The sequence below is a fragment of the Takifugu rubripes genome, chromosome 3 (assembly GCF_901000725.2).
Source record: "Takifugu rubripes chromosome 3, fTakRub1.2, whole genome shotgun sequence".
NCBI classification, from domain to species: domain Eukaryota; kingdom Metazoa; phylum Chordata; class Actinopteri; order Tetraodontiformes; family Tetraodontidae; genus Takifugu; species Takifugu rubripes.
The window spans coordinates 866,207-1,007,211 of NC_042287.1; the positions used below are offsets into that span (position 1 = coordinate 866,207).

Here is a 141,005-nt window from a genome sequence, read left to right on the forward strand (position 1 = left end):
TGTGATAATAACAACAATCCCCTCATGTAATATACAGTTTACCCTGTCATTACTGCCACATTCATTTATTAATTGATACTGAAAATGAATATAAGCTGGTTGTATATTTAGTTGTTTACATATTTTTAGACTTCTTATTTTGATTTTTGTCGGTTGTCGTATAGACATTTTTGTCGGTTGTTGTACAGACGGTATAACTCAGCCCCCCGGCATCAATAAAGTGTTTCTGATTCTGATATCAGCTGTAGGAACGTTCTGACCCGTCAACATGGATCACAAGTGGATCAGGAGAAGAACCAACCAGCCTCAGCCACCTGAGTCACATGACGGCTGGCCCACAGTCAGCAGAGGTGAGTTCAGTGATCAGCTGCATTAGCTGCTATATTAGCAATGTTAGCATCGGAGAAGGCTTCAGTCAACCAAGGCCAGAAGGTTGCTGGGTTGCTCATCAACAAGGCAAATGAGTAGATGAAGGTCTGGCAGGATTTAGAACAGGCAGCAGCTCAGACGACCTGTTCAGGACCCATCAAAGGTTGCTGGTGTCATACTGGTACCAAGGGGTGGGACTAGATATCCTGCACCCTCTGATGGGGCAACAGAGAATCATCATGCTCGTGAAAAGTCAATGATAAATTTACAAATAGATTCACAACAGGGACGATGCTAACTTAGCTAGTAGTTAGCATGTTAGCCATACTGTGATGACATCATCCAACCAAAACTGAGGTCACAAAATGGACGAACGTGGCGGTAAAAGGCGGTTTTCCTGGAGGTCAACAGAAGCGAGCGAAAACCTGCTGTTGAAACATGTTTGAACTGAGCAGAGCCACAGATAAGTCAGTGGGACAGAGGTCATCACGATGGACAAGTGGGACAAACGTGGACGGAGACACGGAGGTCAACGGCACACACCAGAGATAAACCAGTCCATACTGGGAATTTGACCTGGTTTCAAATGTGGTGTAATTTAAACGTCAACTGGCTCTTTAAACCTTCAGCTGGACACCATCTGAGGGACCAGGAGACCTGTGTGAAGCTCCTGGGTGTGTGTCTGTGTGTCTGTGTGTGTGTGTGTCCTGCTGGAATCTGGATCTCATTATCAGCTGGATGCTCCTCAGCTCATGTTTTCCCCCCCCCACCCCGCGTGTGTTTTTCTATCCCCCTTTGGGCTGAACCAACACAACCGTGAGGGTGTGAAGCTCCCTCCGAGGTCCTGCTGGTTCATGGACACGGGGCCAGAACAACAGTGAGGAGACCTCAGCCGTAAGAGCTAAATCCTGGAGCTATGTTGAGCAGGAGAGTCCAGGCTGTCGGGTGCTTTGTTCAGCCTCTCATTAGCAGAAAACTGTAATTTAGGACATTCACAGGCTGTCAGCTGGAAACGGTGGACAGGAGGTGGAGATGGTTGTGTGTGGGAGTGGTACCGGAGCTCTGATCCATCCTGGATCAGCCAGTAGAGATAAGGAACCCACAGACGCAGTCCACGTTTACTGGAAGAACCCTGGGAACTCTTGACGTGGGCGAGCCTTAGAGTGGTGCTGCTGGGAGACATCGCTGCTGCTGGAGTCTCCTGTCCTCCATCATCAAATCAAATCAAATCAATCTTTATTTATATAGCGTCTTATACAATCAAAATTGTTTCAAGGCGCTTTCCAGAATCCCAGGGCCTGACCCCAGACAAGCAACAGTGGCAAGGAAAAACTCCCCTTTAACAGGAAGAAACCTTGAGCAGGACCAGGCTCATGTAGGGAGGGAGGGAGGGAGAGGGAAAGGAGAGGAGAGGGAGAGGAGAGGGAGAGGAGAGGAGAGGAGGAGAGGAGAGGAGAGGAGAGGAGAGGAGAGGAGAGGAGAGGAGAGGGAGAGGAGAGGAGAGGAGAGGAGAGGAGAGGAGAGGAGAGGAGAGGAGAGGAGAGGAGAGGAGAGGAGAGGAGAGGAGAGGGAGAGGGAGAGGGAAAGCTCATGCAGCTCTGAAGGGAGGGTTTAGGTCCAGGGCTCCAGCCACAAAGGTCAGTGCAGACCTTCAGACATGGGACAGCTGGAGGACAGGAATTGAAGGAGCTGCTGCTTCTGGGCTGAGCGGGAATGTTCTGGAAATGTTCTGCAGCAATAACAGAGAAAGTCCAAAAAAAACACACGCTCAGGCTGGGAGTCTTCAAGAACATCACATGACCTCCAGGAGAGACCACGTCTCCTGTTTAAAATGTCTGTTAAACACACACACACACACACACGCTGGCCCACTTCAGGGCTCTCACTGATCAGACCCACTATGAACCCATTAGACTTCAGATATGTTTGTCTCCACGGCAACCAGGAGGGTACTTGACCCCCCCGCTGGGATGACAACAGAGATATTTCACTACGCGTTTATTCTTAAAGTAGAAAGAAAACAAGTTGGCTTCATGTGTAAACAAGTTTCCTCCAATCACAGCAGAGGTGGAGCTCCAAATGTTTAACCCCCAAACACCAGAAGGGAGGTGGAACAGGGTTCCTTCCATATGAGAACATGAGAAGCTGCCCCCCCCCCCCCCCCCCCCCCCCCTCCCCACGCACACACACAGATGTGTTCATATTCAGTCCAGATGTGCAGAAATCTGGAACTGGATCAGCAGAACCTAAACATAACACATAGAACCTCTGCTCGTTCCACAACCTGTTTCAGTATCTGCTGCCGTGGACAGCAGCGCCCTCTGCTGGACACAGCGGCAACAACTAACGTCTCTACCGGTTTATTGGCGTGTTCGAAATAATTTTAAATGGCGGACAGACCGCGTGTATGCGTGTGCGTGTGCGCGAACACAGATGTGGTGAAGACTTCATGAGCTAATTCACTGATAAAGTTCTAGCTATCAGAGAGAAAGCTAACCTGGCCATCCCAACAACTGGACCATCACCAGATGTGCTGACTGTGGGAACATACAGGGTCTCCAACGAGCCCTTAAACTCCTTCAGCCCTATATATTTTTCTGAGGCATCATCGCTAATTCAGAAATCCAAGACCACCACGTGTCTTTTAGATCCCATCCCAACACACCTGTTGAAGGATGTTTTACCATTGATAGGCAGTTCTATCCTGGACCAGATCAATGGTTCTTTAGTGTCAGGTTATGTACCCTGGTCCTACAAGGTGGCAGTGATTAAGGCGTTGCTTAAAAAACCATCACTGGATCCTGATGTCTTAGCAAACTATAGGCCAATATCCAACCTTCCTTTTATCTCTAAAGTTCTTGAGAAGGTGGTGGTGACTCAGTTACTTCAGCACCTGCAGAGGAACAGCCTGTTTGAGATGTTTCAGTCAGGCTTTAGAGCTCATCACAGCACAGAAACAGCACTTCTTAAAGTTACTAATGATCATCTTATAGCTTCAGATCATGGACTGGTTTCTATGCTGGTTCTGCTGGATCTCAGTGCTGCTTTTGATACAGTTGATCACAGCATCCTGTTACATAGACTGGAACATGTGATTGGGATTAAAGGGACAGCACTAGACTGGTTTAGATCATATTTATCTGATAGATACCAGTTTGCTCCATGTCCATGGTGTTCCCTCCTCATACAGTAGGGTTAGCCATGGAGTTCCTCAAGGTTCTGTACTTGGACCAATCCTCTTCACCTTGTACATGCTTCCCTGAGGGAACATTATTCGGCAGCACGGGATAAGTTTTCATTGTTATGCTGATGACACTCAGCTTTATTTATCCATGAAACCAGAGGAGACAGAGAAGTTAGTGAAGCTCCAGACCTGTCTTAAAGACATAAAGTCCTGGATGTCTTCAAATTTCCTCAACTCAGGAAAAACTGAGGTCATGATGTTTGGTCCGGAACCTCTCAGATCACATGATCACTCTAGATGGTATCTCATTAACATCTAGTCTCTCTGTGAGGAATCTAGGAGGAACCTTTGATCAAAATCTCTCCTTCACACATTAAATTAGTCTCTAGAAGTGCCTGTTTTCACCTGAGGAACATCACAAAGATTAGGAAGCTACTGACGTGGCATGATGTCTAAAAGTTAATTCATGCTTTTGTTACTGCCAGGCTGGACTATTGTAATTCTTTATTATCAGGGTGTCCAAACTCCTCTTTAAAAAGCCTCCAGCTGATCCGAAATGCTGCAGCCAGAGTTCTGATAGGTATTGACAAAAGAGATCACATAACTCCTGTACTGGCGTCGCTTCATTGGCTGCCCGTTAAATTTAGAATAATTTTTAAAACCCTTCTTTCGACCTACTAGGTCCTCAGGAGCTAGTGATACCGGGAGGAGCTAGTGATACCTTATCAGCCCAATAGACCGCTCCGCTCTCAGAATGCTGGTCTACTTGTGGTCCCCAGAGTCTCTAGGAGTAGAATGGGGGGCCGAGCATTTAGCTACCAGGCCCCCCTGCTATGGAACCAGCTCCCTGTCCAGGTACGGGAGGCTGACTCTATCGCTACTTTTAAGATTAAGCTTAAAACCTACCTCTTTGAAAAAGCTTATTGTTACTAATTCTGTAGTTCCAGTTACTATCATAGACAGACAAATTATCATGCTTAGGGGGTCGTCTAATCATTAGGTCACATCTTAGCTCTGCTGTTATTGGCCAAGGCTGCCGGGGTCCAGAAACATGATCACCTGACAGGCCTCTCACTGGGTCATGGTTTCCTCTCCTCTCCTCTCCTCTCCTCTCCTCTCCTCTCCTCTCCTCTCCTCTCCTCTCCTCTCCTCTCCTCTCCTCTCCTCTCCTACCTATTCTATCCTCTACCTGTCCTCCCCCTCTCCTCTCTCTCTACCCAGCCGGCCATCAGCAGGAGGGTCCCCCTACATGAGCCTGGTCCTGCTCAAGGTTTCTTCCTGTTAAAGGGGAGTTCTTCCTTGTCACTGTTGCTTGTCTGGGGTTAGGCCCTGGGATTCTGGAAACAATTTTGATTGTAAAAGACGCTATATAAATAAAGATTAATTGATTGATTGATTGATTGATTGATTGGAGTGTGAGGAACATGACATCATGATCGATCTTGTCCAGAGTGGATTCTGACTTTCTGCATTGTTTACCTGAGCCGTCTCACCAATCTCACCATCTCACCTGTCTCACCATCTCACCTGTCTCACCGCCTCACCTGTCTCATCTGTCTCACCATCTCACCAGTCTCACCGTCTCACCTGTCTCACCTGTCTCACCATCTCATCTGTCTCACCTGTCTTACCATCTCACCTGTCTCAGCATCTCACCCATCTCACCTGTCTCACCCATCTCACATGTCTCACCATCTCACTTGTCTTACCAGCTCACCTGTCTCACCGATCACATCTGTCTTACCAGCTTACCTGTCTCACCCATCGTACCTGTCTCACCACTTGACCTATCTCACCGTCTCACCATCTCACTTGCCTCACCCTCTCACCTGTCTCACTATCTTACCCGTCTCACCACCTCACCTGTCTCACCATCTCAATTGTCTCACCTGTCTCACCCATTTCACCTGTCTCACCTGTCTCTCCCATCTCACTGTCTCACCTGTCCCACCCGTCTCACCTGTCTGCTCTCTCGGGGTGAGTCAGGGTGAGGACGAGGATGAGGGAAGGGCACCATCAGTCGGGGGGTGTCAGATAATATCCCCTACAGAGCGACCTCTAGTGTGTATCTGCAGCCCAGACTGGAGCCCCTCCCCCATGACCTCATGACATCACCAGGGCGGTGGCGTGCTTCCAGTCACATGGTGATCTTTCTGCTGACGATGATGTGATGCTTCACAAGCTTCCTGCTGTGATTTCCGCCACCTTTAGGATGAATTAAGTTGGTATTTAACAGTCAAACTCTGACGAGTCTCTTCAGACCTTCACCAACAGACGCATGACAGACGCTGCGACTGTAAAATCATCTGAGATAAATCAGAAAAGAAAACACTTTCCTCTTCAGAATGGTTGCTGCTGTGTGAAAGTGGCCCTTTACTGGTTGCTAAATGGGCTGACTGGTGGTGTGACTCCGGAGAAACGTCTGTTCTTTCTTTCTCTTCTCTCTTTTTATGATGTTTCAGCATCTCCTCCTCACATTCATCTTCTCCTCTGAAACTTGTGTGGACTCACAGTGACTCACTTCCTGTGAATCAGGCCCATTATTCAGCTTCCTGGAATTCTCCTCCCCCTCTGACCCCCCGCCCTGTTTACTCCACCCCCTCTGACCCGTTTCTCCATGACCCCGCCCCCTGACCTGTTTCCCCCCGACTCTGTGGAGGTTTGACGCTCTACCTGGCAGGTGCAGGTGCTGCGTTGTTATTGGCTGACAGCTATTAAAGTGAGCCCTGTGACTCCACCCACTTTTGCTACGGACTATAAAAGGAAGTTGGGGCCAGTTTGTGCTGGAGGAGACAGTTTCAGGTAGGATGTGATTTATTTTGAGTTTAAAGGATTAAAAACACTCAAATGATCATTTAAAAAAAGTCTAAGTTCTTTTACAGAATAAAGACAAACAGTTTCTCACAGTTCTGATAATTAATTAACCATATTGAACTTGATGAAAGAGATGATTCTGCAACTTGAACTGACTTTTCTGAATATGGTGACATGAAGCTGTGTGTTAGCATGAGTTGTGCTTGTTAGCATGAGTTGTTTGTGTTAGTGTGTGTCGTATGTTAGCATGTGTTGTGTGTTAGCATGTGATGTGTGCATTAGCATTGGCTGTGTGTTAGCTTGGGTGTAATGGAGCTAGTCATTAGGCTGGTGTTCACCCTATAGTGTGTGTTGTGCGTGTGTAGTGTGGTGTGCATTGCGCTACACAGTAGCATCACGATGTAGCATCACCACCACATAGCATCATCACTGTGTAGCACCACCACGTAGCATCATCACCATGCCCCATGTGTGCCCTGGAGCTCTGATTTTGGTTTGAGCTCTTCTTTAGAGGACGTCACATCTTTAACGACTGCCCCGTCTTCTCCTGTATCCTCCACCTGTCTCTGGTTTTGTCCACATTCTGCAGATCACGCTGACGTTCTTGCTCCTCAGAACTTCCTACAACTTTTACGCTCTTCACCCACATCACAATCAACTTTAGCTCAACTTTCTAATATTCCAGCCTGTTCCTGAAGAGAGTCGACTGCTGCGATAGAAATGGCGTCTTTGGTTCCTTTTAGCCGCTCGCAGTGGGCGTCGCAGTCTGTCAGAGTCACTGCCAAGGAGATGTCCATCGTCTCCACCCGGGGGAAGAGTACCACCATTGCAGAGCGCTTTTCAAAGTAAGGTTCCTGGTGAAGACCAGAGGTCTTCCTCGGGTGGTTTAGTTTCCAGGTCATTTATGGGTCCCCCGTCTAGTAGGACCGACGCCAGAGCCTTTATCATGAGGCTGTGGTGACATTAAAGTTCTCCTGTTCCTCAGGTACCAAATGGCAGCAGATGATGGAAACATGGAGAAGAAGAAGATGATGGTGGGTTGTTCTTTTGTTTCTTCTTCAGGAAAGAGTCTATCTGAGGTTTCTAATATTTTGATAGCTTGGCCGGTTTTTCTGAGGTGAACCTTTCAACGTGTCCCAATGTGTTAGCTCTGCTTGGGGTTGTTGGGGGAGGGGATGCGGGTGGACGGGCGGTTCTGTTCTTTCTCTCTGACTAACATGTGACCAGAGTTTATCCTCTGGGGGCGTGAGCCCAGGCTTCCCGGTCCTCAGCTGGAGTCAGCAGAGCACTTCCTGTTTGTTCTTGGAGGGGTCGTAGTGGAAAGATGAGCTCCGGAACCGCCTTTTGTTCAGAATGACGCTTTATCGGCTCTCGTTCAGGCCCTTATGCCACCAGCAAAAGCAAAAAGCTCGGCCCAATTGCACGCCAAGGCCCGGTGCTTGAACGCCGGTCCAGAGGCCACGCCCGCCTGGTTCTCGCTTCTTTGTTGCGGTTCTGATAATCTTCTAGAATCCTGTTTTCTTGGCTCGGGTTTCTTTTTCTCTTTTACATTCCTGAGTTTTTGTCCACCGGCGCCCCCCCCCCCCCCCCCCCCCCAGTTTCTGAGCTTTAAACAACGTTTCTGCCTGGTTTTTTTTTTTTTTTGGGTTTTTTTTGGTTTTGTTATATTTTGGTGACTAAGAGAAGAAAGATGAAAGTTTGTGGTCTTCTGTAACCGGCTGGACTTTTTCCCCGTCCTCACGAGCGTCTCTGTTTCTGATTTTCTACCCGCCCTGGTCCCCTCCCCCTCACCCCCCCTGTTTCCTCCCCTGGCTGTGGGAGGGGGTGGCCCCACTGCTCTGATCACTTCTACAGACTCACATCTGGAAGAGCTCGCAGCGTTCCCACTCTGTCTTCAGCCAGTGGAGTTTTGGACGGCCGTGCTCAGGTTTGGTTCTTCTGTTTCTGGGTCAGGTCCGTGCGCGCTCATGCACGCTGGGCGTCTCTGTTTCTTCCTGCCTGTCGCTCAGACCGGGGCTCACCTGGGTGTCGTTGCGAGTGTGTGTACTAAAAGCTGAGGTCCCGAGCAGAGAAGATCCTTCTGACCGTCCGGACCTTCATTCAGAACCAGTTTTCTTTGTTCAGGCTCTCTTTCTGAACCTTTTCTCTGCAGGTGGCAGAGCCCCCACCCTCCACGGTCCACAGTGGAAACTTGAGTCTTTTAAAGAAGCGCTGGGAAGAGCTGCAGCCGTCCAGCTGCAGAACCCGGTCCGTCTCCTCATCCTGTGGCCCGGCCCAACCTTTGACCCACATCACCACATCAACCAGGCCCGAGCCAGAAGTGACGTCAGCCGCCCAGAACCAGCCTCTGAACACAGCCTCTGACACGCAGGTTCGCCCCGAGGAGTCCTCCGGCCCGGCTCGGTCCAGTTGGCCCCACAATCACCTTGATATGGAGGCCACGCCCCCCAGAGGTTCGGTGGGAGGAGCTGAAGTACCAGACGCCGAGAAACCCAGCGTTCCGCTCAACAGCCTCAAGATGATGTTTGAGACGGGGGAGAACCTCGCCAACAAGGTAGGTCTGGCCCAGTGACCAGAGCAAGTGTGAGGAGGCCAAAACATCACGAGTCTCCTTGTTACAGTAAAAAGTCTGCTTGTTCTCGGAGGTCAGATCCCTGCAGAGCTGTCACGCTGCGAGTCACATGGTTCATCTTCTCCACACACACACACACACACACACACACACACACACACACACCCTCAGCTGACTCCTCATCCCTTTGTCAGGCCGTCATACTTCAGCGTGAAGTGTGCAGATCTTCACTGGAGGTGTGACAACTGTTGCCTGAACACAGCCGCCATTGAGGACGGACGACAGAGGTGGATCACATTTCAGGCTTCCAGAAGCACACAGACGCTTCAGTGTCATACACGATGAGGTCATGTTCCTCACGCCTCTGGCGGAGAACCGAGCTGCCGCGATTCAGGGTTTCTGAAGCTGAGCAATCTCTTGGAGGATGTCCACTGATGCCACCGACACACACGGTGGACCATCAAACTCTGGACATCCACATACTCTAGGTCAGATCTTCAGGATGGCCTGCTGCCTGGATCTACAGCAGCACACCTGAGGAGCAAACCTCCATCCTTCATTTTAGTCAGGTGGGAGCTGTAAGCCCCCCATGTCTGGGCCTACCCAGAGGGTTCTTCTCCATGCTGAGGCGCTCCTCAGTCCTGCTTCCTTCTTGCTTTGCCAGGTCCTGCAGCTCTTAACTGTGGATTGGATGGCCACCCTCTGAGGTTCTCCTCCTCTCCTCTCTGAGCATCATGACTGTGTTCTCCAGATCTTTGTGGGAACCCCAGACAGGTTTGACAGTTTTATCTAGTCATGGCCTTTGGGGAGATCTTTTAATACTTCAGAGGATGAGATGTTCTCCACTCTTTCTCTCTGCGTCGTTGGTCTGTCGGTTATGTCGACATCACTCCTGAGCATTGGCTCCTGGGGCAGGGGGACACACCCAACATTCCCTGATGGGTCCAGACAGGTCTGAGAGCAGCTGCTCCAACGGTGGTTTCTCCAGTCTGTTGTGCTGTTTCAGATATGATGTCAGAAGCCAGATTAAGCAACACGTCTCTGTGGCTCTCCACATGACCATGCAGCCTTATGCTGATCTTCACGGGAGGGGGGCATTGCACATTTGAATTGTGGAGAGTGGAAACTTTAGGTTTCTGATGAAGTTCCAGACCTGCTGACGTCATGGTGGCTGCTCATCTGCTCACTGAGCCACCTCAGCCCCCCCCATCCCTCACTCCTGTCATCCGTTTATCTGCCCTCTCTGACCATCTGTGCTTCTTTCTCCGCCTCCTTTCTTCTGCGGCAGCAGAGCTGCGATCTGCCCCTAACTGAGTCTAGAGGGGACCATGTCAAGTCGGGCTCCTCAGAGCAAGAACCAACCGTCGCACCACTGGGCCGTCTATTAGCTGCTTCGATGATCAGCAGCAGTCTTCAGTTGCTAAGTGCTAATGTTAGCATTTACAGCTTTGTGTCTCCCACCCCCCGACTTTGTGTAAATGCCCCCCATCTGGCTGAAGGCTGCAGTCACTGGGTCTGTGAAGCGGAGCCCCCTCCCTGTCCGCCCCTGCACCAGCTGCTCTTCCACCTCCCGGGGCTGCTGCTTCATTTTGAGGCCAGTAGGAAACAGATGGATTAGGAGGTACCAGCCTGGCCCACTCTGCCTCCCCTCCCTCAGTAACCCCCCCTCAAACGGCCCCCGTGGAACACCTGCTCCCACTGGCCCCCTCCTGCAGTGGTCTGAGCCCACTTGTGCTGGTTTCTAGTCCAGACTGTCTCTCCTCTGGAGCGGTTCTCCCATTCTTCACTGCTGGCTCTTCATCAGTCCTTCTGCTGGCTCTTCCTCGTCCTTCAGCACAGCAGGTACTTTCATCTACGGGCCGGTTCTGTGTCGGCCCAGTGAAGTGGCTCCTGATTGGTTTGTTTCTTGTCTAAATGTCTTAATGATGGCTGAACCCACATCCTGCTCTTGTCTTACTCCGGTCTTTGTTTTGATCAGGGACACCTCTGTCCATCTCATCCAACTACCTCTCTCTCATCTGCACCTTCTCCATCTTCCACTCTGTGATCGTGACACTCGTCCCCCTTGGAGACGGTTTGTCCTCGTGCATTTACTTTTTAAAGCCTTTATTAGTTTCCAAGACCGCCCAGTGGCCGCGCCCGTGTACTGCACCCTCCTCTTTTCTGTATTTTATGTCTATTTCTGACCTCCTGGACACTTTAAATCTCATCTTAAATTCTTTATAAGACTATTGTGAAGGCGAATAAAGCTTAAAATAAAATCAGTAATGTAATAAACTAAACCAGGCTCAGTAAAAACTCCATTTCCTTCAGTTCAGGGAGGAATAAACTCTGAATTTGGACTAAAGTTAAATGTTTAAACCTCTACTTTGTCTCTCCCTGTGTGTGTGTGTGTGTGTGTGCTGAGGCTGGAGTGATCGGATCTGTCTGAGAGCTTTAATTGTCTCAGGATTTGCAGCAGATCTTGTCTGGACTGGTCTTTCTCCTCCTCACAACTTGTTTGTTGCTTTTTATCCTGATGATGCGTCTAGTTTTGGTGGGGAGTGACTGGGGGCGGGGTTGTGGGCGTGGTCCGAGGTGGTGGGGCAGTGGTCCAAAACGGTCTGAGTTGGTCCCTTTTCAGAGCAGAACATCAGCATTTCGGGAACCATGTGATTGTATTGGCGAACCTGAGTCATGTGACAGAATGACGTCACACAGACAGGAAGTGACATCACTGAAGAGAGCTGGTGACTGTCTCAAAAGCCTTGTTTTGATTTTGGGATATTGCTGCCATGACTACACAGTTTCCAAGTTTTTAGACCTATTTCTCTCCTCTTTGGTCTTTAGATGAAGTTAATTTCTCATGAAAATCCTACTGGATTATAAAGAAATAATGAAGATGGTGTCAGAAATCCCCAACAGACCAGTTTATGGTCGACCAGTTGGTGGTGTGGACGCATACAGCAGTTTGCTCCAAACATTTAGCTGAGTCTGTCTGTTCTCTCTCTCTCTCTCTCTTACACACACACACACACACACACACACACACACACACACACACACACACACACACACACACACACACACACACGATCTGAGCTGGTGTTCAGGAGAAGCTGAAGCTGCTGATGGAATCAGACCACCATCAGTCAGGGGGAGGAGCCAAACAGCTGATGTCTAATTAACAATAACAAACCTCCTTTTATGGACAACAGCAGAACCAGAATCTTTTTCAATAGATGATCAAAGTTTTTGTCTTTTGGCTGCAGACTGTGAACAGACGGACGTCTCAGTTGGAGCTGGTAAAGAGATTAGAGCGCACACACACACACACACACACACACACACAGTCTTTTAATGATTCCTGTCTGGTGTGTGGTGTTGTGTTCAGGAGTCCAGGGATCAGAGCGGAGGAACCCGAGCCGAGAACATGGAGCAGCTTCTGGCAGGTACAGGTTTCATCTGTTCTTTCCACCAGTAGAACCATAAGAACCATCACTTACTTACACGTTAATTTGGTACCAAAATATTTTTGAAGATGTGAAGAAGCCCGATCTCCTCATGATTACGATCACATAGCTGTGCGCTGACAGCCTGTTGTCATTAAGGTAGTTCCCTGATCTCTACCTGTCCTTCCCCCACCAGCAGGAGGGTCCCCCTACATGAGCCTGGTCCTGCTCCAGGTTTCTCCCTGTTAAAGGGGAGTTTGGATTCTGGAAAGAACCTAGAAACAATTTTGATTGTAACCGACGCTGATAAAAGGAGATTGATTTGATTTATGAGAGCCAGCTAGCACACTGGTGACTGGCTACTGGTTATACTGGGATGGCACGCAAAGGTCCAGCTGTGTCAGGATGGAAATGTGTGATCAGCAGACAGGAAGTGGAAGTTGGGGCCATTTCCTGTTGACAGCAGATTAGCTGACCTGAGTTCAGATTTACTGAATATCTGTCAATAAAATACAAATATCAAAATCAAACTTAGCTGGGATGCCTAAAACGATTCTGATTAAAGGATCAGCTGAAGAAGACCCAACTGACAGGAAGTTAACTGTGTGTGTGTGTGTGTGTGTGTGCGCGCAGACGGAAGTCTTGCAGAGTCCACTCCTCTCAAAGACAGGATGGCTCTTTACCAGGCTGCCATCTCCAAACAGGAAGTGACTCCCACCTCCGTCGGTGTGAGTTCCTCATCACCATTTTGAAACTCCTCCTCCTCCTCTTCCCCCAGTATTTGTGGTTTCTTTGTAAAAGTGTCAGGTGAGATTAATGGGATCTTTTTTTCCCGTCAGGCGGATCTTCCGGATGGTTTCTGTGGAAAGCAGAAGGAGAACGTTCCTCCCTCCAGTTTGGACTTGGTGAGAATAAAACGTGAAAGATGAATGTTGCTGACTATCACACAAGCTGGTGAAGCTGCTGGTGAAGCTGCTGGTTTCTCTTCTCTTCCAGAGTCCAGAGTCTGAACCCAACAACAGGAAGTGTTTCACCCCAGAGAGCAACGGTAATCGACTTTTTGGGTCTTTAGGAATTCCCCTTTTAATGAGAACTTGGCAGCTGGAAGATCAGATCCGCGATTACTGCAGCAGATTCCTCTGAATCTTTCACTGATGTTTGTTCAGGAAGGAGGGTTGTTTCCTGACTGCCGTCCAGGTGGCGCCCCCTGTTGCTCAGAGCTCATCACTACATTTCTCCCTCAGGTTCCGGTTGTGGGTCTCCAGCTCCGTCCAGCCAGACCAAAGCCTCCAAAGTGAGTTTGGAATCAAAGCCAGTGGATCCAGAAGGTGGCGGCCGTTAACCCTTGATCATCTGTGTGTGCAGAGCTTCCGTCCACCGGTCAGAGAGACGTGTGTGTCCTGCCAGAAGACTGTTTATCCTCTGGAGAGACTGGTGGCCAACCAGCACATCTACCACAGCTCCTGTTTCCGCTGCTCGCACTGCAACACCAAACTGAGGTGAGAGCTCCGCCCACCTCAGGGTGGACAGATTAGCCTGGTATCGAAGGTAGTCAGGAACGCCGCTGCCTGGTGACATCATCGTGCTTCTAATAACTCTTCCTCTTCTGCCCAGTTTGGTGAATTATGCTTCCCTGCACAACAATGTCTACTGCAAACCGCATTTTTGCCAACTCTTCAAGGCCAAGGGCAACTATGATGAGGGCTTCGGCCACCGGCCCCACAAGGAGCTGTGGGAGAGCAAAGGGGAGAGCGGGGAGCCATCGCCTCCACCCAAGACCAAGATCCAGAGCCCGGCCGCCGACTCTGAAATGAGCAGCCCCACCGTGGAGGACTCCCCACTGGCCAAAGTTAACGTGCTGACTGCCACCATGGAAGCTCTGGGACAGGGGTCATCAGAGAGGTCAGACAGACCCGCAGAGACCCGCAGGCTGAAAATCTCCTGGCCCCCACGATCGGAGCTGGAAGACACGCCCAGCCGCCAAGGAGCCGAGACCACCTCGGACGGCTCCGGTTGCAAACCCATTCGACCAAAGTGGCCCCCAGAGGTGGACTCTCCGTCCCTGGCGCAGGAAGAGATTCCGGCGCTGTGCCGGACCTCCTCCATGAAGGAGCGGATCCTTCCCTTCACCCTGTCAGAACAGCCTGACGGCCCTGCTCCTGAGGCCACGCCCCAGAGTCCACCTGAACAGGATCAGAGATCAGGCCCTTGGACCTCCACCGTGGTGCTGCAGCACCATGAGACATCAGCTCAGCTGCTGCCAAAGCAGGACAGCTGGGTGGATGTCCCCAGCAACCCTGAGGAGACGAAGAACCAAACTCTGACCGAAGAGGAGGTCATCCCAGAGGGATACAATGAGGAGGAAGAGGAGGAGGAGGTCCCAGAGGGATACCCTGAAGAGGAGGAGTCAGAAAAGGGTGTGGTGCCGGGGGAGGAGGAGACAAATGTGTCATCTCCTGAAGAGGAGACGGAGGCTAGCCGCTCCTCTCAGGACGTGGGTTTCTGGGACACCGAGGAGGTGGATGATAAGGAGGAGCCGCAGGAGGTGCTGTCCGTGGAGGAGATGATCAAACGAAACCGATACTATGAGGAGGATGAAGAGGAGGAGGAGGAGGAGGAGGTGGTTTAAATTTGCTGTTTCGGAATCTTTTGCTTTTACAGTATTTAAACTTTGATCGAGTCCTGGCAGTTTTATAGAGGAACGAGGTTCCGGCTGGTGCCGTGGAGCTTCCGTGACTCCTCCTGCTGTTGCTGTCATCACCGGAGCAGCAGGAGGCGAGGGGGAGGAGCTGGAGGCCGCTCTGCACCTTCATCTCCCTTTTCTTTGTTCTGTTAAAAAATATGTCTGTTTTATGAACCCGGCTGGGAAAATGTTTTAACCCAGAGGACCAAATGGTTTCGCTTGATACTCTTTGAATAAACTGTTGCCTACTGAAGGGTTTCTCCTCCATTATTGATTGTGCAGAAGAACCGCTTGATCAGGTGACTCACAGGTTGATGCTCTGTAATCAATGGGCAGAACACGCTGCACTGTTGCCGTAGCAACGGTGTAACTTAATACTTAAGGCATGGCTCCGATTCATCATTTTGATTCCAGAGTTGAGCATTTCCAAGGAAGATTCACTTCACTTTAGTTTCTCTTGAGTCAAATTTCCTTTATTTAGTTTTTAGTTTCAGCGTTCTAAAAACCTCCAGTCTGAATATTTGGAACAGGGCAGAAGGAACTTGTAACCATAAAATGACATTAAATAAGTCTAAAACCCACCCGTGCAGCTCAGTGCACGCGAGCAAAGAGCGTCACCAGATATCACCCATAGGACATGAATGTGGTATCAACCCAAACGGCCGGCAGGGGGCGGTATGAAGCAGACGCAGCTAATCCTGCAGCACGTCCTCATGGCTGTTGCTCAAATCTGAAGAACAAATGCCACCGAGGTTAAAACGGGTCACTCAGCTGAGGTCAGAGGTTAACAGCAGCAAATTGAATCACATTTCTTTGGTCTGAACATGGTTGAAAACCTTTGGAACAGCAACATTAAGTCTCAGGAACACCTCAACAACAGTCTGCTATGGTCGGATCAGCTGGGTCCGATGAACGCAAAGACCGGGTTTATATTTGGAGCTTGAGTAATCAGATTACACTGAAAGGTGTCTTATTTGGATGTGGGGGCTGAATCAACGCTAATATCAGCGCGTCAGCTCCCTGATTGGTCAGCGGGGGGCAGCAGAGAGCAGGAGGGGAATGTGGGGCTCAGGCTCCGCCCCCACTGATGATGATGACGGATGAAGAAGGATGAGGAGGAAGAAGAAAGGGCTCAGCTGCTCAGCCATGCAGCACTCTGGGATCACAGCAGATAATAAAACATAACTCAGGTTGCATAGAAACATGTGGAGCTTTTAGCTTTAGCGACCCCTGAACTCTGGAAACCTCCATGTCCACCTGGTGATGGTCTTCCTGGAGTCTTCTGAGTGCGGGGAGAGAAGGTGGAGGACATGTCCTCTCCGGGCCTCAGGCCTTCATCCACTCAGGGGCTGAAGATCAACCTTAACCTTCTCTCCACTGCTCAACATACCCACGGTGGGGTAGAGACCGCCTGGAGGAACCACTATCTCTCTGCGGCCCATCAGCTTCCCATTCCTGGTGAAGAACACCTGCACAACCAAGTGAGGGTGGTTAGCAGGCAGCTTTTAGTTGGAAGCTGCAACACAACCCCAAACATCAGTTTACAGACTAAAACTTCATCAGCATCCTTCACACTACTGAACTTTAGCTCTGGGTTCCATCTGTGAGACCTTTCACCTGTGGGGGTTTCAGCTGACTGGTCTGTGAGAATCACCACTGGGAATCTACAGCGGGCTCACCAAGCTAAAAGGAGACTCAGTTACTGGGCCACCTGCAGGAACATTCTGAGATGTTTCAGTCAGGTTTTAGAGCTCCTCACAGCACAGAAACAGCACTGGTTAAAGTTCCTGGTGACCTCAGAGCTTCAGACGGTGGACTGGTTAATCCTGTTGCAGAGACTGGAGCAGCTCACTGGGGTCAAACCGGTTCAGATCATATTTATCAGACAGATTCCAGTTTGTTCATGTTCATCATCTTTCCTCTTCATATTGTAGCTCCGTCGTGGAGTCCCACAAGGTTCTGCTCTTGGACCAGTCCTGGTGTCTTGGTACCTGCTTCCATTATTGAGGAGCAGGAATAAATGTTCACAGCTATGGTGATGACACTCAGCTGTATTTATCTATGAATCCAGAGGAACCAGAGCAGGTTCTTCTTCCCAAAGCCCGAACCAAGAGTAGAAGCAGCACATCCTCGGAGCTCCGCTCTCAGGGTGCTGGCTTACTGCTGGTTCCAGAACCTTTAACAGTAGAATGGGAAGGGGGGGCATTTAGCTAGCAGGCTTCCCTGCTGGCAGCTCCCTGCCCAGGTACAGGAGGATAACTCCTTCTCTACGGTAAGATGAAGATGAAAACATTCCTCTGTGACAGGGATGAGTCAATAGCTCTGTACCTACAGACATTATACTAGCTAAGCTAATGCTAATAGAACAGGAACAGCTCTCCTTTAGCATCATATAGCTATAGACTGCTGAGTCGTGATCACCTGATTGGTTGATGGCTGCAGGACTCTCTTTCCTGTGTTTTTGTGCTTCGCTCTCTCTGGATTGTATCTACAGGTATGTCTGACCTCTGACCTTCTGAATGACAAACCACAACACTTACTTAATGTCTATTGTCATGCTGTGTATGTCCCCTCCTCTTTCTGCCCTTCCTCCTACCCTCTCTCCTCTTTTACCCATCTGTCCATCCCCCTGTATGAGACTGGTCCTGCTCCAGGTTATAAAAGGGCCATGTTGGAACCATTGCCCCGTTTTGGCCCCCAGTTCTAGTGTCTCCAACAGAAACTCCTTGAACCTCATTTGGAACTGGAGCGTTTATCATGTTTCCATCTAATGGAAACTGATTCACTGGTCTGAAGCCAGTCGGGAACATCTGGGTTGTCTTTAGGAACGTTGCTCACCGTGACTTTCTTCCTCTCCTGTCCCCGCTCTACTTCTGCAACATCCTCCTCCTCCTCCTCTTCGAGGTACGGAACAATCTTCATGCCTTTGTGTGCCAGAGCTGAACGACCCCCGTTCTGATCCCAGTCCTCCATCTCACCTGAGGACAAAGCAGATATCAGAGAAGGTCTCCGGGTAGAGACAAGGGAACCCGAGGAGCAGAACATATTCTCCTACAAGTTGTATTTTCTTTCTTTCCAACAGAACATTGACTCAAACGTGGCCCGGTTATGCTGAACCTCCTCCATTTGTCCGTGGCTCAGATCATGCGAAGACTTGTCCTCCTAGGGTTTGGTGTCGGCTGTCTCAGGGATTCACTCAGCAGGGCATCTTCTCCTGGTGTACTTCAGAATCTGTTGTTTCCTCCTGGACAGCGGCTCTGACGCTCAGCAGAAGCCCCCGGAAACTGTGAGGAACCCTCTTCTGCTGGGTGTCTGAGAGTCTGGCTGCTTTGTTTGGAGGATCCAGCTGAGTCTTCAGGCAGAAAAGACTTGGACCCCAACTTGGTGCTTGTAGGTGGACCCCAACTTGGTGCTTGTAGGTGGACCCCAACTTGGTGCTTGTAGGTGTTTGTTTCTGGCCGAGTCCCTCGTTGCACCTCTGTGATTCCCAATCATGTTGTTCAGGCTCCTAACTGGTGATCAACTGACCTCTCCTAACCTTGTCAATCCTAGCGGTGAAGGTCAGCGGGACTTGTGTTTCATCAAGATCTTTCTGAGGATGCTGAAGCCCATTTAGGAGGGCAGGTGTGAGGGGGCTACGGTCAAGTAGGTGCTGAACCTCGGACCATGCTGAACCATGATGCGCAGACAGAAGATAAAACCCTCCCACAAACCAACCATCTGCTGAAGCTTCAGCCCTCACCTTCATCCAGGATGTAGTCCCGTGGGAACATGATGCCACAGCCCATGATGTCACCTTTGAAGCAGCGGGGGCCAAATACGTCTCCAACACCGCTACCGTGGAAGATCTTTCCATCATCTGTCATGAGGACAAAGACAACCTCGTTTGGTTCTGCAGCTTTTGGGTTAAAGAGCTTTAATTTACTCTATCAGATCAGTTCTGCTTCAAAATAATGAAGCTTCCAGCTTCTACTGAACCACCATCTTTTCCTGGTGGTGGTTCTGTAGATCCTGGAGGCTGCGTTTCCCAGGGGCCTTTCCTGGAACCGGACCTGAGGTTTGGGCCTTGTCAGGCCCAGCCCGGTCCGGATACACAGGTCCCCCTTACAGCAAGCCCATCAACCACAGAAGGAATCATTAGTATCCACTACAATGTGTTGGAGGGGGGGGGGGGGGGGGGGGGTGGACTCTCCATGCCTGAGTTGCCCCAGATGAGAACCTTATTAGCCCCCCAACTGTATCCCAGTAATGGAGTTTTTTTTTTAAATTACTGGTGTCGTTTCCCAGTATCTTTGGGTAGGGGAACGGGTCCTGACTTCAGAGTAGCCAACCTGGGAAGGGTGCTGGAGGGCGTCCTTACTGTCCGTCAGTCATGGGGACAATGGCGAGACAGTCGCGGGGAGAAGAGCCAAAGAAAAGCAGAGCGGGGTGAGTGGCGTGTCAGGAGCCAGTAAATATTTGTGGAGTTGTCATGGGACCCATCCATCAGCTCAAGATCCTGTTTAAACAATCGCTATCTCAGCACCGGGAGGGAGATGGAGACACCGCATCATTAAGGCCCCCGTGCGGGCCCTTCAGAGACCCCCCCCCCGAGACTAGAAATACCAAAATAAGGAGTGAGAGACGATGAGTTGATGTACAGATTTGGCTGAACACGACCACAGCCAGTAAAAGACTCGTGTTCACTGCGATTGTGGCATATTGGTGTGTGTGAAAGTCCCAGAAATTAGGTGGAACCTGAAGTGGGGGCAGATCCCTGGTGGTTTCTCACCATGAATCTAGCAGGAGCCACAGGCTGAGAGCCCCACTCGGCCTCAGAGCAAGCCCGTTGGCCATAAAAGCTGGTTCTGATCTTTTCTGCTTAACAGATAAGGATGTAATTTAACTGTCATACACAGAATGTTGAACATTTGTTGTTGCAGAACCTGAGCTGCAATCAGATTAGACCCTGTGGCTGATAAGGGTGTTAGCCTGATCCCGATGATCTCAGGTGAGCCTGGTGCTGATGGAAGGATGGCGCTGGTGAGTCAGAGCACGAGTGAGTCAATGATGGGGGTTTGTGGGGGCGGCAGGGCAGCAGTGGTCACGGCGCCCCATCGGCTCACACGCCAGAATACTGTCGCAAACATCGCCAAAGATCCTCAAACTACAGCAGCAATGACATGTTAGCTTAAAGCGTCATACGTGGTCGCTGACAACCGCTGTCAACACTCCGTTGAAGGAGATGAATGAAGCTGTAGGACTATTGCTCTTCCTGTTGTTCCTGCTCTGATGCCAGACTCCAGTCGTTTATTATGCGACCACAAAGATGCATATCGCCACCTAGTGTTGAGGAGGAGGACACACTTCCATCATAGACATGTCAATGCTCATTATGACGGTGCTAAACGCGCTACAGTGATTCTGTACAGGAACAACCACACACAGTCACAAATGAAAGCAAACCCATAATAATCAACGTGTTGGAGTTTGAATGTAGATAGGTAACCAGGTAACCATCGTAGAACAGGTGAATCTAAAGACAGTGGAATAAAGCAGCCTTGTTGGATCTACTTTTACTGGCTGCTTAGCTGAAGGGGTGGTTGACCTGGCTCACAGGTGAGGGTTTTTTAAGTCTCACCGTAGCAACACGGTGCCAGAAATGAACTTCTGGTTTCGCTGCTAATCTGCTGTCAGTCAGCGCCGAGGCCTGGATGTGGAGCTGTGGGGGTTTAGGAAGATGCCCGCAGCGATAGCGCTCACAGTCCTCAAAAACAACTTAGACTGTGTAGGTAACAGCCAGATCTTGTCTCGTTGTTTTTCCGTCACTGCTTACAGGACCAGAAGAAACGGATGGAGATACGATGCCTCTCTTTCTGACGCTGTCATTGTCCAGTTTATCTGCTCACGATCTGCCTTCATCTCATCATCTCCGCATCCAGCTGAGATGATGCCGATAGAGTACATCAGCCCGATTCATCTCACCACAGGGGAATTTCCACACTCGCAACCTAAACCACCTTCTTCATGACAAACAACTGGAGGAGGGAGGAAGCACCACAGCGCCTGTGCACAGGCGACCAAGAAGCCATCGCTGTGCTCCAAAGAGGGTGGCCTGAACCTGACAGAAGTGCATGTGTGCTCTCCTACACATGATGCCTCAGCTGGCTGAAGAGCGAAAGAGGAAAAGGTCTGACCTGCGTGGTACGCCACCGATCCTCGGCTCCATCCGGGATGTCTGTTCCTGGGGTAGTCCTGCAAACACATCACATCATCCAGCGCTTTACCACAAAGACAAAATACTGTTGAGGTCATGCTCTAGGATCATACTGGGCGTGTGTACGTGACGAATCTTCCATCCAGACCGATCAATGCTCCATAAATATTCCCACCCTTGCAATAAAAGTTTCTGTTTCAAAGTCGGGGCCCATTTTAATGATGTCAAACTGAGGAAACATTTGGAGAACGCAAACAACAGAGTAGCAAATAAAATGTGCCTGAATCGTTCAGCCTTAAAAAGCATTCCATTTACCACATCACAGCCATTTAAGCACCGACAGATCCAAGAGGGTCTTTAGACACATTAGGAAAGATCTGACTCAGGGGCCAGAAGGTTCCACCTCCAGTCAAAAATCCGAAGGTTGGAGGGGAGTGGAAACCAAAGGCCAGAGGAGCTGCACAGGCTCTACAGAGGTTCTTCTTGCTGGAAGCTGCTGCTCAGAAGCTGTGGCTACTAGTTACATGTGAACTCTGATGTCTGAGTCCCCCTCAAATCTGGACATGGTCCAAGTACACAACCTGTTAGGGGTCCTGGTCCAGATCTGGATCACCTTGAGCAAGTTGGTTGTTCAGCTGTAGAGACACAACTCTAAGGAAATTCTCAAGCTAATCTTCTTTATAAGGATACTTCTGTTGGGGGGGGGATACTGGATTTTGTGTTGCTAAAGCTCACATCGCCTGACTCCAGGACTACTTTGTCATGGGAGACACTACCAAGTGTAAACTGTCCCGCCAAGACAGCTCCGGAGCTCAGGAGGGCAGTTCACAGAGGGGTCCTACGGCGCGAATCCTAAACGAATGTTTGGTTTGGATGGCCGCCAGCGTCAGGGAGCCAAGGACATGTTTGTGTGGCTCCGTATACTGTACGTACGCCTCTGTCCAGGGATCAGCCTTCCAACAGAAACAAGCCCAGCGCCAACTTTCAGATAAGATCAGAGCATGACTCAGAGATAATTACCAGAGATATTTAACTGTTTATCTGCTGCATGCCTGCAGAAACCCTCTAACAATGGTAGGTGTGTGTGGGTGTGTGCATGTGTGTGTGAGAGTCTTCTTTCATACATCAATAGTCTTGTTATTGACGTGCTGACACCCACAGCTACAGCCACAGTCACACCTGCCGCTACAATCACACCCACAGCCACAGCTACAGCCACACCCACAGCTACAGCCGCAGCTACAATAACACCCACAGCTACAGCTACAATAACACCCACACCCACAGCTACAGCCACAGTTACAGTCACACCCACAGCTACAGCTACAATCACACCCACAGCTACAGCCACAGTCACACCCACAGCTACAATAACACCCACAGCCACTGCTACAATCACACCTACAGCTACAATAACACCCACAGCCACACCCACAGCTACAATAACACCCACAGCTACAATTACAATCACACCAACAGTTACAGCACCCACAGTGAGTCACACCCACAGCGACAGTAACACCCATAGCTACAGTCACAACCACACCCACAGTCACAGCTACAGTCAAACGCACAGCCACAGTCACACATACTGTACAGCTACAGTCACACCCACAGCCACAGTCACACCCACACTTACAGTCAGACGCACAGCCACAGTCACACATAAAGCTACAGCCACACCCACAGCTACAGCCACACCTACAGTCACAACTACAGTCACACCCACAGCTAAAGTCACACCTACAGCTACAGTCACACGCACAGTCACTCACACCTACAGCATCAACTACAGTCACACCTATAGCCACAGTCACAGCCACAGCTACATTCACAGCCACAGCTACATTCACAGCCACAGCTACATTCACAGCCACAGTCACAGCTAAAGTCACACCCACAGCTACAGTCACGCCTACAGCCACAGTCACACCCACCCCCACAGTCACAACCACAGCTACATTTACAGCCAGGGCTACAGTCATACCCACAGCTACAGTCACAGCCACAGCTACAGTCACACCTACAGCATCAACTACAGTCACACCTATAGCCACAGTCACAGCCACAGCTACATTCACAGCCACAGTCACAGCTACAGCTAAAGTCACACCCACAGCTACAGTCACGCCTACAGCCACAGTCACACCCACAGCTACAGTCACACATACAGCAACACCTCCAATCAATCCTAAGACAACCCATCAGTGAAAACCTCGACAAGACATTAGCTTCTATTGGCTGGGCATGGTTGGGTTTAGGGGGTTAGAGTATGATTTAAGGGGTGGTTTTTTGGAGGGGGGCATATTTTTGTTGATGCTGATGCTGTTGTCTATGATATACGGTGTTTTAGCAAATTAACCAGGTCTACATCACTGTCACAGTGCTGTAAGTGTACAGCAGTTAAAGGCTGAGTCACTCTATTGCAAACATCTGGACAGATGTTGCTGTTGGTGATCTGAGGAATTGCAGAAGTTTTCTCACCATCACTGAGCTTCTCTGGCCTGGAGGTTAGAACTATGCTTCTGTTATTGTGCTGACCCTGAGCCAGACCGCCAACACCAACACCACAACAATGGCTTGGTCAGGCCGCTCACGCTCAGTGTTGGACAGCAGAAAAACAGGAGCTGCCCTAAGAACAACAAGCAGATCATCACAGCAGCCTGCGCTTGCACACAGTGGCAGAGGAAACATGCCTGGAGCTGCGGGCCAGCGAGGAGTAATGTGGAAGCAGATCAACAGCAGTTATCTGACTGGCCTATCGCTGGGCTGTCTAAAAATATAACGGAGGCCACGAATTAGAGCAGACGCAGGAGAGATGCCGTGTGTTTGCAGCGAGAGAAAGTGTTGGGACGTGCCCACCGTGCCTTCCCTACAGGGGACAAGCAGAGACACAAACCGATGCTGGTCTGCTTCGATAGCCCGCTGCTCAAACCGGGCGCTCCTCTTCTTTCCTTACCAGAGGTGTACCAACAGTTCGGACGTGTGTGCCTACGTCTGCGGCTGATATTTAGGTCACCACCTCAGTACCGGTACCAGACTGGGATGGTCTCAGTATGGAAGCACCGACCAGTGCCCTGGCTGCACTGCAGGGTGTCCTCCAAGAAGACGCGTCCCCCACCCAAAGGACTGGGACGGTTTGAGTCTGTCCACTTTCAGAGAAGCCTCTCTGGTATCTTCAGTGGTGTGAACATGTTGTTGGAGCTGTGTCCTGGTGATCGGTGCCAGGGTGATGAACACTGTTGTTCGTTTCCAGGACTTGCTTGGGCCTTGAACAAGTTTTTGGTGACCGATTGAGGTCGGAGAGGAACCTGACAGATGCCAGAGAAGTTCCCCTCATTGTAGTAATGAGTGATCAGTCTTGGACTTGGCAATGAGATCCACTGGATCAGTGAGTCCTGATTGTTGTGTGTCTGTTTTGTATCTGTCCTTCTACTCTGTTGTTTTTTTTTTTTGTGTAGAACTGCTTGTTTTTCCAGGTTTTTGATACTGCTCTTCCCTGGTTTTTGTTTCTGGTCTTGTCTTTTGCAGTCAGTTCCTCCACCCCTCAATCTAGATCTTCCTTTGTCCTGCAGCCTAGCAACCAGCGTGTGTACCAGACAAAAACAAGCATATGCATACTGTACATTCATGCACGTCTTATCTTCAGAGGGGTAGAGGAAATGAGAGGTCATGACAGGTCTAGGAATAGTAGTGGGGTCAAAACAGATCTCAGATTAGATTCTAGCACATTTACCTCAAACATAAGCAGTCGCACTTATCACACAACCCAAATTCCTCAGGCTTCCCTGACGACTGATCAAAGCACACAAGTATTCCTGCATGTACCTGGAGGTTGTCCACAGGACACAGGCTATCATCCATAGGTGTACATCTGTAGCTTTACGCTGATTAAGGAGATACATTCAGAGTGTGGTGAAGTATGTCTTCATGGCTCCTCTGCACTCTGGGATGTATCAGCAGCTAAAGGAAGCACAACATAGACCCAAGAGGCACAGTGTGAGCCCTCGGCATGATATTGTGCTGGAGCTAAAAGAGCTCCGATCTGCCGAGGCCCCGGAGCCCTGAAGGTGAGGTGGCCCAGACAGGTCTGTCTGGACCGGCTGGTCCACTCCTCCTGTCTCAGGTGTCCACATCTTCAGTGTTGTGTCTAATTACAAACACTCAGATGAATGTTTTCAGACCCATGATGCATTTGCTTCATAGTCTCTGAAAGAAATAAACTACTGCTGCTCTGCTGCTGCTGCTGCTGCTGCTGCTCTGATTCTGTTGCTGTCCTGATTCTGTTGCTGTCCTGATGCTGCTGCTGCTGCTCTGATTCTGTTGCTGTCCTGATTCTGTTGCTGTCCTGATGCTGCTGCTGCTCTGATTCTGTTGCTGCCGTGATGCTGCTGCTGCCCTGATTCTGCTGCTCTAATGCTGCTGCTGCTCCGATGCTGCTGCTGCACCGCTGCTGCTGCCCTAATGCTGCTGCTGCTCTGATGATGCTGCTGCTCTGATGCTGCTGCTGCTCCGATGCTCCTGCTGCTTTGATGCTCCAGCTCCAATGCTGCTGCTGTTCTAAGGATGGTGCCCCGATTCTGTTGCTGCTGCTCTTATGCTGCTGCTGCTCTGATTCTGCTCCTGCTGCTCTGATTCTGCTCCTGCTGCTCTTATGCTGCTGCTGCTCTGATGCTGCTGCTCCGATGCTGCTGCTGCTGCTGCTCCGATGCTGCTGCTGGCCCAATGCTGCTGCTGCTCCAATGCTGCTGCTGCTCCGATGCTGCTGCTGCTGCTCTGATGCTGCTGCTTCTGTATTAATGTCCTCTGAGCCCTTGACAGATGTTGCACAGGCTTTATGTCCAGGTTTTGACATTAGTTACTGCGGGTTCCGGCAACTAAAGTTTCACACATTTAAAAATGTTTCACCTTTGAACGCAGTAAAAAAGTATTTGTCTTTGAAAGATTTGATCATCACACAGTGTACACTTACGTTACACTGATCATCTGTGCACAGAAACGCTCCCACTTCTCAGTGCAACAAAGATCAAATGTTTCATGCCTCAAAAAAAGGCCAGAGCGCTAATGTGCAAATAGAAACCTTGTGTGCATTCTTTGGAAAAAGAAATAAAAGGCTCAAATGAGACATTTTAAAAATTTCTCTAATTGTATTTTCCTCTGGGGGGTCTTTCTTCTACCCACAATGGGCCATTAGAGCGAAGGAGAAAAGAGAAAATGGAGGATAATGGCAGAGAAATAAACCAGGATAAGACCTCTGTCTTTACTACTAAAAGAGTTAGAACACTGTGTCTCCATGTGTTCTGGAGGTTTCTGCTTTTTAACAACATGAAATCATTAGAATCAAATAATAGTCTTGCTACTAACCCCCCACACAGGCGTCAGATGGTGGAGCTATACTGTGGAGAGCGGGCCGTGAGGATGCTCACCCTTCTGGCCAAGCCCAGGGCAATGTAGCACTTCTCCCCAGCGTCCACGATCTCCAGTTCATAGTAGTGGCGGCGGGTGGTGAGAGGCTGACGGGCCTGGGCCAGACCCACATCCATGATGCTCTTTCCTTTCCCAACGTACTCCAGGAGCTGAGGAAGGATGAGACAGGAAACAGGTTTAAGGGGAGAACAGCTGCTAATGAGGGACAAAAACAACCGACGTTGTTGTTTGGTGTAACTGGGCGGTGCTTAAAGAGCGTTCACACAGACAGATGTGTGGTCTGCTCCCTTTGGTCTTCATCTTCAGACAATAATAGTTAAACTAGATCCTGCCTGCAACCAACCCGGTGGTGATGAGGACAGGATCAGCAAGTCACAGTAAAAGTCGGACCCGCTGAGCAAAGGTCTGCCCTAACTGTTGTCACACTTACTGTACCGTTGTCATGGTTACTGCACTGTTGTCATGTTACTACACCATGTAGTTATGGTTAGCGCACTGCTTTCACCGTTAGTGCACTGTTGTCAAGGATACTGCACAGCATAGTCATGGTTACCGCACTGTTGTCATGGTTACTGCAGGTTGTAGTCCCGGTTAACACACCGTCGTCACGGTTACCACGCTGGACTGCATCAGCTTTCCTCTCCTTCTTTTTCATTTCAGGTTTCAGTTGTTATGCATGGTTGACTTAAAATGAATGACCCAACATGGAAATAGTGTCGTGTTCGTCATGATGCCACAGTACGCTCAAGTTGCGGATCCACACAGGTCCAGACAGCTCTGACTGCGTGCACATACTCGTATGTTCAAACATCAACGCTTGATGCAGCTTTACAGGAAAGAGACATTCCGCCCTGAGCTGAGCGCAGGCCGAGCAATGTCAACTTTATAAGAGAACCTAGGGAACAAGAGTAGATAGAGGTCCACACGTGTCCTCAACGCCGAGTCTGACACCAGCCACTTTCCGGTGATCAGACCTTAACCCTACAGATGGGAGGTCTTCCACCTGGAGGACTGGTGCCAGGAGAACCAGGAGGAACCGATGGTGGACTTCAGCAGGAAGAAGCAGAAGGACTACCATGAGCTTCTCATCGACAGAGTGGACACCTTTAAATACTTGGGAACGACCATCTCACAGTACCTGGACTCATCACATTAACATCATGGTGAAGGAGGCCAGACAGCTTCTCTACCTGTGTCTGAACGTGAAGGGAACACCTCGGGTTCTGTTGGACACCTGAGGTAAGTAAAGGACAAGGGCCTGAGTGTGCAGACAGGGAAGGGAAGCCAAACCGCCCAAATTGACCCATCTGTCTCAGCAGCACAGCAAAAATGGAAGATGGACGACAAAGAAGCCGAATAGTCTGCTCCTGGTTGTGCAACATCACTCCAACCACCAGCAAGTGGCTCCCGGCCGGATCGTTATGAAGGACAGAGTCATAATGTAGAGCTGCAGCATGTGGCGGAGTCGTTCCAGTCCTGCAGACTGCAGAGACGGCGTGTTTCCATCTTCCATGAGTATCAGCCTTGGTGCCAGCTGTTCTGCTGGGAGGAGGGATGTGGTTTCCCTGAGTCACGGTAGTGACGAGGGCAGGAACTGAGCAGCGCCGCCTGAGACAACTGACACTCGCTGGTGTTTGGTTCAACCGCTGCTGGGAAACAGACGTCAACACCCAGAAGCAGATCCTGCCAGTTTCCTGTTGCACCATTAAGGGGGGGGGGGGGGGGGGGGGGGGGGGAGTGAAATCAAATACACCTGTAGCGCAGTTGTTGTTCTGCGTCCTACTGTCTTCCCGATGAGTCGGAACCGAGTGTCTCCATGTCCGTTCACCTCAAATTACAACCGAGTTAGACGCAAACACACCCCAGTTCCCAAAAGGATTCTGATTCTGGCCAGCGGCAGAAGTCTATCAGAGCTGTTTCCGTGGTGATGCCCCCCCCGGATCACCCTGCTGGTAAAAACAGCTGGATCAGAGGCTTTGAAACCCCACCCTGAGCAACTGAAACCACACTACTGCCATCTGAACATGTGCGTATAGTAATAACAGTGAAAGCCGTTTATAAAGGAACAACAGATAAAGGGAACTGAAACACGAAACGGGCAGTTTTAAAGAGGGGTGTGCAGTCAAATGTTGGTCCCCACAGGTCCAGGGCCAGCATGGAGAGGGATGGGGAGGTCGTCAGAGGAGCAGAGGCTTTAGGAAGAGGCACATCTGTGCGTTAAGATGGAGTCTGGGTGTGGAGGGCTCTGTGGATGAGAAGCAGGATTTGAAGTGTTGACAGGGAGCCAGTGGAGGTTCTGGAGGGCAATGTGTTCTTGGGTGGGCGGGGCGGGGGGGGCTGCAGAGTTCCGCATCCACTGGAGTTCACTGAGGAGTCGCTGCAGCAGATGTGGGTGCAGCAGTCCGGCCTGGATCAAGGTTGGATCGGTGGAAAGGGAGCGAGATGGACGGAGGAGGGAGATGTTTTTAAAGTGAAAGAAGGAAGATCTGGTGGCTTTATTGTGGTTCAGGCTGCTGGTCAGAGTGGAAGAAGCTGTGCAGGTGATGGATTTGGTGGAGATGTAGGGTTGGGTGTCATCAGCGTAGTGGTGGAAGCAGCGCCCCTGGCGATGGATGGATTGTAGACGGGAGAGGTCAGCAGAGAGGAGGACATCGATGGTGCTGCTCTGGTTCTAAAGCCTCAGCAGGAGACAGAGGAGACAGCTGCTCCCACAGAGAAGCCCTTCATACTCGAGAAGATGTGGAAAACGATATTCAGGCCATGTAAGGTTGCAGACATCAAACAACCCTGAAAGGTTCAGGTTAAAGCATGTAGGCTGTCAAATGATTGATGGCTTTACCTGATTTAACCGGGAAGTTAATTAAGGCCAAACAGAAAACATAAATAGACCCACTCAATCCAAACACGAGCCCTGATTACGAAGGCTCCGATAGGTTGGGCAAGGTGAAGCCAGGTCAGTAACTGGGATTATGAGAGCAGCTACACGTTAAGACCGATCAATCACATGACCTCCAGTGACACCTCAGCTATTCTAGACACTATGGGGCTTTTCATCACCTTTTAATTCGCTCCACTCTGCCCTCATTAACCTGCCGCTTCCCTCTCGGCACCTCATCTTTTCAGTCCAAACCAACAAAGGCACTTTTCCTCGCAGTCCTACCACAAGTAAGAGTGTAAAGAGGAGGTGAAAATGTCCCAGCACCTGTAAACCCAGACGCTGAAGCTGAAATGGGGCTGAGGGAGGTTTCCAGAATACAGAAGCTGTCTCATCACCACGGCAATCAATGGCTGGCTGCTGTAACCGGGACACACAAGCACCACACAACCTTATTATATCTATATCTATATATATTCAACTGTGTAAAGGCGGCAACCACCATAACCTGCTGGGAAAGCTGTGAACTTTAACCTTCAGTAATGACGCCAACATCTGGACGTATCACTGCCCAGAAGGAAGGACTGGAGGAAGGAAGGAGGCACCCTGACAGAGGTGTTGGACAGCTGCAGCGCGGATCTGTTGGACCGGTTCAGTTCAACTGCAGATAAACTTTCAGGCAGAAAAATAAAGCCTCTGACTAAAGCAACATCCTGAAGAGGATTAACCTCAGCATGGTTGGGAGTGGTGGGACGTGAAATACGTGCGTGAGGCTCCTCTGATTAACCGATAGCTGCAGGCAGCTGTCCACCTACTTGTGGCCTGCTCATCCACATCGTATGGGATTAAGTAGGTAGACGTGGCGTCTGCTGTGACAACAGGAAGTAGAGGGTTGGAGGCTGGTGTTTGCACGGAGCTGCACGTATGCAGAGGTGAGTCAGCCAGAATACCTTCTCCCCCCAGAAAAACAGAGCAGCAGAACAAAGACAACTTCAGCTGAGTGTCAGGACAGAAAAGGAAAACACCAACCAGCTGTCACATAAATCAGTATCTTCTATCAGGTGTAATGGCTGCACAAAAGGTGAAACCGTCACGCTTGGCCGCTGACAAACAATGAAACGCTACACCCAGGCTGAAGAGAACACCAGAGACGAGGACGAGGACGAGGACGAGGACGAGGACGAGGACGAGGACGAGGACGAGGACGAGGACGAGGCGACGCTTCAGTTCCTCAGCTCTCCAACCCTGGTTCTGCTTTCTGTGCCCCATCACAGACAGGTCCTCTAGAAACCAGGGGGAACACATTCCATCCAACCAGGGACACGCCTGCGGAGGGAGCTGCTCCTCTAAAGGTGGCTTAAGCGCGACCTTTTACGACCTTAAAAGGTCCCTCGTCAGGACCATCAGGGTCAGCGTGTCTGGCCAAAAGGCCCTAAAAGGCTTTATTGGACCACCTGTAGAGTTCAGCAAGCGCTGACACAGGGAAGATTCACCTGTGTACAGACTGTGGGAGCAGGAGCTTCGAGCAGCAGAGCGCACGGAGGAACTCTTCCCTTCGCCATGCATGTCTGGGCCCGCGCTCGTTTGAGGCCTGTTGCTCCAAAAAGGGTGTGAGTTAAGTTCAAGTATTCTAACTGTAAATCATCGCTGCAATTAAATCAATTATCATTCAGCCACATTATATGCATCAAACTCAGTCCTGATTTATTTCTGCTGCGGGGCCGAGCGGGCAGGCCTGCCAGATGTTGCGCAACCCCAGCCCGATGTCACAGAACCACCAGCCAAAAACAGAACCCGGAGGACCCGAACCCAGAGGCAGAACCCAGACAAGGGCCACTTTGCAGAAAAATGAGGAGGATAACAACCTAACAACATGGTTACCTGGCAACAACATGCAGCGATACTGGTTTTGCTGGTGGGTGAACAAGATCGCAGGGAGTTCCAAAGTGTCAAAGCCAACAGAACGCGGCCTGCTGTTAGCGGCCAGCAGCACGTGGCAGCCTTTCAACTTTCTCCCTGGAAAGAGACGAGAGCTTTTCAAGGAAATCTGCAACCTCGAGACCTTGTGACATGACTGGGAACTTGCTGGGAAGACTGTGTTGTGAGAGGAAAGCCTCCTGTTGAGCCGTCTTCTTTGGTTAGCTCAGCGCGTCCTGTCACGCTTGGACTGTTTCCACTCCAGTGGCCACCTTAGTGGGCCCTGGGAGTCCAATAACGGAACGGAACCGGGGCAAAACGGGGACATTCTGAACCTTACCTCTCTTTAATGCCTGACGCAGACCTGCCACGTACCGTCCCGCTGGCTCTGACGTCATGCAGCCGTCCCCAGTCGTCCTCGTGGCTGTCCACCATCATCATGCTTTCGTCCTCCTCCAGGTGCCACTTGGCCTGCAGGTCCACCTTCACCTCCTCCCCCATTGAGTGCATGCTGACAGCTGGGAACAGCCCCTCCACGGCCAAAGGGACATCCACAGAACCCACCTGAGAGGGACAGTGCACACGGGCAGCATACAGACAGTTAGCGGCTGCATGCTAGCATTTCCACAACATCCTGCCGTTATAATACACACCTCTTTGCTATTTTTGGTGAAAAAGACTGTTGTGATTCCAGCTTCAATGTTTTCAGAGTGAATTCCACATCCGATGCGATCGCCCCGAGAGCACTTTGGCCCAAACTGCTGGCCCACGGGGTCGCCATTGTACAGCCTGCGAAGAATAAAGGTACGCTGTCGTCACTGACGCCTTTAGGGGCCGCTGAGCCTGAACTCACGACGGGCGTCCTCCCCTTCAGTCACGCTCTGGTTCAGGTTCGCTTACTTGCCGTTATCAGCGTGGTAAGCTACAGAGTAAGGTAGCCACCCAGGCTGGTGGTCCAGTTTGTAGAACTTGGGCACGAGCCCCACAGCAATGGTCCCTCTGACCCCCGTGTCCACGATCGTCACCTACACAAAAACATCCGTTACCACCAGAGTCGACTTTAAGAGTTCTGACCACACAAAGTGGCCACACAATGCTGCTTTGTGCTTGTTGTGTGGCTGCTTGTCACAGGGAGGGGGGTCCAGGAAATCCCTCAGTTGTGGCTGCGTCCATGTTTAACACAGGACACAAGCACGCCACCAAAGATGGCAGCACCATCCTTTCCCTGCATGTCATCGCCAAGAGGCGGGGCTAAAGTTTCACCACCCTTAGCGGTTAGGGACCAACTCAGGTCCTTTGGCAGGCAGATGTGTGCCTCGGGAGGGGGGGGTGCCAAGCTGGACAGAGTTCAATTAGAAGACAGGACAGCAGTGACGCATCCGTGCAGCGAGGCCTGACCTTTATGTGAGCGAGCGCTCCAAAACTTTCAAATATCAGGACAGCAAGTGCGTCACGGGGGAGGGGGCAGTCTTCCCGAGTAAATGTCAGGGTTCCCTGGAACAGAGATGTTTTCCTGCCCAGATTTGACTTTTTTACCTGGCGAACGGCTGCAACCCGGGACGAGATTCGATGTGAAATGTGTTTTTCTTCTGCCACAGAGCAAAAAGTTCAGCGTCTCCGAAGGGACATGCTAATCCTGCAGCCCTGCGGAACCATGCAGGCTCACTCCAGCTGGGAACAGCTGATCTGAACACACTGATCCGAGATGGGCTCACCCGCCCCAGCCCTCATTCCACTGCGGAATATTTGCGGCGGCGGTTTTGCACCGTTTAACTGCAGGAGGCCAGAATTTAATATAAAGCCGAGAAAACTCAGAGCGACGGGATTCCAGTGGATAAAACTGCTGGTTGGATGGTGAAGCAATCCCGAGCACACATCAGGGTGCCGGTAAGCCGTCACAGCGATGATAAGCCGCGGCCCCCCCGACAGTCTGCTCCTTTCTAACAAACTGTTGGCAGCAATCAGACACACAGAAAACAACAGCGTCTCCGGCAGCTCACCTCAAAGTAGCAGCTTCCTTTAGAGAGGGGATGTCCAGCCATGTAACAGCCCACCTCCTCAGAGTCGCCCTGGTAACTGGACACAAGGAAGCTACAGGTAACAACGTCATACAGTCGATAATGACACCGGCACGCGCATGACGCAGCGAGTGGCGATCGGAAATTTACAAGGAAAACGTACAAACAAGGCCAAGAGAGAGCTCAACTTTGGAAAGTCCTTGCGGTTGTCACAATGTTTGGAGGAAAACACACTTCCAGCCACACGACTGGTCGCCTAGCAACAGGTTAGGCTCACTTACCAAGCAATGGGTTGCGAATCAGCACTTTTACGATTTTACTACAGGTCATGTGATGGTCTGTGTTTGTTAGCGTAACGACTCAAAAAGTTAGAAATGGAGTCTTTGACCTTTGACCCTCCACACATCAAAGCCAAGGGTCTTGACCTTGTGCTGCTACTGCACCTGAGGCCCGTTCAGAAGCTCTGGGATGTACTGGAGCGACATTGTAAAAGCTGGTGGGAACAATGTTAGCGCGAGTGTGTCTGTAATCGAGCTAAAGGCGAGCTAACGAAATACTGCAGTGCGGCCTTGGTTTGGTGACCAGGCCGAGCTCTTCCTAAACTACAGGCGGGTGCCGATGGCCCGGCTTCCCACCACACCTGAACACATCTGACCACCTCCCGCTGCAGAGCAGCCGTGCCTCAACCGTCCAGATAAGCGAATCAAACCTGGCTGACCTGAGCGTGTCCCCCTCTTTCTGCAGCCTCAGGCAGCGTTCCTCTGCTGGACGGCCCTGTCCAAAGTCTCTGATCCTGCGCTCCAGATTCAGGAGGCACCGGTGCTGCAGAACACGGATGTCGTCCATCTGAACGGGGAACACGAGGCATGTTCAGCCCTTCAACACATTGTCCAAAAAGTCTAATTCCAATGATTTGAGAGCCCTTGACATTTAACTGTGTCAAATTTGAACATAGTGCTTCCCACATAATCACCCATACTGTGTCACCCCTGGAATATGATGGCTTGTTGCACCCCCACCATCGCAGCTTAAATAAGCATTAATCAGGTAATTAGGGTGATTACCAGATGGACTAAGCAGGTTGAAAATCACCTTTCTGCCAGAGTCTTCAGAAGGCAGTTAAATGGTGTGACAAATACAGTCAAATACTTAGGAGTATTGATAGTATGAAATAATAAATATTTAATTATATTAGGAAGAAACCGTATAAATACTAAATTCACTACTGGGGCGGGTAAGTGGGCGTGGTCGTGTGTATGTTTTCCTAAGCTAGCCGCATGCTAACGAGCACGACTCGAACCTCAGAGCGCGGAAAGTCTCACTTGAAAAAAAGAAACAACAAAACGTTGACTGTCGCCAAGATACCAACTTGACCGGTCGGTACGGAACCGTGACCAGGCCCAGTTGGGTCCACAATATCAATAGCATCACTAGCCAATAGCAACGCTCCTGGAGCGCATCTAAATACGGATGACGGTACCGATCGTAGCTGATTCACGGTTATCGATCAGTCGGTCACTCACCTGGTGTCGTTTAACCACTGAACCTGCGTGTTTTATCCATCAGTTCGCCATCGTTCAACACAACTTTGGGACCAGACTTCGGCGCGTCCCAGTGACGTCACAGCGCCCTCGGTGGGAGAGCCAATCACATTGCAGCATTCAGCCCTCGTGACTGCCGGGCTGCGCTGCGTCCATCCGGCCGAATTCAGCCTGCACAGGTCGTCACTCCAGCGCAGGAAGAGGAAACAAAGATCATAGACCCATATGCCCAAATTCCAGAGTTCACCACTGTGATCCCGAACAGGATAGCGATCCAGCTGATCCTGGACGGGAAGGAGCATCAGAGGAACCCAGGTGTGTGTTCCAGGTCAGGGCACAAGAGTGTGATCAGCTCCAGATGAAAACTTAAGCATAACGTTGATGCTGAAGCTGTCCAGAACGGGCTGGACCAGACCAGGAGGCGTCTGCCCACCCTGTGCAGGATGAATCAGCTGATCCTCCCAAGAGGCATCGTGTCTCCGCTGCAGCTGCACGTCTGAGCGTCCGCCTGTCTGCGTAAATGTCCTGCAATGAGCTGCAGCCCTGCCAGAACAGACAGGTCCTTGATTTTCATCCAGCGTGTCAGAGAGGCAGCAGATAAGGCAGTAGACAGCTGGGCTGGAGATGAGAGAGGACATCCTGCCTCATCCAGCTTTCGCCTGCTGCTGCTTCCTGGTTATACGATGATGGTTTAGTGTGATCCCAGTCTGATGCGTCGCCTGAGGCCCAGCACGTAAGCAGCAAATATGATGCCGAGTCATCTTTACACCTCTCTGCCATGACGCCTGCGTCTTCCTGATCGCTCAGGGCTCAAACTTGGAAGTGTGAGTTTGTTTATGCCTCCTGGGGGCAGGCATCAAAGGTGCCCCCCCCCCCTTCCCCCCCAGCTGCCTCTTAGCAGCACAATCAGTATTTGCAGCCTGTCCAGCAGAGGATGTGGCCAACCTAGAGCCAGGACACATCGCGGTGCCCCTCCGGTCCCATTCACACAGGTAAACCCTGGTAAAGCCCCCCCCCCCACCCTCCCACCCGCCACGGCTGCTCTGATGAAGAGCTCAGCGCTGTGCACATCTCACAGCAAATGGCTTTGCGGGGGGGGGGGTTACATTTGTTACCATGGCAAACATCATTCCAGAAAGGTCTGTGACACCAGAGCAACGTGGTGGAGGCTCAGCCTCGTGCGTCCCTGCTGACGGTCTCCACCAGTGAGGAGACAAAGGCTGCAGAGATTTTGATCATTTCTGAAAAGAACATAAGCACCCCCACCCGCCCCCAACACCCCACCCTACCCCCCTCTCTGAGTCCCTGCCCCTGTATCACAAGTGCTCTCTCTCTCTCTCCCCCCACTCTCGTCCCTCTCTCTCTCTCTTCAGATCTTTAAAAGCCGGTGCTTTTTCGTGTCTCTCTCCAGCTCCGTTTGCCTCCTCTGGCGCTGCAGGGGACTCAGCTGCTGAAGCGCGCTGCAGGGCTGCTGCTCAGAGAGGTATAGACACGTATAGAGGCGTCAGGCTGAGGGAGAGACGGCAGAGGGAAAGAGGGAAAACACTCTCGGCCACGTTTGACTGACAGCCAGTGAAGGAGTGGACACAGAATGCCTCTGCTCTCCCACATTACCACTGTGCTTTTGCTGCTGGTTGCTCACTGCGGATCCTGGACCACGGCGAACCGCTTGGGCCCCTTCAAGGTCTGTCCCTCCTGCAGGGATTCGCTGGGGGCAGGTCGGCCCCCCAGAGACCACAATGCTGCCGGCAGCACTCTGGTACTGGCCCAGGGAGAGCCCTGTGGCGTGTACACCCTGAGCTGTGCCACTGGGCTCCGCTGTGTCCCCCCACCCCGGGACCACAGTCCTCTCCAGGCTTTGCTTCAGGGACGGGGCTTTTGTGCCAAATACAGCAGAATGATTCCCACTGAGAGGCCTCACCCCCCAGGTAAGATGCCGTCCACTCACCTGCATGGCACCGCATACATGTTCATGTGGCGTGGGGCTGCAGCACCTGCTGAGGCACAGATCTGTGATCAGCTGTGAGCTGAGCATCAGCCTCGGTCTCTGCATGTCGATTTAAAGTGCACGAAGAGATCTGTTCTCTGAGCGCCTGAAGCATCCGGGATGCCAGTAAAGCTGCAGTGATCTCCATCTGCTGGCGGGATGGAGGTACTGCGGCCTGAATAGAGCAGCCTGAGGGAAACCATGATCCCTCTGTGTGTGTGCGTGCGTGTGTGTGTGTGTATGAATATAATAATAAATGCCCAGCGTGATGGTGGTTTAATGCTTGTGTTGTTTCCTCTCAGGTCCTCACCCATCACACGGCAGTGACATCGAAAGAGTAAGTTTTTCTTTATCATGACGAGTGTGTGACGAGTGTGTGACGAGTGCGTGACCAGTGTGTGACCAGTGTGTGACCAGTCAGGTGCAGGATGGCCGCTCTGATGCAGCAGCAGCATCTCCACACATGCCCTGGAGTCCTGCGTTGTGGTGCTCTGCTGATGTGCGTGCTGCTATGCGGCAGAACTAATTGAGCATGATGTGAAGGAGGAAAGTTCCCCCTCGCCATCTCCACTCGTGCCTCCACGTATCTGCAGCGTCTGAACTCACCTGCCAGATTAATCGATCCCAAAAATCAGGTGGATCTCTGTAAGGTCATCTCAAGCCCCGAGGACCGTGACACAGAAGCATTGTGTAACGCTGGCTTCTATAAAGCTGGACCCAGCGATGTTCTCAGCCCCACGGGCCGACCCGTGCTGGGTTACTGTGATCCCTGGACCCACTGGATCACCTGTGGTGGGTTTGCTGCAGCTGATCCTGTTGCTCCTTCTTAGATGGTGTAAATGAGACCACTGTTGCTTGAGTTATCATGGACAGTAAATCCCGATAATCCGGCTCCCTTCCACTCTGCTGCTCCGGCGCCGTGATCAGGGGGGATTATTTTGACGATGTAGAGTGATCACTGGACCCACTTGTTAATCTTTTACTCTATGAATGCTGCCCTTCCAAAAACCAGGACTTGAAGGTCCAATGTTGTAGGACAGGCGGACGCCCGCCAGATCTGAGACGAAGGCAGAGAAGCCTTTCTTCTGCTGTCCTCCAGGTGATTATTCTGAAGAACTCACTCCACCTGTGGGTCAGATAGGCAACCTGACCTGGACCCTGACCTGGACCCGTCCCAGCTTTAGAACCACCAGCGGAGGGAGGAGCTGCTGCCTGATGAATCAGCTGTGAATGAAGCTCCTCCAGCAGGGTTGATGTTCTGGTCTCTGGTGTTGGTATGTAGGGGCGGTTGTAGTTCAGCCGGTAGGGGCGGGGCCAGGGAGCGGAGGGTTCCCAGTTCAAGTCCAGGTGTGGACATGAAAGGAACTGGTGGAATACTTCCTCTCTTGGGTTGGCTGGGTAGTCTGTTGAGCAACAGATGGTGGAGGTGGAGAAGAGCAAGATCCAGACTGTAGCTCCTTTCATGGATGTCCAACCTGGAGGCCTCTGGTTGTGATCCATGACCCACTCAAGGTGACCAGTGGGTCTGATCTGGTTTGATTCTTCAGGCTCCCTGTCGAAAGTTGCTCAACAGTGTTCTGAGAGGTCTGGAGCTGACCATCATCCAGTCTGACCGTGACATCTACATCCCCAACTGTGACACCCGAGGATTCTACAGGAAAAAGCAGGTAAACACACAGCAGCAGGTGGGGGGTAAATGACTGGTTATACTGGGACAGAGGGGGTAAATGACTGGTCCGACTGGGACAGAGGGGTTAAATGACTGGTTATACTGGGAGAGAGGGGGTAACTGACTGGTTATACTGGGAGAGAGGGGTTAAATGGCTGGTTATACTGGGACAGAGAGGGTAACTGACTGGTTATACTGGAATAGAGAGGGTAAATGACTGGTTAAACTGGGACATAGAGGGTCCCCCTGTGATGACATAGTGTTCCTCACTGGTTGTCTCCTCTGACCCAGTGCCGCTCCTCCAAGGGCATGCAGCGGGGCCACTGCTGGTGCGTGGATGAATTGGGCAGCCCAGTGCCTTCACGTGCCAGAGAAGATGGCACATTACCATGCGATGGGGAGTGAGGGATGAGTCGGCACATTTGTTCTGAGCCAGGAGGAGGAGGAGGAGGAGGATGAGGAGCACTGGGAGAGAGGGTGGCTTCAGCCTGTGCTAGACAGGGCCTGGACAGGATGTTGCAGGGATAAAACACATCCTGTGTAACACACAAGCACAAGCACGCACACACACATGCATACATACTCATACTTCCTTGTGCTTCTAGCTTTGTGAGGAGTTTTCAAGACTTAATAACTTCCTAACTCCTCACCTTAAACCATCATAACTAAAAGCCTGACCTTGACCTTTACCCTGACCTTAACCTTAAAACTGAGTCCTAACCCTGAAACAGCATATTTTAGTACCTATTAAAGTTTAATTTATTAAAAGTACACACACACACACACACACACATACACACACACCCACGCACACTCACACACACCCACACACACACACAGATTGTGAATGTGTAACCGTGGCAGCAACAGCAGCTATAGCAGCTACAGCAGCAGTAGCTACAGAAACAGCTACAGCAGTGGCTATAGCAGCAGCTACAGTTGCGGCTACAGCAGCAGTTACAGCAGCAGCAGCTACATCTGCAGAAGCTACAGCAGCAATAGCTACAGCAGCAGCAGCTACAGCAGAAGCAGCTACAGCAGCAGCAGCTACAACAGCAGCAGTAGCTACAGAAGCAGCTACAGCAGCAGCAGCTACAGCAGCAGCAGCTACAGAAGCAGTTACAGCAGCAGCTACAGCAGCAGCAGCTACAGCAGCAGTAGCTACAGAAGCAGCTACAGCAGCAGCAGCTACAAAAGCAGCTACAGCAGCAGCAGCTACAGCAGCAGCAGCTACAGAAGCAGCTACAGCAGCAGCTACAGCTACAGCAGCAGCAGCTACAACAGCAGCTGTAGCTACAGCAGCAGTAGCTACAGCAGCAGTAGCTACAGAAGCAGCTACAGAAGCAGTTACAGCAGCAGCAGCTGCAGCAGCTACAGCAGCAGCAGCTACAGAAGCAGCTACAGCAGCAGCAGCTACTGCAGCAGCAGAAGCAGCAGCTACAGCATCAGCTACAGCTGCAGCAGCTACAGCAGCAGCTACAGAAGCAGCTACAGCAGCCGCTACAGTAGCGGCTGCAGCAGCAGCGTGGGCTTGTCTGCCTCGGCCACCCTACCTGAGGTGTGTGTGCTCCCTGGCTCCTGTCCTGGCGTTCTGCTCCATTTCAGCTAGCTGACACTGCCTGTGTGTGTCCTGATCTCAGTGGGCTGTAATACTGTTAGCAGGTGACTCAAAGGTCCCCCTCACCGTCCTCTCCCCCTCTCTCTGAAGACACACTGATGAATCACATCATTCTTCCCATTTAATTTATTATGGTGTCTGTTTCTCATCATGTTCTGCTTGAATCTTACAGTCTTACAGTCAATCTTAAAGGTGTCAGAAAACCATCCTGGTGATTTGATGCTGGACGCTTTCATTCGTTTGCATTGTGTTCTGACTGCTTGTCGGTCCATTGTTTGTACATATGTTGTAATTTTGTGTGTTCTGAAGTGGCAATTATCCTCAAATAGATGTTACCCTTTTCAAAAAGTTGTAAGGCATATTTTTATACACGCCAATATAATATTTTATATATGAATTGTTGATTTATTTAATGAACTACAGTATATTGCCATGTATTTTTATATTGTCAGTAGTTTCTTATTTAAAGACAGATTATTTTATTTCATATGATGGGAACCCCTTTATGGAAAGACTCATCGCGTTCCTCAGAGCTCTACTCAAGTGCTGCATACTTCACAGATAGATCCAGTGTGTTTAATGTTCTTTTAATTTATCTGTTGTTTATTTCACAGCTGAACCTCCATCTCTTGTGTTTTGCACATTTTAATGCTGGTCTGGCGGAGGGGACGTGAATGAGAGCTGTTCTGTCCTTTCTGATTTCCTCAAGTCCTTACAAGGGTCATGTGACCGTGTGTCATTCCCATGTTTCTGAACAGTCTTGTGTATATGTGTGTGTGTGTGTTGTGATGACAGGCGGAGGGACCTGTAGCGTCTGCAAATAGGAAAACAAACATAAACAAAATGGAGAAGAATTAAACATATATTAATACAACAAAGCGTACGTGTGTGTTGATTCTGTTCAATACGTCAAGGTCGTCGGCTCGACCCTTTGCTCCTGTGGTTGATGGTTTCTTCCCATCGGTCACATGACACACTGGACAGCACCTCCAGTGGCCAAAGATGACCAGAGACGGCGTCCATTTGTTTGTACATCAGTTTATTTTATTAAAATGACTTAATTTTGCCTCTGATCCTTGACTGTTACCACGGAAACTGCACAGGGTCCAAACTAGGGATGTACCAATCCCAGGAGGAAGTCGCTCAGAATCATGAACATAGTTTATGTTTAGCAAACATTCCTTTTAAAGTGGTTTTATTTCTGACTGAAGTCCTGTTTTAACCACGTCTGGATTTTCTAATGAAAACAATCATTATTATTATTATTATTATCATTATCTAGCACAGCAGTGACATCCGCTGAGTGCCCGCCTATTTTCGGGTCACCTGACCCAACACAGCCGGTTGTCATTTGCTCCGCCACGTGTCAATCACGAGGTTAGCGCATGGTTTAAAATAACAGGACGTCCCGGAGGGGCGGAGATGGTTGGGTGTCCGCCTGTCGATGAGTTACCGCGTCACCAAGAAAGTTCAGGGGTGATTGACGTCGCAGATTTAAACGTTTAGGGTTATAAAAACGCCGTGGTGTAACTGCCGCTCCGCTTTCCTCCGCTTTGCCCCGCTCGAACCCACCCGGGAGGTGCGTCGAGTTTGACGTTAGCACCAGTAGCGACCCTCCTTACTGGGGAGTCGGGAACGCTGCGCACTAGGAAGTCGCGTCACTGCCGCAGTCATGGCTGCCGTCGGGAACTCGGGAGTCACTTCAAGTCCCATGGTGATCCTGGCCCCCAAGACCAAAACAAAGAAGAAGCACTTCGTGCAGCAGAAGGTGAAGGTGTTTCGAGCCAGCGACCCGATCCTGAGCGTCTTTATGTGGGGCGTCAATCACTCGGTGAGTCGGCAGAAGCTAGATGCTAGCACCATTGCTATGCTAACTCCATTAGCAAAAGTTAGCAGGTAGAGTCCTGGTGGGGGTTACAGCAACATTTAGCCTCTTCTGAGTAGCCGTTTATACTGTCCAGCTAGCGAGGCTTTAGGCTGATGGACACCCCCAAACAGCGTCACACCCACCTGGACAGCGGTTGTCTCTGACTGGACCGGGACCGTTTCATAGCTGGACTTGGACTGGGTCGGCCTGTGTTTCCAGCTGGGGTTGAGGATATAAATTCCATTTAGGAATGAACTGAGTGAGTTTTGGCCCGTTGACCTTCGCGGGTGTTTAATGTGACCTTTCAGTCAGGTGTCGGCGCTGATCCCTGAACTATAATCCCCTCTAATATCAGGAATCTAGTTGCTCACAACAATAAAGAAAACACTTATTTACATCTCCCAGATCCCAAATGAAACTTTCCAGCTGAAACTGATCACATGTTGTCCATGGAGGTTCTCGCCCACCCAGGTCATGCTGGACCATTAAGCTCTACTGGAGGGTCAACTGGGCTGGTGACGGTAACTGGAAGATATTTGGCCTCCGTCTCTGACCAGCTGGCCCGGACTATTGTGCTGCTACTGGGTCAAAGGGCAGAACGTCATTAAGGCTCCCTTTGTGTTGCTGTCCCGAAATGCCTGACCTTTGACCTTGAGGTCCACATCTTGACATGTGTGGCCAGTGAGGACCAGATGTTTACTGTGCGTCTGAACGAAAGGCGCTCCTTTCTGGTTCTGTGAGGGGTTGGAGGTCCAGACTGCACCCAGAGCTGCAGCTGGTCCCACCTGAGCGTTGCTGCTGTTTCAAGGTCTCCTTTTTTCCTCAGATCAACGACCTGAACCAGGTCCCTGTTCCTGTCATGCTGCTGCCTGACGACTTCAAGGCCAACAGCAAGATCAAAGTCAACAACCACCTCTTCAACAAGTAAGAGCACCTGGTCATCCAGAAGACACAGTCTCCTCCTCCTCCTCTTCCTCACCTTCATCTCGCTGTCCTCTACAGAGAAAATCTTCCAGGACATTTCAAATTCAAGGAATACTGTCCGCAAGTCTTCAGAAACCTGCGGGAACGCTTTGGTATCGAGGACCTGGACTATCAGGTGTGTCCGCGTGGTGAACTCTTCCCTCAGTGAGGATGATGATGCTGAAGGCTCTCCTCCCCGTCTGTTATCAGATTTCCCTGACCCGCAGTCCTCCGACCAGGAGTGCAGATGACCAGGGAGAAGGTTTCCTGCTGAACTCATACGACCGCACGCTGGTCATCAAGCAGATCTCCAGCGAGGACGTGGCGGACATGCACAACATCCTGTCAGAGTATCACCAGGTGAGCAGATCCAGGGGGGTCTCCGGAACCTTTGTCTGAATGTTCTGGCGGTGGCCTCGCCTCTCAAGCTTTATCGGTCCTTGAAGGACTCGACCCAAATGGGCCTATTTTTAGATCTGCTGGAGCAGCAAGTGGAGTGAGCAGGACAAAGGTTCCAGCGCTGCTGGGTCAGTGATCACGTGGATCCTCAAACTGGGTCTCGGAGGTGGGTTCGGCTGCTCGAGGCTGGTCCAGCGGGTCCTGTTAGTGGGGTCAGGAACAGAGTGATCCAGAGTCCTTTGGTGCTGCTCGGTAGAATATCAACAACAAGGGCGGAAACACTCATTAGTCCAGGGAGAACTAGTTAATGACTGCAGTCACCAGTTCTGTGTGTGTGTGCGTGTGTGGGCTGATGTGAACAGTAATAACTGCTGAAGGTCTGTCAGGTCTTCCATGGTCCATAGAAGCTCCTCAGAGTGATCAGAGCTGAAGGTGTTCAGGGACTTTACAACCTACCAGGATAGTCGGTAACTGCAGAGCAACAGTCCATAGACCAGCCTCAGAGACTAGTTAAGGCTGGTCTTTAGCCGAGGAGTTCCTCCTATATCTGAGGAGTTCCTCCTACAGCCGGGGCGCTCCTCAGGAGACGACCACACACTCAGTGATGAGGAGGATCCAAGTGATGAAGCAGATGTCACCTCGGTGGTGATGGAACAGAGCAGCTGAAGTCCTGTTTGTGTCTGCAGCACATCGTCAAGTGCCACGGCAGCACTCTGCTGCCTCAGTTCCTGGGGATGTACCGAGTCAGCGTGGACAACGAGGAGACCTACCTGATTGTCATGAGGAACATGTTCAGCCACAGACTGGTGGTCCACAGGAAGTACGACCTGAAGGGTTCCCTGGTGGACCGTGAAGCCAGTGACAAAGAGAGGGTAACAACCCTTGGACCTTTTGACCTTTCTGCTCGTGTTCCTCCGGCCTAAAGAGGGTTTTGTTTGCTCACTGTAGGAAAAAGAGCTTCCCACCTTCAAGGACATGGACTTCAGGAACAACATGCAGAAGGTGTATGTGAGCGAGGAGGAGAAGGAGAAGTTCATGGAGAAGCTCAACAGAGACGTGGAGGTAAATCAGCTGCTGTTGCTCAGCTCTGCCACAGGGCGGCGCCATCACCGCTAGATCAGAAGAACGTGTCTCCATTCATCAGTTCTTCTGCCACCTTTCATGTTTTCCAGCATTTTCCATGATTTTATTGACTGACTGTTATAATAGGGGTACAATTCTAGGCTGTGGGGGGTATTAGTGACCAGGCTGAGCTATGACGAAGGCCCCCCTCCTGTCTTGTGCTGTAGTTCTTGGTGAAGTTGAAGATCATGGACTACAGCCTTCTGCTCGGCATCCACGACATCGGCCGCGGGGAACGAGAGGAAGAGGCGGACGAGGCGTCCAACGAGGACGAGCAGGAAGCGGAGAACGGCCTGGTTCCAGGCGCCACCGTGGGGTCTTACGGCACCTCCCCAGAGGGGATCGCTGGCTACATGTCCTCCTGCAAACCTCTGGGCCCCGGAGAGTTTGACCCTTACGTGGACGTGTACGCTATCAGGAGCTGTGCAGGTCAGTGACTCCGCCCCCCCGTGCCGCCTCCTCCTCGGAGATGTGGAGTGTTCACCTGCAGGTTTGTGTTCCTCGTGCCAGGAGCTCCTCAGAGGGAAGTCTACTTCATGGGTCTGATCGACGTCCTCACCCAGTACGACACGAAGAAGAAAGCCGCGCACGCAGCCAAGACGGTCAAACACGGGGTGAGTGTGGGGGGGCGGGGCTTGATGGCGGCCGCCGCGCTAACCATGTGTCTGTGTTCCAGGCCGGAGCCGAAATCTCCACAGTCCACCCTGAGCAGTACGCCAAAAGGTTCCGTGACTTCATCTCCATCATCTTTGCGTAGCGCCGCTTGGTAGCGTCGCCCGACGGATCCTCCCCACTGTGATCCGAAGATCACGCTGTAGCAATATCACTCACTACTGACGCGTTTATTTATTCCAACGTGGACTCGTTTCTCCAGATGAAGCTCTGAGAGCAGGGGAGCCAACCCTGGACCTCCAGACCGGGAGGGGGGCCGGCTCACCTCCCTGTGGAACTCCTGCAGGCTTCACATCCACCCCACACGTCTGTGAGCCCAACCCCCTTCGGTGAGGCGGCTCCTCGCCTCCCTCTTCCTCGCCCTTCACGTGCGCGCGAGGGGAGGCGGGCGCGACTGCCGCGGCGTGCTGGGATGTGTGTGTGAGGGTGGCGGCGCCCCAGCTCGGCTGAGGCTTTGATGTCTGTTTGATGCTTCATTACTGCACAATCAGCTTTTGGACCAAAATATATTTTACAAAGATCCTGAAACGTGTGGGACTCTTTCTTTTCACCGGGGGACACGCCGGTTACCATGCCAACAGGTTTAGGGCGCTCCACCGGGTCAGGCTCACGCTGTCACATTGACCTTTGACCCCCATCCCAGTTTATTTTGATGGCGCTTCAAGGAGAGAAGAGGTGTTCTTGCTGACTGGTTCCTTCCTGCTGGACCGGAGGACACGGAATGTGCTGACTGGTTTGTCCTGGACACGCGGCTCCAGACCGGATGAACAGGCGGACGGCGTCTGTGGAGGGTCAAAAAGACTGAAGTGCTGACAGCTCCAGTGGCCTGAAGACCATCCAGGGACAATCACGGTGGACACTGAACACACACACAGCAGGATATCCTGCTGTGTGTGTGTGTGTGTGTGTGTGTGTGTGAGTGAGTGTGTGAGAGAGAGAGAGAGAGTGTGAGTATTAATGGGAGGTGGGAACTGTTGATGGCTCACATCATCTCAGCATCAGAAGTGGACACTCATCTGCAACCATTAACCCAGAGTTCTCCAGAACTGCCGAAGCGGACCGAGCATCCTCGTCCTCCTCGTCCAGAGCAGGTAAAGTCCACATCTGCACTCAGTCTCATTCCAGCAGTTTCCTTCACCCCGGGACTTGAGCTGTGGACCCGTTAGGCTCGGGTTCCAAAGGTTCCCTAAAGCTGGTCCTCCAGGCTGGGGGTACGTTCCTGTCAGGGAGGTGGTTGTCAAGGTCGGTTGAACGCTTCAGAACATTGAGGACGTGTTGGTCCACCTGAGTCCGGCCTGTTCTTCATGATGGAGGTGACGTCTGAGTGAACCTTCTGAGCTGGGAGAGCTTCCAGAGGAGACTTTCACCACCAGGGATCAGAACCACCTGTCCAACACAGATTTGAGTCAACTTGCCCCCCCTTCCTCCTCCTCCTCTTCCTCCTGCACCCGCTCTCCCTCTCCCCCCTCTTCCTCCTGCACCCGCTCTCCCCCCTCTTCCTCCTCCTCTCTCCTCCTCCCCCTCTTCCTCCTGCACCTCCTCTCTCCCCCCACTTCCTCCCATCCTCTCCCTCCTCCTCCCCTCCCCCCTCTCCCACCCCCTTCCTCCCCCCTCTCCCACCCCCTTCCTCCCCCCTCTCCCTCCCCCTTCCTCCTCTCCCTCCTCCTCCCCTCCCCCCTCCTCGTCCTCTCCTCTCCCCCTCCCCTCTTCTTCCTCCACCCCCTCCTCCTTCTCTCCCCCCTCCCCTGCCTCCTCCTCCTTCTCTCTCTCCCCCCCTCCGTTACATAAATTCCTAATCTGATTAAGCTAAACTAAAGGAGAACTGTGTTTTCCACTGCAGACCATGACGGCCGCTGAGCTCAACCACTCTCTGGACCACGACAACGAAACGCTGTGGACTTGGCACAACTGCGCCATCGAGTTGGATGAGAAGTGGCGCCGCATCTTCCTCTTCCTCCTCTACCTGTTTTGCTTCATGGTGGGCCTGCTGGAGAACGCGCTGGTCGTCTGGGTCAACTGGCGGCGGCGCCACTCTGCCAGTGGCGTCCTGTTCTGCATCATCAACGTTAGCCTGTCAGACCTGATGGTGATCCTGGTCTTGCCATTCTTCATGATGGAGGTGACCATAAGTGATGTGTGGCTCTGGGGCCGTTTCCTCTGCAAGGTCACCAACCTCATCTACTTGATCAACTCCTACAGCAGCTCCTTCTTCCTAGCCTTCATGAGCCTGGAGCGCTATCTCTCCCTGACCAGGCCCTCCTTCCCAGCCTTCTTCCCGGTGGTGGGCCGGCGCCGCTGGATCTTCTGCGGAGGACTGTGGGCCCTTTCCTTCTTTCTGGCTCTGTTGGAGAACGTCCATGTGGATCTCCTGGAGTTGGACGAGCCAGGCTGCTACCTGATGCCTGAGAAGTTCGAAATTCAGTGGTTCGTCTCCATGTCCGTCCTCCGCCTGTTCTTCCAGTTCCTGCTCCCGTCCGCCGTCATCATCACCTGCAACGTGCTGATCGCCCGCGCGCTCCGAACTGCCCCGGACGTCCAGGACCGGCGGAACCTGTGGCTGGTGCACGTGTACTCGTTGGTCTTTGTGATGTGCTGGTTCCCCTTCCACCTGGCCACGTTCCTGATGGTGCTGGATGAGCTGTACCACTTCTTGTTCAGCTGCAGGATGATACAGGTCCTGTACTTCTCCTTGAGCGTGGTTGACGCCATCTCTCTCCTGCACTGCGTCGCTAACCCCATTCTCTACAACTTCCTGAGCAAGAGCTTCCGAAACAACCTGATCAACGCGGTGGTGGACTCCCTGCCCCGGGAGGCCACCCAGCCCCACGTGCCCAACGGGGGAGACCTGGGAAAGCAGCGGAAGCTGAGCAACGCCAGTACCAGTCAGTCTGATGTGGGCTCATAAGGCCTGTCTGGGGGCTTCCTGCTGTTGCTCAAAGACTTATTTACCAATGAAAAATCACCTTCTAGTTTGTCGTTCGTGGCCATTAAAGCTGCTAGGCTGAGGCAGGCGCCGTGCTATTGTGCCAGAGTAGCAGATAAAAACCTCGGAAAAGTGTGAGAATGTTTCATTTTGTCCTCATTTCTGTGCCTGGATGCTGCTGTCACACCTTTTGATTCAATAAAGTTCTATCTGGACCCACCCAGGAGGTGTTCTGTGGGTTAACTGAAGCTTCACCAGACAAACGGCTCGAGTTTCACACCAGGTTAGCTTCAACATGACCTTTTTAAATAGTAAAAAAAAGAAAAAAAAGCTGTCTGTTGTAGCAGATCAGTGTTTACGACAATTTCCAGTTGTTTTCAAATGACTCCTTCATGGTCCAGGTCTGAATACCGATGTGTATTTATTCCTTCAGCGTCTGAGGAAAATGGGGGGGGTGTTCACGCCGGTCATGTGACCTCACTTCCTGGTAATCGCTAACCTTTGTCGCTGCTGGACGTGCTGAGCTGACACCTGAGTCCACTGGTTTGTTTCACATTCAGCAGTTTCTGTGAAGGATGGAAAGAAAAACATGATCTCGTGTGTGTGTGTGGGGGTGTGGGGCAATAAAAGGCAAAATAACAGGATGAGACAGAGGCCACAAAAGTTCAAAGGTCACGAGTCACCACTTGAATTCTGCTGACAGGGACGTCACAGTACTCGTTGCATCTTTATTACTTTCAAAAGCTTTGTGTTTAAAAAGCATCAAATAACATTTAGACACTGCAGGATCATAAATACGAGGTCAGACAGACGGGACACGTAAATATCAGAGGAAGTGTTCCAAAAAAAAGGTTCCATGGGACAATGAGGCAAAGTCACAGAGCTAACGGGTACATCGCCACCTAGTGGCTGCTAGTGGGAGTGGCACAAAACAAGCTGATGAAGTCAGTCCTCACATCTCAAACCTACTGCAGGACGCCTAAATCCTCCACCACAGCCAGGGACAGAAGCACAGAGGGAGGGGACACCTCCTGATGTCCAGGGAACACCCACGAGGAGTCCAAGACGGACTGCTCAGTTGTCCATCGTGGGCAGCGGCTCTTTGGAGTGATCGTTGTACATGAAGGTCTGCTCGATGGTGAAGTCTGCTGGCAGCTGCTCCTTGTGCAGCTCCATGTGTGAGGACACCGACTTCAGCGTGGAGAAGTAAAGGCCACAGACCGTGCAGCGGTACATCAGCGCGCCGGCGTGCGTCTTCAGGTGGCAGATCATGGTGGAGCGGCCTCTGAAGAAGCGCAGACACACCTTGCACTGGTAGGGTTTCTCCCCAGTGTGGATGCGCAGGTGGTAGGTGAACTCCCCCGAGTGGGCGAAACGCTTCCCACAGTAGCGGCAGCGGTACCATTTCCCACGAATGGCTGCGGCTCCAGGCCCCCCGTCTTGTCCCAGACTGCTATTGGCTAGGACACCGGAGGACAGGCTTTGCATCGACCCTGGAAACAACTTCTCCGGAAAGCTGAAGCCCAGTCCGCCCATCTTTGCCAGACTGCTCGGCTCTCGTGGAGAGGAGGAGCAGCAGGACGTCACCCCGAGGGGACTGTCCACACATTGCTCAGCTTTTCGTTTGCCCAACGAGCCCCCCCCTGCTCCTCCAGCCCCCGCGGACTCCATAGAATGCAGGTTGAGGTGATACTGGAAGGCCAGGGTGGAGCAGAAGGTCTCCGGGCACAGGAAGCAGTGCAGCTCCTCCGTTCCTCGGGGCCTGAGGGCCCTCAGTTCCTGCTCCTTGGTGGCCGCCGCCTCTGCATGTGCAGCCACATGTTGGTCAAGCAGAAGGTGATCGGTGAAGCAGCGAGCGCAATGCGGGCAGCCGAAGACGGACACGGAGAGGTGAGTGAAGGCGTGCCAGAGCAGAGCGCACAGCGAGGCCTGGTGGAGGTGGCACACGGTGCAGCTCAGGCTCTGGGGACACATGTGGCTCAGGAGGTGGTCTCTGAGGGTCTGAGGGGGACATTTAAACACTCAAAGGACTGAAGGTCAACAGAATGAACCATTTTCTTAAATATTTATACCTGGAAGTCTTTGCTGAGGCTTCTGGAGCACACGACACACTGCAGCTCTGTGCCGGGGCCCAGGCCGCTGCCGCCCTGCGGCAGCGCGTAGGCGGCGGCGGCCTGGCGGTGATGACGCAGCAGCTTGTTCTGGCTGCAGAACTGCAGGTGACACATGTCGCAGGTGAACAGCTGCACGCCCACGTGGGTCAAGGTGTGGGTGACGCCAGTAGCGCGGTCGGCAAGTGAGGCCCCACAAAGTTTGCAGAGGCCAAGTTCGGTCAGGTGGGTGAGAGCGTGACCTCTGATGACCTCTGGGTCTGCTCGCAGCGGCGCCAGGCACGCTTTACAGGACAAAATGCTGACCTGCAGAGGTAGGGGTGGGGTGGGGGCGTTAGCGGTCACGAGTTGCTCAGACAACTTTCATGTTGTCGTAACAAAATGCAAAAAAACGGAACAAACGGCACCAGAACTATTCTGACTGACTACCTGACTGCCTGAGGCTCCGCCCTCCCCGTTCTCCAAACACACCAGATCGTCTTCCTCTTCATCGCCCTCCTCCATGAAGGTCTCCTCATCGCTTAGCTCTATGATGTCGACTGCCAGCTGCCTCCACTGCTCCTCTTCTGCTCCCTCCACCTCCTCGAAAATCCCACCATCCCTCTGGACCTCCTCCAGGTTTGCTGTAGGTTCCTCGGAAGCTGTTGAGCCACAGGCCTCCTGTGGCGCTGAGGAATCTGGCAAGGAAGAGGACTCGCCATCAGGAACCAAACCCTCACAGCCACCTCCAGCCTCGTTGGGCTCCTCCTCGCTCTTCAGCTGAAGAGCTGGTTCACCGGGCAGGAGCCCACCCGCCGACAGGCCCGGCTGATTCTGGCTGCTGGTTGGAAGGCTGTGTCCTCCAGGCGGCTGATGATGGAGCTGTCCATAGCCAGCGTGTGACTGGACGTCTTCCGTCTTGACGGGGAGCGCCCTGCTGCACTCGGTCAGAGCTGTTCTGGTCTGGAAGAGAGGCGAGGGCGCGGCAGCAGGGGTGGGAGCGGCAGATGAAGACAGGGACGAACAGGAGGTGGCAGATGAACAGGAGGCAGAAGCTCCTGTGGATATAGCAGCAGGTAACACACTGGGGTCTGACTTCAGGTCCACAGAACCACTGACTTTACCGTTTGCAGAAGATCGCAAGTCTGGAAAGGTAGCGTGACAAGCCCTCACCAGCTCGGCAACGCCCAACCTCTCCGCCATCTCGTACAAGACGCCAACATCGATGAGGTCCGTGAGGATCTCGCCCGTGTAGATGAAGGTCAGAACCTTCTCAAAGTTGGCCGGGGAGATAAACTCCAGAGACAAGGCGGCGGTGGGCGGCGCCCCGGTCCGAGCAAACAGACTAAGGAAGTAGGTCCCGGCACAGGCCAGCACCGCTCGGTGAGCTGCAAATGTGCGGTTGCCAACACGAAGAAACACATCGCAGAATTGACGCGCCTGTCGGCAGCGGTTGAGTTCTGCCAGGAGGTTGGCAGCGTGGCCAGAACCCCGCAGCTGGATCCTCATCCCTGCTGCTTCAGCTTGGTACACCGACGTCCAACTGCAGCAAGACAAGAATCAGAATCAGAGTACTTTATTGATCCCTTTAGGGGGTGTCCATTAGGGAAATTAGCAAACCCTGGGAATAAAATTCCAACTTAAAAACAGCAGCGGGAATTTGCATTTTAATCATTTACAGACCGAGATACGATCAAGAAACAAGGAAAATGAGACAAATAGCAGCTAACAGTATTAAATTGAGAGGATATAAAGAGGAGAGGAGGAGGAGGAGGTGTCCACAGTGCTTTAATGCCCTCCTATGTTAAAATAACGCATCCCTGCATCATTCATGGAGATTCTCCTCGTTTAACATGACAGGCGGCTCGTTTTGGTTGTTTTTTTTTACCTCTGTGGGTGGCGGAGAGTTTTTGGTTGGAGTGACAGGTGGGATTTTGCTCTTTGTGCCCCCACAGGTTGTTACATCCATGTGGGAATGGGGGTCCGTCGCTCTAGCATGGTCCTGGCTTGCGCTTGGGTTAGCTTCAAGCTTTCCAGTCGGCATGTTGGAACTCACTCTAACTTTATTTGTAGTTTGGTGCGCAGCAAACGGATCAAACAATTAGTTTTGTCGGAGTTGTGGCTAGATTACGGGCCGCTGCTAAGAGCAGCCTACCTACGCCGCCATCTTACCCCGGAACACAACACACTACTTCTTCTTCTTGACTTTATACTGCAGCAACTATCAGCGCGTGTTGCCTAGTGGCCATTGCTGGTAACTACAACGTCTTCCAGTAATTCAAAAGGTGCGCATGCTTCCAGTTCCACTTCAATTTCTGGATCAACCGTCTGTAAATATCTATAAACACCCAGAGAGTTTTTTATTCTAATGTGATGCCATTTGAACCAGAATTGAATTTGTCTTTGAAAATGAAGATTTGTCAGCAAATAATGTGAGTGTGTGCATGTGTGTGTGTGTGTTAAAGCAGTGGTCCCCAACCTTTTTATCACTGCGGAACGGTCAGCGCTTGACAATTTTACTGCGGCCCGGGGGGGTTGAACTGTTGGATAATTGTGCCCACAAAGACTCACAAGCGCTACTCTTTCCTACTCGCTAGGATAACATTTAAACATCCCTTCAAAATAAGCTACAGATATGCTACAAAGACAAATATAAAGAACATTTTATTTTCATGGAAATTTTAACTCGCCATAACGACAAATCAATGGGAGCCCTGCACTTGTTTCTCTGCAATGAGACGGTCCCATCTGGGAGTGATGGGAGACAATGACACCCCAAGTGTGCTGCTTATGCCTAGTCTACTCCATTGTTTTGTTTTAGTTGCTGTCACCGCAGAAAATCCCGCTTCACACAGATAGAATGTCGGAAATGGCAACCGGGTTTTCAGTGCTGTGGTGGCGATTTCAGGGTATTCTGCCGTGACTTCAATCCAGAATACTGGACCACCAGGTACGATGCTCTCTGCAGTGCTTTCACATTTACTGATGTGGTGGCCCTTCTTCTGCCCATTGTGTTCCTGTTTTTTTTCTTTCAAAATACTCCAGGGGCTTGTCTTTTAAACTAGGGTGCTGGCTCTCCAAGTGGCGAAGTAGTTTTGAAAGCTTCATTGCCTCATTAGCAAGCCGGTCGCCGCAAATTACACAGCGTGGGCTTGGTATGCGGGAATCACCTACCGGGATAAATCCATATTTTCACTAGAACTCATGATATTGTCTGTTAAAAGCTTTCTTTTTCTTGGAAGAGGGCTCTTCTCCCATCTCTTGATTGGGGCTTTTCTTTTTTGCAATTTTTTTTTTTTTAAAGACGTTTGTTTCTTACTCATTTTGCTCACTTGTCAGAATCAGAATCAGAATCAGAGTACTTTATTGATCCCTTTAGGGGGTGTCCATCAGGGAAATTAGCATCTCCAAAAAAACGTACAGCACTGTACAAAATTACCCACCACCATTACACACCATTAAACCTATCAAAGATAATAAAAATAGGGTGAAATAAGAAATAAAATAGAATAAATTAAAAATAGAATATAAATATAAAATATAAAACTATAAAAATGGGTTCAATTTTGGCATTTAAGACGTAACCAAGAGAATCCGGTCATTTCCCCAAATCTTATTCAAAATAAAAGATCAATCAGACTCAGCTAATGCATAAAATGGAAATATTTAATTATTTCTTGTGCGGCCCGGTACCAATTGATCCACGGACCAGTACCGGTCCGCGGCCCGGTGGTTGGGGACCACTGGATTAGCTCTCAGCCGAGACAAAGGCTGTTTCCGAAACTACCCCCTATACTCTACATAGTGCACTCAATAGTGTGGACGCCATTTTGAAATAGTGTCCAAATTGTTAGTGAGCATCGCTGTACCCTATGTAGTGCACTCAATGTATCCCACAATGCACTGCGAAAAGTAGTGTACAAGCGAGCACCCTAACTCGGAAAATGTATCCCTGATGGGATACATTTTTTAACGTAATTTCTACTGTGCGGTTTGATATATGACATTTTTGGAAATAAGAAAAAAAAATTCAGTAGGGGTCCAATATGATCATCTTAAAATATTACAACATAAATGTGTAAAAAAATAAATAAAATAAAAAAAATAAATAAAAAATCAATCTTCACTGATCCCCCTGCCCCTCACTTAAAATTGTTCTTCGGAATCGTCTGTTCCTCACCAGGCGACATAATTTCAATAAAAGAATATTTACAAAGATGAAAAGTAGCTCTGGAGCCATTTTTTGATAAAATATTGCTTTATTAAAATGTTTTCACTACAGCGGAATATGACTTGAGAATGTGCCATCACTTCTTGGCTTGAAAATGTCAAGGGACACTAATTAGTTTAGGTAATAAGTAATTATTATTGTATTATTATTGACATTCATATTTCATTTTATTTTATATAGTTAATTATAGGGTAAAATATTGCATTTTCATAAAATGACTGCTGTATGTATTTCTCATGGGTTAAAAATAATTAAATGGAACTGGCCACTTTTCCCGGCGACCGGTTCGTAATTATTATGCAACACCATGACATCACTTTACGTGCACTGTAAATGACGCCGTTGTCTGAATACTAACTTTAAATTCAGAGCACTACGTAGTTCACTCAATCCATGTCCCTCATGTAGTGACTAGTGAATAGGGAACGAGTGTGTGGTTTCGGAAACAGCCAAAGACAGTAGCACTGAAGAAGACTACATAGGAAGGAAGTGTAGACCAACAGGGAAAAAGACAATCAACCAAAAGAGAAAGAGGAACTCATCACTCTGCCACGAGAAAGTCAGCTCATCAATCAGCCCAGAGACAGCAGAACCTTCAATTCAAGTAATGTGTACCTCAAATGATGATCATCATGTGAATGGCAGGAGGAACTATTGCCTTTATTGCTCCAAGCCAACATCAAAAATCTCACGACATCTCAAAACTGTTCATTGCAATAAACGGGAGGTTGCAAAAGCACTTTATTATCCAGAGAATTCCAAAGAAAGGAGAGTTCGACTTGCCATTCTTGCCAAAATAGGAAACTTTGCTCACAATACAGATGTAGTGAGAAAGGAAACAGGACATCTTGTTGTACGATACCGAACAAAGAAGATCAGACATGCTAACGATTTTATTCACTGTGCACATTGCCAAGGTCTTAACTTAAAAAAGACATTATGAAAACATATGAAATGCTGTCACAAGAAGCCAAGAGAGGATGCACCTGAAGCTGGCTGAAAAAGAGTTCGATCTCGGTGTGCTCTGACCACACCTGTCAGCGTTGAGATTAGTGAAGGCTTCCAGAAAATATTTACAAGAATTAACTATGATAAAGTGTCACATGCTATTCAAGAAGACAACTGCATCCTGCAACTGGGACAATATATGTTCAACAAACTGAAGAATAAAGGGAGTAATGAGGACTATATAAAGCAAAAGATGCAAGAAGCTGGAAGACTGGTCCTCGAGGCTCAAAAGGTTACGCCACTCAAGAGATTGGAGGAATTTTTCCCACATGTAATACAGTGAAGAAGATGGCAGGATACAATCTACAATTGTTTTAATCCTACAGTCTAAAAAAAATATCCAGTATAGTTGAGAGTGATGCTATAATCATGGGTGATAATGTTATGACAGAATATGCCAAAAGGTACAGATCTGCAGCATTAAACACCCTAAAAGAGGAAAAATGGAATATGCCACAGATGCTACCTTTTGCAGAAGATGTGACAATCTCTCCCACTCCGAAAAACTATGCTGCCCTAGCTCAGGTAATGCTTGCTTTAGCCATTACATTCAACAGGAGAAGAGCAGGAGAGGTGTCAAGGATGTTGCTGACTGCATTTAGGTCCTGTGACAAATCAGTGGTGCATGATGATGTGGCTATTTGCTTGACTCCAGTTGAGAAGAAAATGTGTGAGTACTTCACAAGAGTCGAAATCCGAGGGAAAAGGGGTAGGATTATTCCTGTCCTCCTAAAACCATCCATAGTGATGGCTTTGGAGTTGCTAGCTGAGATGCAAGAGCTGTGCCATGTACCCAATGATAATGTATTCATGTTTGGAAGACCAGAAGCATTGTTAGCCTATCGAGGGGGCGAGTGCCTTAAAAAATGTGGTGCCCAACAAACTATGTGGTGCCCAACATCCTAAAGCGCTGACTTCAACAAAGCTTCGAAAACATATTGCAACTATGTCACAGGTCCTGAACCTTGAGGAAAATGAATGTGATCAACTGGCTGACCTTTTAGGCCATTATATTGGCATCCACAGACAGTACTATAGGTTGCTTCAGGGAATGCTGCAGCTTGCCAGAATGAGCAAAGTGCTGCTGGCTATGGAGGGGGGAACTGTGTCAAAGTACAAAGGCATGACACTGGAGGATATCGAAATTGACCCTGAAGGTTTGTTCTTAATTTTTAATCCAGTTGCAATAAGATCTCAAAGGAAGCCTAAACACATGGTTAAAATTGGCAGCTGTCTAAATACATTTACATTTTTGAAACAGTTTTAGGGATACTTAGTTTCATATCTTTTTTTTTAACAAGTGCCCTACTCACTTCTGCCTGTAAATGTATGGATTCGTAAGTTAATTTTAGCTTGAATATTTTCTCATTGTCTTGTTTTTTTTCCCCTAGAGACAGTGACACACTCCAATGAAGCACCTTCAAGTGACACCTCTGAAGAAGAGTGTACCAACACTGAAATGGAGAATATACTGCCTGTCACAGACACACCTGCATCTTTGGCGCGAGCACCTGCTGCTACTCAACCTGGACCAGGTTATAACTTCCAACGTCCAAAGAGAATGATGATTTTATCCTTTGCTCTTTGGGTACTGTACCCTTTCGTTACGATCCGTAGAGGAAGACAAGGGTGCGAACAACCAGAAGATCCTCAGTCATTTCTCAGAGACAGATGATCATGTGTCTGTCTGCTAAGATCTGTCTTGAATATTTGATGCTTTTCTCATTTCCTTTTCTTTTTTACACTATTACATAAATCTTCATTTGTTTCTTCACAGTACGAGCAGAGAGAGACGCAGGCGTAAATGGACAACAGGAGAAGCTCAGGCAGTGGAGAAACACCTGATGAACTTCCTCACAACATTCACAGCACCTGCCAAGCACGATTGCATGCTCTGTCTGCAAAATGAATCGGAGACTCTGAAAGATCGAACCTGAACGGATGTAAAACACTATGTGAGAAACAGAATTACTGCCCTGAAGAGGCAAACAAGCATTTAAAAGCTTTCCTATTTCTATCCTTGTTCATTCACCATGTTAATTTTCAATGAGGTAAGCTAAGCAACTTTCTGTTTAATACTTCATTTTCAGACTATTTCTTGCCTTGACAGTTTTAAGAGGTGTTATGTTTCTGTAATGTCAGCTGTGTCCATCCATCCATTCTCTACCGCTTATCCGGGTCGGGTCGCGGGGGTAGCAGCCTAAGGAGAGAAGCCCAGACTTCCCTCTCCCCAGCCACCTCCTCCAGCTCATCCGGAGGGATCCCCAGGCGTTCCCAGGCCAGTCGAGAGACATAGTCTCTCCAACGTGTCCTGGGTCTCCCCGGGGGTCTCCTACCGGAGGGACATGCCCTGAACACCTCACCAGGGAGGCGTCCAGGGGGCATCCTGACTAGATGCCCAAGCCACCCCATCTGGCTCCTCTCAACGCGGAGGAGCAGCGACTCTACTCCGAGCTCCTCCCGGATGGCAGAGCTTCTCACCCTATCTCTAAGGGAGAGCCCAGCCACCCTACGGAGGAAGCTCATTTCAGCCGCTTGTACCCGTGATCTTGTTCTTTCGGTCATGACCCAAAGCTCATGACCATAGGTGAGGGTAGGAACGAAGATCGACCGGTAAATCGAGAGCTTCGCCTTTCGGCTCAGCTCTCTCTTCACCACAACGGACCGGTGCAGAGTCCGCATTACTGTGGACGCCACACCGATCCGCCTGTCGATCTCCCGCTCCATTCTTCCCCCACTCGTGAACAAGACCCCGAGGTACTTAAACTCCTCCACTTGGGGCAGGATCTCCTCCTTTACCCGGAGAAGGCACTCCACCTTTTTCCGGTCGAGAACCATGGCCTCGGATTTGGAGGTGCTGATTCTCATCCCAGCCGCTTCACAGGCGGCGGCGAACCGATCCAGTGATAGTTGGAGGTCACGGGCCGATGAAGCCAACAGGACCACATCATCCGCAAAAAGCAGAGACGCGATCCTGAGGTCACCAAACCAGATCCCCTCAACACCATGACTGCACCTAGAAATTCTGTCCATAAAAATTATGAACAGAATCGGTGACAAAGGGCAGCCCTGGCGGAGGCCAACCCTCACCGGAAACGAGTTCGACTTACTGCCAGCAATTCGGACCAAACTCTGGCACCGATCGTACAGGGAGCGGACAGCCCGTATCAGCGGGCCCGACACCCCATACTCTCGGAGGACCCCCCACAGGACCCCCCGAGGGACACGGTCGAATGCCTTCTCCAAGTCCACAAAACACATGTGGACTGGTTGGGCAAACGCCCATGCACCCTCGAAGACCCTGCTGAGGGTGTAGAGCTGGTCCACTGTTCCACGCCCAGGACGAAAACCACATTGCTCCTCCTGAATCCGAGGTTCGACTATCCGGCGGACCCTCCTCTCCAGTACCCCTGAATAGACCTTACCAGGGAGGCTGAGGAGTGTGATCCCCCTATAGTTGGAACACACCCTCCGGTCCCCCTTCTTAAAAAGAGGGACTACCACCCCGGTCTGCCAATCCAGCGGCACTGCCCCCGATGTCCACGCGATGTTGCAGAGTCGAGTCAACCACGACAGCCCTACAACATCCAGAGCCTTAAGGGACTCTGGGCGGATCTCATCCACCCCCGGGGCCTTGCCACCGAGGAGTTTTTTAACTACCTCGGCAACTTCAGCCCCGGAGATACGAGAGCCCATCTCCAGGTCCCCAGGCCCTACTTCCTCACTGGAAGGCGTGTTGGTGGGATTGAGGAGGTCCTCGAAGTATTCCTTCCACCGATCCACAACATCCCGAGTTGAGGTCAGCAGCACACCATCACCACTATACACAGTGTTGACAGTGCACTGCTTTCCCCTCCTCAGACGCCGGATGGTGGTCCAGAACCTTTTCGAGGCCGTCCGAAAGTCGTTCTCCATGGCCTCACCGAACTCTTCCCATGCCCGAGTTTTTGCCTCGGCAACCACCGTAGCTGCACTCCGCTTGGCACGCCGGTACCCATCTGCTGCCTCAGGAGTCCCACAGGCTAGTAAGGCCCGATACGACTCCTTCTTCAGCTTGACGGCATCCCTCACCGCTGGTGTCCACCAGCGGGTTCGGGCATTGCCGCCACGACAGGCACCAACCACCTTGCGGCCACAGCACCGGTCAGCTGCCTCAACAATGGAGGCACGGAACACGGTCCACTCGGACTCAATGTCCCCCGCCTCCCCCGGGACATGGTCAAAGCTCTCCCGGAGGCGTGAGTTGAAGCTTCTTCTGACAGGGGACTCTGCCAGGCGTTCCCAGCAGACCCTCACAACACGTTTGGGCCTGCCAGGTCTGTCCGGCATCCTTCCCCACCATCGGAGCCAACTCACCACCAGGTGGTGATCAGTTGACAGCTCCGCCCCTCTCTTCACCCGAGTGTCCAGTACATGCGGCCGCAAATCCGATGACACAACCACAAAGTCGATCATCGATCTACGGCCTAAGGCGTCCTGGTGCCAAGTGCACATGTGGACGCCTTTATGTCTGAACAAGGTGTTCGTTATGGACAATCTGAGACGAGCACAGAAGTCCAATAACAAAACACCACTCGGGTTCAGATCAGGGGGGCCGTTCTTCCCAATCACACCTCTCCAGGTCACACTGTCATTGCCAACGTGAGCATTGAAGTCACCCAGGAGGACGAGGGAGCCCCCAGAAGGGGCACTCTCCAGCACTCCCTCTAAGGACTCCAAAAAGGGTGGATACGCTGAACTGCTGTTTGGACCATAGGCACAAACAACAGTCAGGATCCGTCCCCCCACCCGAAGGCGAAGGGAGGCTACCCTCTCATCCACCGGGGTAAACTCCAATACACAGGCACTGAGCTGGGGAGCAACCAGAATTGCCACCCCTGCCCGTCGCCTCTCGCCATCGGCAACTCCAGAGTGGTAGAGGGTCCAACCCCTCTCAAGAAGACTGGTTCCGGAGCCCTTGCCGTGCGTCGAGGTGAGGCCAACTATATCTAGTCGGAACTTCTCAACCTTGCGCACCAACTCAGGCTCCTTTCCCACCAGAGAGGTGACATTCCATGTCCCTAGAGCCAGTTTGTGCAGCCGGGAATCAGACCGCCAAGGTCCCTGCCTCCGGCTGCTACCCAAAACACAATGCACCCGACCCCCTTGGCCCCTCCTGCAGGTGGTGAGCCCACGGGAAGGGGGTTCCATGTTGCCTCTTCGGGCTGCGCCCGGCCGGACTCCATGGGCAGAGGTCCGGCCACCAGGCGCTCGCCAACGTGCCCCACCCCCAGGCCTGGCTCCAGGAGGGGGCCCCGGTGACCCGCATCCGGGCAAGGGAAACTTGGCACCAAAGTTGTTTAGCATCATTAGGGGGTCCTGGGCTACGCTTTGTCTGGTCCCTCACCTGTCACCATGTCAGCTGTGTTTCATAATCATTTGATTTCAGCTGTTTTGTTTCATTTGGAATTGGGGGAGGTTTCATTCATACCTACCATACATAAGTTACATAAATGTCAACTTTCCTGAAGACTCCGGGAGCAGCAGGACATAATTCAGGGTTGGAGAGCCTGTCATTGAATTCATTTTGCAAGCGTTTATTTTGTTATTACAAGCCCAATGTGGGTATTAGCTGTGTTCTCTACCTGCATGTGGATCCCCTTTTCTTTTTTGGAACACTTTATAATTACAACTATCGTTCTGTTTTGTGTCGCTTCAGTGAGCATTAAACTGATTTCAGGAAGCTCTGGCCCTGCGTTGACATGACTCTCTTTAGTGGCCATTTGCCATAAACAAAGTCCAATTCAAACTTGACTATCATAATTAACTGACTGAGTCCTCCAACAGAAGCAGTCCCCACTGACTGATAAATAAGACCCCAAAGATAACTTATATTAGGAAATGTGTCTAATCAATGTCCCCAAACTGCTGTTAAAAATCAGACTGGCTTTAAAAAATCAAATCAAGCTATTTTGGTATTAAGGAATTTTTTCTGAATCTGAAAATGGTCGCTCCTTCTCTCTAAACCATTCAGAAAATTGGGTTCGGAAAAGTGGGGTGTTCGTTCATCAAATGTAATCCGCTCTTTCTTGGCCCATTATCGACAATTCCTAAAAATTTCATTTGTACAATTTTTGTTCTTTTTGAGTTATTTATACAGGCAGGCAGAAAAACAGATGTTGGTGATGCAACAAGGAAACATGCTAAAAGGTCAATTTCATGATTTTTGCATGAAGGTCAATGTGAAGCCACAAAAAACAGCAAGTTTTACCATTTTTTTAATTTTTCAGTTTATAAACCAGTTCCAACCAGTCTGTTAGTTGGATTACACTCTCAAATGTGGTGGACTCATGTAAGTGTTGAATTCCCCCTCCACCAGTGGGGGGGTTGATGGGTGCTGAAATCTTTATGTCCCGGTCACTTAACATTCCAATCCTGCAAAAGATCCGGTTTGAAAAACAGAGGTTCACGAAAACATTTGATCTGTAAAAGCTGTTGCAGGATTCTACTGACTGAATGAGGAGGAAATATTTAAAAAGGTGAAAATTTAAAAAAGGTGAGCAGCCCCTGTAAGAACTAATGCTCTCCAAAATTAGCCCTGATGCAGGGTTGCTATATCAATAAGGTAGAAACATACATGAAAGCAGAAATTAATTGAAAGAACTAATGATACAGATTAAAGAGAGATTTCACCAAAGTAAATCAGCACTTGGTATAAAAGCCTGAAACTGAACTATGGCATTGAAATACCATTGTATTGTAGCAGAGGTTGTGGCCAACGATTCAACAGCTGAGCAAACTGAAACATTAAAATGGCGAAAAACAGGATGTCAAACAATATGGATGACCCCTCTGAGGAGCCCGACCTCAGTATAGGAACTTTCCTTTCAGAGTCCCTCCAGGTGATGGACTTGCTGGGGGAGGGTGCATTTGGTCATGTGACCAAATGCTTCATTACTAAAAAGAAGTTTCCTGGTCTTCCTGTAGAGAAAAATGAGCTGGTCATCCTTAAAGAGCTGCGGAGTTTGGATCCGGACACCTCCAATATCATAAAGTGGAAGGACAGCTTCACATACCAGGATCACATGTGCATGAGATATGAGCTTCTGGATCAGGACCTTCACAACTATGTAAAGGCCAGAGGAGAAGGCCTCCTCATTCCGGAGTTGAAATCAGTCATTCGACAGGTGGCAACGGCCCTGCAGTATCTGCGCTCGTTCAAGATTGTTCATGCTGACATCAGGCCTGAAAATATCATGATTGTGGACCGGAGACAACAGCCAATCAGAGTTCGTCTCGTTGACTTTGGCCTGGCATTTCAAATTGGAGACCGTCCTTTTTTTCAAGCTACAGGATACAGAGCTCCAGAAGTGCTGCTGGGTTTCCAGCCCCTCACAGAGGCAATAGATCTTAGATCATCTACCTGCTGAACCGAGTCCACTCCCATCTGGACAAGGGGAGTGGCACAGCGAGAATCCTCTTTTTGGATTTCTCGAGTGCCTTCAACACGATCCAGCCCCTTGTTTTACAGGACAAGCTTCTACAGATGCGAGTGGACCCCTTCCTGGTTGCTTGGATCTCCAGCTACCTCACCGACAGGCCGCAGTTCGTCAGGATGAAGGACACCACGTCTGACACTGTGGTCAGCAGCATCGGGGCTCCACAGGGGACTGTGCTGTCCCCCATCCTCTTCACTCTGTACACCTCGGACTTCTGTTACAACTCCGAAATGTGTCATATCCAGAAGTTCGCTGATGACACAGCCATCGTTGGATGTATCAGAGATGACAAAGAGGAGGAGTACCGGTGCCTGGTGAGGGACTTTGTTGCCTGGTGCCACAACAACAGCCTGCAGCTCAACACCTCCAAAACTAAAGAACTGGTCATTGACTTTGGGAGGGACCGACCGAGACCTAGACCAGTTCAGATAGGAACGGAGGAGGTGGAGGGCGTGCAGACCTACAAATATCTTGGGCTGTGGCTGGACAATAGGCTGGACTGGACAAGCAACACGAGGCAGCTGTACAAGAAGACCCAGAGCAGGATGTACTTCCTGAGGAGACTCAGATCCTTCAACATCTGCAGGAAACTCCTCTGGATGTTCTACCAGTCTGTGGTCGCCAGCATCCTGTCCTACGCTGTGGTGTGCTGGGGGGGGGGGGGGGGGGGGAGTGTGACAAAAGCGGACCTCTCCAGAGGAGAACTATTGACAAACTGCGGAGCATCATGGACAATGTCCGCCACCCTCTGCACACTGTCATCCACAGCCAGAGAAGCCTGATCAGCCAGAAGCTGCGCCTCCCCAAGTTCAGAACAAACAGACTGGGGAACTCATTCATCCCCCGAGCCATCAGACTGTTCAACTCCTCACTGGGGGGGAGGAGGGCCAACAGAAGGACTGGAATAATATAATACTGTGACATCCATTCATTCAGTTCATTCATCCATCTATTCATTTATTTACATTTTTATAGTTTTATATTTATATTCTATTTTTAATTTATTCTATTTTTATTATCTTTAATAGGTTTAATGGTGTGTAATGGTGGTGGGTAATTTTGTACAGTGCTGTACGTTTTTTTGGAGATGCTAATTTCCCTGATGGACACCCCCTAAAGGGATCAATAAAGTACTCAATCAATCAATCAATCAATCAGATATATGGTCTACTGGTGCAACACTTGTGGAAGTCGCTACAGCGTCCACCATTTTTGTAAATGAAGAGGAATACGATGAGTTGAGCCAAATCATCCAGTGTCACGGCCAGCCGTCAGATGAGATTCTGGACCGGGGGAAGGACACTGCATCTTACTTCTGCGAGCAAGTCGACGGTGAACGTCGCTGGAGGTTCAAGACACCAAGCGAATATGAGGAAGAAACAGATCTCCAGGCCCAGACATTCACGAGCATCAGACTGGATGATGTACCAATGATCATGGCTCATGGAGACCCGGAGGACAAAAACCTGTTTGCGGACCTGCTGAAAAGGATGATGCAGCTTGACCAAGATGAACGCATCACACCGCTGGAGGTCCTGCAGCATCCTTTTCTCAATGAGAGCTCCCCTCAGGGTCCACTGGAGAACAATGCTGTCAGCCTCCCAGGCCCTGATGAGCACTGGAGGGATGTGAGTTTGGAGTCTTCTTCAAGGCACGAAGGAGCACAGGAGGGGGACTCCTGTGTAATTGAAATTCCCAGTGACTTAGCTATCGATGTCCAGTTGAAAACCAGCTCCACACACAGTGGTTACGGCGACTGTGAGGGAAACATGAACTCAATTTCCCATATCAGCAGTCAGGGTTCTTCCTCAGATCAAGGAGCTCATGCCCAAACTGTTTGTTTGGATATGGAATCATAGGGGAGCACTGAAAACAACCAGCCTGACCTCGGCTCAGAGAAGTGTAGCCTTTTTGCCCGACTGGTCAGACTGTTGAGGAACATCTTCCATTGCTTCTTCTGAAATACGTCGATGTGTATATGTCTCATTGTGTTTCTTCTCTGGTGAATAAAAAATTAAATAAAATATTATGATTGTCAGTTATTGTCCTAAATTTTTGAGAAAAGATATTCATGAAGCACACACACACACACACATTTCTATGTGTTCATAGACATAATATATTAGCCAGCTACCTTATGATGAGAATTGTCTTTATCTTGTTGTTATGTGTTTCACCATATGTTCCTGTCTTCTCTTAGAAGTTAGGCAAGGTAGACTCATTAGCAAATGTAATAAAGAACAGAGACATTCCATTCACAGGATTGTTGTTTGTTCCACTGTAATCTCAGGACCAGTCAGGCAGGGGGTGTTAAACAATCATTGTAAATGGGACATCAGGCTGGGGTTGATGATCTTATTTGCATGAAGAACGGGAACTTTGATCTGGCCACCTGGGAAAATAATGGAAAAGAAGGACTGTACCAACACCAAATGGGACTGGAAGAAGAGGACGAGGCCATCCCAGCAGGGGATCTGGATTGGATTGTATGAACATTGTGAATTTGCATGTGTGTTTCTATAAAAGACTGGGCCAAGGGATAGTTAGGTTGTCAGACTTCGTGCCCTGACAATTAACTCTGTTGTTGCTAGGGTTATGAACTGGCCAACATGGACAACATGCGGCTAAACATGTCATCGCTGGCCAGATTGGGGAGGGGACCAGAGAATGCTATGGAGTCCGACATAATTTTTCATCAGGAAATGATGCACCTGAAGCTGTTGATGCCACTGAAGGACGCAAGGAAAGTGAGTCAAAGGTAACAGTCAAAAGCTGCACTAAAGGACCAAAAGGAAGATGGGACAAAAGACATTATTGTCTTTACTGCAAAAAAAACACAAAGCAAATTGGCCACACACCTGCAAATTAAACACAATAAGGAAGAGGAAGTGGCCTTTGCAATGTGCCAGCCACCATGTTAAAAATGAAATGCAAAAACCTATTTGAGAAGCTCCACAATAAGGGAAATTATGAGATTGTTGTGAAATTGTGAAATTGTTACCAGCAACCTTCAAAGGACCTAAACCCAAAGGCAGATGATTATCTGCCATGTAACATTTGTTGTCTTTTTCCTAAAAGATCTGTTCTTTGGAAACATGTGAAATCATGTAGGATTAGAAATGATGTGGGGAAAAAATGAACCCAAGAAAAGGAGGATTCAAGCTTCTGCTTCAGCTCTTCTCCTCAGCAAAGGCCAGTCATCGCAGAGGTGTACTACAGTAATCAACAGAATGAATGTGGACGATGTCTCCTATGAAGTCAGAAATGATCCTCTCATTTGTGAATTTGGTGAAAGGCTGCTGGAAAAACATGGAAGTGACCCTTCCAAAGATGGGTATGTCAGTCAAAGAATGAGGGAGTTGGGCAGATTTGTGCTTGCTGTCAAGTCCCTTGATCCCAAAATCAAGACCATTCAAGATATTTTGCTCCCACCAAAGTTTTCTTTAGCAGTGGCAGCAGCCAAAAAAGCCTCTGGATTTACCAGATCAAAGTATAGGTACATCACACCATCTCTGGCTATTAAATTGGAATACTCACTGAAGTCAGTGAGTGAAATTCTGATAGGACAGTTTGTAAAAGCTGAAGATGAAGCAGCTGCTGGCAGAGTCAGGAGCTTTCTGGGCTTACTTGATGCTGAGTGGGGCCTCTATGTGTCTTGCCGTGCCCGAACAAATTTGGAAGAAGGCAGATGGAACAAAAAAGAAATGATCTCCTTGACAGAAGACATAATGAAACTTCACAAAATTCTGAAGTCTAATGAAGAAGAGGCAAAAGAGCAACTTTTGAATGGGCCTAACCCAAATGCCTACAGAACCCTTAGTGAATGTCTCCTCTCACAGATTATTCTTTTTAACAGAAGGAGGCAGGGTGAGGTAGCAAAGATGCTAGTGGTGACTTACAAGAAAAGATCAATGCAGGAATGGAATAAGGATGTGATGCTGTGTCTCTCGAAACTCGAACGGAATTTGAGACGAGCATTTACTCGACTCGTGATGAGAGGAAAAAGAGGAAGAAAAGTCCCTGTTCTCTTTACAAGGGAAATGACTGATTCCATGGACTTTTTACTTGAAAAGCAGGACAAAAATGGGATTTCAGACACAAATGAATATATCTTGGCCAGACAAAACTCAGAATCTCATCTACGTGGTTAAGATTGCCTGAGAAAATATGCTGGGATGAGTGGGGCAAGCAGGCCAGAAACACTAACATCGACTCGGCTCAGGAAACATGTAGCGTTGCTGAGTCAAATCATGAATCTCAAAGAAAATGAACTGGATCAGCTTGCCAAATTCATGGGACACGACATCCGCATTCATCGTGAATAGGTCACTAAAATTAACTTGGAGTCGGTGTGTAACTACGCAAAAACGATGTCGGACTCCGTAGCATTCTCTGGTCCCCTCCCCAATCTGGCCAGCGATGAGATGTTTAGCCGCATGTCATCGCTTCGTCGCTGGCTGTCACGGTGGTGCCCCGAAAACCAGGTGGCCTTTATAGACAATTGGAGCACCTTTTGGGGAAAACCTGGTCTGATTAGGAGAGACGGTGTCCATCCCACACGAGCTGGTGCTTCTCTCATTTCTAGTAATCTGGCTAATTTTATTAGACCCAAAGTGACCTGACAATCCAGGGTCCAGACCAGGATGCAGAGTTGTAGTCTTACACACCTCTCTGCTGCTTCCTTAGAACCCTCATCCACCAACAATAACATATTTAACACTATAGAGGTAGTCTCTGTTCCACGGTTAAAAGTTCACCAAGCACAGAGCAGGGGAGCGGTCAATCATCAAAATCTTATTAAAATTAATACTGAAGCACAAGTTGGAGAAACTAATATCACAATTAAGTGTGGACTGTTAAATATTAGATCTCTTTTGTGTAAATCCCTGTTAGTGCACGACCTGATAGCGGATCATCACATTGATTTATTTTGTCTTACTGAGACCTGGCTTCAGGAGGAGGAGTATGTGAGCTTAAATGAATCTACTCCTCCTACCCATCTTAATTATCATATTCCACGTGTTACTGGTCGAGGAGGGGGAGTGGCAGCAATCTATCACTCCAAGTTATTAATTAATCCCAGACCAAAACATAGCTTCAGTTCATTTGAAAGCCTGACTCTTGGCATCACTCATCAGAACTGGAGGACAGAAAAGCCACTTCTGTTTGTAGTTGTATATCGGCCCCCTGCTGGGCCACATTCAGAGTTCCTGTCTGAGTTCTCTGATTTCTTATCTGACTTGGTCCTTAGAACGGAAAAAGTCATTATCATTGGAGACTTTAATATCCATATGGACGTTATAAATGACAGCTTTAGAAATGGCTTCATTTCATTACTTGAGTCAGTTGCTTTCCTCCAGCAGATAAACCAACCAACTCATAGCTTTAACCACACCCTAGATCTAGTTCTAGTAGACTTATGGTGTTGAGGTAGAACATGTGTCAGTGTTCCCTCAGAACCCAGTCCTGTCAGACCATTCTTTGATCACTTTTACATTTATGATTAAGGATTCTTCTATGCTCAGAGCACAGTCTTACTATAGCAGATGTCTTTCAGATAATGCTGTAGCTAAGTTTAAGGAAGCGATCCCTGTGCTGATCCCAGGACCACCGTGTGTTTCCCCAGGGATCAGTCATTATAATCTTAGCCCTGCTGAGGTTGACTCTATTGCTGAAGGTGCAGCAACCTCACTGAGAATCACGCTTGATTCTGTTGCCCCCCTGAAAAAGAAAATAGTAAATCAGAGGAGGTGTGCCCCCTGGTATAATTCACATATCAGGACCCTCAAGCAGAAAGTGCGAAGACTGGAAAGGAAGTGGCATTCTTGTAAAATAGACAGCTACCATGTAGCCTGGAAAGACTGTCTATTAGTTTACAAAAAGGCCCTTCGCAAGGCTAGAACAGCTTATTTTTCTTCTTTGAGGAAAATAAGAGTAACCCCAGGTTTCTTTTCAGCACTGTGGCCAAATTAACTAAGAGTCACAGTGTTTTAGATCCACGTATCCCTTCTTCCCTGAGTGGTGAAGACTTCATGAGCTTCTTCACTGATAAAGTTCTAGCTATCAGAGAGAAAGCTAACCAGGCCATCCCAACAACTGGACCATCACCAGATGTGCCGACTGTGGGAACATACAGGGTCTCCAACGAGCCCTTAAGCTGCTTCAGCCCTATATATTTTTCTGAGGCATCATCGCTAATTCAGAAATCCAAGATCACCACGTGTCTTTTAGATCCCATCCCAACACACCTGTTGAAGGATGTTTTACCATTGATAGGCAGTTCTATCCTGGACCAGATCAATGGTTCTTTAGTGTCAGGTTATGTACCCCGGTCCTACAAGGTGGCAGTGATTAAGCCGTTGCTTAAAAAACCATCACTGGATCCTGATGTCTTAGCAAATTATAGGCCAATATCCAACCTTCCTTTTATCTCTAAAGTTCTAGAGAAGGTTGTGGTGACTCAGTTACTGGAGCACCTGCAGAGAAACAGCCTGTTTGAGATGTTTCAGTCAGGCTTTAGAGCTCACCACAGCACAGAAACAGCACTTCTTAAAGTCACTAATGATCTTCTCATAGCTTCCGATCATGGACTGGTCTCTATGCTGGTTCTGCTGGACCTCAGTGCTGCTTTTGATACAGTTGATCACAGCATCCTGTTACAGAGACTGGAACATGTGATTGGGATTAAAGGGACAGCACTAGACTGGTTTAGATCATACTTATCTGATAGATACCAGTTTGCCCATGTCCATGGTGTTCCCTCCTCATACAGTAGGGTTAGCCATGGAGTTCCTCAAGGTTCTGTACTCGGACCAATCCTCTTCACATTGTACATGCTTCCCTTAGGGAACATTATTCGGCAGCATGGGATAAATTTTCATTGTTATGCTGATGACACTCAGCTCTATTTATCCATGAAACCCGAGGAGACAGAGAAGTTAGTGAAGCTCCAGACCTGTCTTAAAGACATAAAGTCCTGGATGTCTTCAAATTTCCTCCTCCTTAACCCAGGAAAAACTGAGGTCATGGTGTTTGGTCCTGAACCTCTTAGGGATAGATTAGATCACATGATCACTCTAGATGGTATCTCATTAACATCTAGTCTCTCTGTGAGGAATCTAGGAGTAACTTTTGATCAAAATCTCTCCTTCAACTCACACATTAAATTAGTCTCTAGAAGTGCCTTTTTTCACTTGAGGAACATCACAAAGATCAGGAAACTGCTGACGCGGCATGATGCTGAAAAGTTAGTCCATGTGTGGCAGGGCGTGGCCTGCCCTTCGAACAGGAGGTAGTGCCTTAATTGGTGGGTGGGGAGAAAAGGTTTATATAAGGCACTGCCTCCAGCTGGCTTTAGTTGTTTTCCCCCTTCGACGGGACGGCGGGGTTGCGGCTTATCTGGGTGGTTCGACCAACAGAAACTGTTTTACAACGCTTTGCCGTAAGGGCACGCGCGCTAGTCTGCACTGGGCAGGTAAGGCGCAGCAATGCGCGTCACTGACTTCCCCCAATCAGCTGATAAACGTTAATGGGGCTGTTCTTGCTGCAGTTGGCTGCCGGCTGGCGTCAGTGGGTCGCGTTGCCCCAGCGGGAATCCTTCACGGAGTGGTGGCGCCACCAAACACAGTCGGCACGGACTTCCTCGCGTACTGGACCCACTGCTGCTTTGGCTCAGTCCCGCTTTCGGGACTCTCTCCTGTTCGCTCTCGCGCTCCCTCTCTCTCGCCCCCCTTCGCTCGGGGGACGGCGCTGAGACGTAGTGGTGCCGCCGAGGCGACCACGGAGCTATTGCTAATCTATCATTTTAGATTCTTAACAGTGTGTGTAAATCGTATCAACTGGCATTTACTCTTTTAGGTTTTGTTTCTGTTCGTTTCTTGTTTGATGTGGTGTTCTTGTTGGTCACAATTTATTTGCCTGTCTGTGTGAGGTGTGTGTGCGTGTGTGCTCGTCGCGTCAATTGTTACCGCTGGAAATTTAATTGTTCTCTTTTCTTTGTGGACAGGTGCTGCGGGCCACGGCGGGGACCCAACCCCTGGTGGAGGGCGTTTTCCTCACCCCTCGTGTGTAGTTTTGTTTGCAGTAGCACGGGTGTTTTTAGTTTGGTTATCTCCCCTAATTGCGTTTTACCTGCCGGTGGGGCCCCAGCCCTGTCCACCCCTTTTGTTTGACTTTTAGACCGCCGAGTTATTTTTTGTTGTGTATTGGATTTAATAAAATCGTAGTGCTTAACCCTCAATCTTGTCTCTGCCTCGGGAATAGAACCTTATCTGCGTGTGCCTGTTTTCCGGTTAATTCCTGGGGTGAAATTCCCCAGGTGGCGTTGTCGTTAACCGTTCCACCTCTCTCCACCCCGCCACACATGCATTTGTTACTTCCAGGCTGGACTACTGTAACTCTTTATTATCAGGGTGTCCAAACTCCTCTTTAAGAAGCCTCCAGTTGATCCAAAATGCTGCAGCCAGAGTTCTGACAGGTATTGACAAAAGAGATCACATTACTCCTGTACTGGCGTCGCTTCATTGGCTGCCCGTTAAATTTAGAATAATTTTTAAAACCCTTCTTTTGACCTACAAGGTCCTCAGAGGCCTAGCTCCATCCTACCTGGAGGAGCTAGTGATACCTTATCAGCCCAATAGACCGCTCCGCTCTCAGAATGTTGGTCTACTTGTGGTTCCCAGAGTTTCCAGGAGTAGAATGGGGGGCCGAGCATTTAGCTACCAGGCCCCCCTGCTATGGAACCAGCTCCCTGTCCAGGTACGGGAGGCTGACTCCATCGCTACTTTTAAGATCAGACTCAAAACCTACCTCTTTGAAAAAGCTTATTGTTACTAATTCAGTAGTTCCAGTTACTATCATAGACAGACAAATTATCATACTTAGGGGGTCGTCTAATCGTCTTAGTTATGCTGTTATAGGCCAAGGCTGCCGGGGTCCGGAAACATGATCACCTGACAGGCCTCTGACACTCCACTGTGTCATGGTTTCCTCTCCTCTCCTCTCCTTTCCTCTCCTCATCAAGCAGACTAGTTATGCTGATTCTTGTGTAGTTTTTCTGCTTCTCCCCCCCTCTATTTATTTACAGGTATCGCCGCCCTCGGAGCTGCATAATGACCTCCGGCCCCGCTGAAGTGATTGTACATCATATTTTTTGTGTGTGTTTCTGTGCTCTGTGCCTCTCCTCTCCCTCTCCTCTCCCCCCTCCTTCTCCTTTTCCTGCCGGCGTCTGCCCCTCACAGGTCCACCGGGGAGTCCTCCAACAGAAGCAGTCCCCCTGGACTGAGAACTCGGGAGTCCGGCGCAGCACGCTCGCCGGTCTAGCAAATGGCATGAAGACCCCAAATGTGCCCAAGAGATACAGAAGGCAGAAGCAGTCCTCCTGGATTGCAGGAAAGTCAAACCATAAGCAAAGTCCACCACACTCTGGCTACAGAAACCAAACACACAACAAGGGAAAACCAAATCACACCAAGACATAACAAGGGAATCCAAAACACACCAACACGCAACAAGGGAAGCCGCACAAACACCCAGCCCTGACAGCCAGGCACAACCTGCTTAAATAGGCGGCAAGATGTAAATTGCCTACAGGTGCGCCTGCCTGCAGTGCCAGCTGCCGCCAATTGTGCTCCAGAGCACCCCCTGCAGACACAACTCCTGAACCCCAACACTTACATGTGCGTTCACTGTATTGTGAGTGTATTTACAGCTGTTCTATTCAACTGTCAACAACAGGAGGAGAAATATGAACACCCTATGGAGCTGCAGAGCCAAAAGGCAGCTAATACAAAGAAAAAAATAACAGACAAACCTCAGACTCACAGACTCAGACTAAGCTTGGGAAATTTACTCTAGCTTTCATTTCCTGCAGGTGCTGCGAATGCAGCAGACATATTGTTGGATTGCAATACCTCTCGTGTGTCACTGCCAATCCGCGTGTTCTTTAAATGAAGACTTCAAGTAAACAAATGTCAATTTCAAAATGTATTTAGCAAACAGAATCAATTCAAGATACAAATATTACAGAGCTCTGGGCCAGTTCATAATCCTAGCAACAACAAGTCAATTGTCAGGGCATGAAGTCTGACGACCTAACTATCCCTTGACCCAGTCTTTTATAGAAAGATATATGTAAATTATTGATGCTAATTCAGTCCAATCCAGTCCTTCTTCTTGGATGACCCCATCTTCTTCTTCCAGCCTCCTTTGGTGTTGGTGCGGTCCTTCTTCTCCATTATCTTCTCCAGATGGCCAGGTCCGAAGTCATATTCCTGCCAAGGAACTTATCAACACCAGTAAACTACGTTGTCATGTTTTACGATGGGGGTCTACCATTTCCCTGGGCTGCCACCCCTCCCTGGGCTGCCACCTTATCGTGGTGGAGGGGTTTGCGTGTCCCAATGATCCCAGGAGCTCCGTTGTCTGGGGCTATATGCCCCTGGTAGGGCCACCCATGGCAAACAGGTCCTAGGTGAGGGACCAGACAAAGCGTAGCCCAGGACCCCCTAATGAAGATAAATAACATTGGTCTCAAGTTTCCCTTGCCCGGATGCGGGTCACCGGGGCCCCCTCCTGGAGCCAGGCCTGGGGGTGGGGCACATTGGCGAGCGCCTGGTGGCCGGACCTCTGCCTATGGAGTCCGGCCGGGCGCAGCCCGAAGAGGCAACATGGGACCCCCTTCCCGTGGGCTCACCACCTGCAGGAGGGGCCAAGGGGGTCGGGTGCATTGTGTTTTGGGTAGCAGCCGGAGGCAGGGACCTTGGCGGTCTGATTCCCGGCTGCACAAACTGGCTCTAGGGACATGGAATGTCACCTCTCTGGTGGGAAAGGAGCCTGAGTTGGTGCGCGAGGTTGAGAAGTTCCGACTAGATATAGTTGGCCTCACCTCGACGCACGGCAAGGGCTCTGGAACCAGTCTTCTTGAGAGGGGTTGGACTCTCTACCACTCTGGAGTTGCCGATGGTGAGAGGCGACGAGCAGGGGTGGCAATTCTGGTTGCTCCCCGGCTCAGTGCCTGTGTATTGGAGTTTACCCCGGTGGATGAGAGGGTAGCCTCCCTTCGCCTTCGGGTGGGGGGACGGATCCTGACTGTTGTTTGTGCCTATGGTCCAAACAGCAGTTCAGCGTATCCACCCTTTTTGGAGTCCTTAGAGGGAGTGCTGGAGAGTGCCCCTTCTGGGGGCTCCCTCGTCCTCCTGGGTGACTTCAATGCTCACGTTGGCAATGACAGTGTGACCTGGAGAGGTGTGATTGGGAAGAACGGCCCCCCTGATCTGAACCCGAGTGGTGTTTTGTTATTGGACTTCTGTGCTCGTCTCAGATTGTCCATAACGAACACCTTGTTCAGACATAAAGGCGTCCACATGTGCACTTGGCACCAGGACGCCTTAGGCCGCAGATCGATGATCGACTTTGTGGTTGTGTCATCGGATTTGCGGCCGCATGTTCTGGACACTCGGGTGAAGAGAGGGGCGGAGCTGTCAACTGATCACCACCTGGTGGTGAGTTGGCTCCGATGGTGGGGAAGGATGCCGGACAGACCTGGCAGGCCCAAACGTGTTGTGAGGGTCTGCTGGGAACGCCTGGCAGAGTCCCCTGTCAGAAGGAGCTTCAACTCACGCCTCTGGGAGAGCTTTGACCATGTCCCGGGGGAGGCGGGGGACATTGAGTCCGAGTGGACCATGTTCCGTGCCTCCATTGTCGAGGCAGCTGACCGGTGCTGTGGCCGCAAGGTGGTTGGTGCCTGTCGTGGCGGCAATGCCCGAACCCGCTGGTGGACACCAGCGGTGAGGGATGCCGTCAAGCTGAAGAAGGAGTCGTATCGGGCCTTACTGGCCTGTGGGACTCCTGAGGCAGCAGATGGGTACCGGCGTGCCAAGCGGAGTGCAGCTACGGCGGTTGCCGAGGCAAAGACTCGGGCATGGGAAGAGTTCGGTGAGGCCATGGAGAACGACTTTCGGACGGCCTCGAAAAGGTTCTGGACCACCATCCGGCGTCTGAGGAGGGGGAAGCAGTGCACTGTCAACACTGTGTATAGTGGTGATGGTGTGCTGCTGACCTCAACTCGGGATGTTGTGGATCGGTGGAAGGAATACTTCGAGGACCTCCTCAATCCCACCAACACGCCTTCCAGTGAGGAAGTAGGGCCCGGGGACCTGGAGATGGGCTCTCGTATCTCCGGGGCTGAAGTTGCCGAGGTAGTTAAAAAACTCCTCGGTGGCAAGGCCCCGGGGGTGGATGAGATCCGCCCAGAGTCCCTTAAGGCTCTGGATGTTGTAGGGCTGTCGTGGTTGACTCGACTCTGCAACATCGCGTGGACATCGGGGGCAGTGCCGCTGGATTGGCAGACCGGGGTGGTAGTCCCTCTTTTTAAGAAGGGGGACCGGAGGGTGTGTTCCAACTATAGGGGGATCACACTCCTCAGCCTCCCTGGCAAGGTCTATTCAGGGGTACTGGAGAGGAGGGTCCGCCGGATAGTCGAACCTCGGATTCAGGAGGAGCAATGTGGTTTTCGTCCTGGGCGTGGAACAGTGGACCAGCTCTACACCCTCAGCAGGGTCTTCGAGGGTACATGGGAGTTTGCCCAACCAGTCCACATGTGTTTTGTGGACTTGGAGAAAGCATTCGACCGTGTCCCCCGGGGGGTCCTGTGGGGGGTCCTCCGAGAGTATGGGGTGTCGGGCCCGTTGATACGGGCTGTCCGCTCCCTGTACGATCGGTGCCAGAGTTTGGTCCGAATTGCTGGCAGTAAGTCGAACTCGTTTCCGGTGAGGGTTGGCCTCCGCCAGGGCTGCCCTTTGTCACCGATTCTGTTCATAATTTTTATGGACAGAATTTCTAGGTGCAGTCATGGTGTTGAGGGGATCCGGTTTGGTGACCTCAGGATCGCGTCTCTGCTTTTTGCGGATGATGTGGTCCTGTTGGCTTCATCGGCCCGTGACCTCCAACTATCACTGGATCGGTTCGCCGCCGCCTGTGAAGCGGCTGGGATGAGAATCAGCACCTCCAAATCCGAGGCCATGGTTCTCAACCGGAAAAAGGTGGAGTGCCTTCTCCGGGTAAAGGAGGAGATCCTGCCCCAAGTGGAGGAGTTTAAGTACCTCGGGGTCTTGTTCACGAGTGAGGGAAGAATGGAGCGGGAGATCGACAGGCGGATCGGTGCGGCGTCCACAGTAATGCGGGCTCTGCACCGGTCCGTTGTGGTGAAGAGAGAGCTGAGCCGAAAGGCGAAGCTCTCGATTTACCGGTCGATCTTCGTTCCTACCCTCACCTATGGTCATGAGCTTTGGGTCATGACCGAAAGAACAAGATCCCGGGTACAAGCGGCTGAAATGAGCTTCCTCCGTAGGGTGGCTGGGCTCTCCCTTAGAGATAGGGTGAGAAGCTCTGCCATCCGGGAGGAGCTCGGAGTAGAGTCGCTGCTCCTCCGCGTTGAGAGGAGCCAGATGGGGTGGCTTGGGCATCTAGTCAGGATGCCCCCTGGACGCCTCCCTGGTGAGGTGTTCAGGGCATGTCCCTCCGGTAAGAGACCCCCGGGGAGACCCAGGACACGTTGGAGAGACTATGTCTCTCGACTGGCCTGGGAACGCCTGGGGATCCCTCCGGATGAGCTAGAGGAAGTAGCTGGGGAGAGGGAAGTCTGGGATTCTCTCCTTAGGCTGCTGCCCCCGCGACCCGACCCCGGATAAGCGGTAGAGAATGGATGGATGGATGGATGGGTCTACCATTTCCTGTCTGCCTGGCTCCAACTGTCTCAACAGTATTCAGGTCAAGGAAGGGTCAACTGACTTGCTTATGTGTATTCCTACTAAAGAGTATATAGTATTCCTAACTTATAAACTAACTGTAACATAAAACAAAAACATATAGTATAACACATGCTAATAAGATAAAAGATGCTAACAAGATAAAATAATTCTCTTCAATATGTTCAGACATATGTTTGCATATTTGCTTTAGGGTTGTCTTGTCTGACATATTACACAATGTGTAATGCTTTCCCAACTCATCAAAGAGTGAAACCTGGGGAGACACTAACGCATCAGACACTTTTCTACGTCGAAAACGGGTCTTACTTGAGGATTCCTGAAGGTTTGGGATGTGCCTGTTTCAAAGTGACCAAGAACAGCAAAATGAGCAAGGTGCTGATGGCAATAGAACTGGGGACGGACGTTTACAAAGGAAAATCTCTTGATGAGATTGCTTCATCTGAAACATAGGTTCTGCGGAGCATCATGGACAATGTCCGCCACCCTCTGCACACTGTCATCCACAGCCAGAGAAGCCTGATCAGCCAGAGGCTGCGCCTCCCCAAGTTCAGAACAAACAGACTGGGGAACTCATTCATCCCCCGAGCCATCAGACTGTTCAACTCCTCACTGGGGGGGAGGAGGGCCAACAGAAGGACTGGAATAATATGTGACATCCATTCATTCAGTTCATTCATCCATCTATTCATTTATTTACATTTTTATAGTTTTATATTTATATTCTATTTTTAATTTATTCTATTTTTATTATCTTTAATAGGTTTAATGGTGTGTAATGGTGGTGGGTAATTTTGTACAGTGCTGTACGTTTTTTTGGAGATGCTAATTTCCCTGATGGACACCCCCTAAAGGGATCAATAAAGTACTCAATCAATCAATCAATCAATCAGATATATGGTCTACTGGTGCAACACTTGTGGAAGTCGCTACAGCGTCCACCATTTTTGTAAATGAAGAGGAATACGATGAGTTGAGCCAAATCATCCAGTGTCACGGCCAGCCGTCAGATGAGATTCTGGACCGGGGGAAGGACACTGCATCTTACTTCTGCGAGCAAGTCGACGGTGAACGTCGCTGGAGGTTCAAGACACCAAGCGAATATGAGGAAGAAACAGATCTTCAGGCCCAGACATTCACGAGCATCAGACTGGATGATGTACCAATGATCATGGCTCATGGAGACCCGGAGGACAAAAACCTGTTTGCGGACCTGCTGAAAAGGATGATGCAGCTTGACCAAGATGAACGCATCACACCGCTGGAGGTCCTGCAGCATCCTTTTCTCAATGAGAGCTCCCCTCAGGGTCCACTGGAGAACAATGCTGTCAGCCTCCCAGGCCCTGATGAGCACTGGAGGGATGTGAGTTTGGAGTCTTCTTCAAGGCACGAAGGAGCACAGGGGGGGGGACTCCTGTGTAATTGAAATTCCCAGTGACTTAGCTATCGATGTCCAGTTGAAAACCAGCTCCACACACAGTGGTTACGGCGACTGTGAGGGAAACATGAACTCAATTTCCCATATCAGCAGTCAGGGTTCTTCCTCAGATCAAGGAGCTCATGCCCAAACTGTTTGTTTGGATATGGAATCATAGGGGAGCACTGAAAACAACCAGCCTGACCTCGGCTCAGAGAAGTGTAGCCTTTTTGCCCGACTGGTCAGACTGTTGAGGAACATCTTCCATTGCTTCTTCTGAAATACGTCGATGTGTATATGTCTCATTGTGTTTCTTCTCTGGTGAATAAAAAATTAAATAAAATATTATGATTGTCAGTTATTGTCCTAAATTTTTGAGAAAAGATATTCATGAAGCACACACACACACACACATTTCTATGTGTTCATAGACATAATATATTAGCCAGCTACCTTATGATGAGAATTGTCTTTATCTTGTTGTTATGTGTTTCACCATATGTTCCTGTCTTCTCTTAGAAGTTAGGCAAGGTAGACTCATTAGCAAATGTAATAAAGAACAGAGACATTCCATTCACAGGATTGTTGTTTGTTCCACTGTAATCTCAGGACCAGTCAGGCAGGGGGTGTTAAACAATCATTGTAAATGGGACATCAGGCTGGGGTTGATGATCTTATTTGCATGAAGAACGGGAACTTTGATCTGGCCACCTGGGAAAATAATGGAAAAGAAGGACTGTACCAACACCAAATGGGACTGGAAGAAGAGGACGAGGCCATCCCAGCAGGGGATCTGGATTGGATTGTATGAACATTGTGAATTTGCATGTGTGTTTCTATAAAAGACTGGGCCAAGGGATAGTTAGGTTGTCAGACTTCGTGCCCTGACAATTAACTCTGTTGTTGCTAGGGTTATGAACTGGCCAACATGGACAACATGCGGCTAAACATGTCATCGCTGGCCAGATTGGGGAGGGGACCAGAGAATGCTATGGAGTCCGACATAATTTTTCATCAGGAAATGATGCACCTGAAGCTGTTGATGCCACTGAAGGACGCAAGGAAAGTGAGTCAAAGGTAACAGTCAAAAGCTGCACTAAAGGACCAAAAGGAAGATGGGACAAAAGACATTATTGTCTTTACTGCAAAAAAAACACAAAGCAAATTGGCCACACACCTGCAAATTAAACACAATAAGGAAGAGGAAGTGGCCTTTGCAATGTGCCAGCCACCATGTTAAAAATGAAATGCAAAAACCTATTTGAGAAGCTCCACAATAAGGGAAATTATGAGATTGTTGTGAAATTGTGAAATTGTTACCAGCAACCTTCAAAGGACCTAAACCCAAAGGCAGATGATTATCTGCCATGTAACATTTGTTGTCTTTTTCCTAAAAGATCTGTTCTTTGGAAACATGTGAAATCATGTAGGATTAGAAATGATGTGGGGAAAAAATGACCCCAAGAAAAGGAGGATTCAAGCTTCTGCTTCAGCTCTTCTCCTCAGCAAAGGCCAGTCATCGCAGAGGTGTACTACAGTAATCAACAGAATGAATGTGGACGATGTCTCCTATGAAGTCAGAAATGATCCTCTCATTTGTGAATTTGGTGAAAGGCTGCTGGAAAAACATGGAAGTGACCCTTCCAAAGATGGGTATGTCAGTCAAAGAATGAGGGAGTTGGGCAGATTTGTGCTTGCTGTCAAGTCCCTTGATCCCAAAATCAAGACCATTCAAGATATTTTGCTCCCACCAAAGTTTTCTTTAGCAGTGGCAGCAGCCAAAAAAGCCTCTGGATTTACCAGATCAAAGTATAGGTACATCACACCATCTCTGGCTATTAAATTGGAATACTCACTGAAGTCAGTGAGTGAAATTCTGATAGGACAGTTTGTAAAAGCTGAAGATGAAGCAGCTGCTGGCAGAGTCAGGAGCTTTCTGGGCTTACTTGATGCTGAGTGGGGCCTCTATGTGTCTTGCCGTGCCCGAACAAATTTGGAAGAAGGCAGATGGAACAAAAAAGAAATGATCTCCTTGACAGAAGACATAATGAAACTTCACAAAATTCTGAAGTCTAATGAAGAAGAGGCAAAAGAGCAACTTTTGAATGGGCCTAACCCAAATGCCTACAGAACCCTTAGTGAATGTCTCCTCTCACAGATTATTCTTTTTAACAGAAGGAGGCAGGGTGAGGTAGCAAAGATGCTAGTGGTGACTTACAAGAAAAGATCAATGCAGGAATGGAATAAGGATGTGATGCTGTGTCTCTCGAAACTCGAACGGAATTTGAGACGAGCATTTACTCGACTCGTGATGAGAGGAAAAAGAGGAAGAAAAGTCCCTGTTCTCTTTACAAGGGAAATGACTGATTCCATGGACTTTTTACTTGAAAAGCAGGACAAAAATGGGATTTCAGACACAAATGAATATATCTTGGCCAGACAAAACTCAGAATCTCATCTACGTGGTTAAGATTGCCTGAGAAAATATGCTGGGATGAGTGGGGCAAGCAGGCCAGAAACACTAACATCGACTCGGCTCAGGAAACATGTAGCGTTGCTGAGTCAAATCATGAATCTCAAAGAAAATGAACTGGATCAGCTTGCCAAATTCATGGGACACGACATCCGCATTCATCGTGAATAGGTCACTAAAATTAACTTGGAGTCGGTGTGTAACTACGCAAAAACGATGTCGGACTCCGTAGCATTCTCTGGTCCCCTCCCCAATCTGGCCAGCGATGAGATGTTTAGCCGCATGTCATCGCTTCGTCGCTGGCTGTCACGGTGGTGCCCCGAAAACCAGGTGGCCTTTATAGACAATTGGAGCACCTTTTGGGGAAAACCTGGTCTGATTAGGAGAGACGGTGTCCATCCCACACGAGCTGGTGCTTCTCTCATTTCTAGTAATCTGGCTAATTTTATTAGACCCAAAGTGACCTGACAATCCAGGGTCCAGACCAGGATGCAGAGTTGTAGTCTTACACACCTCTCTGCTGCTTCCTTAGAACCCTCATCCACCAACAATAACATATTTAACACTATAGAGGTAGTCTCTGTTCCACGGTTAAAAGTTCACCAAGCACAGAGCAGGGGAGCGGTCAATCATCAAAATCTTATTAAAATTAATACTGAAGCACAAGTTGGAGAAACTAATATCACAATTAAGTGTGGACTGTTAAATATTAGATCTCTTTTGTGTAAATCCCTGTTAGTGCACGACCTGATAGCGGATCATCACATTGATTTATTTTGTCTTACTGAGACCTGGCTTCAGGAGGAGGAGTATGTGAGCTTAAATGAATCTACTCCTCCTACCCATCTTAATTATCATATTCCACGTGTTACTGGTCGAGGAGGGGGAGTGGCAGCAATCTATCACTCCAAGTTATTAATTAATCCCAGACCAAAACATAGCTTCAGTTCATTTGAAAGCCTGACTCTTGGCATCACTCATCAGAACTGGAGGACAGAAAAGCCACTTCTGTTTGTAGTTGTATATCGGCCCCCTGCTGGGCCACATTCAGAGTTCCTGTCTGAGTTCTCTGATTTCTTATCTGACTTGGTCCTTAGAACGGAAAAAGTCATTATCATTGGAGACTTTAATATCCATATGGACGTTATAAATGACAGCTTTAGAAATGGCTTCATTTCATTACTTGAGTCAGTTGCTTTCCTCCAGCAGATAAACCAACCAACTCATAGCTTTAACCACACCCTAGATCTAGTTCTAGTAGACTTATGGTGTTGAGGTAGAACATGTGTCAGTGTTCCCTCAGAACCCAGTCCTGTCAGACCATTCTTTGATCACTTTTACATTTATGATTAAGGATTCTTCTATGCTCAGAGCACAGTCTTACTATAGCAGATGTCTTTCAGATAATGCTGTAGCTAAGTTTAAGGAAGCGATCCCTGTGCTGATCCCAGGACCACCGTGTGTTTCCCCAGGGATCAGTCATTATAATCTTAGCCCTGCTGAGGTTGACTCTATTGCTGAAGGTGCAGCAACCTCACTGAGAATCACGCTTGATTCTGTTGCCCCCCTGAAAAAGAAAATAGTAAATCAGAGGAGGTGTGCCCCCTGGTATAATTCACATATCAGGACCCTCAAGCAGAAAGTGCGAAGACTGGAAAGGAAGTGGCATTCTTGTAAAATAGACAGCTACCATGTAGCCTGGAAAGACTGTCTATTAGTTTACAAAAAGGCCCTTCGCAAGGCTAGAACAGCTTATTTTTCTTCTTTGAGGAAAATAAGAGTAACCCCAGGTTTCTTTTCAGCACTGTGGCCAAATTAACTAAGAGTCACAGTGTTTTAGATCCACGTATCCCTTCTTCCCTGAGTGGTGAAGACTTCATGAGCTTCTTCACTGATAAAGTTCTAGCTATCAGAGAGAAAGCTAACCAGGCCATCCCAACAACTGGACCATCACCAGATGTGCCGACTGTGGGAACATACAGGGTCTCCAACGAGCCCTTAAGCTGCTTCAGCCCTATATATTTTTCTGAGGCATCATCGCTAATTCAGAAATCCAAGATCACCACGTGTCTTTTAGATCCCATCCCAACACACCTGTTGAAGGATGTTTTACCATTGATAGGCAGTTCTATCCTGGACCAGATCAATGGTTCTTTAGTGTCAGGTTATGTACCCCGGTCCTACAAGGTGGCAGTGATTAAGCCGTTGCTTAAAAAACCATCACTGGATCCTGATGTCTTAGCAAATTATAGGCCAATATCCAACCTTCCTTTTATCTCTAAAGTTCTAGAGAAGGTTGTGGTGACTCAGTTACTGGAGCACCTGCAGAGAAACAGCCTGTTTGAGATGTTTCAGTCAGGCTTTAGAGCTCACCACAGCACAGAAACAGCACTTCTTAAAGTCACTAATGATCTTCTCATAGCTTCCGATCATGGACTGGTCTCTATGCTGGTTCTGCTGGACCTCAGTGCTGCTTTTGATACAGTTGATCACAGCATCCTGTTACAGAGACTGGAACATGTGATTGGGATTAAAGGGACAGCACTAGACTGGTTTAGATCATACTTATCTGATAGATACCAGTTTGCCCATGTCCATGGTGTTCCCTCCTCATACAGTCGGGTTAGCCATGGAGTTCCTCAAGGTTCTGTACTCGGACCACTCCTCTTCACATTGTACATGCTTCCCTTAGGGAACATTATTCGGCAGCATGGGATAAATTTTCATTGTTATGCTGATGACACTCAGCTCTATTTATCCATGAAACCCGAGGAGACAGAGAAGTTAGTGAAGCTCCAGACCTGTCTTAAAGACATAAAGTCCTGGATGTCTTCAAATTTCCTCCTCCTTAACCCAGGAAAAACTGAGGTCATGGTGTTTGGTCCTGAACCTCTTAGGGATAGATTAGATCACATGATCACTCTAGATGGTATCTCATTAACATCTAGTCTCTCTGTGAGGAATCTAGGAGTAACTTTTGATCAAAATCTCTCCTTCAACTCACACATTAAATTAGTCTCTAGAAGTGCCTTTTTTCACTTGAGGAACATCACAAAGATCAGGAAACTGCTGACGCGGCATGATGCTGAAAAGTTAGTCCATGTGTGGCAGGGCGTGGCCTGCCCTTCGAACAGGAGGTAGTGCCTTAATTGGTGGGTGGGGAGAAAAGGTTTATATAAGGCACTGCCTCCAGCTGGCTTTAGTTGTTTTCCCCCTTCGACGGGACGGCGGGGTTGCGGCTTATCTGGGTGGTTCGACCAACAGAAACTGTTTTACAACGCTTTGCCGTAAGGGCACGCGCGCTAGTCTGCACTGGGCAGGTAAGGCGCAGCAATGCGCGTCACTGACTTCCCCCAATCAGCTGATAAACGTTAATGGGGCTGTTCTTGCTGCAGTTGGCTGCCGGCTGGCGTCAGTGGGTCGCGTTGCCCCAGCGGGAATCCTTCACGGAGTGGTGGCGCCACCAAACACAGTCGGCACGGACTTCCTCGCGTACTGGACCCACTGCTGCTTTGGCTCAGTCCCGCTTTCGGGACTCTCTCCTGTTCGCTCTCGCGCTCCCTCTCTCTCGCCCCCCTTCGCTCGGGGGACGGCGCTGAGACGTAGTGGTGCCGCCGAGGCGACCACGGAGCTATTGCTAATCTATCATTTTAGATTCTTAACAGTGTGTGTAAATCGTATCAACTGGCATTTACTCTTTTAGGTTTTGTTTCTGTTCGTTTCTTGTTTGATGTGGTGTTCTTGTTGGTCACAATTTATTTGCCTGTCTGTGTGAGGTGTGTGTGCGTGTGTGCTCGTCGCGTCAATTGTTACCGCTGGAAATTTAATTGTTCTCTTTTCTTTGTGGACAGGTGCTGCGGGCCACGGCGGGGACCCAACCCCTGGTGGAGGGCGTTTCCTCACCCCTCGTGTGTAGTTTTGTTTGCAGTAGCACGGGTGTTTTTAGTTTGTTTATCTCCCCTAATTGAGTTTTACCTGCCGGTGGGGCCCCAGCCCTGTCCACCCCTTTTGTTTGACTTTTAGACCGCCGAGTTATTTTTTGTTGTGTATTGGATTTAATAAAATCGTAGTGCTTAACCCTCAATCTTGTCTCTGCCTCGGGAATAGAACCTTATCTGCGTGTGCCTGTTTTCCGGTTAATTCCTGGGGTGAAATTCCCCAGGTGGCGTTGTCGTTAACCGTTCCACCTCTCTCCACCCCGCCACACATGCATTTGTTACTTCCAGGCTGGACTACTGTAACTCTTTATTATCAGGGTGTCCAAACTCCTCTTTAAGAAGCCTCCAGTTGATCCAAAATGCTGCAGCCAGAGTTCTGACAGGTATTGACAAAAGAGATCACATTACTCCTGTACTGGCGTCGCTTCATTGGCTGCCCGTTAAATTTAGAATAATTTTTAAAACCCTTCTTTTGACCTACAAGGTCCTCAGAGGCCTAGCTCCATCCTACCTGGAGGAGCTAGTGATACCTTATCAGCCCAATAGACCGCTCCGCTCTCAGAATGTTGGTCTACTTGTGGTTCCCAGAGTTTCCAGGAGTAGAATGGGGGGCCGAGCATTTAGCTACCAGGCCCCCCTGCTATGGAACCAGCTCCCTGTCCAGGTACGGGAGGCTGACTCCATCGCTACTTTTAAGATCAGACTCAAAACCTACCTCTTTGAAAAAGCTTATTGTTACTAATTCAGTAGTTCCAGTTACTATCATAGACAGACAAATTATCATACTTAGGGGGTCGTCTAATCGTCTTAGTTATGCTGTTATAGGCCAAGGCTGCCGGGGTCCGGAAACATGATCACCTGACAGGCCTCTGACACTCCACTGTGTCATGGTTTCCTCTCCTCTCCTTTCCTCTCCTCATCAAGCAGACTAGTTATGCTGATTCTTGTGTTGTTTTTCTGCTTCTCCCCCCCTCTATTTATTTACAGGTATCGCCGCCCTCGGAGCTGCATAATGACCTCCGGCCCCGCTGAAGTGATTGTACATCATATTTTTTGTGTGTGTTTCTGTGCTCTGTGCCTCTCCTCTCCCTCTCCTCTCCCCCCTCCTTCTCCTTTTCCTGCCGGCGTCTGCCCCTCACAGGTCCACCGGGGAGTCCTCCAACAGAAGCAGTCCCCCTGGACTGCAGAGAACTCGGGAGTCCGGCGCAGCACGCTCGCCGGTCTAGCAAATGGCATGAAGACCCCAAATGTGCCCAAGAGATACAGAAGGCAGAAGCAGTCCTCCTGGATTGCAGGAAAGTCAAACCATAAGCAAAGTCCACCACACTCTGGCTACAGAAACCAAACACACAACAAGGGAAAACCAAATCACACCAAGACATAACAAGGGAATCCAAAACACACCAACACGCAACAAGGGAAGCCGCACAAACACCCAGCCCTGACAGCCAGGCACAACCTGCTTAAATAGGCGGCAAGATGTAAATTGCCTACAGGTGCGCCTGCCTGCAGTGCCAGCTGCCGCCAATTGTGCTCCAGAGCACCCCCTGCAGACACAACTCCTGAACCCTAACACTTACATGTGCGTTCACTGTATTGTGAGTGTATTTACAGCTGTTCTATTCAACTGTCAACAACAGGAGGAGAAATATGAACACCCTATGGAGCTGCAGAGCCAAAAGGCAGCTAATACAAAGAAAAAAATAACAGACAAACCTCAGACTCACAGACTCAGACTAAGCTTGGGAAATTTACTCTAGCTTTCATTTCCTGCAGGTGCTGCGAATGCAGCAGACATATTGTTGGATTGCAATACCTCTCGTGTGTCACTGCCAATCCGCGTGTTCTTTAAATGAAGACTTCAAGTAAACAAATGTCAATTCCAAAATGTATTTAGCAAACAGAATCAATTCAAGATACAAATATTACAGAGCTCTGGGCCAGTTCATAATCCTAGCAACAACAAGTCAATTGTCAGGGCATGAAGTCTGACGACCTAACTATCCCTTGACCCAGTCTTTTATAGAAAGATATATGTAAATTATTGATGCTAATTCAGTCCAATCCAGTCCTTCTTCTTGGATGACCCCATCTTCTTCTTCCAGCCTCCTTTGGTGTTGGTGCGGTCCTTCTCCATTATCTTCTCCAGATGGCCAGGTCCGAAGTCATATTCCTGCCAAGGAACTTATCAACACCAGTAAACTACGTTGTCATGTTTTACGATGGGGGTCTACCATTTCCTGTCTGCCTGGCTCCAACTGTCTGAACAGTATTCAGGTCAAGGAAGGGTCAACTGACTTGCTTATGTGTATTCCTACTAAAGAGTATATAGTATTCCTAACTTATAAACTAACTGTAACATAAAACAAAAACATATAGTATAACACATGCTAATAAGATAAAAGATGCTAACAAGATAAAATAATTCTCTTCAATATGTTCAGACATATGTTTGCATATTTGCTTTAGGGTTGTCTTGTCTGACATATTACACAATGTGTAATGCTTTTCCAACTCATCAAAGAGTGAAACCTGGGGAGACACTAACGCATCAGACACTTTTCTACGTCGAAAACGGGTCTTACTTGAGGATTCCTGAAGGTTTGGGATGTGCCTGTTTCAAAGTGACCAAGAACAGCAAAATGAGCAAGGTGCTGATGGCAATAGAACTGGGGACGGACGTTTACAAAGGAAAATCTCTTGATGAGATTGCTTCATCTGAAACATAGGTTCTGCGGAGCATCATGGACAATGTCCGCCACCCTCTGCACACTGTCATCCACAGCCAGAGAAGCCTGATCAGCCAGAGGCTGCGCCTCCCCAAGTTCAGAACAAACAGACTGGGGAACTCATTCATCCCCCGAGCCATCAGACTGTTCAACTCCTCACTGGGGGGGAGGAGGGCCAACAGAAGGACTGGAATAATATGTGACATCCATTCATTCAGTTCATTCATCCATCTATTCATTTATTTACATTTTTATAGTTTTATATTTATATTCTATTTTTAATTTATTCTATTTTTATTATCTTTAATAGGTTTAATGGTGTGTAATGGTGGTGGGTAATTTTGTACAGTGCTGTACGTTTTTTTGGAGATGCTAATTTCCCTGATGGACACCCCCTAAAGGGATCAATAAAGTACTCAATCAATCAATCAATCAATCAGATATATGGTCTACTGGTGCAACACTTGTGGAAGTCGCTACAGCGTCCACCATTTTTGTAAATGAAGAGGAATACGATGAGTTGAGCCAAATCATCCAGTGTCACGGCCAGCCGTCAGATGAGATTCTGGACCGGGGGAAGGACACTGCATCTTACTTCTGCGAGCAAGTCGACGGTGAACGTCGCTGGAGGTTCAAGACACCAAGCGAATATGAGGAAGAAACAGGTCTTCAGGCCCAGACATTCACGAGCATCAGACTGGATGATGTACCAATGATCATGGCTCATGGAGACCCGGAGGACAAAAACCTGTTTGCGGACCTGCTGAAAAGGATGATGCAGCTTGACCAAGATGAACGCATCACACCGCTGGAGGTCCTGCAGCATCCTTTTCTCAATGAGAGCTCCCCTCAGGGTCCACTGGAGAACAATGCTGTCAGCCTCCCAGGCCCTGATGAGCACTGGAGGGATGTGAGTTTGGAGTCTTCTTCAAGGCACGAAGGAGCACAGGGGGGGGGACTCCTGTGTAATTGAAATTCCCAGTGACTTAGCTATCGATGTCCAGTTGAAAACCAGCTCCACACACAGTGGTTACGGCGACTGTGAGGGAAACATGAACTCAATTTCCCATATCAGCAGTCAGGGTTCTTCCTCAGATCAAGGAGCTCATGCCCAAACTGTTTGTTTGGATATGGAATCATAGGGGAGCACTGAAAACAACCAGCCTGACCTCGGCTCAGAGAAGTGTAGCCTTTTTGCCCGACTGGTCAGACTGTTGAGGAACATCTTCCATTGCTTCTTCTGAAATACGTCGATGTGTATATGTCTCATTGTGTTTCTTCTCTGGTGAATAAAAAATTAAATAAAATATTATGATTGTCAGTTATTGTCCTAAATTTTTGAGAAAAGATATTCATGAAGCACACACACACACACACACATTTCTATGTGTTCATAGACATAATATATTAGCCAGCTACCTTATGATGAGAATTGTCTTTATCTTGTTGTTATGTGTTTCACCATATGTTCCTGTCTTCTCTTAGAAGTTAGGCAAGGTAGACTCATTAGCAAATGTAATAAAGAACAGAGACATTCCATTCACAGGATTGTTGTTTGTTCCACTGTAATCTCAGGACCAGTCAGGCAGGGGGTGTTAAACAATCATTGTAAATGGGACATCAGGCTGGGGTTGATGATCTTATTTGCATGAAGAACGGGAACTTTGATCTGGCCACCTGGGAAAATAATGGAAAAGAAGGACTGTACCAACACCAAATGGGACTGGAAGAAGAGGACGAGGCCATCCCAGCAGGGGATCTGGATTGGATTGTATGAACATTGTGAATTTGCATGTGTGTTTCTATAAAAGACTGGGCCAAGGGATAGTTAGGTTGTCAGACTTCGTGCCCTGACAATTAACTCTGTTGTTGCTAGGGTTATGAACTGGCCAACATGGACAACATGCGGCTAAACATGTCATCGCTGGCCAGATTGGGGAGGGGACCAGAGAATGCTATGGAGTCCGACATAATTTTTCATCAGGAAATGATGCACCTGAAGCTGTTGATGCCACTGAAGGACGCAAGGAAAGTGAGTCAAAGGTAACAGTCAAAAGCTGCACTAAAGGACCAAAAGGAAGATGGGACAAAAGACATTATTGTCTTTACTGCAAAAAAAACACAAAGCAAATTGGCCACACACCTGCAAATTAAACACAATAAGGAAGAGGAAGTGGCCTTTGCAATGTGCCAGCCACCATGTTAAAAATGAAATGCAAAAACCTATTTGAGAAGCTCCACAATAAGGGAAATTATGAGATTGTTGTGAAATTGTGAAATTGTTACCAGCAACCTTCAAAGGACCTAAACCCAAAGGCAGATGATTATCTGCCATGTAACATTTGTTGTCTTTTTCCTAAAAGATCTGTTCTTTGGAAACATGTGAAATCATGTAGGATTAGAAATGATGTGGGGAAAAAATGAACCCAAGAAAAGGAGGATTCAAGCTTCTGCTTCAGCTCTTCTCCTCAGCAAAGGCCAGTCATCGCAGAGGTGTACTACAGTAATCAACAGAATGAATGTGGACGATGTCTCCTATGAAGTCAGAAATGATCCTCTCATTTGTGAATTTGGTGAAAGGCTGCTGGAAAAACATGGAAGTGACCCTTCCAAAGATGGGTATGTCAGTCAAAGAATGAGGGAGTTGGGCAGATTTGTGCTTGCTGTCAAGTCCCTTGATCCCAAAATCAAGACCATTCAAGATATTTTGCTCCCACCAAAGTTTTCTTTAGCAGTGGCAGCAGCCAAAAAAGCCTCTGGATTTACCAGATCAAAGTATAGGTACATCACACCATCTCTGGCTATTAAATTGGAATACTCACTGAAGTCAGTGAGTGAAATTCTGATAGGACAGTTTGTAAAAGCTGAAGATGAAGCAGCTGCTGGCAGAGTCAGGAGCTTTCTGGGCTTACTTGATGCTGAGTGGGGCCTCTATGTGTCTTGCCGTGCCCGAACAAATTTGGAAGAAGGCAGATGGAACAAAAAAGAAATGATCTCCTTGACAGAAGACATAATGAAACTTCACAAAATTCTGAAGTCTAATGAAGAAGAGGCAAAAGAGCAACTTTTGAATGGGCCTGACCCAAATGCCTACAGAACCCTTAGTGAATGTCTCCTCTCACAGATTATTCTTTTTAACAGAAGGAGGCAGGGTGAGGTAGCAAAGATGCTAGTGGTGACTTACAAGAAAAGATCAATGCAGGAATGGAATAAGGATGTGATGCTGTGTCTCTCGAAACTCGAACGGAATTTGAGACGAGCATTTACTCGACTCGTGATGAGAGGAAAAAGAGGAAGAAAAGTCCCTGTTCTCTTTACAAGGGAAATGACTGATTCCATGGACTTTTTACTTGAAAAGCAGGACAAAAATGGGATTTCAGACACAAATGAATATATCTTGGCCAGACAAAACTCAGAATCTCATCTACGTGGTTAAGATTGCCTGAGAAAATATGCTGGGATGAGTGGGGCAAGCAGGCCAGAAACACTAACATCGACTCGGCTCAGGAAACATGTAGCGTTGCTGAGTCAAATCATGAATCTCAAAGAAAATTAACTGGATCAGCTTGCCAAATTCATGGGACACGACATCCGCATTCATCGTGAATAGGTCACTAAAATTAACTTGGAGTCGGTGTGTAACTACGCAAAAACGATGTCGGACTCCGTAGCATTCTCTGGTCCCCTCCCCAATCTGGCCAGCGATGAGATGTTTAGCCGCATGTCATCGCTTCGTCGCTGGCTGTCACGGTGGTGCCCCGAAAACCAGGTGGCCTTTATAGACAATTGGAGCACCTTTTGGGGAAAACCTGGTCTGATTAGGAGAGACGGTGTCCATCCCACACGAGATGGTGCTTCTCTCATTTCTAGTAATCTGGCTAATTTTATTAGACCCAAAGTGACCTGACAATCCAGGGTCCAGACCAGGATGCAGAGTTGTAGTCTTACACACCTCTCTGCTGCTTCCTTAGAACCCTCATCCACCAACAATAACATATTTAACACTATAGAGGTAGTCTCTGTTCCACGGTTAAAAGTTCACCAAGCACAGAGCAGGGGAGCGGTCAATCATCAAAATCTTATTAAAATTAATACTGAAGCACAAGTTGGAGAAACTAATATCACAATTAAGTGTGGACTGTTAAATATTAGATCTCTTTTGTGTAAATCCCTGTTAGTGCACGACCTGATAGCGGATCATCACATTGATTTATTTTGTCTTACTGAGACCTGGCTTCAGGAGGAGGAGTATGTGAGCTTAAATGAATCTACTCCTCCTACCCATCTTAATTATCATATTCCACGTGTTACTGGTCGAGGAGGGGGAGTGGCAGCAATCTATCACTCCAAGTTATTAATTAATCCCAGACCAAAACATAGCTTCAGTTCATTTGAAAGCCTGACTCTTGGCATCACTCATCAGAACTGGAGGACAGAAAAGCCACTTCTATTTGTAGTTGTATATCGGCCCCCTGCTGGGCCACATTCAGAGTTCCTGTCTGAGTTCTCTGATTTCTTATCTGACTTGGTCCTTAGAACGGAAAAAGTCATTATCATTGGAGACTTTAATATCCATATGGACGTTATAAATGACAGCTTTAGAAATGGCTTCATTTCATTACTTGAGTCAGTTGCTTTCCTCCAGCAGATAAACCAACCAACTCATAGCTTTAACCACACCCTAGATCTAGTTCTAGTAGACTTATGGTGTTGAGGTAGAACATGTGTCAGTGTTCCCTCAGAACCCAGTCCTGTCAGACCATTCTTTGATCACTTTTACATTTATGATTAAGGATTCTTCTATGCTCAGAGCACAGTCTTACTATAGCAGATGTCTTTCAGATAATGCTGTAGCTAAGTTTAAGGAAGCGATCCCTGTGCTGATCCCAGGACCACCGTGTGTTTATCATGAAGAAGAGGCAAAAGAGCAACTTTTGAATGGGCCTAACCCAAATGCCTACAGAACCCTTAGTGAATGTCTCCTCTCACAGATTATTCTTTTTAACAGAAGGAGGCAGGGTGAGGTAGCAAAGATGCTAGTGGTGACTTACAAGAAAAGATCAATGCAGGAATGGAATAAGGATGTGATGCTGTGTCTCTCGAACGGAATTTGAGACGAGCATTTACTCGACTCGTGATGAGAGGAAAAAGAGGAAGAAAAGTCCCTGTTCTCTTTACAAGGGAAATGACTGATTCCATGGACTTTTTACTTGAAAAGCAGGACAAAAATGGGATTTCAGACACAAATGAATATATCTTGGCCAGACAAAACTCAGAATCTCATCTACGTGGTTAAGATTGCCTGAGAAAATATGCTGGGATGAGTGGGGCAAGCAGGCCAGAAACACTAACATCGACTCGGCTCAGGAAACATGTAGCGTTGCTGAGTCAAATCATGAATCTCAAAGAAAATGAACTGGATCAGCTTGCCAAATTCATGGGACACGACATCCGCATTCATCGTGAATAGGTCACTAAAATTAACTTGGAGTCGGTGTGTAACTACGCAAAAACGATGTGGGACTCCGTAGCATTCTCTGGCCCCCTCCCCAATCTGGCCAGCGATGAGATGTTTAGCCGCATGTCATCGCTTCGTCGCTGGCTGTCACGGTGGTGCCCCGAAAACCAGGTGGCCTTTATAGACAATTGGAGCACCTTTTGGGGAAAACCTGGTCTGATTAGGAGAGACGGTGTCCATCCCACACGAGATGGTGCTTCTCTCATTTCTAGTAATCTGGCTAATTTTATTAGACCCAAAGTGACCTGACAATCCAGGGTCCAGACCAGGATGCAGAGTTGTAGTCTTACACACCTCTCTGCTGCTTCCTTAGAACCCTCATCCACCAACAATAACATATTTAACACTATAGAGGTAGTCTCTGTTCCACGGTTAAAAGTTCACCAAGCACAGAGCAGGGGAGCGGTCAATCATCAAAATCTTATTAAAATTAATACTGAAGCACAAGTTGGAGAAACTAATATCACAATTAAGTGTGGACTGTTAAATATTAGATCTCTTTTGTGTAAATCCCTGTTAGTGCACGACCTGATAGCGGATCATCACATTGATTTATTTTGTCTTACTGAGACCTGGCTTCAGGAGGAGGAGTATGTGAGCTTAAATGAATCTACTCCTCCTACCCATCTTAATTATCATATTCCACGTGTTACTGGTCGAGGAGGGGGAGTGGCAGCAATCTATCACTCCAAGTTATTAATTAATCCCAGACCAAAACATAGCTTCAGTTTATTTGAAAGCCTGACTCTTGGCATCACTCATCTGAACTGGAGGACAGAAAAGCCACTTCTGTTTGTAGTTGTATATCGGCCCCCTGCTGGGCCACATTCAGAGTTCCTGTCTGAGTTCTCTGATTTCTTATCTGACTTGGTCCTTAGAACGGAAAAAGTCATTATCATTGGAGACTTTAATATCCATATGGACGTTATAAATGACAGCTTTAGAAATGGCTTCATTTCATTACTTGAGTCAGTTGCTTTCCTCCAGCAGATAAACCAACCAACTCATAGCTTTAACCACACCCTAGATCTAGTTCTGACTTATGGTGTTGAGGTAGAACATGTGTCAGTGTTCCCTCAGAACCCAGTCCTGTCAGACCATTCTTTGATCACTTTTACATTTATGATTAAGGATTCTTCTATGCTCAGAGCACAGTCTTACTATAGCAGATGTCTTTCAGATAATGCTGTAGTTAAGTTTAAGGAAGCGATCCCTGTGCTGATCCCAGGACCACCGTGTGTTTCCCCAGGGATCAGTCATTATAATCTTAGCCCTGCTGAGGTTGACTCTATTGCTGAAGGTGCAGCAACCTCACTGAGAATCACGCTTGATTCTGTTGCCCCCCTGAAAAAGAAAATAGTAAATCAGAGGAGGTGTGCCCCCTGGTATAATTCACATATCAGGACCCTCAAGCAGAAAGTGCGAAGACTGGAAAGGAAGTGGCATTCTTGTAAAATAGACAGCTACCATGTAGCCTGGAAAGACTGTCTATTAGTTTACAAAAAGGCCCTTCGCAAGGCTAGAACAGCTTATTTTTCTTCTTTGAGGAAAATAAGAGTAACCCCAGGTTTCTTTTCAGCACTGTGGCCAAATTAACTAAGAGTCACAGTGTTTTAGATCCACGTATCCCTTCTTCCCTGAGTGGTGAAGACTTCATGAGCTTCTTCACTGATAAAGTTCTAGCTATCAGAGAGAAAGCTAACCAGGCCATCCCAACAACTGGACCATCACCAGATGTGCCGACTGTGGGAACATACAGGGTCTCCAACGAGCCCTTAAGCTGCTTCAGCCCTATATATTTTTCTGAGGCATCATCGCTAATTCAGAAATCCAAGATCACCACGTGTCTTTTAGATCCCATCCCAACACACCTGTTGAAGGATGTTTTACCATTGATAGGCAGTTCTATCCTGGACCAGATCAATGGTTCTTTAGTGTCAGGTTATGTACCCCGGTCCTACAAGGTGGCAGTGATTAAGCCGTTGCTTAAAAAACCATCACTGGATCCTGATGTCTTAGCAAATTATAGGCCAATATCCAACCTTCCTTTTATCTCTAAAGTTCTAGAGAAGGTTGTGGTGACTCAGTTACTGGAGCACCTGCAGAGAAACAGCCTGTTTGAGATGTTTCAGTCAGGCTTTAGAGCTCACCACAGCACAGAAACAGCACTTCTTAAAGTCACTAATGATCTTCTCATAGCTTCCGATCATGGACTGGTCTCTATGCTGGTTCTGCTGGACCTCAGTGCTGCTTTTGATACAGTTGATCACAGCATCCTGTTACAGAGACTGGAACATGTGATTGGGATTAAAGGGACAGCACTAGACTGGTTTAGATCATACTTATCTGATAGATACCAGTTTGCCCATGTCCATGGTGTTCCCTCCTCATACAGTAGGGTTAGCCATGGAGTTCCTCAAGGTTCTGTACTCGGACCAATCCTCTTCACATTGTACATGCTTCCCTTAGGGAACATTATTCGGCAGCATGGGATAAATTTTCATTGTTATGCTGATGACACTCAGCTCTATTTATCCATGAAACCCGAGGAGACAGAGAAGTTAGTGAAGCTCCAGACCTGTCTTAAAGACATAAAGTCCTGGATGTCTTCAAATTTCCTCCTCCTTAACCCAGGAAAAACTGAGGTCATGGTGTTTGGTCCTGAACCTCTTAGGGATAGATTAGATCACATGATCACTCTAGATGGTATCTCATTAACATCTAGTCTCTCTGTGAGGAATCTAGGAGTAACTTTTGATCAAAATCTCTCCTTCAACTCACACATTAAATTAGTCTCTAGAAGTGCCTTTTTTCACTTGAGGAACATCACAAAGATCAGGAAACTGCTGACGCGGCATGATGCTGAAAAGTTAGTCCATGTGTGGCAGGGCGTGGCCTGCCCTTCGAACAGGAGGTAGTGCCTTAATTGGTGGGTGGGGAGAAAAGGTTTATATAAGGCACTGCCTCCAGCTGGCTTTAGTTGTTTTCCCCCTTCGACGGGACGGCGGGGTTGCGGCTTATCTGGGTGGTTCGACCAACAGAAACTGTTTTACAACGCTTTGCCGTAAGGGCACGCGCGCTAGTCTGCACTGGGCAGGTAAGGCGCAGCAATGCGCGTCACTGACTTCCCCCAATCAGCTGATAAACGTTAATGGGGCTGTTCTTGCTGCAGTTGGCTGCCGGCTGGCGTCAGTGGGTCGCGTTGCCCCAGCGGGAATCCTTCACGGAGTGGTGGCGCCACCAAACACAGTCGGCACGGACTTCCTCGCGTACTGGACCCACTGCTGCTTTGGCTCAGTCCCGCTTTCGGGACTCTCTCCTGTTCGCTCTCGCGCTCCCTCTCTCTCGCCCCCCTTCGCTCGGGGGACGGCGCTGAGACGTAGTGGTGCCGCCGAGGCGACCACGGAGCTATTGCTAATCTATCATTTTAGATTCTTAACAGTGTGTGTAAATCGTATCAACTGGCATTTACTCTTTTAGGTTTTGTTTCTGTTCGTTTCTTGTTTGATGTGGTGTTCTTGTTGGTCACAATTTATTTGCCTGTCTGTGTGAGGTGTGTGTGCGTGTGTGCTCGTCGCGTCAATTGTTACCGCTGGAAATTTAATTGTTCTCTTTTCTTTGTGGACAGGTGCTGCGGGCCATGGGCGTTTTCCTCACCCCTCGTGTGTAGTTTTGTTTGCAGTAGCACGGGTGTTTTTAGTTTGGTTATCTCCCCTAATTGCGTTTTACCTGCCGGTGGGGCCCCAGCCCTGTCCACCCCTTTTGTTTGACTTTTAGACCGCCGAGTTATTTTTTGTTGTGTATTGGATTTAGTAAAATCGTAGTGCTTAACCCTCAATCTTGTCTCTGCCTCGGGAATAGAACCTTATCTGCGTGTGCCTGTTTTCCGGTTAATTCCTGGGGTGAAATTCCCCAGGTGGCGTTGTCGTTAACCGTTCCACCTCTCTCCACCCCGCCACACATGCATTTGTTACTTCCAGGCTGGACTACTGTAACTCTTTATTATCAGGGTGTCCAAACTCCTCTTTAAGAAGCCTCCAGTTGATCCAAAATGCTGCAGCCAGAGTTCTGACAGGTATTGACAAAAGAGATCACATTACTCCTGTACTGGCGTCGCTTCATTGGCTGCCCGTTAAATTTAGAATAATTTTTAAAACCCTTCTTTTGACCTACAAGGTCCTCAGAGGCCTAGCTCCATCCTACCTGGAGGAGCTAGTGATACCTTATCAGCCCAATAGACCGCTCCGCTCTCAGAATGTTGGTCTACTTGTGGTTCCCAGAGTTTCCAGGAGTAGAATGGGGGGCCGAGCATTTAGCTACCAGGCCCCCCTGCTATGGAACCAGCTCCCTGTCCAGGTACGGGAGGCTGACTCCATCGCTACTTTTAAGATCAGACTCAAAACCTACCTCTTTGAAAAAGCTTATTGTTATTAATTCAGTAGTTCCAGTTACTATCATAGACAGACAAATTATCATACTTAGGGGGTCGTCTAATCGTCTTAGTTATGCTGTTATAGGCCAAGGCTGCCGGGGTCCGGAAACATGATCACCTGACAGGCCTCTGTCACTCCACTGTGTCATGGTTTCCTCTCCTCTCCTCTCCTCTCCTCTCCTCATCAAGCAGACTAGTTATGCTGATTCTTGTGTAGTTTTTCTGCTTCTCCCCCCCTCTATTTATTTACAGGTATCGCCGCCCTCGGAGCTGCATAATGACCTCCGGCCCCGCTGAAGTGATTGTACATCATATTTTTTGTGTGTGTTTCTGTGCTCTGTGCCTCTCCTCTCCCTCTCCTCTCCCCCCTCCTTCTCCTTTTCCTGCCGGCGTCTGCCCCTCACAGGTCCACCGGGGAGTCCTCCAACAGATGCAGTCCCCCTGGACTGCAGAGAACTCGGGAGTCCGGCGCAGCACGCTCGCCGGTCTAGCAAATGGCATGAAGACCCCAAATGTGCCCAAGAGATACAGAAGGCAGAAGCAGTCCTCCTGGATTGCAGGAAAGTCAAACCATAAGCAAAGTCCACCACACTCTGGCTACAGAAACCAAACACACAACAAGGGAAAACCAAATCACACCAAGACATAACAAGGGAATCCAAAACACACCAACACGCAACAAGGGAAGCCGCACAAACACCCAGCCCTGACAGCCAGGCACAACCTGCTTAAATAGGCGGCAAGATGTAAATTGCCTACAGGTGCGCCTGCCTGCAGTGCCAGCTGCCGCCAATTGTGCTCCAGAGCACCCCCTGCAGACACAACTCCTGAACCCTAACACTTACATGTGCGTTCACTGTATTGTGAGTGTATTTACAGCTGTTCTATTCAACTGTCAACAACAGGAGGAGAAATATGAACACCCTATGGAGCTGCAGAGCCAAAAGGCAGCTAATACAAAGAAAAAAATAACAGACAAACCTCAGACTCACAGACTCAGACTAAGCTTGGGAAATTTACTCTAGCTTTCATTTCCTGCAGGTGCTGCGAATGCAGCAGACATATTGTTGGATTGCAATACCTCTCGTGTGTCACTGCCAATCCGCGTGTTCTTTAAATGAAGACTTCAAGTAAACAAATGTCAATTTCAAAATGTATTTAGCAAACAGAATCAATTCAAGATACAAATATTACAGAGCTCTGGGCCAGTTCATAATCCTAGCAACAACAAGTCAATTGTCAGGGCATGAAGTCTGACGACCTAACTATCCCTTGACCCAGTCTTTTATAGAAAGATATATGTAAATTATTGATGCTAATTCAGTCCAATCCAGTCCTTCTTCTTGGATGACCCCATCTTCTTCTTCCAGCCTCCTTTGGTGTTGGTGCGGTCCTTCTCCATTATCTTCTCCAGATGGCCAGGTCCGAAGTCATATTCCTGCCAAGGAACTTATCAACACCAGTAAACTACGTTGTCATGTTTTACGATGGGGGTCTACCATTTCCTGTCTGCCTGGCTCCAACTGTCTGAACAGTATTCAGGTCAAGGAAGGGTCAACTGACTTGCTTATGTGTATTCCTACTAAAGAGTATATAGTATTCCTAACTTATAAACTAACTGTAACATAAAACAAAAACATATAGTATAACACATGCTAATAAGATAAAAGATGCTAACAAGATAAAATAATTCTCTTCAATATGTTCAGACATATGTTTGCATATTTGCTTTAGGGTTGTCTTGTCTGACATATTACACAATGTGTAATGCTTTCCCAACTCATCAAAGAGTGAAACCTGGGGAGACACTAACGCATCAGACACTTTTCTACGTCGAAAACGGGTCTTACTTGAGGATTCCTGAAGGTTTGGGATGTGCCTGTTTCAAAGTGACCAAGAACAGCAAAATGAGCAAGGTGCTGATGGCAATAGAACTGGGGACGGACGTTTACAAAGGAAAATCTCTTGATGAGATTGCTTCATCTGAAACATAGGTTCTGCGGAGCATCATGGACAATGTCCGCCACCCTCTGCACACTGTCATCCACAGCCAGAGAAGCCTGATCAGCCAGAGGCTGCGCCTCCCCAAGTTCAGAACAAACAGACTGGGGAACTCATTCATCCCCCGAGCCATCAGACTGTTCAACTCCTCACTGGGGGGGAGGAGGGCCAACAGAAGGACTGGAATAATATGTGACATCCATTCATTCAGTTCATTCATCCATCTATTCATTTATTTACATTTTTATAGTTTTATATTTATATTCTATTTTTAATTTATTCTATTTTTATTATCTTTAATAGGTTTAATGGTGTGTAATGGTGGTGGGTAATTTTGTACAGTGCTGTACGTTTTTTTGGAGATGCTAATTTCCCTGATGGACACCCCCTAAAGGGATCAATAAAGTACTCAATCAATCAATCAATCAATCAGATATATGGTCTACTGGTGCAACACTTGTGGAAGTCGCTACAGCGTCCACCATTTTTGTAAATGAAGAGGAATACGATGAGTTGAGCCAAATCATCCAGTGTCACGGCCAGCCGTCAGATGAGATTCTGGACCGGGGGAAGGACACTGCATCTTACTTCTGCGAGCAAGTCGACGGTGAACGTCGCTGGAGGTTCAAGACACCAAGCGAATATGAGGAAGAAACAGATCTTCAGGCCCAGACATTCACGAGCATCAGACTGGATGATGTACCAATGATCATGGCTCATGGAGACCCGGAGGACAAAAACCTGTTTGCGGACCTGCTGAAAAGGATGATGCAGCTTGACCAAGATGAACGCATCACACCGCTGGAGGTCCTGCAGCATCCTTTTCTCAATGAGAGCTCCCCTCAGGGTCCACTGGAGAACAATGCTGTCAGCCTCCCAGGCCCTGATGAGCACTGGAGGGATGTGAGTTTGGAGTCTTCTTCAAGGCACGAAGGAGCACAGGGGGGGGGACTCCTGTGTAATTGAAATTCCCAGTGACTTAGCTATCGATGTCCAGTTGAAAACCAGCTCCACACACAGTGGTTACGGCGACTGTGAGGGAAACATGAACTCAATTTCCCATATCAGCAGTCAGGGTTCTTCCTCAGATCAAGGAGCTCATGCCCAAACTGTTTGTTTGGATATGGAATCATAGGGGAGCACTGAAAACAACCAGCCTGACCTCGGCTCAGAGAAGTGTAGCCTTTTTGCCCGACTGGTCAGACTGTTGAGGAACATCTTCCATTGCTTCTTCTGAAATACGTCGATGTGTATATGTCTCATTGTGTTTCTTCTCTGGTGAATAAAAAATTAAATAAAATATTATGATTGTCAGTTATTGTCCTAAATTTTTGAGAAAAGATATTCATGAAGCACACACACACACACACACATTTCCATGTGTTCATAGACATAATATATTAGCCAGCTACCTTATGATGAGAATTGTCTTTATCTTGTTGTTATGTGTTTCACCATATGTTCCTGTCTTCTCTTAGAAGTTAGGCAAGGTAGACTCATTAGCAAATGTAATAAAGAACAGAGACATTCCATTCACAGGATTGTTGTTTGTTCCACTGTAATCTCAGGACCAGTCAGGCAGGGGGTGTTAAACAATCATTGTAAATGGGACATCAGGCTGGGGTTGATGATCTTATTTGCATGAAGAACGGGAACTTTGATCTGGCCACCTGGGAAAATAATGGAAAAGAAGGACTGTACCAACACCAAATGGGACTGGAAGAAGAGGACGAGGCCATCCCAGCAGGGGATCTGGATTGGATTGTATGAACATTGTGAATTTGCATGTGTGTTTCTATAAAAGACTGGGCCAAGGGATAGTTAGGTTGTCAGACTTCGTGCCCTGACAATTAACTCTGTTGTTGCTAGGGTTATGAACTGGCCAACATGGACAACATGCGGCTAAACATGTCATCGCTGGCCAGATTGGGGAGGGGACCAGAGAATGCTATGGAGTCCGACATAATTTTTCATCAGGAAATGATGCACCTGAAGCTGTTGATGCCACTGAAGGACGCAAGGAAAGTGAGTCAAAGGTAACAGTCAAAAGCTGCACTAAAGGACCAAAAGGAAGATGGGACAAAAGACATTATTGTCTTTACTGCAAAAAAAACACAAAGCAAATTGGCCACACACCTGCAAATTAAACACAATAAGGAAGAGGAAGTGGCCTTTGCAATGTGCCAGCCACCATGTTAAAAATGAAATGCAAAAACCTATTTGAGAAGCTCCACAATAAGGGAAATTATGAGATTGTTGTGAAATTGTGAAATTGTTACCAGCAACCTTCAAAGGACCTAAACCCAAAGGCAGATGATTATCTGCCATGTAACATTTGTTGTCTTTTTCCTAAAAGATCTGTTCTTTGGAAACATGTGAAATCATGTAGGATTAGAAATGATGTGGGGAAAAAATGAACCCAAGAAAAGGAGGATTCAAGCTTCTGCTTCAGCTCTTCTCCTCAGCAAAGGCCAGTCATCGCAGAGGTGTACTACAGTAATCAACAGAATGAATGTGGACGATGTCTCCTATGAAGTCAGAAATGATCCTCTCATTTGTGAATTTGGTGAAAGGCTGCTGGAAAAACATGGAAGTGACCCTTCCAAAGATGGGTATGTCAGTCAAAGAATGAGGGAGTTGGGCAGATTTGTGCTTGCTGTCAAGTCCCTTGATCCCAAAATCAAGACCATTCAAGATATTTTGCTCCCACCAAAGTTTTCTTTAGCAGTGGCAGCAGCCAAAAAAGCCTCTGGATTTACCAGATCAAAGTATAGGTACATCACACCATCTCTGGCTATTAAATTGGAATACTCACTGAAGTCAGTGAGTGAAATTCTGATAGGACAGTTTGTAAAAGCTGAAGATGAAGCAGCTGCTGGCAGAGTCAGGAGCTTTCTGGGCTTACTTGATGCTGAGTGGGGCCTCTATGTGTCTTGCCGTGCCCGAACAAATTTGGAAGAAGGCAGATGGAACAAAAAAAAGAAATGATCTCCTTGACAGAAGTCTAATGAAGAAGAGGCAAAAGAGCAACTTTTGAATGGGCCTAACCCAAATGCCTACAAAACCCTTAGTGAATGTCTCCTCTCACAGATTATTCTTTTTAACAGAAGGAGGCAGGGTGAGGTAGCAAAGATGCTAGTGGTGACTTACAAGAAAAGATCAATGCAGGAATGGAATAAGGATGTGATGCTGTGTCTCTCGAAACTCGAACGGAATTTGAGACGAGCATTTACTCGACTCGTGATAAGAGGAAAAAGAGGAAGAAAAGTCCCTGTTCTGACTGATTCCCTGGACTTTTTACTTGAAAAGCAGGACAAAAATGGGATTTCAGACACAAATGAATATATCTTGGCCAGACAAAACTCAGAATCTCATCTACGTGGTTAAGATTGCCTGAGAAAATATGCTGGGATGAGTGGGGCAAGCAGGCCAGAAACACTAACATTGACTCGGCTCAGGAAACATGTAGCGTCGCTGAGTCAAATCATGAATCTCAAAGAAAATGAACTGGATCAGCTTGCCAAATTCATGGGACACGACATCCGCATTCATCGTGAATACTATTGTCTTACTGAAAACACACTCCATCTCGCAAAAATGAGCAAGGTGCTGATGGCAATAGAACTGGGGACGGACGTTTACAAAGGAAAATCTCCTGATGAGATTGCTTCATCTGAACCATAGGTGTCAAACTCTGGCCCGTGGGCCAAATTTGGCCCGCAATGTAATTATATTTGGCCCGCAAAGCCATACCATTTGACTATTAGAGCTGGCCCCCCAGTATTATTGCTTAGAGCGCATGTGCTAATACTACAAATGCCAGAATGCTCTCCTGGTGTTTTGGTGTGAAAATTCACACTCCACATCAGTTTGTGGTGGTAATGCACTAATATGTGGCTTGCCAACCACCAAGAAAGAGGAAGTAGTCATAGCGACCTAATATGCTAATGCTAATTCTGACACTACCCCTCTGAAAAATGATTAAAGGAAAGGCAGAAAATTGGACCTTTCTGAACAGGTAGGAGGTAGAATATCTGTTTAGATATGTGAAAAACGGACCTGTCTGTCTTATATGTAGAGCCAATGAGCATTACAAGGAGAACAACAACAGATGACACTATAAAATGCAACACCAAGACAAGCACCTGGAAATGACTCAAAGGCGCCAGAAAGTAGAAGAGATGAAAAGGCATTAGATTTACATTACATTTACTTACAATGGCAAAAGATTACTGTTGAAATTTAATTCAGAAGGCTGCAAATAAAAAAAGAACTGAATGCCAGTGATGTGTTTTTTTTATTTGAATTTCGATTTTGCATATGTATAATAATAAATTATATATTGTATTGTGTTAAGCTTTACTTGTTCCAGTTGTTGAGCAAAACTAGTTTTCGTGACAGGTGCAGTTTGGACCCAAAAGCAGCACTCTGGAAAGCTGGGACTGTTGGTAGTGACCTTTATTAGTACACAGGCAAACAGGAACTCAGGCAGACAAGGAAACACAGGAAACAGTCCGTTCTTCAGGCTCAGGGCCCACACAAATTCTATGGGTTTCAGGCTCTGGGATTGGGTTGAGCAGAGCCGGAATGCGGAGCCAAGGGGCAGGACGTGAATCCTCGGAACTGTGCAGTTCCGTTTCCAGCAGGCAGGAGTGACAGAGAGAGGCTTACAGGAGATGAGGCTGACGATGTAGCAGAGCAGACTGGGGATGAGCAGCAGCGAAGTCGGGGCCAGGCGGAGAAGTCAGGACCAGGTGAGCAGACAGGAACCAGAAACGCTGAGGCAGAAGTCGTAGTCAGGGACGGAAGGCTGGTGAGTTTACCGTAGTGATGGGGAAATGATACCGAGGCTTCGGAGCTTGTGTCACTCTTCCCGAAGCGCAGTGATTCGAAACACTGTGTCGGAGCTTGTATCGAAAAACGAGTGTCACGTGACCGATGAGCTGTTTCGCTTCGCGCTTCATTGCTTCAAAATGTTTCAGACAGATTTGAGTGATTTGATGGCATACCAGCTATATAAGATGCATTATTATGCTTCAAAAGTGTTGGGTTGTGCGTATTTTGGAAAGTTTCATGGCGAGTAACACGAATAAGCGACGTTCTAGAGTTTGGGATCATTTTGATCTCATAGAACCAAATAAGGTAATGCAGTTCATAGCATACATTTTATGTTTCCATAATTGAATTGTATTTTTAATTTTTAAATGGGTCTCAAAATTACAATTGCTTGTAGGTGCGGTGCTTGCAATGCACACAAGAGTTGTCTTTCAGCAACAACACATCATCTATGCTTAGACACTTGCGTGCTCGGCATGATGACAATCATGACCCTGCCAACACAGGAAATCCTGACGGTAAGCTAAATATATACTGTATATATGTATGTGTGTCTTTATTGGAGATGTTGTGTATCGTATTCATATAGCAACCATTCTCCTACAGTGTCCAGAAAACAGAAGCTGGATGAGGCCTTGGTGGACATGATAGTTAAAGATAGTCAGCCTTTTTCTATCGTTGAGGATGAAGGATTCCAAAATTTCATTAAAATCCTGGACCCATCATACTCCATTCCAAGCCGCAAAACTGTAAAGGCAATGGTGGAAGCAAGGTACACTGTAGCCAAAGAGAAGGCATTGGCAGAAATTAAGCAGACTTCAGCTGTTAATTTGACTGCTGACATGTGGACATCAGTCAACATGGATGCGTACCTTGGTGTCACTTGCCATTATGTGTCAGACAGCCTAGATCTGGCTACTGTGCTTTTAGGTGTGCAGTATTTTCCTTTGGCCCACACAGCAGTTAATATTTCAGAAACAATTGCAAATTTGATGGCAGAGTGGGGAATCACTGAAAAAGTCTGGGATGGTTACTGATGGGGCTCACAATATTGTGGCAAGTGTAACTCTTTTAAATGTTAGACATATTTATTGCTTTGCCCACATGCTAAATGTCATTGTCAAAAAATCACTCTGTCAGACGTCTGAGCTGGAGAACATGCGCAGTAGGGCCCGCAAAATGGTGGCACACTTCAAGTCCAGTTCCAAAACAAAGGAAAAGTTGTGTTCTATTCAAGCTAATATGGGCATTCCCCAAAAAAAGCTTGTTCAAGAGGTTGAAACCAGATGGAACAGCACTTATGCCATGCTCCATAGGCTTTATGAGCAGAGAGAACCTTTAGGGGCAGCCCTGGCATCACTTCGCACTGACTTAGTGCCTTTCACTGCTGATGACTATGCAGCAATCAACCATTGCCTGAATGTTTTAAGGCCATTCTATCAGGCAACTGTTGAGCTTTCTGAGAAAAGGAGAGTGTCAGGGTCAAAGGCAATTCCTTTAGCCAAAATGCTGAGACATGTCATTTCTGCCGAGTGTGCCCAAATGGCTCCTTGTATTGGTGCCACGCTTGCCAACCATTTGAAAAATAATTTAAATGAAAAATTCAGCGGCTTGGAAAAGGTGAACTTCCTGTCTGTGGCAACCATCTTGCATCCACGATTTAAACAGGCTGGCTTTACGAATCAAAGCAATGCCCAGGCTGCTGTGGAAAGGCTGACACGAGAGTGTGCCACTCTTATCGATGCGTCGGCAGAAGATGTGCCACTGGAGACTGCAACAACATCTGCCAGTGCTAGTGAACAAAATCACAACTTGTGGGCTTTACTGGACAACTATGTAGAGTCTCAGCACTGCACCAGCAGCGCATCTGCCAGCACTGCTGTGGAGATCCAGAGGTATGCATGTTGATTACTGTTGAAACATCAGTTTATTTTTTAATTTATTTTTTTTAATTCAGTCATTCATTGTCTTACTGTCTGTGTCATAGATACTTGAAAGAACAAATTCTGACAAGAGCCGAGGATCCCTTGAAGTACTGGGTGGCACGAAAGACTTTATATCCGACGCTGTGGAAACTTGCATGCAAGTATCTGTGCATCCCAGCATCATCTGTTCCCTGTGAAAGGATATTTTCCAAAGCTGGGGAGCTGGTCAGCCAGAAGGGGAGCAGACTGCAACAGTGGAGAAAATTATATTTCTCAATAAAAAACCTGTGAGGACAAATAACTTTTCTGCTTCTGTGAATAATCATTCCAAATCAAACATACAAGTCCCCAAATGACAAACCATTATCTTTAAAAGGTTTTCCTTAAAAACACTTCACACAAACAAAAACAATGTTTCTGAATTTAAACACCATGATCATTTACAAAGTAGGAAGGATCTCTAATCCTGTTGGGGACTTTTGGTACAGTAAATAAATCTCAGTGTTCAATAAACACTGAACCCTTAATACAATTCGCATTTATTCTTTAGGTTAATCTTGAATGTGTTTTAGAGTAAGGGTGAGAGTATCTGCATATTTTATTGGAATGACAATATAATCATTATTTGGTATGAATGACCAAAACACCTGGATGACCACACGATGAGCTTTTATTGGCGTTATGGGATTGAAACAGTGCCAGTGCTTCAGTCGTGCTCTTTGGAGGTTGCTATGGCTTCAGTGGTCCACCAGATGTCACCATCACTGAAGTCTCAAAGCTTTGAATCTTTTTTGACTCAATTGTTAGGAAAGCCTCAGTGCTTCATGAGGCTTCACTTTCCCACCCCTAGTTTACCGGGAGACAGGCGGCGCAGGCAGGTCAGGGGCAAACAGGTTCGGCAACAGGAAGTAAGGCAGATAAGTGCTGCATGGGAATGCTGAAAAACAATCTGGCAAAGACTGAGAGTGCAGGGGAGGCTTATAAACCGGGCTGATTGGGAATCGGCTGCAGCTGTGCTTGCAGGTGAGTGGAGTTGAGCTGACGGGGTGGGAGTGGCTGGCAGGTAGAGTGGAAAATTACTGGGGCAGAGGGACAGGAGGGAACTGGGGGAATGGGGCTGTGACACCGTGTTATAGCTGGAGGAAGATTTTTTCAATAAATATCAATGTTGGCCCGTGACTTTGCCCCAGTTTTGAATTTTGGCCTATTGGGTATTTGAGTTTGACACCTCTGATCTGAACCATCAGGGGATGTAGGATAAGGTCACAGCTCTGCTGAGATCTTCAATGATGACTCTTCCCAAGAAGCTTCAGACGTGGATGGTAAGTCTTCTGCCCTCAACTAAGAGCTTTAGCGTCGGCAGTGAGCTAAACATATGGCATCAGCAACCACTCTTGAATTGTTCTTTGGTTTTACTCAGGGGTGTCCAAACTTTTTTCACCGAGGGCCAAATACATAAAAATATAGGAGGGGCTGGGCCACTTACAAGAAATTAGGTATATAGCCTCAACTTTAGTGTATTAAAGTTAGAAAAATCAATTAAAAGTGGTCAAATATGTTATATTGTTGAATATAATTAAAGACAAAACGGCCTTTATAACAGCTTTCCATAAATGGATCTTTATTGAGTTATTCAGAAAAAGCTTTGGTAGCTCATTCCCAGAACAGCAGCCTCAGATTTCTTCTTAGAAGATTTACAGTACAGAGAAAAAACAAAGGGGTGGAAATGAAACTGGTAGATTTCAAGCTTGTTATTTAAGTTATTAGGCTTAGGAGCACACCTTATAACGTTAACTTGAAATGGTTATCAACATTAACAGACTGAACTGGACGTGCGTATAAATTTAGTAAATTATTCTGGTGAGTATCAGCTGGGTATGTAAATCGGGCCATCAAGCTGTGGTCCTGATCTGACGCCACTCCTGCCAAAAATACGGACAAATGTCACTTGATCAAGGAGCAAATCTGCATCAGATGAGATGAGCTGCTTTTGCGTGTGCAGTGTGTGCGCTGTACACAGTGGTTTGTACACTGTGTGTTAACAAGAAAAACGCTTATTACAAAGTGATGCGCAAAAGCAGGGTTTCCCTTTTTGGTGGAGTAACTGCCTTGATGCCAACAGTAGCTTCCCCTGGTGTTAAAACTAAGAAGTCCAATACACTCAAGCAAAAGTTGAAGTACGGGCCATATTCTATTCTATTTATAAAATGTCTTGCGGGCCAATTAAAAATGGACGAAGGGCCACAGTTGGCCCGGGGGCCGTAGTTTGGACACCCCTGGTTTTACTGATCCATTTTATTTTGTAAAACTGTGAGAAAAGAATTACAATGTTTAGCTTCGATGCAAGAACACGCATTCACACTCAAATCGGTGTGCAGAATAGCCGACCCGAGGTCCCAACACTAGCAATATGCAGCATTTTGAACAACAACTACAACAGTGAAAGGCAACATCAACTTGCAGATCATGCCCTTGAAAGATGCAAAGGTAAAAGAAGTGACCAGACTCGATCCAGGAGCAACATGTCTTTCATATTCTGCTGCACTTTTTCTTCGTGCTTGACGCACTTCCTGTTTCCAACTACCCTATTAGATGGCAGTGTAACCAGATTAGCTGTAAATTGAAAACTTAAATCTGTTAGAAACTAAACCCACAGAAAAGGAATAAAATAAGAACACAAACTGAGGGACACAATACCGATTATTAGCATTAGCCATTTGGAATCAAATGTAGATCTTAAGAGCGACAATGGTTTAGGTTACTTTGCCTCTGCAATTAACAACGGTCAATTCTTTACACTGAGACACAGAATAGTGTGATTGTGAAGCTTTAGCTCGAATTAGTTCATTTAGCAGTTGTGAAAGTAATTGAAACGAGCAGCGTGATGTAGGAGATGCGTACTTATGTGAAGCGCAAGGGTGGGACTGTAACAATTGAAGTGGCGGTGGATTCACGTACAATGAGAAATTTGAAAGCTGCCATTTGAAATAGTCTTATTTTCCCAATTAATGTGACACACACAGGCAGCCCCTCCCATACACACAGGCTGTGAGCTGCTCCACCCCTCCACCCCACGCACAAATTCGCGATCAGAACCACCCGTATTCAAAAGCTGTTTTGGACTGCTTAACACCGTCCAATTCTATGGAGTCCTGGCATGTTATAGTTTTAGCTTACCCGGTGATGGAGAAACGACGAGTTAACCATGAAGCTTTTGTCAGTTCGGAGGCGTTTTCCCCCACTCTCTTCTGCATTGAGTTAATAGGAGATTTGAGCGGAACTGTTAAACTGTTGCAGAATGCCTGCTACTGTTCTTGAATGTGCCCTCATGCTGACACCAGTGCACCAGGTGAAGCAAATCTAATAAATGACTGATGGCTTTCCTTTGTGCCAGTTTTCTCCCCAGTCAAACAAAGACCACGATTGTGTCGTCTCTTACTATGTGTACCCGGTTATCCAGCTCTTTATGATGGCTGCGCCAACAGGTTATGGGCCCAGGAAAGAGATTGGAAGCCGATGGAATCGTTTATGTTTTAATGGAGACGAGAAAAATTATGAGTTATGGGAAACTAAGTTCCTTGGCCAGCTACGTTTGCTCTGACTCAAGAAAACCATCCTCCATGAGCCAGATGAGGGTGAGGATGGTGAAGAAGATGATGCCGAGAAAAACGAAGAAGCGTATGCTGAGTTAATCCAGCTGTTGGACGACAAGAGTTTGTCTCTTGTGATGAGGGATGCGGCTGATGATGGTAGGAGAGCGCTCCAGATACTGAGGGACAACTACGCTGGCAAGGGGAAGCCCCGTGTGATTAATCTGTATACTGAATTTACATCCCTCCAAAAGGCTGTCAATGAGAGCGTTACAGATTATATCATACGGGCAGAGACTGCAATTACCGCACTGAGGAATGCGGGAGAAACTTTAAGTGATGATTTGCTGATCGCAATGATATTAAAGGGCTTGCCAGATGTGTTTAAGCCATTTTCCATTCATGTGGCCCAGAGTGATGAGAAATTGACCTTCACTGAGTACAAGACAAAGTTGCGGAGCTATGAGAGCACCGAAAGAGTTCAGGACTGCGTCCACAGATGAGGACAGCGTCATGAGAGTGAGAGGAAAATCTGGCGGGGACGTGAGACTGACCTGCTACAGCTGTGGCCAGAAGGGCCATAAAGCAATAGAGTGTCCTGCTGCGGGCCAGCGCAGTGTACAGAGACAATGGTGCAGTTTTTGTAAGAGCTCCACTCACAAAGAGGTGAACTGCAGGCGGAGGAGGAGAGGCAAGGTCAAGCAGGGGGTGGATGAGGAGGACCACACGTTTGCATTCAAGGTGGGCCAGGTGGATGGAGATCCTGTTAGCAGACCACAGAAGAGAGGGCTTATGGTCGACACGGGGGCCACATCCCACATTGTGACGGACATCACAAAGTTCAAGGACTTTGATGAGAATTTCAAGCCGCAAAAGTACATCCTGGAGTTGGCGGACAGTGTGAGGACCAGCGGAGTCGCACTGAAGAGGGGTGCGGCCAAGGTTCGTCTGATCAACAGGAGAGGATGCGCAGTGGACACGATGTTGATGGGGGCATTATATGTCCCATCATATCCCCAGGACATTTTTTCTGTCAAAGCAGCGACCGCCAGAGGAGCGACTGTCATCTTCAAGGAGGGACAGAACGAGCTCATCCATAAAGACGGTATGACATTTGGGATTCAAGTGTATGATAGGCTGTATTATTTAAACACTGCTGAGCCTATAGATGAAAGTAATGATGAAGATGGATGTCATGGATGCTATGATTTACAAACATGGCATGAAATTTTGGGACACTGTAATTATGATGATGTGTTGAAGTTGGAAAGTGTCACAGAAGGGATGAAAATTAAAGGTAAATCTGATAAGTCGAACCTGAAATGTGAGGTCTGTATGCAAGGGAAATTTGCTCAGAGCAGGAACAGAGAACCAGATGAGAGAGCAATCACACCACTTGCACTTGTACATACAGATTCGGCTGGCCCTATAGAACCAGCAGCAAAAGATGGGTTCAGGTACCTCTTTGGCATTCACTGATGACTATTCAGGAGCAATTTTTGTAGATTTTTTGAAAGCCAAGGGTGACACAGTCAGAGCTACAGAAAAGTTTATTGCTGATGTTGCACCTTATGGGAAAATCAAGTGTATTAGATCTGATAATGGCACTGAGTTTACATCAAAAGAGTTTCAGTCACTAATCAGTAAAAATGCCATTAGACATGAAAACTCAGCCCCTTATTCCCCCCATCAAAATGGGACAGCTGAGAGAAACTGGAGAACACTGTTTGAAATGGCAAGATGTACAGTATGTTGATTGAGAGTAACCTGCCAAAAGAACTCTGGACATATGCAGTTCAGACTGGTGCAGCTGTCTGCAATAGATGTTACAACAAGAGGACAGGACAGACTCCATACTACATGCTGACTGGGAAAGTGCCTGATCTGTCAAGAATGAAATGTTTTGGGTCAGTATGTTATGCACACAAATATAACAAAAGGAAGCTTGACTCACAATCTGAAAGGGGGATTTTTGTTGGTTACGACAAGAATAGTCCGGCATATCTAATCTTTTACGCTGAAACAGGAAGAGTACTCAAAAACAGGTTGGTAAAGTTTATCAGCAAATGTGTGAATGAGTGTCAGACTCAGACAGACCAGGAGACTGAATACATCCTGTATAGGGAGAGGGGTGAAACCACTTTTCCAAAAAATTCTGTAGTGACACCAATCACACAGGGAATTAAAGCTGAGATTTGTGACACAGTCACCACTACAGGTGAGGGTGAGAGTGTTAAAAATGCCTGATATCCAAAGAGGGAGAGGAGAGGAGGTCAAAAGTTTACATACACTTGAGTTTCCAGTTATTTCTACAAATCTGGTTTTCCTCTGATAGAATGATTGGAACAGATACTTCTTTGTCACAAAAAACAATCATGAAGTTTGATTCTTTTATGACTTTATTATGGGTAAACTGAAAATGTGACCAAATCAGCTGGGTCAAAAATATACATACAGCAATGCTAATATTTGGTTACATGTCCCTTGGCCATTTCTACTTCAATTAGGCGCTTTTGGTAGCCATCCACAAGCTTCTGGCAAGTTTCTGGTTGAATCTTTGACCACTCCTCTTGACAGAATTGGTGCAGTTCAGTTAAATTTGTTGGCTTTCGGACATGGACTTATTTCTTCAGCATTGTCCACATGTTCTCAATGGGGTTTAAGTCAGGACTTTGGGAAGGCCATTCTAAAACCTTAATTCTAGCCTGATTTAGCCATTCCATTACCACTTTTGATGTGTGTTTGAGGTCATTGTCCTGTTGGAACACCCAACTGCGCCCAAGACCCAACCTTCGGGCTGATGACTTTATGTTTTCTTGAATAATTTGAAGGTAATCCTCCTTCTTCATTGTCCCATTGACTCTCTGTAAAGCACCAGTTCCATTGGCAGCAAAACAGGCCCACACCATAATACTACCACCACCGTGCATGATGGTAGGCATGGTGTTCTTGGGATTAAAGGCCTCACCTTTTCTCCTCCAAACATATTGCTGGGCATTGTGGCCAAACAGCTCAATTTTTGTTTCATCTGACCACAGAACTTTCCTCCAGAAGGTCTTATCTTTGTCCATGTGATCAGCAGCAAACTTTAGTCGAGCCTTAAGGTGCCGCTTTTGGAGCAAGGGCTTCCTTCTTGCACGGCAGCCTCTCAGTCCTTGGCGATGCAAAACACGCTTGACTGTGGACACTGACACTGTAGTAAAAAAGGGTAAAAGGCATAAGGCGTCAGAGGCACAATGTGTGGTTTTAATATTTACCCTTTGATCTAGTAAGTAGACCTTGTGATTAAGGCAGTTGAGTGGTTAAAATTACATATAGAATCATGAGAAGTTAGAGAGCCAACATAACCTATGTGTGAACCATACTTAGCCTATGCATGAACCATACTTAGAGAATCAACATAGCCTATGAGTGAACCATACTTGATGTACGAGCTGTCACTATTACTGTTTGATCACCACTTTGTGAACAATACTTGATGTACGAGCTGTCACTATTGCTGTTTGACTACCGGCTGTACGTATGCATGTCACTATTTGAACACCGGCGGTAAATTGCTATGTATATGTGTCCCTGTTTGAACATGTACTGAAGCTAACAAAGGGTTAATAGAAAAGTAGGAGGGTAGCCAAGGTATGGTCTGTTTGAAAAATATAATAAAAATAAAATAAAAATATTTAACATACCTCTGATAGGTATGTTAAATGGTACTTAAGGGTGGAAAATGAGTAAGAAATAGCTAACCAAAAGGAGGAGTCCGGGGCGGAGTAGCCCCAGACTCCGAATAGTATAAAAGAGGGGTAATTCTTGTCAGATTTCAGACTTAGCCCGGGCTACTTCTCATGCATGGTGAATTGTGGATCGACAATAAACCATCGTTTGGATCGTGAACCAGCTGACCCTGACTCATCATTCGACTTTGTTGTAGTATCCCCGCACTTCAATTCATTGGCACTGGCATAGGTATATTGACTTAATGAAAACATAAGTTTGAGTGTTTTAGCGTAGGGGAAATTCCACTACAACACCTGTGTTCCAGCAGCTTCTAATTCTTGGCAGATCTGCTTTTTGGTGCTCCTAGGTTGACTCTTCACCCTCCTGACCAGTTTTCTCTCAGCAGCAGGTGACAGCTTGCATTTTCCTCCTGATCGTGGCAGTGACAAAACAGCGCCATGCACTTTATACTTCCAAACAATTGTTTGCACTGTTGCTCTTGGAACCTGCAGCTGCTTTGAAATGGCTCCAAGTGACTTTCCTGACTTGTTCAAGTCAATGATTCTCTTTTTCAGATCTGTGCTGAGCTCCTTTGACTTTCCCATTGTAGCTTTTGTGGGTGTTTTTATCCAATGAGCCCTTTTTAAATGGCCTCAGAGAAGTCACCAGCTGTAGTCACTCATGATCACTCACAAGAAGTTAAGAGGCCATGCTATGAAGCTCATTGACACAACTTTCTCTCCAAAATTGCTCATTCATGTTGCTGTATGTATATTTTTGACCCAGCAGATTTGGTCACACTTTCAGTTTACCCATAATAAAATCATAAAAGAACCAAACTTCATGAATGTTTTTTGTGACAAAGAAGGATCTGTTCCAATCACTATATCAGAGAAAAATCAGAGTTGTAGAAATAACTGGAAACTAAAGACAGCCATGACATTATGTTCTTTACAAGTGTATGTAAACTTTTGACCACCACTGTAAGTACTATAATGATTATGAATGCAAGATAAAATGTGTTGATGATGATGATGGTCAAGAGTTAACTGTTGACTACTGTTACCGGGTTATGTCAGATGCACCTCGAACTTTGCAGGAAGCCATGAGCTCACCGAAATCAAATTTGTGGGTTAAAGCTATGAAAGATGAAATGGACTCTCTGAAAGAAAATGAGACATTTACCCTAACCACTTTGCCAGAAGGTAAACATGCAGTGGGGGGAAGATGGGTTTACACTGTAAAAGAAAATCTGGATGAGACAAAAGCCAGGTATGTAGCAAAGGGTTATAGTCAAGTTGCAGGGATTGATTATAATGAAACCTTTTCTCCAACTGCTAGTATGACATCTGTACGCAGTCTGATGCAGCTCGCAGTGCAGCATGGCTTAGAATTGTACCAGATGGATATTAAAACTGCATACCTGCATGCTCCTATTGATTGTGAAGTGTACATGGAGCAGCCTGATGGGTTTGAAGTTAAGTCAGAGATGGGTGAGAAACTAGTCTGTAAACTTAATAGATCATTGTATGGTCTGAAGCAGTCGGGACAAAATTGGAACAAAATGCTTCATGATTTTCTAGGTGAAAATGGTTATAGTCAAAACCCGGCTGACCATTGTGTTTATAGTAGACAGACTGCAAATGAGAGGGTTATATTGTTAATCTGGGTTGATGACCTTATCATTGCTGCTAATGACAATCAAACTGTGAAAAATGTAAAAGAAATGTTGGGAGCAAAATTTAGAATGAAAGATCTTGGTGAACATTTCTTGGGTATTGATTTTGTGCAAAGAGGAGGTGAAATAAAGATGAGTCAAAAAAGGTACATTACAAAGATTTTGGAGGTTTGAAATGATCAACTGTAAACCTAGATTTACTCCATGTGAAAACAAACTGAAATTTGACAACGAGGGTCAACCTGTTGATCAAAAGAAATATCGTGAGGTTGTTGGCAGTTTGCTTTATGTCATGATATGTACAAGACCAGATCTAAGTTGGATTGTAAGCAAAGTGTCACAATACCTGTTTGAACCAAAAGAACAACATTGGGTAACAGCAAAACATGTGTTGAGATATTTGAAGGGAACTGTAAATCAGGAATTGTGTTTCAAAAGAAGTGATGTAAATCTTGTGTGTAAAAACTTGTGGCATATAGTGATGCAGATTGGGCAGAAGACCAGAATGACAGGAAAAGTACAACTGGGTACTGTTTTAGTTTGTCTGAGACAGGGCCTGTTATTTCCTGGAAGTCAAGGAAACAGCCCACAGTTGCTTTATCCACATGTGAGGCAGAGTACATGGCCCTGGCAGCAACAACTCAGGAAAGCATGTATCTCGTACAGCTGTGAAATGGAATGGACTGTGACAGTGAATATGCACCAGTGACAGTTTTTGAGGACAATCAGGGTGCTATTGCTTTGTCGAAAAATCCGGTATTGCGTCAGACATGTAAACATGTGGACATCAAATATCATTTTGTTCGGTCTGCTCTCAGTGATGGGAAAATCTGCATTGAATATTGCCCAAATGTTGACATAGTGGCAGATGTATTAACTAAAGCTGTAACAAGGGTCAGGATGGATAAGTTTGTGTTTTTTATGTTTGGGAGGAAGTGAAATGTATGTCATGTTACTGTAGATCTTGCTGTCAGTATCAGATCAAGTGGGGGTGTTAAACTGTTGCAGAATGTCTGCTACTGTTCTTGAATGTGCCCTCATGCTGACACCAGTTAAAGCAAATCTAATAAATGACTGATGGCTTTTCTTTGTGCCAGTTTTCTCCCCAGTCAAAGACCACGATTGTGTCGTCTCTTACTATGTGTACCCGGTTATCCAGCTCTTTATGATGGCTGCGCCAATAGGAACAGTCGGCGCTTTAGCTCGTTTTACGGGGCACTGGTTAATTTAACGTCCCCAAACTGCCGATTGCGAATTAGTCGAGGATTATATTTACAAATGATGGGGTTTTTTTTTTCAATCAAGTTCAATCTATGAACTTTTTTGTGCTGGATTCCACTTTTTGTGCTGAAGAGAATGTCTTTATCTTGTTACTATGTGTTCTACCATATGTTTCTGTTTTCTGTTAGAAGTACTTTAGAAGTTAGGAATGGTAGAATCTTTAGTAAGTGTAATAAAGGTCAGTTGACCCTTCCTTGACATGATTGTTGTTTAGGCAGTTGTAATCAGCAGGAGGCAGTGAGACGGGAAGTGTTAAACCCACATCGTAAAACGTGACAGCATAGTTTACTGGTGTTGATAAGTTCCTCTGCAAGAAGGTGAACTTTGGTCTGGCCATTTGGGAAACAACGGAGAACAAGGACTGTGTCAGCATCCAATGGGACTGGAAGAAGACGAGGTCATCCAAGAAGAAGGACTGGATTGGACTGAATTAGCAACAATAATTTACAGATGTGTTTCTTTAAAAGACTGGGTCAAGGGATAGTTAGGTTGTCAGACTTCATGCCCTGACAATTGACTCTGTTATTGTAGGGTTATGAACTGGCCCGGAGCTCTGTAATATTTGTATCTTGAATTGGTTCTATTTGCTAAATACATTTTGAAATTGGCATTTTTCTTCTTGAAGTCTTCATTCAAAGAACACGTGGATTAGCAGTGACACATGAGAGGTATTGCGATCCAACAGTGCCTAGGAGGCACACCCAATGAATCAACACACTATCACAATCCATATCTTCTTTAATAATACAAACCATAATTCAAGCACAGACAGCACACCCACAAGTCCTTACACTCACACACTATTCAACACAGTTGACTTCCATGCAGCTACAGAATACACTCTTTATATGCCTGCAGACTTTGACAAACCATTTAGAAACTTTAACCTTAAACACACCTTTCTTTTAAGAAGGTGATTTGCTGTTGTCAGAAGTGGTGGCATTAGAGTAGTCACTACTGGAGACACCCTCTGATGAATAGCTGTCAGCTTCAGAGGATGCACCATCAGAAGTTCCATTACTGGAGACTGTTTCTTCCTCACATAATGAGGTAGAATTTTCATTTGAGGTATCTACACAAGACGTATCACGAGTAGAATCTTCAGAGGACTCTAGTTGCGAGGACTCTACGTATTCCACTGGGCTCTCTGTAGATTTAGTATTGCTGATTTCCTTCTGTGAGGACTCACTCTCTTCTTCCAATTAGGATTCTGTATGTTTGGCCTTATTGGCCTCCCCTTCAGTTAACTTGCTGTTAAGAGCAAGGCACAGAAGCTCCTCTGAGAAATTAATGTCTTTTGCTGGTAAGGTCCCGATGATTTCCTTCTGTGAGGGCTCACAGTCTATTTCCTCTAGAGATTGTGTGAATTTTCCCTTCAAGGACATGATGGCTTCTGCCTCAGAGGTCTCACTGGTTTCTGTTTCGGAGGACTCGCTGGATTTTCCCTTCAAGGACATGATGGCTTCTGCCTCAGAGGTCTCACTGGATTCGGCCTCGGAGGACTCGCTGGATTCTGCCTTGAACACTTTTCCCTTAAAGGATTTGATGTCTCCAAGGTAGTTTTCTATGTCAACTGGACTGGGTTACTTCTCTTGAAGACGTTTCGCCCCGTATCCAGAAGGCTTCTTCAGTTCTGAAAACGCTGGGGAGAGAGCTTGAAAATATATAGCCCCTGTGGACCATCTGCATGCTAATGATCTGGGTGGTCACCTGAGAGTCATTAGCAGGGTCGTTGGTCGGGTCGTTCACCTAGTTTCTGTTGAGGTGTCTCCCCTTTGTCTGCTGGATCACATGGTCGTGAGTCACTGGGTCTCCTGGAATGGTGTGAATGTTTGTTTTGCTGTTGGAAGGAGTGGAGGACTGCATTGTATGTGGGTGATAGGAAGTGCCTCAGGCCACCACCTCTGTTTAAGGATGGTTTTTCCAATTTGACATGGATAGCTTCCTTGACACCCCTTTCAAACCAGCCGTCTTCTCTGGCCAGTATCCGGCCAATACTGGCTGCAGGGCTTTCTCAGGAGAGATTCTCAGACGCTCATCAAAGTGGAATAACTTCTTAAGGAGATCATAAAGAGCCCTGGGGTCCTTCATTTCATTTCTGTCATTTGTTGGATTGGCCTGCCATTGGAATCAGTGATTTAATACAAAGATAATCAATTACGAACAATGAAATTAATTATAACTGGTTAAAAAAAAGAGAGTGCTTACCGAAAACAATTGTGTTAGAGAATATCTAAAACACTGAGGAACGTCATTGAAGTTCTTTAATTTAGCTGGACCATATTCAACTGGTGTCTGAAAGAACAAACCCAACAGTTAGTGAACATACACTTTTCCTGCCCTCCCAACATTTCAGCAGATAGGAAAAGGATTGGAGATGTTACACCCAAATTCAAATATCCTTGGACACTTGGAAATAGTATGAGTGAGTAACATATTTATGTTTGCAGTGGTGGATAAGATCAGCATCAAAATGCAGAGAACATGTACTCACCTTTAATCTCCATGAATAATCAGAATGGTGTCCCACCTTTACAAAATATCTGCTGGTGTATCTCCCAGCATTTAATATGTAGTTTCGGGGCATACCCAGTAGGTCCATCATGTGTCTCATCTGTAAACCAAACATACACAGTTAAGAGGACATGCTCTAATTGCCTATAGATATTTTTGTCAAGTATACTTGCATTTTGATATGATGAGTAATTGCGGATGGTTTGAGGGTTGTATAAAAACAAAAGGATTTGGCCAACTCCCCAAATATCTCAATCTTTATTTATATAGCGTCTTTTACAATTAGAATTGTTTCAAGGCGCTTTCCAGAATCCCAGGGCCTAACCCCAGACAAGCAACAGTGGTAAAGAAAAACTCCCCTTTAACAGGAAGAAACCTTGAGCAGGACCAGGCTCATGTAGGGGGACCCTCCTGCTGATGGCCGGCTAGGAAGAGAGGGAGGAGAAGGGGGAGGACAGGTAGAGGATAGAATAGGTAGGAGAGGAGAGGAGAGGGGAGGGGTAGAGGAGAGGAGAGGTAGAGGGAAGGGGAGGGGAGGTAGGAGAGGAGAGGCATAGAGCATAGAAATACATACAAAAATACATTATATTGAATTAAATTGAATTGAATAAGCTGCTGGTTGAGTGGTTCAGCGGGGTCGGAGGTCAATATACAGCTCTGAAGGCGGCAATGCTTGTATATGGATACAGAAGGGGGGGGGGGGGGGGGGGGGGCAGAAAAACTACACAGGAAATAGCATTACTAGTCTACTTGATGAGGAGGAGGAGAGGAGGGAAGAGGAAACCATGACCCAGTGGGGTGACGGAGGCCTGTCAGGTGATCATGTTTCTGGACCCGGCAGCCTTGGCCTATAGCAGCATAGCTAAGATGTTAACCTAATGATTAGACGACCCCCTAAGTATGATAATTTGTCTGTCTATGATAATAACCGGAACTACAGAATTAGTAACAATAAGCTTTTTCAAAGAGGTAGGTTTTAAGCCTAATCTTAAAAGTAGCGGTGGAGTCAGCCTCCCGTACCTGGACAGGGAGCTGGTTCCACAGCAGGGGGGCCTGGTAGCTAAATGCTCAGCCCCCCATTCTACTCCTAGAAACTCTGGGGACCACAAGTAGACCAGCATTCTGTGAGTGGAGTGGTCTATTGGGCTGGTAAGGTATCACTAGCTCCCCCAGGTAGGATGGAGCTAGGCCTCTGAGGACCTTGTACGTCAAAAGAAGGGTTTTAAAAATTATTCTAAATTTAACGGACAGCCAATGAAGCGAGGCCATTACAGGAGTTATGTGATCTCTTTTGTCAATACCTGTCAGAACTCTGGCTGCAGCATTTTGGATCAACTGGAGGCTTCTTAAAGAGTTGTTTGGACACCCTAATAATTACAATAGTCGAGCCTGGAAGTAACAAATGCGTGGACTAACTTTTCAGCATCATGCTGCTGCAGTAGCTTCCTGATCTTTGTGATGTTCCTCAGGTGAAAAAAGGCACTTCTAGAGACTAATTTAATGTGTGAGTTGAAGGAGAGATTTTGATCAAAAGTTCCTCCTAGATTCCTCACAGAGAGACTAGATGTTAATGAGATACCATCTAGAGTGATCATGTGATCTAATCTATCCCAGAGAGGTTCAGGACCAAACACCATGACCTCAGTTTTTCCTGGGTTAAGGAGGAGGAAATTTGAAGACATCCAGGACTTGATGTCTTTAAGACAGGCCTGAAGCTTCACTAACTTCTGTCTCCTCTGGTTTCATGGATAAATAAAGCTGAGTGTCATCAGCATAACAATGAAAATTTATTCCATGCTGGCAAATGTTTCCTAAGGGAAGCATGTACAAGGTGAAAAAGATTGGTCAAAGTACAGAACCTTGTGGAACTCCATGGCTAACCCTACTGTATGAAGAGGGAACACCATGTACATGAGGAAACTGGTATCTATCTGATAGATATGATCTAAACCAGTCTAGTGCTGCCCTTTATTCCCAATCACATGTTCCAGTCTATGTATGTTGTCACGTAAATGACAGCTTTAGAAATGGCTTCATTTCATTACTTGAGTCAGTTGGTTTCCTCCAGCAGATAAACCAACCAACTAATATCTTCTACCACACCATAGATCTAGTTCTGACTCATGGTGTTGAGGTAGAACATGTGTCAGTGTTCCCTCAGAACCCCCTCCTGTCAGATCATTCTTTGATCACTTTTACATTTATGATTAAGGATTTTCTATGCTAGGAACTCAGTCTTACTATAGCAGATATCTTTCAGATAATGCTGTAGCTAAGTTTAAGGAAGTGATCCCTGTGCTGATCCCAGGACCACCGTGTGTTTCCCCAGGGATCAGTCATTATAATCTTAGCCCTGCTGATGTTGACTCTATTGCTGAAGGTGCAGCAACCTCAATGAAAATCATGCTTGATTCTGTTGCCCCCTTGAAAAAGAAAATAGTAAATCAGAGGTGTGCGCCCCCTGGTATAACTCACATGTTAGGACCCTCAAGCAGAAAGTGCGAAGACTAGAAAGGAAATGGTATTCTTGTAAAATAGACAGCTATCATGTAGCCTGGAAAAACTGTCTAGTAGTTTACAAAAAGGCCCTCCATAAGGCTAGAACAGCTTATTTTTCTTCTTTAATTGAAGAAAACAAGAACAACTCCAGACTTCTTTTCAGCACTGTGGCCAAATTAACCAAGAGTCACAGTGTGACAAAACTCACTCTGAGGACTCTCTGAGCGCAGAGTTTCAGGAAGTAACAGTCTTTATTACAACTCAAGACGCCTCCATGGAGGGATGAAACAAAGAACCGACTAAACCAAGAGAAATCTAGAAAAGGGGCAAAGCCAACAAAAAACACTCTTATGAGGAACCAGAAAAACTAAGGCTGTGAAAGTTCCAAAATAATCGCACGGTAAGCGCAGATGTTCAAGGACTAGATTCTCGTGACTAGGGAGTACAAGCTGGTGATCAGGACGAAAGACTTGATACACTGGCACAGGACAAAGGGAGACACAGACTATAAGCACATGGGGGGGGGGGGGGGGTAATAGGGAACACCTGAAAACAATCAGGAATCAGGGAAGACAATCAGACTGGTGACACATGAGGAAGGGCGAGTGGCCTGAAACGAGAGTAGAGTTAGTTTCAAAATAAAACAGGAAGTCACAAAACCAACATGGAGACAGGACAAAAAAAGGACCAACTTAACCTACAGGTGTGACACAGTGTTTTAGATCCACGTATTCCTTCTTCCCTTAGTGGTGAAGACTTCATGAGCTTCTTCACTGATAAAGTTCTAGCTATCAGAGAGAAAGCTAACCAGGCCATCCCAACAACTGGACCATCACCAGACGTGCTGACTGTGGAAACATACAGGTTCTCCAACGAGCCCTTAAGCTCCTTCAGCCCTATATATTTTTCTGAGGCGTCGTCGCTAATTCAGAAATCCAAGACCACCACGTGTCTTTTAGATCCCATCCCAACACACCTGTTGAAGGATGTTTTACCAATGATAGGCAGTTCTATCCTGGACCAGATCAATTGTTCTTTAGTGACAGGTTATGTACCCCGATCCTACAAGGTGGCAGTGATTAAGCCGTTGCTCAAAGAAACATCACTGGATCTTGATACATCAGCAAACTATAGGCCGATATCCAACCTTCCTTTTATCTGATAATGTGTTCATATGTCTTCTAATCCCAGGTGGCCAGCAACCGTATCACAGCAAGACGAATAAGCTGTTATCAGAAGTCCTGTGGCACTGCAACCTGCTTAAAGAACTTCTCCAGTTTTCTCAGTTTCAGCTTCACTTTTGTTGTCACAAACTTGTCATTGGAACACCTAAATGACTCAGGCAGGTTTAACTCATCACCTAAGTTACACGACTGTGGACGGATTACAACACAAGTGTGGAACACTTAAGCAATACCTCAGGACAGGCTGGAGTATTGTTGAGGAAACTTCCTTTACCTACACGTTCCTCGTGCCATTCATTTACTCAGGAAGGAGTAAACAAACAATCAATTCTGAATCAACGAACTCCACAATTTTTATTTATGACAGAAAACTGAAATCACTTAAAGAAACTTCTGAGCACTGTGTCTCAGTTCATGAGGACGGGCCCCGATCATCCTTGTGTCACGTGTATTTGTACCACAGCATGGGGGTCAACTCCTTCTGCCAACAGAACTCTATCTTGATGAATTCCTTTCCCTTATCTGGTCTTGATCCTCTTAAACGAGCCCCAAGAACTGACAATCTCAGCATTGTGAACAGTACACACAATGATTCTGAGCACAATAATCAATTCTCCCAAAACTCACACATGACAATATTTAAAATGACTAAGTTGAGTTCTGACAGGAACTAGCCAGAGCCCACATGACTCCTGTGCTGATTGCTGATTGGAGGTGTCAGCAGGAGGCTGCAGGAGGCAAATGGAGCCCACAGCTTTCATGATTGATGCCTAAAACAGTGGAAGAGCAGCTTCACCTGCAGACATCAGGGAGCCACTTCACCTGTTCAAAACAGAAGGTTCTCACTGCCTCCAGCCAACACCTGCTGAGCACCGCATGCTCAGACTGCTGACATCTAGATTTTCTCAATTCTCAATTGCTTTTCTATTATGACTCATTTTACTTATTTTTCATTTTGAATTGATACAAAGACTCTGTGTTGCTGGTTTGTTCCATAGTAACGTTTATTATCAAGACAAAAGGGTGAACTGGTAATACAGAACATCTGGCAGGAATCTTAAATTAAAGCTGTTATTTGGACTCTTCTCACTGAGATGAAGAAGCTGCATCAATATCTGAACTGTGGGTGCTCATGTGTTGCACTAACTCACAACTCTGGGTAAAGGCTTCCCCACAAGTTTCACAGACATGTGGACTCTCATCTGTGTGAACTCTAGTGTGATATTTTAATGCAGAACTTCGTTTGAAGGTTTCCCCACATGTTTTACACCCATATGGTCTCTCACCTGTGTGAATTCTTACGTGGACATTTAATGCAGAATTTTTTTTGAAGGCTTTTCCACATGTTTTGCACACAAATGGTCTCTCATCTTCGTGAATCCTCATGTGGACATTTAATGCAATATTTCCTTTAAAGGTCTTCCCACATTTTTTACACACACATAGTCCATATTCATTGTGAATTGTCATGTGGACCTTTAATTCGTAATTATGTTTAAAGGTCTTCCCACATGTTTTACACACATATGGTCTCTCACCCGTGTGAACTCTTAAGTGGACCTTTAATTGATAATTTTGTTTAAAGGTCTTCCCACATGTTTTACACACAAATGGTCTCTCACCTGTGTGAACTTTCATGTGGTCATTTAATGAATTACTATTTATAAAGGTTTTCTCACATGTTTTGCACAAATATGGTCTCTCACCTGTGTGAATTCTCACGTGGCGTCTTAATGAAGAAGCTCCTGCAAAGGTTTTCCCACATGTTTTACACAAATATGGTTTCTCACCTGTGTGAATTCTCATGTGGATTTTTAAATTGGAATTTGTGTTGAAGGTTTTCCCACATGTTTTACACCCATATGGTCTGTCACCTGTGTGAACTATTAAGTGGGCCTTTAATTGATGATTTCGTTTAAAGGTCTTCCCACAGGTTTTACACGCAAATGGTCTCTCATCTGTGTGAATTCTCATGTGGCGTCTTAATGAAGAACTATCTATAAAGATTTTCCCACATGTTTTACACACATATGGTCTCTCACCTGTGTGATCTCTTAAGTGGGTCTTTAATTCATAATTGTGTTTAAAGGTCTTCCCACAAGTTTTACACACATATGGTCTCTCACCTGTGTGAACTCTCATGTGGATTTTTAATGTAGAATTTCTTCCAAAGGTTTTCCCACATGTTTTACACAAATGTGATGTCTTACATGTGTGAACTCTGAGGTGTTTCTTCAGTAAGGTTGACAGTTTGAAATCTTTCCCACATGATTCACAGATAAACAATCTGGCTCCTGTCTGACTTTTATTGTCAGCCGATGCGGAGTGATGCCCTCTGGAACCTTTCCCACATGCCAAGCCAACGTGTGGGGTGTCATTAAGATTGATTGTGGAGTGTCCTGTCATGTCTGCCTTGACCTTTCCCTGTTGTTCACCTATGTTACATGCAGACGTTTTAGCACCCGTGTCTGTATCACAGTCCACTGCTGACTCTGCTGGGATGTTTACATTCCCAGTCTGACATTTAGGATGGTTCTGCTTCATGGTTTGTTTTGGCTCTTCAGCTGTGGTCCACCTGGAGTCTTCGCTGGTCCTGTTTTCCTCATCTTTGCTCTCAGATATATGAGGACTGTAGGAGAGCAGCTGCAGGTCACAGTCTGGATCTGGTAACACAGGGCTTTGAACTGTTGTGTTCACCTCAGGCTTTTCCTGGCTCTGATCAGGATTCAAGCCCAGTTCACCATTGTCATTTTGCTCATGTATGGGAGTCACCATTAAGGTGTCCATCTCTTGCTTCACAGGCAGCGTCTCTCTGTTCTGATAACAGCAGGTTTCCTCCTGTTCCTCTATGATTTGTGGAGGCTTCAAGTCCTCCTGATCCAGACTGCAGCTGCTATCCTGATGCTGGTCATTATCTTTTTCCTCCTTCCACAAAGGTTGCTGCTGTAAAAGCTCTGGAAATGCAGGAGAAATCATCAAGAATGGAAAGAAGCATGTGAGTATAAGCAATAGGTTTAGGGGCAACTGAACAAAAAGGGCAGTTTTTACCATCCAACGAGCCACAACAACGGGCAGCTCACAATCTCAATGTTCAAACCTGCAGCCTGTGAATTTCTGCATCTCTTCTCCAAACATCTGAAGCATCAGTCACCTCTGAATGATTAAATCTGAGGCTGCCATCTTTGTCGCAAACACACGTTACGAGAGAAAAACATCAGTCCACATCAGCACATGGCTAATGTGGCATCAGTGAAGATGTTTACTTGGACAAAACAGAGCTAGAACAGCAGTGTTTAAAGAAAAGGCTTGTTTACTTCACATTGAAAAACAGAAGACAACAACTCCAGCGGAACACAGCAGGTGTAAATTAGGAGTTGGTCATTAAGGCTTCCAGTGCTGAGGGAGAAGACCCTGTTCTGAGCTAGGAGCTAAAAGAGTCCCCAACTCTGCATGCAATAGAAAAAAGGTCATAAGAACCTTTGGTAATAGAAACTGCAAAAATCCCTCCAGAGCAAAGGGGGCGATGGTGATCAAATCAAGTCTTGATTTAATTTCTTTTCAATTCAATTAATCTTTCTTTGTGTGTTAAAATCAGAACTGTCTCTAGTTCCTTTACAGGACCCCAGAGCCTGACCCCGAACAAGCAGCAGAGGCAAGAAAAACTCCCTTTTAACAGGAAGAAACCTTGAGCAGAACCAGGCTCATACAGAGGGACTCTCCTGCTGATGGCTGGCTGGGCAGAGAGAGAGGAGAAGGGGGAGGACAGGTAGAGGAGAGAACAGGTAGAGATCATGCAAATACATTAATGACACTGAGCTGGGGCTGCACAGTGTATTAATATTAATATGTGCCACAATCACATCACAGACCAGTCCTTGGAGTGCCACAAGTCGGGAAAAACTAGCTCCACTTGCTTCAGCCTTGTCCACAGCCATATACTGTAATGAGTGTGCATGCCACCAAAACTACACTTGGAAGCCGACATGGTCATCTGCAAGAGCAGCAGCAGCTGCTGCTTTGTGATTAGTGACATCAGCAGCAATAAATGTCAAGAGGTTAACTAAGGCTCTGATTATAATGCTTTTCCTCATGTTAGCAGGGTAAGGTGGTGATTGTTGAAAGCACTTTGAAATCTTTTTGAGAAAGTGCCATGCACTGTTACATTGTTATAATTAGAGGCACAGTGTGCAGTTTTGTTTTGTATTTGTTGTTGCACTTGGAATTTAAATTGTTTGTTAGTAAAATGACTGAAAATGTAAAAAGGAAAAAGATATGGCTCACCTAAACTGGGTACAATTTGAAATACATTGTCTAAATAAAAGACCATGCACTTCTATGATGTTATATGCACTTTGCTTTTATTTATTTACCTTGCTTTTTATTCATGTTGGAGATATATTTGATGCTGTCTGTCACTTAAACAAGTGCAATCCTAAGTATCTGTGATATGACTGACCTAGACTGATTCTTATGATTTATGTTCAGACTGAACTATAGTTATTACAGTCGTAGTCTATGTGTGGATTTTTGTCCATATGTTGCTGCTGCTGCTAATGTTCCTTGGTGAGCGCGCTACATTTATCTGAAAGAACAACGACCTCATTACACTTCTGTTACAAAATACCCAGTAATCTCAGTATGTTTCTGCTATTTCTTTATGTATTCCCATGAATACTCATCTTCTCTGGCCCCTTATTTTGCTTCAGATTCATGAACTGGCCCCAAGTCCAAATTAATTGAATGGCCCTAAACCCAAGAAAGTGCACTCAGTAGTGTGTACACCATTTTGAACTAGTGTCTGAATGCTTAATGAGCATCGCTGTACCCTATGTAGTGCACTCAGTGTATCCCACAATGCACTGCGAAAAGTCATGTACTGATGCACCCGAACCCGTTAACATATCCCATCAGCCTTTGCGGTATCATGTGACCAGTTGTTAATGGCTGGTGAACTAGGTCACGGAGAGCTGTCATCCAAATGTTAAATATTGTCCCCTAAGTGTGTAATATGTTACTTTCTGGAAGCATAGTGCTTATTTCACTTTAGTGACGCTATGACATCATTTAGCATGCGCCGGCGTAGTGTATGAAAACAAATTTAAAATTCCAACTCCCCTATTAAGTGAGTAGAGAATAGAGAATGAGTGTGTGGTTTTGAACACAGCGATGATCCATAAACTCTGTAAGCTACGCAGACAGAGAAGCGTAATGAGGTCATTATTCTTTGAGATAAATGCAGCGCGCTCACCAAGGAACATTAGCAGCAGCTACAATGGTCTGTTAGCCAGCAATATGTGTGCTGCTAACTCTTGTAGCTTTGCTATTGCTCCCCCAGAACATGTGGAGTTGTTGTGTCAATACTCTGAGCAGTGGAGACACATTTGTTAGCTTCACCCTCACTAACATCGCCACCTACTGGCCTGCCATGCTCACTACCTTTTCAGTCCTCAGCGGTTTACATTTAAATCGGTATAAATTAACATTTACCATCACATTTCCGTTGCATAAACACTGCTTCAGTGTCACAATGAACATCTTTCCATATTTTGTCTTGTTAAAATCTTACGTACCTGTCCTGTGTAACTTTATTTGGGGTCTCCAAACACTTTCCACCAGTCTGCGCTGATAATCGAGCTCTTCTTCATATCCGTCGAGCTTTTGTTGAAACACTCGGAATATTTCTTCAGCAGCAACAGTCAGTCGCTCCACGACAAACGTCCTCAAACACTCAACAGAAGACATTCTTGTTGCTTCCACACCACAAACATACAAAATACACGGTCAAACATGCAAAAACCTTCTGCTCAGAGCCGCTGTTACCAAATGTGTCCCGCGAATGTTACACATTAAAGTTCCGTAAAAACAACCGCGGGAGCATTTGGTTCCGGTGTGGTGAGTGTTACCCGAGGATCGGGGCCGGCAACCGAAAATATTGAAAGAACCATATAGGAACAAAAAAAACAAAAAACAAATCTGTCTGGAGCCGCAAAAAACGAAAAGCCTTAATTAGGCCTTATAATGAAGGCAACGTGTGCTGTAAGTGTCTATATTAGCGAATGCTTCTCCAAAATTTTCTGTAATATTCCACCAGAAACACGGTGAATGAGACATTACGTATGAAAAATATGTCTTTTGTCTTCGCTAATGTTGAGGAAGCGGTCGCGGAATTTAGCCGTTTCGAGAAGTAAACGATGAGTCTAAATTACTGCATAGGAGATGGTTTATTCAGTCAGTCGGTCAAGATACATGCACGGAAGCATGCAGAGAGATCTCCGCCTTACGTACACAGTTCTGAGGCGCGGACACATGACGTCTGCACAGCATGTGTGTGCTGCATGCATCGCATGTGTTTGGTGCCTGCACAGCAGTGTTCTGGCTGGCGCAAGAAGTTGAATGGCTGAGAATGTCCCCCTCCTCCTTTGAACCTCAGGGCGCCTTTGTTTCCTGTGAATGCATGGGGTGCCAAACAGGGTCATGTGCTCACCCAGTCTCCACCACACCCTTCCTAATTTCCATTTCTTTTCCTTTCTTTTGCACGCAAGTTACATTTCAAACCTTCCTAATTTCCATTTCTTTTCCTTTCTTTTGCACTCAAATTCCATTTCAAAGCTTCCTTTACTTACACATTACTTGTGAAGAGAATTAAATGATCTTGTTAGCATATTTTATCTTATTAGCATGTGTTATACTATATGTTTTTGTTTTATGTTACAGGTAGTTTAGAAGTTAGGGATAGTATAGAATCTTTAGTAGGAATACACATAAGCAAGTCAGTTGACCCTTCCTTGACATGAATACTGTTTAGACAGTTGGAGCCAGGCAGACAGGAACTAGTAGACCCCCATTGTAAAATATGACAGCATAATTTACTGGTGATTGATAAGTTCCTGCACAGGAATATGACGTCTGATCTGGCCATTTGGGAAGACAACGGATAAGAAGGACTGCACCAGCACCAAATGAGGCAGGAAGAAGAAGATGAGGTCACCCAAGAAGAAGGACTAGATTGGACTAAATTAGCATGAATAATTTACATATGTCTTTCTATAAAAACTGGGCCAAGGGATAGTTAGGTTGTCAGACTTCATACCCTGACAATGGACAATAGTTATTGTAGGGTTATGAACTGGCCCGGAGCTCTGTAATATTTGTATCTTGAATTCTATGTGCTAAATACATTTTGAAATTGGCCTTATTCGTCTTGAAGTCTTCATTTAAAGAACACGCGGATTGGCAGTGACACACGAGAGGTATTGCAATCCAACACTTGCATTGTTTGTTTTCTCAGGAATAAATAGACAAACAATCAATTCTGAATGAATAAATAGGTGTGATTTTTTTTGTTTGTACTTACGGAAGCTTCTGGGGTCTCGGCTCTGGGCTTTCAGTTGGTATTGCAGGCAACTGAGTAAACAAGTCATCGAAGTCATCCTCACCTTGGGCCCATATCTGTTTTTTTGTCATGTTACAGCTGCATCTGTGGTGCTCCAGCCTGTCCTGATGTTTTTCTTTAAGTGTTACACTTATGTTGTCATACGTGCACAGTCGTGTAAGTTTGGTGATGAGTTAAGCCCACCTGAGTCATCTAGGTGTTCCAATGACGAGTTTGTGACAACGAAAGTGGAGCTGAAACTGCAAAAAAAATGGCGAATTCCATTCAGAAGGTTGTAGTGCCACAATACTTCCAATAACAGCTTATTGGTCTTGCTGCATTTTTTGGGCCAGTTCTGAAGACCGATTTCTGACACTTTTTATCGTGTGTGCCAAGAAAACCCAATCAAGCCATTCCTCCTGCTCCATCGCAGCCCATCCCCAGTATTACAAAGCCTTTTGAACACACAGTGTCAGGGTCTTGGGTATTGTTTTGGTGTTCTTTGTTGGTTGTTTTTCCCTGTCCCTGGTCTGTTCTTTCTCCAGGGGGCATGGTGCCGCCACTTTCCTATAGCTGTTAGGAAAGTTGCACCTATTGCTAATCAACTGGCTATTTAGGCCCTGGGCTTCTGGCCACCAGTGGCTGACCATTTTGTCAGTGTTGTGGTAAATGTGGACTGTTACTTGCCCTTTTGTTTGAGATTCAGGAGTTATAATCATTTTTGTTTTCTGCTCAAGGTCACTATGCCTCCCTCCTTTGGAAAAGGAATGAAAAGGATCTTTTACACATTCCGAGCATCTTTATCTTGCTGCATTGAGGCTTCTTTTGGTTTCAATAAACCCTATAGTGAGACCTAGTTGGCTGTTTCCTGTCGGCATTGGAGTCCTGATCAAGCTAAATCTTAACACAGTCCTTGTTGGCACGGTCCACTTCCTAAAAGGAAGTGGGGACATCAGTATTTGTTTAGCTTGCTGTGTACAACCACTTGTTATCCAGAAGCCATTATGCTACGTAATTTGAAAGCCAAAGCTGTCATTAAGGCTTTTGTTAGTTTATTTTCCACCTTTAACATGTCCAAATCGCCAAGCATCACCAGAACTTCAAGGTTCTTGGCTTCTATCCATCCTTAGGGTTTGTAGACACAAGTCCCAGGTGTGATTCAGTCTCTATTCTGCTTGTGTTAAATCAACTGAATTGGTATGACTTAATCTATGGTCGTCTTGGTCATCCTTATGTAACAGGGCCTTTGTGTTATGTGTTATAACGCGTTTAATTACACAAAATATGGTCCGTTGCATGCTCAGCTGTCAGAAATACAGAATTTCCGGTCTTTAGTAATGGGTTTGGGAACTCCAACCTGCATTTCTTCTTCTGTGGTGCCCCTATAAAAGTGATGGCAATCCCTCCGCCTCTCCCCTTTTGCACATTACTCTTGTGGGAGAGGAACTCGAGCGGGCTGTTAACTGTCGATCAATGTTATTATTTGTTGTGGCCAGAATAAAGAGAATCCTGGATACGAGAGTCTCATTAAACACAACGCAGAGTTCCACCAGTTACACTTAGCAGCAGGAGGGTCCCCCTACATGAGCCTGTTCCTGCTCAAGGTTTCTTCCTGTTAAAGGGGAGTTTTTCCTTGCCACTGTTGCTTGTCTGGGGTTAGGCCCTGGGATTCTGGAAAGCACCTTGAAACAATTTTGATTGTATAAGACGCTATATAAATAAAGATTGATTGATTAATTACCCCAAAGAGATCCAGGAACCAAAGGGAGAAGGAGCGACAGTGAAGTCGACCTTTGACACAGGACGAGATTCTGGATCGGCGGTGGACAGACTCTTAATCGTACTGCCGCACTAATCAAACTTTGTGTGGTTCCTCCACTATACAGTCATGCTGTGCTCTGAATCCTGGTACTGTACTACCATCTAAACACATAAAAATTTTGTTGTGGAAAGTGTTGGATTGCAATACCTCTCGTGTGTCACTGCCAATCCGCGTGTTCTTTAAATGAAGACTTCAAGTAAACAAATGCCAATTTCAAAATGTATTTACAATAAAATTATTTCAAGATACAAATATTACAGAGCTCTGGGCCAGTTCATAACCCTACAAACAACAGAGTCAATTGTCAGGGCATGAAGTCTGACCGCCTAACTATCCCTTGGCCCAGTCTTTTATAGAACAATATATGTAAATTATTGATGCTAATTCAGTCCAATCCAGTCCTTCTTCTTGGATGACCTCATCTTCTTCTTCCCGCCTCATTTGGTGTTGGTGCAGTCCTTCTTCTCCATTATCTTCCCAGATAGCCAGGTCAGAGGTCATTCCTGCCGAGGAACTTATCAACACCAGTAAACTATTCTGTCACGTTTTACGATGGGGGTCTACCACTTTCCTTCTGACTGTCTCCTCCTGGCTCCAACTGTCTAAACAACATTCATGTCAAGGAAGGGTCAACTGACTGCTTATCTTTATTCCACTGATTAAACATTCTACTATTCCTAACTTCTAAAGTGCTTATAACAGAAAACAGAAACATATGGTACAACACATGCTAATAAAATAAAGACAATTCTCTTCAAAAGGAGGCCTTTAATGTAGTCAAGTGTGACTTTGACCGGTTCACAGTCACTTACCTTGGTAAGCAAGTAGGTCAGGGTCAGGTGCATCCTGTTAAGACCAAAATCCAGGCTACCTTAGCACATCTTGTCCCCCAAACTAGATTTGAGCTCCGCTGTTTTGGATTGTAGTTTCTAAAGAAACTTCTTTGATGTTACTCCTCTCACTAGCCTAACCAGCATGAAAAAACCTGTGGTTACCTGAAAGTCAACATGCCTTCCAGCCCTAAGGTGGTATGAGAAAGTTTGGGCACCCTTGACAATTGGCATTATTTTTATTCACCAATCATTGGGTGTTTTAATTCACAACTTAATTTTGATATATCAAATAACTGATGAACACAATCATATTTCAGCAATAAGGTTTATTGGGTTAACAGAAAATGTGCAATATGCCCCAAAACAAAAAAAGGCCTGTGCATAAATTTGGGCACCTTAATAGAAAAATCCTATTAGTATTTAGTAGAGCCTCCTTTTGCAAAAATAACAGCCTGTATGAGTGTCTGGATCCTGGATGATGGTATTTTGGCCCATTCCACCTGGCAAAACCTCTGCAATTCAGTGATGTTTGAAGGATTCCGAGCATGGACAGCCTGCTTCAATCATCCCACAGATTCTCGATGATATTCAAATCTGGGGACTGGGATGGCCATTCCAAAACATTGGGCCAGATTCACGAAACGTTCTTACGAACAAATTTGTTCTTAAGTCCCACTTATGAACATTTTACGAAGATTGTGGCATTCACCAATTTCTTCTTATCCTGGATTTATGCGTAGGTAAGAACAAATCCTACGAACACTCAGGAGTACTCTTACGCACATTTCAGTGCCGACATGTTGGCATGGTTGTGTTTTCTTCTCTTGTGGAGTTCAATAAAATTCAATATTACAATGATAATGTCATATTTATTTATTTCCTATTTTTAGTGATTCACGGAGAATTTTAAAATTACGTAAATGTGCCAATGACTTAACTTTAATCAACCAAATTGGAAACCATGCCAAAACTGTCTTTTTATTTGATTTTATCTTGATTTATTTTATTAGGGGATCGAGGATATGCCCTGGCTCCCTGGTTGTTGACACCACTGACCCTCAGACTTGTTATGTCATATATTAAAAACGACCAACACAACCATTCGATTCGTGAAAAGTTATAATGTATTAATTCTTCACCCAGATTACAACACCATATTCCCCCCCCCGTAAAACACTCCACTCAATTATAGGTCTGTACCACAGTTCCTTGATGCCTCCGTGCTGTGTGAGCGCATGCCATTCGTAGGTTTCCCACCGTTGGAATGTTTGCGGTCCATAAATGTCCTCCGAAAGCGCAGTGGTGTGTCCAGAGGCCTCCACGAGTGAAAAGTTCAAAAGAAAAAAAAAGTATAATCCGAGGACGGCGTCCACGATTAAAACGTTGAATAATAATCCAATCTGGGCGAAAAGGTGTCCATCAGGTTGCTGCCAATCGGCCATATAGTTGAAAAAAACAACTTTCCGTCCCGCTGTGTGTCGCTCCTTATGTCTCCGCGGGAGTTCTCCATGTTGATTGCCAATTAACATCAGCTGGGCACCTGCAGTTCGCGGGAACTTCTCCCTCATGAACCCCACCGTACAACAAATGGGGAATATTATAAACAGTTTTTATACATCCATCACACCTTCCCCCTTAAAGGGGAAATTTTGATTTTAATACTCAAAATTTCCAGTACATCCATTCATCCCATTTTCATACTTTTCAACAGCGGGATAGACAATCAGCAATAACATTATCTCTACCCTTGATGTGCTTGATTACCATGTCATACTCTTGAAGAATTAAACTCCAGCTTAACAACCTTCTATTCTTGTTTTTCATTTTACTCAAGAACACTAAAGGATTATGATCTGTATATACAATCAAAGGTTTCTGGCACGTACAAACATAGACATCAAAACGTTGAAGGGCCAGAATCAGGGCTAAGAGTTCTTTTTCAATAGTCGAATAATTTTTCTGGTACCGGTTCAACTTTCTGGAGAAATAGGCTACCGGATGGTCAATACCATTACTTTCGTTGTTTTGTAATAGCACGGCACCTACTGCATCATCACTTGCATCTACGGCTAAGGCAAATGGTTTGCCAAAATCAGGGGAACTGAGAACAGGGTAATGACATAAGAACTTCAATTCCTCAAAGGCCTTCCGACGGGCATCATTCCAGTCAAATTTCTCACATTTCTTCAGCAAATTTGTCAGAGGCAGGGCTACCTCGGCAAAGTTCTTGCAGAACTTACGATAATATCCTACCATACCTAAGAATCGGCGTAAGGCTCTCTTTGTTGTGGGAACAGGATAGGAGGCTATAAACTGGATCTTAGCATCAACAGGAGCCACCTTGCCTTGGCCAATCACATGCCCCAGATAAGTGACACTAGCACAGCCAAATTCACTTTTCGCTAAATTAACTGTAAGATTGGCTTCTGATAGTTTCTGGAATAGTTTTTCCACATCAGCGATGTGAGATTCCCATGCGTTGTTGCCCGTAACCAAATCATCAATGTAGGCACTAGTGTTGGGTAAGCCCTGAACCACAGAATGGATCATTCTTTGAAATGTGGCAGGGGAATTTTTCATTCCAAAAGGAAGAACATTGTATTCATACAACCCAGATGGTGTGATAAATGCAGAGATTTCTCTTCCTCTATCCGTCAGTGGGACACACCAATATCCTTTCAATAGGTCAACTTTAGTGAGAAACTTTGCTTGGCCAGCTTTATCTACACAATCGTCTACTCTTGGAATGGGAAAAGCATCTGTTTTACTGACAGCATTTACTTTCCTATAGTCAGTACAAAATCGTGTGCTACCATCAGGCTTGGGCACTAGTACACACGGTGAGCTCCAATCAGAATGAGATGGTCTAATAATGTTATGCTCCAACATGTACCATACTTTATTTTCAGCAAGTTTGCATTTCTCAGGACTCATTCTATATGGGTGCCGCTTGATGGGTGGAGCATCGCCTACATCAACATCATGAGCGGCCACGTGAGTTCTCTTTGGAACATCTGGAAATAGATTTTTATACTTGAGTATCAATTCAGTCATTTGGTCTCGTTGAGCAGGTTCTAAGTGAGACAGTTTAAAGTCAAGGCTCTGCAGTATGTCCGAATTAGACAGTTTACAAGGAATAATGTCAGGTTTAATAGGGGGTTCCTCATCTTGCCAATCCTTATCCTCCCCGGAGCGCTCAACAATTGGCTGATGGACCACTGACACAACCTTCATAGGCCTATTATGGTAAGGCTTTAACATATTGATATGGCATAGCTGCCTAGTCTTCCTTCTGTCTGGAGTGGACACGAGGTAGTTGAGGTCACTGACCTTTGAATGGATAACATATGGACCATGAAATCGAGCTTGCAAGGGATTTGACTGCATCGGGAACAACACAAGAACGTTGTCCCCAGGACTGAATGTCCTTTCTCTGGCCTTTCGATCATACCAAGTTTTCATTTTTCTTTGGGTTGACTTGAGCTTCTCCCGAGCTAAGGTGCAGGCCCTGTAAAGTCTCTCTTTGAAGTTCAAAACGTAATCTAACAGATTCACATGCGTGTCTTTGTACGTCCACTGCTCACACAATAGGGCTAACGGTCCTCTCACTTGATGCCCGAACACCAATTCAAATGGGCTAAACCCAAGGGACTCTTGGACTGACTCTCTTGCAGCCAAAAGCAACAAATGAACTCCTTCATCCCAGTCCTTCTCATTCTCAAAGCAGTATGCTCGAATCATGGTTTTTAGAGTAGAGTGAAATCTTTCAAGAGATCCCTGACTTTCAGGGTGGTAGGCACTTGAAGTGATCTGTTTGATCCCCAGCTCATACACAACTTGCTGGAAGAGCCCAGAGGTAAAATTGCTACCTTGATCTGACTGGATCTCTTTTGGCAGGCCAAACACAGTAAAAAATTTTATTAAGGCCTTCGACACAGTAGCCGCGTTGATATTACGAAGTGGAATTGCTTCAGGGAACCTTGTAGCGGCACACATGATAGTTAGCATATACTTGTGGCAGGGCGTGGCCTGCCCTCCGAACAGGTGCCATATGGAGGTAGTGCCTTAATTGGTGGGTGGGGAGAAAAGGTTTATATAAGGCACTGCCTCCAGCTGGCTTTAGTTGTTTTCCCCCTTCAACGGTATGGCGGGGTTACGGCTTATCTGGGCGGTTCGACCAACAGAAACTGTTTCACAGAGCGAGCACGCAGTTTGGCAGCGCCAAGAAGGTTGGTGCTTCCTCCCGCCATCCTTCCACCTAGAACGCTTTGCCGTAAGGGTCTCTCTCTAATCCAATCTGGGCGGAAAGGTGTCCATCAGGTTGCTGCCAATCGGCCATATAGTTGAAAAAAACAACTTTCCGTCCCGCTGTGTGTCGCTCCTTATGTCTCCGCGGGAGTTCTCCATGTTGATTGCCAATTAACATCAGCTGGGCACCTGCAGTTCGCGGGAACTTCTCCCTCATGAACCCCACCCGTGCAACAAATGGGGAACATTATAAACAGTTTTTATACATCCATCACAGACTCCACAGGAAATTTTATTCAATCAGCGCAGTTGCTCCACCATTGAACGCACCATCGGCATTTTAAAGGGGCGCTGGATGTGTTTGGACACAGAGCCACAACCCCTTGAGGATGTGTGTCCTGACGCAATGATGGGGTCAGACTGCAGGCACGCGGTTCACGTTTGAGCGCGATTAATTGCCCGTTTGTGAATAAAATGCATTATTGTCACAATTTTAGTCTAACAGTCTTGATTCACTTCTAAAAGAAAAAATAAGAGAGACCGGTTTCAGAGCACAGCTTTTACACGTTTTTATTCTTTTTACATTCTCGTTGATTTCTTCAAGCATCAAGCATGTTAGCCATCCTTTCTTGATTGTTCAACACGGCGTCAGAAATCAGGCGTGGAGAGGCAAGCTTTGGGCATTTTGCTGCTTTTTGCTCTGTCTACAGGGTCCTGCTGCAGTTCCTTTTATGGGCATTGGTGGGCGGTGACTTATGCTAATCATATGTTAATTAGACTCACCTGGCACGCGCTTTCAACTTACGAACAGATGGCATTCATCAATCTAAGAACACAGCTGCGAACAATTCTGGGGTTTACGAACGCGTTGGTGAATCCGACGTAGGGTTTTCTTAAGGAACTTCTTAAGAACAACTTAAGAACATATTGGTGAATCTGGCCCATTGTCTTGTTGAAACACCCATCCCCGGCGCAACTTCAACTTTGTGACAGACTCTTGAACATTATTCTCAAGAATTTGCTGATACTGAGTGAAATCCATGCGACCCTCAATTTTAACAAGATTCCCAGTACCAGCACTGGCCACACAGCCCCACAGCATGATGGAACCGCCACCAAATTTTACTGTGGGAAGCAGGTGTTTTTCTTCGAATTCTGTGTTCTTTTGCCGTCATGCATATCGCCTCTTGTTGTGACCAACCAATTCAATTTTTGTTTCATCAGTTCACAGTATCTTATTACTAAATGATATTGGCTTGTCCAAATGTTCTTTCGCATACCTCAGGCGACTCAGTTTGTGGCGACTGTGAAGAAAAGGCTTCTTCCGCATCACTCTTCCATACAGCCTTTCCTTGTGCAAATTGTGCTGTATTGTTGACTGATGCACAGCGACACTGTCTGCAGCAAGATATCCTTGCAAGTCTTTGGAGGTGGTCTGTTGGTTGTTTTTAACCATTCTGACCATCCTTCGTCTTTGCATCTCTGCACTTTTTCTTGGCCTACCACTTCTGGGCTTAACTGTGCCTTATATGCCTTAAAGAACTGTGCCTGTGTCACACTCTGCTCCAGCCCATGGACTCAGTACTTTTCCACTGCCCTGCTCACACCACACCCTCTGATCACCACACCTGCTCTCAGTCACTGATCACACACATGCTCTCAGTCACTGGTCTTGACCGTGTTTTGCCAGGTCACTTTAATAAAACTGGCCAAGTTACTAGAAATGAGAGTGTTGGGGTTCTGGGTTGTGTCTGTCTTTGTTCTGCAGGGGGTGGTAACCCTAACTCTAACCCATGCGCACCTGTAGGCAATTTACATCTTGCCGCCTATTTAAGCAGGTGGTGCCTGTCTGTCAGTGCCAGGGTGTCTGTTCGTCCTCGTCGTGTGCTGAGTGTTTGTTTGGGTTCCCTCTTCGCGTGTTGGTGTTCCTGGAGGGCCGCTCCTGTTCCCGGTTTCCAGTTTCCTGGAGGGCTGTTTCTGTTCCCGGGTGCTTGGCAGTCCTGGAGGGCTGCCCTCATGTTCCTTATGTCCCCCGGAAATAAAACCTGTTGACCATTCTGCAACTGTGTCCTGGCCTGCATTCGGGTTCTGTACAAACCCCATCCATAACAGAGAGAGACACCATCCCTGGTGAGATGGACACCGTCTCTCCTAATCAAACCAGGTTTTCCCCAAAAACTGTTCCAATTGTCTACAATGGACACCTGGCTTTCAGGGCACCACTGTGACAGCCAGCGACAACATGCGACTAAACATTTCATCGCTGGCCAGATTGGGGAGGGGACCAGAGAATGCTACGGAGTCCGACATCATTTTTCATCAGGAAGTGATGCACTCGAAGATGTTGATGCCACTGAAGGACGCAAGGAAAGTGAGTCAAAGGTAACAGTCAAAAGCTGCACTAAAGGACCAAAAGGAAGATGGGACAAAATACATTGTCTTTCCTGCAAAAAAACACAAAGCAAACTAGCCAGACACCTGCAAATTAAAGACAAGAAGGTAGAGGAAGTAGCCTTTGCAATGTGTCAGCCACCATGTTCAATTAAAACGCAAAAACCTATTTGAGAAGCTCCGCAATAAGGGAAATTATTTTCACAACATTGTGGCACTCAAAGAAAAAAAGGGTGAGATTGTTTCTGGCAACCTTGAAAGGACCTAAACCCAAAGGCAGATGATTATCTGCCATGTACCATTGTCTTTTTCCTAAAAGATGTTCTTTGGAGACGTGTGAAATCATGTAGGATTAGAAATGATGTGGGGGGGGAAAAAAATCAACCCAAGAAAAGGAGAATTCAAGCTTCTGCTTCAGCTCTTCTCAGCAAAGGCCAGTCATCGCAGAGGTATACTACAGTAATCAACAGAATGAATGTGGACGATGTCTCCTATGAAGTCAGAAATGATCCTCTCATTTGTGAATTTGGTGAAAGGCTGCTGGAAAAACTTGGAAGTGACCCTTTCAAAGATGGTTATGTCAGTCAAAGAATGAGGGAGTTGGTAAGATTTGTGCTTGCTGTCAAGTCCCTTGATCCCAAAATCAAGACCATTCAAGATGTTTTGCTCCCACCAAAGTTTTCTTTGGCAGTGGCAGCAGCCAAATAAGCCTCTGGATTTACCAGATCAAAGTATAGGTACATCACACCATCTCTGGCTATTAAATTGGGATACTCACTGAAGTCAGTGAGTGAAATTCTGATAGGACGGTATGTAAAAGCTGAAGATGAAGCAGCTGCTGGCAGAGTCAGGAGCTTTCTGGGCTTACTTGATGCTGAGTGGGGCCTCTATGTGTCTTGCCGTGCCCGAACAAATTTGGAAGAAGGCAGATGGAACAAAAAAGAAATGATCTCCTTGACAGAAGACATAATGAAACTTCACAAAATTCTGAAGTCTAATGAAGAAGAGGCAAAAGAGCAACTTTTGAATGGGCCTAACCCAAATGCCTACAGAACCCTTAGTGAATGTCTCCTCTCACAGATTATTCTTTTTAACAGAAGGAGGCAGGGTGAGGTAGCAAAGATGCTAGTGGTGACTTACAAGAAAAGATCAATGCAGGAATGGAATAAGGATGTGATGCTGTGTCTCTCGAAACTCGAACGGAATTTGAGACGAGCATTTACTCGACTCGTGATAAGAGGAAAAAGAGGAAGAAAAGTCCCTGTTCTCTTTACAAGGGAAATGACTGATTCCATGGACTTTTTACTTGAGTGGGAAAAAAAGTGGGATTTCAGACACAAATATCTTTGCCAGACAAAACTCAGAATCTCATCTCCGTGGTTCAGATTGCCTGAGGAAAATATGCTGGGATGAGTGGGGCAAGCAGGCCAGAAACACTAACATCGACTCGGCTCAGGAAACATGTAGCGTCGCTGAGTCAAATCATGAATCTCAAAGAAAATGAACTGGATCAGCTTGCCAAATTCATGGGACACAACATCCGCATTCATCGTGAATATTATCGTCTTATTGAAAACACGCCCCATTTCGCAAAAATGAGCAAGGTGCTGATGGCAATAGAACTGGGGACAGACGTTTACAAAGGAAAATCTCTTGATGAGTTTGATCTCAGCCTAGAAAGTTAGTATATATGTAAATATATAAAATCATACTTTTACTTAACTGCATATTGACATTGTAAAAATATGGAAACATAAGTACAATTTTTGTTTTTTTCCAGTTGCTTCATC

General features: G+C 47.1%; 8 protein-coding genes across 16 annotated transcripts; 5 read left to right on the forward strand and 3 right to left on the reverse strand.

Annotated features, from left to right (window-relative positions):
• Positions 1–6,204: 6,204 nt before the first annotated feature.
• On the forward strand, positions 6,205–15,306 carry lima1a (LIM domain and actin binding 1a). 5 transcript variants are annotated; one of them, XM_029834390.1, is made up of 14 exons: positions 6,216–6,355; positions 6,957–7,212; positions 7,353–7,401; positions 8,222–8,294; positions 8,520–8,614; positions 8,739–8,921; positions 12,191–12,223; positions 12,313–12,370; positions 13,004–13,098; positions 13,210–13,275; positions 13,367–13,418; positions 13,615–13,664; positions 13,736–13,869; positions 13,985–15,306. In XM_029834390.1, exons 2-14 carry the CDS (start codon positions 7,088–7,090, stop codon positions 14,997–14,999), a joined length of 2,028 nt encoding a protein of 675 aa, XP_029690250.1. In that variant the 5' UTR covers positions 6,216–6,355; positions 6,957–7,087; the 3' UTR covers positions 15,000–15,306. The 5 variants fall into 5 exon arrangements, with proteins under 5 accessions (XP_029690248.1, XP_029690250.1, XP_029690246.1 ...); XM_029834388.1 differs by lacking the exon at positions 8,222–8,294 and having other exon boundaries at positions 6,205–6,355; positions 7,053–7,212; positions 8,520–8,921; XM_029834386.1 differs by lacking the exon at positions 8,222–8,294 and having other exon boundaries at positions 6,217–6,355; positions 8,520–8,921.
• A 179-nt stretch (positions 15,307–15,485) lies between these two features.
• spryd3 (SPRY domain containing 3) lies at positions 15,486–35,413 on the reverse strand. 2 transcript variants are annotated; one of them, XM_011616998.2, is made up of 11 exons: positions 35,010–35,413; positions 34,205–34,332; positions 33,469–33,544; positions 32,369–32,493; positions 32,122–32,257; positions 31,844–32,032; positions 26,676–26,825; positions 21,230–21,287; positions 18,796–18,912; positions 17,892–18,031; positions 15,486–16,522 (listed from the first exon to the last, which is right to left on the reverse strand). In XM_011616998.2, the coding sequence occupies exons 2-11, from the start codon at positions 34,330–34,332 to the stop codon at positions 16,388–16,390; spliced, it is 1,254 nt and encodes a 417-aa protein (XP_011615300.2). In that variant the 5' UTR covers positions 35,010–35,413; the 3' UTR covers positions 15,486–16,387. The 2 variants fall into 2 exon arrangements, 1 of the variants encoding a protein (XP_011615300.2); XR_003887963.1 differs by having other exon boundaries at positions 16,384–16,522; positions 31,809–32,032.
• A 193-nt stretch (positions 35,414–35,606) lies between these two features.
• On the forward strand, positions 35,607–39,575 carry igfbp6b (insulin-like growth factor binding protein 6b). 2 transcript variants are annotated; one of them, XM_029834476.1, is made up of 5 exons: positions 35,607–35,760; positions 36,401–36,955; positions 37,317–37,351; positions 38,562–38,681; positions 38,975–39,575. In XM_029834476.1, the coding sequence occupies exons 2-5, from the start codon at positions 36,619–36,621 to the stop codon at positions 39,086–39,088; spliced, it is 606 nt and encodes a 201-aa protein (XP_029690336.1). In that variant the 5' UTR covers positions 35,607–35,760; positions 36,401–36,618; the 3' UTR covers positions 39,089–39,575. The 2 variants fall into 2 exon arrangements, with proteins under 2 accessions (XP_029690336.1, XP_003976153.1); XM_003976104.3 differs by lacking the exon at positions 35,607–35,760 and having other exon boundaries at positions 36,151–36,955.
• A 2,144-nt stretch (positions 39,576–41,719) lies between these two features.
• On the forward strand, positions 41,720–45,850 carry pip4k2ca (phosphatidylinositol-5-phosphate 4-kinase, type II, gamma a). The gene is made up of 9 exons (XM_003976101.3): positions 41,720–42,132; positions 42,995–43,092; positions 43,171–43,267; positions 43,342–43,491; positions 44,217–44,402; positions 44,479–44,592; positions 44,820–45,081; positions 45,163–45,266; positions 45,329–45,850. The coding sequence occupies exons 1-9, from the start codon at positions 41,974–41,976 to the stop codon at positions 45,407–45,409; spliced, it is 1,251 nt and encodes a 416-aa protein (XP_003976150.1). The 5' UTR covers positions 41,720–41,973; the 3' UTR covers positions 45,410–45,850.
• A 158-nt stretch (positions 45,851–46,008) lies between these two features.
• gpr182 (G protein-coupled receptor 182) lies at positions 46,009–48,468 on the forward strand. Its single transcript, XM_003976107.3, has 2 exons — positions 46,009–46,415; positions 47,165–48,468. Exons 1-2 carry the CDS (start codon positions 46,302–46,304, stop codon positions 48,227–48,229), a joined length of 1,179 nt encoding a protein of 392 aa, XP_003976156.2. The 5' UTR covers positions 46,009–46,301; the 3' UTR covers positions 48,230–48,468.
• A 447-nt stretch (positions 48,469–48,915) lies between these two features.
• On the reverse strand, positions 48,916–52,529 carry zbtb39 (zinc finger and BTB domain containing 39). Of its 2 annotated transcripts, XM_011616996.2 has the most exons (5): positions 52,226–52,529; positions 51,462–51,880; positions 50,788–51,395; positions 50,320–50,664; positions 48,916–50,248 (listed from the first exon to the last, which is right to left on the reverse strand). In XM_011616996.2, the coding sequence occupies exons 2-5, from the start codon at positions 51,844–51,846 to the stop codon at positions 49,322–49,324; spliced, it is 2,265 nt and encodes a 754-aa protein (XP_011615298.2). In that variant the 5' UTR covers positions 51,847–51,880; positions 52,226–52,529; the 3' UTR covers positions 48,916–49,321. The 2 variants fall into 2 exon arrangements, with proteins under 2 accessions (XP_011615298.2, XP_011615296.2); XM_011616994.2 differs by having other exon boundaries at positions 50,788–51,880.
• Positions 52,530–104,481: 51,952 nt separating this feature from the next.
• On the forward strand, positions 104,482–106,380 carry LOC115249079 (zinc finger BED domain-containing protein 4-like). Its single transcript, XM_029833349.1, has 3 exons — positions 104,482–104,682; positions 104,771–106,059; positions 106,152–106,380. The coding sequence occupies exons 2-3, from the start codon at positions 105,191–105,193 to the stop codon at positions 106,378–106,380; spliced, it is 1,098 nt and encodes a 365-aa protein (XP_029689209.1). The 5' UTR covers positions 104,482–104,682; positions 104,771–105,190.
• Positions 106,381–118,218: 11,838 nt separating this feature from the next.
• Positions 118,219–130,020, reverse strand: LOC101070160 (zinc finger protein 883-like). 2 transcript variants are annotated; one of them, XR_003887962.1, is made up of 3 exons: positions 128,120–128,253; positions 118,561–118,966; positions 118,219–118,470 (listed from the first exon to the last, which is right to left on the reverse strand). XR_003887962.1 is itself a non-coding variant. In XM_011617755.2 (3 exons), exons 2-3 carry the CDS (start codon positions 128,289–128,291, stop codon positions 123,636–123,638), a joined length of 2,040 nt encoding a protein of 679 aa, XP_011616057.2. In that variant the 5' UTR covers positions 128,292–128,993; positions 129,904–130,020; the 3' UTR covers positions 123,533–123,635. The 2 variants fall into 2 exon arrangements, 1 of the variants encoding a protein (XP_011616057.2); XM_011617755.2 differs by lacking the exons at positions 118,219–118,470; positions 118,561–118,966 and adding exons at positions 123,533–125,503; positions 129,904–130,020 and having other exon boundaries at positions 128,120–128,993.
• Between the last annotated feature and the right edge of the window lie 10,985 nt (positions 130,021–141,005).

Bases quoted from the DNA above. Each gene is read 5' to 3' on its own strand.
- lima1a (XM_029834388.1), top strand. From the start codon at position 7,088: ATGGCGTCTTTGGTTCCTTTTAGCCGCTCGCAGTGGGCGTCGCAGTCT. The intron at 7,402-8,519 runs GTGGGTTGTTCT...TTTTCTCTGCAG, and splicing joins TGGAGAAGAAGAAGATGATG to GTGGCAGAGCCCCCACCCTC. The intron at 12,371-13,003 runs GTACAGGTTTCA...GTGTGCGCGCAG, and splicing joins CATGGAGCAGCTTCTGGCAG to ACGGAAGTCTTGCAGAGTCC.
- gpr182 (XM_003976107.3), top strand. From the start codon at position 46,302: ATGGCTCACATCATCTCAGCATCAGAAGTGGACACTCATCTGCAACCA. The intron at 46,416-47,164 runs GTAAAGTCCACA...TTTCCACTGCAG, and splicing joins GTCCTCCTCGTCCAGAGCAG to ACCATGACGGCCGCTGAGCT.
- LOC115249079 (XM_029833349.1), top strand. From the start codon at position 105,191: ATGGTTACTGATGGGGCTCACAATATTGTGGCAAGTGTAACTCTTTTA. The intron at 106,060-106,151 runs GTATGCATGTTG...TCTGTGTCATAG, and splicing joins ACTGCTGTGGAGATCCAGAG to ATACTTGAAAGAACAAATTC.
- igfbp6b (XM_029834476.1), top strand. From the start codon at position 36,619: ATGCCTCTGCTCTCCCACATTACCACTGTGCTTTTGCTGCTGGTTGCT. The intron at 36,956-37,316 runs GTAAGATGCCGT...GTTTCCTCTCAG, and splicing joins TGAGAGGCCTCACCCCCCAG to GTCCTCACCCATCACACGGC. The intron at 37,352-38,561 runs GTAAGTTTTTCT...TTGATTCTTCAG, and splicing joins ACGGCAGTGACATCGAAAGA to GCTCCCTGTCGAAAGTTGCT.
- pip4k2ca (XM_003976101.3), top strand. From the start codon at position 41,974: ATGGCTGCCGTCGGGAACTCGGGAGTCACTTCAAGTCCCATGGTGATC. The intron at 42,133-42,994 runs GTGAGTCGGCAG...TTTTTTCCTCAG, and splicing joins TGTGGGGCGTCAATCACTCG to ATCAACGACCTGAACCAGGT. The intron at 43,093-43,170 runs GTAAGAGCACCT...TGTCCTCTACAG, and splicing joins AACAACCACCTCTTCAACAA to AGAAAATCTTCCAGGACATT.
- zbtb39 (XM_011616994.2), bottom strand. From the start codon at position 51,846: ATGAGGATCCAGCTGCGGGGTTCTGGCCACGCTGCCAACCTCCTGGCA. The intron at 50,665-50,787 runs GTAGTCAGTCAG...CTACCTCTGCAG, and splicing joins GCGGAGCCTCAGGCAGTCAG to GTCAGCATTTTGTCCTGTAA. The intron at 50,249-50,319 runs GTATAAATATTT...TGTCCCCCTCAG, and splicing joins GCCTCAGCAAAGACTTCCAG to ACCCTCAGAGACCACCTCCT.
- spryd3 (XM_011616998.2), bottom strand. From the start codon at position 34,332: ATGGACGACATCCGTGTTCTGCAGCACCGGTGCCTCCTGAATCTGGAG. The intron at 18,913-21,229 runs GTCAGACCTTTT...TCCTCATGACAG, and splicing joins ATCGGTGGCGTACCACGCAG to ATGATGGAAAGATCTTCCAC. The intron at 16,523-17,891 runs GTGAGCAACGTT...TTGGTTGTGCAG, and splicing joins AGGAGAGGAAGAAAGTCACG to GTGTTCTTCACCAGGAATGG.
- LOC101070160 (XM_011617755.2), bottom strand. From the start codon at position 128,291: ATGTCTTCTGTTGAGTGTTTGAGGACGTTTGTCGTGGAGCGACTGACT. The intron at 125,504-128,119 runs GTACGTAAGATT...CTGCATTTCCAG, and splicing joins AATAAAGTTACACAGGACAG to AGCTTTTACAGCAGCAACCT.